This window comes from Phycodurus eques, chromosome 4, assembly GCF_024500275.1.
Source record: "Phycodurus eques isolate BA_2022a chromosome 4, UOR_Pequ_1.1, whole genome shotgun sequence".
In the NCBI taxonomy this organism is placed as follows: domain Eukaryota; kingdom Metazoa; phylum Chordata; class Actinopteri; order Syngnathiformes; family Syngnathidae; genus Phycodurus; species Phycodurus eques.
The window spans coordinates 26,535,264-26,677,364 of record NC_084528.1 but is presented as its reverse complement, the minus strand read 5'-3'; the positions used below and the strand labels follow the sequence as shown (position 1 = coordinate 26,677,364).

General features: G+C 40.8%; 6 protein-coding genes and 1 long non-coding RNA gene across 11 annotated transcripts; 2 read left to right on the top strand and 5 right to left on the bottom strand.

Annotated features, from left to right (window-relative positions):
• The first annotated feature begins 19,718 nt into the window (after window positions 1-19,718).
• glipr2l (GLI pathogenesis-related 2, like) lies at window positions 19,719-51,453 on the top strand. Of its 4 annotated transcripts, none has more exons than XM_061674881.1 (7): window positions 19,719-20,041; window positions 20,515-20,623; window positions 21,237-21,340; window positions 21,766-21,843; window positions 26,760-26,862; window positions 50,125-50,239; window positions 50,968-51,453. In XM_061674881.1, exons 1-7 carry the CDS (start codon window positions 20,029-20,031, stop codon window positions 51,124-51,126), a joined length of 681 nt encoding a protein of 226 aa, XP_061530865.1. In that variant the 5' UTR covers window positions 19,719-20,028; the 3' UTR covers window positions 51,127-51,453. The 4 variants fall into 4 exon arrangements, with proteins under 4 accessions (XP_061530865.1, XP_061530868.1, XP_061530867.1 ...); XM_061674884.1 differs by lacking the exons at window positions 26,760-26,862; window positions 50,125-50,239; window positions 50,968-51,453 and adding exons at window positions 23,678-23,760; window positions 24,129-24,177; window positions 24,356-24,435; XM_061674883.1 differs by lacking the exons at window positions 26,760-26,862; window positions 50,125-50,239; window positions 50,968-51,453 and adding exons at window positions 23,678-23,760; window positions 24,129-24,446.
• nacad (NAC alpha domain containing) lies at window positions 29,785-39,390 on the bottom strand. The gene is made up of 4 exons (XM_061674880.1): window positions 39,186-39,390; window positions 38,953-39,070; window positions 34,195-34,481; window positions 29,785-34,114 (listed from the first exon to the last, which is right to left on the bottom strand). Exons 2-4 carry the CDS (start codon window positions 39,035-39,037, stop codon window positions 33,290-33,292), a joined length of 1,197 nt encoding a protein of 398 aa, XP_061530864.1. The 5' UTR covers window positions 39,038-39,070; window positions 39,186-39,390; the 3' UTR covers window positions 29,785-33,289.
• Window positions 41,020-49,501, bottom strand: tbrg4 (transforming growth factor beta regulator 4). The gene is given in 12 exon segments (XM_061675758.1): window positions 41,020-41,495; window positions 42,153-42,267; window positions 42,383-42,494; window positions 42,728-42,964; window positions 43,045-43,189; window positions 44,119-44,229; window positions 44,371-44,433; window positions 44,435-44,529; window positions 44,740-44,914; window positions 46,653-46,973; window positions 47,040-47,528; window positions 49,143-49,501. Coding segments are annotated over 11 exon segments (1,881 nt in total). The 5' UTR covers window positions 47,445-47,528; window positions 49,143-49,501; the 3' UTR covers window positions 41,020-41,393.
• Window positions 51,454-60,813: 9,360 nt separating the features above from the next.
• Window positions 60,814-80,312, bottom strand: slc45a4b (solute carrier family 45 member 4b). 2 transcript variants are annotated; one of them, XM_061674877.1, is made up of 14 exons: window positions 78,976-80,312; window positions 75,530-75,816; window positions 74,561-74,840; window positions 71,068-71,256; window positions 70,809-70,988; window positions 67,791-68,449; window positions 67,548-67,700; window positions 67,216-67,464; window positions 66,999-67,118; window positions 65,628-65,727; window positions 65,432-65,512; window positions 65,195-65,325; window positions 65,016-65,084; window positions 60,814-62,415 (listed from the first exon to the last, which is right to left on the bottom strand). In XM_061674877.1, the coding sequence occupies exons 3-14, from the start codon at window positions 74,775-74,777 to the stop codon at window positions 62,131-62,133; spliced, it is 2,433 nt and encodes an 810-aa protein (XP_061530861.1). In that variant the 5' UTR covers window positions 74,778-74,840; window positions 75,530-75,816; window positions 78,976-80,312; the 3' UTR covers window positions 60,814-62,130. The 2 variants fall into 2 exon arrangements, with proteins under 2 accessions (XP_061530861.1, XP_061530862.1); XM_061674878.1 differs by having other exon boundaries at window positions 70,809-70,850.
• Window positions 80,313-80,324: 12 nt separating this feature from the next.
• LOC133401953 (G-protein coupled receptor 20-like) lies at window positions 80,325-83,438 on the bottom strand. Its single transcript, XM_061675485.1, has 6 exons — window positions 83,412-83,438; window positions 83,051-83,317; window positions 82,470-82,714; window positions 81,900-81,984; window positions 81,695-81,820; window positions 80,325-80,510 (listed from the first exon to the last, which is right to left on the bottom strand). Exons 1-6 carry the CDS (start codon window positions 83,436-83,438, stop codon window positions 80,325-80,327), a joined length of 936 nt encoding a protein of 311 aa, XP_061531469.1.
• A 6,079-nt stretch (window positions 83,439-89,517) lies between these two features.
• LOC133401651 (diacylglycerol O-acyltransferase 1-like) lies at window positions 89,518-101,986 on the bottom strand. Its single transcript, XM_061674876.1, has 17 exons — window positions 101,536-101,986; window positions 101,034-101,121; window positions 99,995-100,035; window positions 99,213-99,298; window positions 97,938-97,990; window positions 97,145-97,250; window positions 94,391-94,519; window positions 94,188-94,256; window positions 93,965-94,068; window positions 93,703-93,741; window positions 93,555-93,596; window positions 93,429-93,473; window positions 93,181-93,293; window positions 92,850-92,915; window positions 91,130-91,217; window positions 90,963-91,025; window positions 89,518-90,567 (listed from the first exon to the last, which is right to left on the bottom strand). Exons 1-17 carry the CDS (start codon window positions 101,781-101,783, stop codon window positions 90,418-90,420), a joined length of 1,530 nt encoding a protein of 509 aa, XP_061530860.1. The 5' UTR covers window positions 101,784-101,986; the 3' UTR covers window positions 89,518-90,417.
• On the top strand, window positions 101,180-102,779 carry LOC133401652 (uncharacterized). The gene is made up of 3 exons (XR_009768451.1): window positions 101,180-101,252; window positions 102,574-102,633; window positions 102,711-102,779. It is a non-coding gene; the product is annotated as an uncharacterized LOC133401652 (long non-coding RNA).
• Window positions 102,780-142,101: the final 39,322 nt, after the last annotated feature.

Below are 142,101 nucleotides of genomic sequence, written 5' to 3'. Positions count from 1 at the left end.
TAATTGCCTCATTTCAGGAATTCCTGGCGAGAGGCTCATCCGGAACATTAGCAAACATGGGTTGGACAGAAAGTGGAATGCTCCCAACCCCCTCTTCTCTTCCAGTGAGCACCCCCCCCCCCCCCCCCATAGAAAAAGAAAAGGAAAAAATAAATACTTCAACACATGTGGCCAAAGGAAATAACGCTGCTGTTATGTATAGTAGAGGGCAAGCAAATCCTAACAACTGGTCACTCACTAATTAATACTACCACCAATTTGTAGGTTAATTTGAACTTTAATGTTAATAAATCATGTTCTTTGTATCAAAGCTGTAGCTGGCCTTTTTAATTTCCCAAACGGTCCAAAATGTTCCAGTGCTTGAGAGTTAAGGTGAAACGCCGACCTCATGACCTGTACTACACTGTAATTACTCCCTCAGTTGTGCCGCTATACAAAAGTCCACGTTGGTGTGGAGGCGACTCAAGCACAGCGGCGGGGAGGAGGAAATTTATTGCTGATGTGCTTTCCTGTGCTATAATTAGCCTGAGACCCTAACAGCAATTAACTGGCTATTAGGCAGGCCAGTTTTTATTTATATATCACATTTCCTGCACAAAGGCAAGTGTGAATTACATAAATAAATGCAACCGCCTGAGGAACATTTTAAGTGACAGCATATAAAATCGTGATTAAAAAGGTGACAATAATTAAAAGGGCTGAGATGATAAAAAAAAAAAAAAAAAAAAAAAGGTCAATGAGACTTAAAGTACGACAAATATAGTTTGAAATTTACAAGGTTAAATTGTGAGCACGCCGATCAAGAAGGTTTTAAAATGTCTACGTTGTGGGCTGTACTAACTTTATTGGTATGTGGTTACAGTTTGCAGCATAACAATTCAGTGTAGCTCGTTATTAGATTGGCAGAACGAAGTCAGTAGATCCAAACGTGATACTCAGTTGATGGTTTAGAAACATTTTGATATTCTGGGCCGAAAAAAAAAATGCTAGCAGTGCCTTAAGTCTAACTAACGGGAAGTCTGTGTAAAGACTGCATGCTCTTTTGGGGAACTATATGAAAAAAAATATTATTTTAGAAGTCTGTATGAAAAGACGCTAGAGCACAGGTATCAAACTCAAGGCCTGGGGGCCAGATCCGGCCCGCCACATCATTTTATGGGCCTGCGAAAGCAAATCATGCGCATTTACTTCATGTTTCTCTGTAAAGTTTGTTCCAAAATTGCAAATTGTTTTCACTTTTAACAGTGTTGAGAGATCGCAAACATCTTTTGTTAGCAAACCACTTTTTTTTTAAATAGATTGAACAAAAGTTGATAAATAGCTTTTCTTGACTTTGTATTTCAAAAATAGTTGTCTGTAAATTTTTTGGTCGGTGAATGTCATATGAATAGGCGATTGATTATGCATCGATATAGTTTCAAAATGGCTCTCTATGGAAAACCTTAATTTGTTTGGCACTCCTGGACTGGAGCATGAATGACTTTCTCAGGTTTATTTTTTCGCATTTTTTGTAGTTCAATTAATTTCATCATATAACAAGTGAAGTTGGGTTTCATAAAAAGCAGTTGGAATCCAAGTTATTAGGATTTTGATTATGTTTTAAAGTTGATGGATAATAAAAAAAAGAGCTCAATTTACCTAGAAAACCCTTTATTAGTATTAGTTAAAAATTGGAAAGAAAAAAAACTGCAAAATGCAAAAGTTGTATCAGTAAATGAGGGCAAAGAACAGAGAAAGGGGAAAAAATTGTGGTGTTCTTGTTGAACTTTTATATCATTCAAGCAGCTCAGTGGTGTTATTTTCCCATACTTTGTCCTCACTTGTGTGGTTAAAATTGTCTTGTTGTTTTGTAGTCAATTTCAGAGATCAGCGAAGGACAAAGCTTAACCTCTGCTGTATTTGAGTTGTTTTTGAGCCCACCAGCAAGCAATCCAGCAAGCCTCAAACAACGTGGGTGGCTTTTTGATATTGAAACCCAAAGTGAAAGGCAGCAGTAATCATTTTAAGTTATGAAATGGATTTTTAAAAAAAGGTGGGGCGGGGGGGCCCTAGCAGGGGAGGTTGATGACTTGATCATACAGTGTCCACAGGCTATGACACTGATTGGCTTGACTGCAAAAAGACAGATGCATTAGAGCTGCAAGTCTATGTTAACAAACACTCTCTTATTGTCACAATCTCATCAAAATGACTGACTTCGGTTACATCTGACATTTGGTTAAGAGTGTGTATTATCCCCCCCCAAAAAAATGCTGTGAGAAAAATGCCGGTATAGTAGTGGGCATTAGACCTACAGTAGATGAAGTGAGCACAACGATGAAAAGTTATCCATGATAAAAGGCCTAATAGGGCACATGCTCCCCTGATAGATGTGCTATCAAAGACATGCAAAACTGTAGCAATTATTCATTGGAAAGTACGGGCAGGAGGGTTTAAATATTAATAGACTACAGTGAAATAATGTGCGGCCGAGTGTGATTTGATGTCACGAAGAAAGAGGGGGTCGCAGCTGCGTTCTGGCGCAGCAATCCAGATAATTGGGGAGTCGGAAATTTCAGCCGACCGACCGGGAAAAATCCAACGAAAGGCCACTCAAGTGGAAGCCCAAAAGTCCAGCAAAATCCACATTTGCAAATAATAACAATTCCAAGGTCAAACTGGACATGAATTTTTTTTTTTTTTTTTAGTCCTACAAGTGTAAAAAAAGCAAACCATTGTTAATATTAACATCTAAAACTGTAAATCAATACTTGAACTTAAATGATGAATGTGAAATGCGAAGGCGTCCTGTCACAGATGCGCCTCACGTGTCTCATTCTTTGTCATTCTGCCTTGGCAGTTGGCTCCGGTTAGTAAAAAAACAAAAAACTATGATAATCTTGAGTTTAAATGTCGCAAAAAAAAAAAAAAAAAAAAAAAGGAAAAATTACATGTCAGAGTTGATACTATGCTGACATTCAAACTCTGAGCTGTTGTGCTACTTCAAGGGGACATATAATGGAATATTGACATTTTAATTGTTTGGTGGGTCTCTGCTTTGCCTGCCTGCCTAAGCCATCAAGTGTGAAATTAAACAACCAAGTCAATCTTTTGTTGCATGCCTATTTCTGAAGGTGTCTGCGAGTTCGCCGTGCTGAATTTCGACCGAGTGTGACCTCAGATTCGCCATTTTCCAGTGCCGATCGGAGAAGCGCCATCATGCCAAAGCATAGTAATTTCAACGAGTGGAGGTTGTTGACTTTTTCACCGATTTGTTAAAAGTCTTTATGACTTGACCTTAGTACATGAAAAAAAAAAAAACACAACTTCAACCCGATAACACTCAGGGCTCTATTGATGATTTTGATGAATCTGATCAGGGCACAGGCTGACAGATACTGAGGTCTGCGGACATATTTAGGTTGCAGCTCATTCTGTATGTATTAAGGCAACCCACTCATTAAAATAGGGCCCTTAGTGTTATAGTAAAACTCCGTGACAAATAAGGTGTTTGTGTGAGGTAGCGAGGTAAGAGGTCAGCTCGAGGCCACGGGGGTGTGCCCATGATGAGTTTTTGCAACGAATGAAAAGTCACCCCTTCTGTCTCTGATTGGTTGCTTCTCCTCAGGCGCTGTGGTTTCTTGTAGATCAAATTAACGGCACACGATGGCGCCAGACCAGAGACGGGAGATTTTTTTTCACAGATCACATTTATTATGTACTACTGTCAAGTCATAATTACTATTTTAATGAATATGACAAAAAGTGATTTTTGTGTGTGTGTGTGTGTGGGGGGGGGGGGGGTTGCCAACACCTCTTTAAGTGTATTTATTTATTTATTTATTAATTCATATTATTATTTTATTTATTTCATTTTATTTGACTTGTCTTGTATTATTATTTTTATTCATTACCAAATAATGCCAGAGCGCTTTTGTTAAGAAACCTGGGTACTCAAACTGTGAAAAGAAAAATCATAAAATTTGTCTTTTAAGAGAGTAATTCTTTTTTTTTTTTTTAGTTAACACTTAGTCACACCTAAGACCCGTTATGCATGCACCTAAGACCCGTTATGCATGTAAATTGGTAGTGACAGTGCGTTCCTTTTTGCATTATTTGCCATGTAAATTGGTAGTGACAGTGCGTTCCTTTTTGCATTATTTGCCATGTAAATTGGTAGTGACAGTACGTTCCTTTTTGCATTATTTGCCAAAATGTTAAACATAATATTGAACATGTAAAAAAAAAAAAAAAAACCACTCCAAGTGAGATATTTCTATAGTCCCAGTTTTTCGGAACGCACCATCAAAAATCTTGCACGCTGGTTGCACTGGATGACGGTGGTCTCAGCGGGTCTTAGGTGTGACTAAGCAGGGAGACGCAGCGCCGCAGGGGGAAAACAAAGTTTGAAAAACAGCAGTTTGAGAGCAAAGTGACTGACATGTCGTGCTTCGACATGAGTGCCCCTGTGGCCATCTTCTGGAGGATAGATTTCATGTGTCAAATCTACTTTTACGCAAGAATCAGTGGCTCTACCTACACCCTTCATTTGTTCTAAAAATGTTAATGTGCAGAGGGGGAGAGGAAAAAAAAAAAGTATTTTCTTGTTGAGCGCTTTAAATGGATTACAGAAGAAAATAAAGTCCAGCTGGCAGCTTGGCAGCAGATGATATGGTCGACTTTGTTGGCTTTGGACAAGGTTTGAGAACAGTGTTGCAATCTGCGCTTTCCCGGCTGTGGACGGGGAGGAGGCATGCTACTGTTCGACGCCCCCCAGCTTCTTCCGCTCCCCTCAACTTGTGCAAGCGCTTGTGTGCTGAGTTTCTGCAGTATATATGCTATTGAGGGCTTAACAGTGAAATCTCCCGAGTGACCCCTAGTGCACTGGTGATGAATGAGTGGGCTACAAAGGTAATGGGTCAGCTCCAATCTACCCTTATAACACACCTCTATCTACACACTCGCAAGTCTAACTGTACAAGTGGAGCATCGAGATAAGACACAGGTCCTGATCCAACCGCTTTTAAAATTGAACTTAAGAGAGCAGCAGGATGAAGGAAATAGCTTCACATGAATGATTATCCTAATCAGCTGCAGATGTGCGTGTTTTTTTTTGTTTGTTTTTTTACGTTACATCAGTTATGTTTTTGTCTTGTGCACTGAGCTGACATTTGGTTTCTCAATTTCTTGGATGTGGATAAGGCGAGGCCATATATATATATATATATATATATATATATATATATATATATATATATATATATATATATATATATATATATATATATATAATTTATTTTATTTTTTCTACTTTGGAATGGATTTGTTAGTTTTTCTATTTGTCTGCAACTTCCTGTTTACAGTTTTTGAAAGAAACCTTTTTTTCCCCCACACAATGTCTAAGTAGTTTTCTGAGGTTGTTGCTTTTTGCCTGCACAGTATTTGTGTATTTAAAACTGAGGATGTAATAACCAGATAGGTTGATAATTGTCTTTTTATATTGGTCAGTGATGTGTATGCAAAAGTCTGATCCATGTTGAACCCTTGACAGACATTAAACTGCCAGGAATAAATGAGTGAATGTGATAATCTACCAAGGGTCTCATCCAATATTGCATCATACTATAATCTCTCCTCACAAACACTCGACGTCACAATAAAACAGAAATCCTGATGGTACTTAGTATTAATTCAGTCATGTGACCACACACTGCTGAATCTTGTCACTCTGACAGTCATGTGTAATTAAAGTTGACTCCGTGTCAAATTGTCACTCGATTGCACACTGTCTCTTCCTCTGCTGAGGAGCTGCCAGTTCTCCTTTCCAGGAAGTTCTATTGCCACATTGACTGTCAAAACGCTTATTGTAAAACCACGAGTCAAATTGTGCAGTCTGCAGATGAAACATATCGCTTCACAAAAAAAGCAATCAACGACATTGAGGAAAACAGATATTGTACAGTGGAACACAAAAGTTTAATCAAATCTATTTGTTCAGAGTTTTCCTATAGGTGATAATGGAAATAAAAATAATATGGTATGTTCCATGGTAAAACTCTTGCAGTCATACCTTTTTTTTCATTGCCACATTGTTAACTGTCGCTTCACGCATTCCACTTTTTTGAACATACATAACAATCACGCGAGTGTCCTTGACGACGCTGCTCCTTCTTCTGTTAAAGACAAGCTGAAACGTTACCCCTTCGTTGTGCTCTGAACTAAAGTCTTGTGAGGTACGCAGATGTCAGTTCATCTTTTGGAATAAAAGTAGAAAAAAAAAGCCAAAGGACTGAGGTCTTGTGCCATACATAGCGACCCCCCGTCTATTGTTGGGGATACATTCCAGAAACTCACACTATAGGGGAAAATATGTGTAATACAGTATAAAAACAGACGCCTGAAACACTTTTAAATGCATTAAAACACAAACTTATTTGAACGCAAAGACTTTTTAAAGTATTCTTTGTTCCTGTTCTCCAAATAAGGGCAAAGCGTGCTTGCTTCAAGCTGTTTATTTGTCACTCCCTGGCGAAGTTTACTGCACAAGTGACATATAAAACAAAAGAGAATTAAACATCGAATATTTAAACACCAAAACGTTCAACCAAACCATATCATTTTATTGAACAAAAATCTGCTAGCTTAATTCTAACGCCATAGAATGAAAATTAGCATCGATGTTGCTATTAACTTTCAAACAACTGCTACTTTGACACACATGGCGCAGCAACCCATACAAACATACAACGGTACCGGCAGTCATATTTTATATTCTCTCTGCTCTGTGGGAACAACAAAATGATTGGAGCTCAGTCGAGGGCCGTGTCTACGTCATGATGACAACTCTGTTTGAGTTGCGTGACCTTTGATTGATTTCCGAATATGTAGTACGATGTTGTTCGACTTTTGAGGTCCGCCGCGAGCAGAATAGCATGCTGTGGTGTTTCCGAAATTGCAAGGAAAAGGCAAGCGGTAACGATCCTCATGAGGGTGGTAATGAGACTTAATGGGAGTTAATGGGGTTCCACTGATCAGCAGAGTGTAGGGAGACCCCAGGTTAATACAGCTACTAACAGGACAGAGACAGAGGGGAAACACACATACACATACACAGCAGAGGCAAAATAAAAGGCGTATAACTGAGTCTTCTTACTGTAGCCTGAAATCATTAGATTGTGATAAAAACCTCGCCTCAGTTTTAAGAATTATACATGAGGCTTCTGTAGGGATGGTCTCTTTGATTTTCTTGTCCTAAACTACTGTTAGCTGTACGTGTCTATTTGAAAAGTGCGCTCTTTCAAGTCTTGCACGCTTAGCAGCACTTAATGAGATCATCGGGAGTTTTACCTGTGAGCGAGCCTTTGATGAAATATGTTTTTTTTTAAACAAAAAAAAAAGGGGGGGGGGAAATGGGAGTTGGGTCGTGCAGAGGCTGATAAGAGCGAGGAAGGAAGAATAGGTCAGAGTAGGTACTGTATCCATCACACGCACGCACACACACACACACACACACACACACAGGGCCGTGTGCATGTGTCGAGGGGTGATATATAGAGGTGACCTGGAGAAAATAAATAATGTTTAGTGAGTGGGGGGGGGGGGCACAGCAGTGAAAAAGAGGCAGCAGCCACGCAAGTGACACAGAGCAGGAGGGGACATTAAATTTTAATCCAGAGGAAAAAAGTCATCTTGAGCTGAAAAAGTGAGACTTGAACACACACATCCATGTTTAAAAAGCGATATTTGAATGCATGGATTGCAATGAAATGGAGTGTTGTGGTTATAGTTTTTCTGTATTGTAACCAGACTCCACTCCTCTTTTATACTTGGATTGTAATTACTCCTCACAATTTTACATGAAATAAAAGATAGACCGGAATAGTAAAACTAAATAGGATAGGACACACTATAGTGACTGCACACTGAGCTTGCTCAACAGCGGTAAAGGAACATTATAAATTATATACATCCGTTTTCAATTCACGTGGGTAGAGCCATCTAATTATTGCAAACGAAAAACAAAGTGATCCGCTTTATTGAAACAAATCCGTCCCATTCAATACAGGAAAAATTGTCAATTAAATGTAATGTTACCTTAACTCCAGTTCTAGATACAGCAACTGTATTTATTATTCCAGGACAATGTTTGACCTACAATTGAAAGCCTACTAGAACAGCTCAACTAGATTTACTTTTATTTTATTTACAACTAGACTACAACATTTTACAACCCCAATTCCAATGAAGTTGGGACGTTGTGTTAAACATAAATAAAAACAGAATACAATGATTTGCAAATCATGATCATCCTATATTTAATTGAATACACTACAAAGACAAGATATTGAATGTTCAAACTGATAAACTTTATAGTTTTTAGCAAATAATCATTAACGTAGAAATTTATGGCTGCAACACGTTCCAAAAAATCTGGGACAGGGTCATGTGTTACATCACCTTTTCTTTTAACAACATTCATTTTGGGCACTGAGGACGCTAATTGTTGAAGCTTTGTAGGTGGAATTCTTTCCCATTCTTGCTTGATGTACAGCTTCAGCTGTTCAACAGTCCGGGGTCTCCGTCGTCGTATTTTACGCTTCATAACGCGGCACACATTTTCAGTGGGGGACAGGTCTGGACTGCAGGCAGGCCAGTCGAGTACCCGCACTCTTTTACTATGAAGTCACACTTTTGTAACACGTGCAGATAATGGGTTGGCATTGTCTTGCTGAAATAAGCAGGGGCGTCCATGAAAAGATGTTGCTTGGATGGCAGCATATGTTTTTCCAAAACCTGTACGTAGCTTTCAGCATTAATGGTGCCTTCACAGATGTGTAAGTTACCCATGCCATTGGCACTAACACAGCCCCATCCCATCACAGATGCTGGCTTTTGAACCTTGCGTCCATAACAGTCCGGATGGTTCTTTTTCCTCTTTGGCCCGCAGGACACGACGTCCACAATTTCCAAAAACAATTTGAAATGTGGACTCGTCGGACCACAGAACACTTTTCCACTTTGCATCAGTCCAACTTAGATGAGCTCGGGCCCAGAGAAGCCAACGGCGTTTCTGGGTGTTGTTGATAAATGGCTTTTGCTTTGCATAGTAGAGTTTCAACTTGCACTTACGGATGTAGCCCCGAACTGTATTTACTGACATTGGTTTTCTGAAGTGTTCCTGAGCCCATGTGGTGATATCCTTTACACATTGATATCGGATTTCGATGCAGTGCCGCCTGAGGGACCGAAGGTCACGGCCAGTCAATGTTGGTTTTCGGCCTTGCCGCTTACATGCAGTGATTTCTCCAGATTCTCTGAACCTTTTGATGATATTATGGACCGTAGATGATGAAATCCCTAAATTCCTTGCAATTGTACATTGAGGAACATTGTCCTTAAACTGTTTGACTATTTTCTCATGCACCAGTTCACAAAGAGGTGAACCTCGCCCCATCTCATCTTGTGAATGACTGAGCAATTCAGGGAAGCTCCTTTTCTACACAATCATGGCACCCACCTGTTCCCAATTAGCCTGTTCACCTGTGGGATGTTCCAAACAGGTGTTTGATGAGCATTCCTCAACTTTCTCAGTCTTTTTTGCCACCTGTCCATAATATTCTAAGTTAATGATTATTTGCTAAAAACAATAAAGTTTAAATATCTTGTCTGTGTAGTGTATTCAATTAAATATAGGTTGAACATGATTTGCAAATCTTTGTATTCTGTTTTTATTTATGTTTAACACAATGTCCCAACTTCATTGGAATTGGGGTTGTACATGTGTTTGAATGTGAATTCTGAACACAGTCACATCCCCATTTGTAAGAGGGTGTGCACACCTTTGCAACCACATTATCTCAGTCATTTATTTTTATAATAAATAATATAATAATATTAATATTATATTATTTTTATTGATCCCCTTTCAGAAAATTTAAGTTACATTGTTATGTTTTTTTTTTTCAAGATGCAATGAGATTGTGGAATATTTTTATTCACATGCACGAAATTGGTCCACTGCACAATTGGGTGCAGTACTACTAGCATCCAGCCATCCATCCATTCTCTTTGCCGCTTCTCCTCACTCAGGTCACGGGCGTGCTGGAACCTATCCCAGCTGTCATCGGGCAGGAGGCGGGGTACACCCTGAACTGCTTGCCAGCCAATCGCAGGGCACACAGAAACAAACAACCATTCGCACTCACAGTCATGCCTACGGGCAATTTAGAGTCTCCAATTCATGCATGTTTTTGGGATGTGGGAGGAAACCGGAGTGCCCGGAGAAAACCCACGCAGGCACGGGGAGAACATGCAAACTCCACACAGGCGGGGCCGGGGATTGAACCCAGGTCCTCAGAACTGTGAGGCTGACGCTCTAACCATTCGTCCACCGTGCCGCCACTACTAGCATCATTTTAACAAATTATGAGCAATATTGGCCACAGGCTAATTTTTTTCCTCTCCTTCCTTTTTTTCCCTCCTCTCTTTTTCCTGACAATTCAAATGATAAAAGCATGTTGTTTGCAGTAGGGGGAAAAAAGGCATTAACAGCAATCGGTTGTTCCTTTTCCAAGAAGTTAGCGTGCCTGCCTGATCTAACACCATTTTACTGACCGCCGACTCGACAGGATTTTATTTTCAGACTTGATGTGAACATGAAGCTGGACAGGAAAGATGTTTTCGCCTCTATTAGATGCCTCTCCTCGACGTCTCGCTCTTATCGCTATTTCCCTTCCCAGATTGGGGGGCTTTCATCCAATTGCCAGAACCGAGGAGATGCACAACACCGGGAGGGAGAAAAGCATAAAAAGACAACTACACACACACACACACACACACACACACACACACACTCATACACAAACGAATTGGTGGTACAAGCGAGAAATGTGGCCTTTTCTGCTTACACACACATACACATGGTTGTGTATATACAGACACAGAGGCCCTTATTTCCAGATGCTGTCAGCAGGAGGGCACGAGCTGAAGGAAGCGCAGGATGAATTCTCCTCTGCCTCATTCCATCAAAGTGGCGTGACACCCCTATTTACCGCCCCCATCCATCTCCGCAATGACTGGCGACCACCACCGTCTGACTGCGTGAGCTCGTGTGTGTGTGCGCGCGCACCCATGTGAGGGAAAGAGGGCGGGTGGGCACAGAATATTGTGCCCTTCGCTCCTCTAACATTGGGGGGTGCAGAAAGAACGGCTGTGTCGGACTTGAAACACTCACAGCAGTCCCATCAAAGTGAGGAAGTTACTCGGCTGAAGTTTGAGCCGGTGCTCGACCTCAAGCCTCACCAAGAAATCCCTTCAATTGATTCCCTAATAGGTCGCCATTTCTTCTTTTTTTTTTTTTTTTTTTTTTTTTTCTTCCATTCCCTCTCGACTCTCATACGTTAGTATTTTCCTCTGGCTTTTCTTTTCATTGTACGAGGCGTTTTCATCAGTGCAGAGCGTCCAATTCCCCGACCTCATTTTTTCTCTGAGAGAAATAGCTGATTTCATACCACACGCAGCAGCAGCCTCAGTGACACTGCTGTCCTTCTGCTCCCCGAGGCTATGGTCATGCATTTTCTTTTTCAAATTATTACAATTTAGTTTTTTTTTTTTTTTGGTTTGTTATCACTGGCCACCTCTGATCCATGACCACAGAAATGGAGGGAGCACAGATTGAATGGAATGAAATGGATATTAGCAGCATAGACCTGCTGAGTGGAGCTCTGCAGCAGCACTTCACAAACCGCATCGCCTGTGCTGCTTCTCCACTGTTGCAGAATTTTGTTTTTACCACCACTTTAGGTACCATGACATGAAATATACCCATCGGACACAATATTACACCTGCACAAGCTTCATCCCATGCAAGGATGAAAATGCATTTGAGTAGGCCTGTTCTTGTTAAAAATCTATCATGTAATGCTTCATTGCAGAAGGAAACATATCAGCCACAAAGTTTACCTGCAGATTAAAATCCGCCGATTACACTGCTTGGTCAAGTCATCGTTGTTTTTGTTTTCTTTTTCCATCCTCTTACACCTGAGAAAAAGAGTTTTGGAAGAAGATGTAACCACTAACCACAGTCATTTGCTTCTGTGAAGTATTAAAGCCTTTTTGTGTCAGTTGTGGGGTCGGAACGAACGTAAACATTTAAGTGCACAGCTGGAGATGTGTTCGTAACATTTGAATCAATGAGAAGGCGATAATTTAGCAATTTGTTTTCTTTTTTTTTTAGCTAAATAAATAAGCCATTGAACATGATTTTGGATTGTGCAAGTGTAGCTAATGTGATTAAAAAAAAAATCAGAAATAAAGCACAAAAAGCACTATAACACATCAGAACTGGTCTGTTTAATAATAATAATAAAGAGATCCAAAATATGTATAAATACACATGTATTTTAAATGTAATGTGGCATAAAATGCGATGATTTGTAAATAAAAATGTAAATTTAAAGAACTTGAAATTTGTAGCTGGAGATTGAATGAGAGGAGTCTGATGGTCTTGGCGAGGCTGTCTAGCATCCATAACGAATCTAAATCTTAAATATTCATTCATTCATTCATCATTGACAAATGGCGAGACTCCACATTTTTAAAAGTAACATTTTCAAGTAGACGCCAGTGCCTTACTTTTTGTTACAGAATCCTAAACAAAGACAAACACATGCGAGATTGCATCGGGACAAGATGTACACTGTCAATGGATTCAGCAAGCTCTTAATGCAAGATCTTTTCATTCAGATCTATTGCCTACTTAATTATGTTTGATGCCACGAGGAGGATTTCTGTTGAAATTGCTCAGCAGCGTGAAGAAAGGACAGGTTGCATTCAGATCCACCTACTAGTTACATAACTAAAGTATGCTCCACATTGTCCAAATGCTATTTAATATGCCTTATAATAGGACTATTGCATATGTTTCATTCTGGCCAGCAGGATGAAGACCACTATTTTTATTAGCAATGTTCTCCCTGCGCCAACTGATTGTTTTGATCCTAAACGAATCTACAAAAAGAGAAGCGATACTAAAATGTCCAGACCAAGCATTCCCCCCCAACCACACCCCACCCCCTGTGCTCGGGAATAACATTTATCTTCTAAAATGAACAAAACCCAGCAACGGTTTAATTTCCTAAAGGCCAAGATGAAGTTGTTCTTCCAGTAAATCTGTGGAAGTGAAGCAAAAAACATACATAAAATGTAGACGAGGACTCTCTTAAAAATGTCAAAGTGTAATGGACTTGCTCAAAATTTGCAATTTAAGCCATTTGAATTGCAAAATCGGGGTTGTTGGTGTTTCAACTGGAGTTTTTTTCCCCCCGTCTGACTTTGCTTTGGTGGGCTATTTCATAATAAATTCAAAGATTGGGGCAAATCAGTACTGTTTATACAGCAGTACTCATTGTATGTCATCATGACTTACAACGTAATATACAGTACTGCTGTATTTCCTGGGCAGTGATGCATGTTTAAATACCCCAAAGGCATTTGTGAATTATCGAAAGTGCTTACATGCTTCCCGCAGATTTCATTAAAGTCATCGCCCAAGCAGATTTGAATTTGCAGGTCAACAAATTAGTGCTCAGGTGACCAAAATTACTTTTTTGTTTGTTTGTTTTGGGCTTTGACCGTTGGAGATACACTACATGCTTTTAATTGGACAATGACAATAAGAGAAAATCTTTTATTTGGTCAGATTTACCAATCTGGCCATATGGACTTTTCCTAATTTACTATTTTACAGTTGGTTGGTTTGTTGTTTTAATTGTCTATATAACAGTGTGCACTTGGCTTGGAGACAATCATCGTTGTTGACATGCAGCTTCAGAATCGTTCCCAGGACATCCTCAGAAAATAACATTTATGGATTTTATTCTTAACCTTAACAGCCATTTGAAGCCAAGAAGGGGCAATCTGCTAAATCATAACGCGCTCGCTCACCATTTGGACCAAAAATGCTCTCCCTGGTGCCGAAGGGGTTCCCGCGCATAATGTTAAAGGCTGATTTTCTATTTTCCGAAGCAATAATTAGCCTCTGTAGTTTCAAGATTCCTCTGCGGCTCTGCACGGAGCATTTAGTTTGACATCTATTAAACGGCATTAAATCGCCTTGAAGTGCTTATTAGTTATGCCACTTGGACATAACAATTCATATTAAAAAAATATATATACAACATGCAGACAGGCTGAGGGGGTCTGCAGAATCATGTGAGTCGAGATTGCAATGTCTCTGCATGTGACCGAAGAGGGGGGAGAAAATGGACTTAATGAACAAGCCGGATGAAAATGCATGAAATCATTTTCTTGTGCTATTTTGGGAAATAACCACCAAAAAAATGACCAGATGAGAGAATGCTGAGTTTGTGTGGTCAGCGACACGGAGCTATTATGCTTATCCCATGATTTCGGTTATATTCGGTCTTTTTTTTTTTTTTTTTTTTTTTTTCTTAGCGAAGATGTTGAATCAAACAGCTGCGTTCGGTGGCTTTCACGGTGAGCACAGACTATTTTATAATTAGTGTGGCAATTCATTTATGAAATGGAAGGGGGAAACAAAACCCAAAAATGTGCATGGATAAATGTACGCCATTGCCAAATGCCGTTAATCAGGTGAAGACCTTCATGCTGTAATTGTATGAAACAATACCACATCTTTGATTCTTTTCATTAAATTCAATCAGAGGAGAAGATGTTTAATTAAGCAACAAAATTACACACGTTTAAACACCAAAACATTACATTGCTAAAGCTGGTCGAACTTTTGAATGAATATTCTTTTTGTTTTTTTCCTGTAGGAAATAAGGGGAAAATGTAGCCCTATGCCAAACAAATAGGAGCATTCAGCCAAAGAATTCCGTACCGGATGGATGGAAATGGCTGTCGTGAAGACTTTCTTCCAGAAGAGGCAGGAACATAGGTTGACCTACAAGAGCGGAGGTAGTAGCACGCAGGTGGATTACATCTTGTGCAGACGGTGTCATCTGAAGGAGGTTACCGACTGTAAGGTAGCGGTCGGGAAGAATGTTGTGCAGATTTTTGATAAGAGGTGAGACAGGATCTCGGTGGACAGGAGGAGCTTCCGGAAGACTGGACCACGACAGCAAAGGTGATCAGAGAAACAGGCAGGAGAGTACTTGGTGTGATCTTCCGGTAGGAAAATGGTGAAGGAGACTTGGTGGTGGAACATCAAAGTACAGGAAATCATACAAGGAAAGAGGTTTGTTTACAGTGCACATGCTCGCTTAGTATTGCTCGTGCTGCTATTTTGTTGACGCTAAATCTGTGGCTATTTATCAGTTCTATACAGTTATGAATGGCCATATTTGAGAACCGCGCTCGTGAATGGCAGTGAGGCAGTGAGACCCAGAAGGGTCGGGCCTAACCCAATAAAGCCAAATTGTTCAAGCACTCTGATCATGTGAGATGTGTCCAGAAGAGGATTGCTACATGGTCCAGAGAGGTGAGTCTCTTTACATTTTTGTATTTTTTTACGTCAACTTATTGTCACATTTTCAATATTTTACTGAGGACTGGTGTACCGCTTTTGATGCTCCCACTACACAGCAGTAAATTGCATTTCCATCACACGTTTCCTCTTAGCCAGTGGCGTCGCTAGGCCTATTTTAGGGGACTCATCCCCTCCTTAAAATGTTCTTAATGTGCTCCCCGTCTTCCCTTTGTCAATACATCCATACAACCTAGTGAGAAAAGCACACTTAAACATTGAGATGCTTCAGATTTTCTGAATTTTTGCCTGACATGCCAAATTATGACTATTCCAACCTAGATGCATATCTTTCCACACACCAAAAAAGGAAATAAAATCAATGGCATTCAAATATTGAGGTTTGCACTCAGTGCATATTTCATTTAAATATGTCTGTGTTGCCTTGTCGGATGAGGAGGAGAAGAAGCATGTGAGGATAATTGAATTATGGAGCAGATAAAGAAGGTTGCTGGGGTTAATATCCTGCATTCACCGTGCTCTTCCCCGGCCACACTAATTGCTTTAAACACATTAAGGAACTTTATTGACTGCAATGGCCTTTTAAAGCATTATGTTTCTGCACCTCTCTCTAGCCCTCTCTTTCTGGCTATCTGCCTTTCTCTCCAAATTTAACCTCGGCTCCCCTCTCTTATGGTCTCGCCGTCCGTTCCTGCATATCCCTAATTGAAAGCTCTGTAAATATGATGAGAATTACACGCACGTCATCCGTGGAAGCAACCTGATGAGATTTGATTGGCAGGTGATTAACTCTTCTTAACCCACAAGAATCCTTCATCTCCTTCGCACTAATGACGCCGTTAAAGTTCTCCGTGATGTGTCAAGTTCTGGAGAAAGAGCTTCCAACATTTTGTTCAAGGGAGGGGGTTAAAAAAAAGAAAAAAAGAAAAAGTGCCGCCGCGTAAATTTCCAGTATATCTACAGAGATCAATCCTCTCCACACCCACCCACACACACACATTTTCACTCTGCTAGACCTCTTAATGAGGATGGAGGTGAATGGAAGGAGTTATTAAAAAGTCTTCACCTTCCTCCCGGGACTGCTAAAGAGGAATTATATGCAACTAAGTGCACTTATTTCACATTTTCGCCACCATAAATCCACATTCTCCGCAGTGATGGCAGCAGTAGAAAATAATTTCTGGCACTTTTTGGTTGGTGTCTCTCTTCCTCTCGCTCGATTTTTTTATTTTATTTTATTTTTTTCCTTTTTTTTATTTCAAGAATCTGCTGGAAGATTTTCATTAAAGGCTTTGAGCAAAGAGGGTGGGGGTTTGTGTGTGTGGGGGGGGACGGGGGGGGGGATTACAGGTTGTGAGGTGACAAGAAGCGGATGAGACACAGAGAAGGAGGTGATGGGGAGGAGGATGTTGAAGAGATGGACTGACAGGCGAGACAAAGAACAGAAATGTGCATAGATAAAGGAATCAAACATTAGCACGGATCAAAATACTTTATCACTCTAAAAAGTGTCTGTCCATAGTCATATTTTTTTTTTCAAATGCATTACAATAGCGCCATGCTGCTAATGAGAAATCAAGAGGCTTGACTTTTCACATGCAGACCACCATGTCCGCTCAATGTGTGACACCAAGATGTCATGAGTGGTGCTTGGAGGGGGTCGTGTTGCAGACCGCCTCCCTCTTTAGTGCATTTGCATGCAGCTCCATCTAGTGGTAAATAGAAGAACTGCAATAATACCAGCAATCTGAAGAACACTTGTTTGGACGATCCAGGTGTGTGCACTTATTTTAGTCGACTTGTTTCTTCAAGGCCGAGTGGTTAGCACATCTGCCTAACAGTTCTGAGGTTGACGGTTTGAATCCGGGCTACGGCCTTCCTGTGTGGGGTTGTATGTTCTCGCCTTGTGGGTTTTTATAGGTACTACAGCTTCCTCCCGCATTCCAAAAAACATGCAAGTTAGGTGCACTGAAAACTAAATCAGCGGGTTTACAAACTTTTTTTTTCGTCACAGACCACGTTGCGATTACGATTTCCTTCGATATGACTAAACCGTAAAAAAACATATATCGGTAAATGTTTAATTTCCTTATCAGATTATTACATAAACACAATAAATTGATGGATAACTAGTAGTTTTGAAATCAGATGTCAAGGATGATAATACACTTAACTATTGTCTAAGTTACTGTAAAAAGAGGTTTAATTATAACAAAACGAAAACTTCGCAAAATCTCCGCATTTGTTACATTGACAATTTGAAATTTTAGTCTGGATTTCAGCAAGAATCACAGTGGTTGATGCACTTGAAAATGATGTGGTGGGCCAGATGTGGCCCACGGGCCTTGAGTTTGACACCTGTGCTCTAACTGTGTGAAAGGTTGCTCTGCGATTGGCTGACAACTTGTCTCACCACCTCACTTTTTTTTTTTTTTTCATAAGAATAGTATGCCCCAAATGACGTCGAAGCTATGTGAAAATTATTTTATTTTATGTCAAAGTCATGCATTTTCAGTGATAATGTGTCCAATTTAGAGGCACATTACCTTAGACCTGGTCACATCAGAACTATTTAAATAAGGTAATAAATAAATTTGCCTCTCTACACACAAATAGTAAAATGCAGTTATACGTGGTGAGACGGCCGCTCGTGTGATTTAAGTCAAATGTAGTTTCCTTGCCTATGCAGACAAGACGGGCGCGGTACAAAAAGGTCAAGTCACGCTGTTACATTTCATATGGGAAGCACCTTGCTGTGATGACTTCATTAGAAATTCAATGTCTATAAGGTCTCGGAGGGCCAGCAAAAAGATATGAATATGCTAACAACCTTCATTTGGTATGTTGAACAGGTGGACACAAGACTTTTCTCATGTTGGAACATCCAGATTCTGTTCATGACCCTTAGAATTTCAAAGCGCAGCCGAGGAATTGAGGTTGTCCGGTTTGACGACCTCATTACGGCCTCTTTGCTTTTTGAAGATGATACGGTTATGGTGGATGCTGCGTTGCTGTGGTTATTTAAGATTTCTGTTATTTATCAGAAATCATCAAGTGGCCATCGCTGAACACCGCATCGCCATTTTTTGTTGTTGTTGTGTGTTTATTTTTCTGTTTGCGCTCGATCTGGCATTATTCATATTCAAGATTTATGGAAGTTACATTTAAAAATTGATTATTTGAGGAATTTAATTGTAGGACTGGTTACTACAACAATGAATTTTCTTTGAAATACACATTTTGTTTTGCCATTTCTGTGTCCACCCAGGGTGTCTGTTGTTCTTGAAAATGTGTTTTTAGCAATTTGAAAATTATTATTATTATTTATTTTTTTTGCCATTTCTGTGTCTACCCAGGGTGTCTGTTGTTCTTGAAAATGTGTTTTTAGCAATTTGAATTATTTTTTTATTTTTTTGCCGTTTCTGTGTCCACCCAGGGTGTCTTGTTCTTGAAAATGTGTTTTTAGCAATTTGAAAATGTATTTATTATTTTTTTTTTCCATTTCTGTGTCCACCGAGGGTGTCTGTTGTTCTTGAAAATGTGTTTTTAGCAATTTGAAAATCTTTATTATTTTTTTTTTTGCCATTTCTGTGTCCACCCAGGGTGTCTGTTGTTCTTGAAAATGTGTTTTTAGCAATTTGATAAATGTGCTTTTTTTTTTTTTTTTTGCCATTTCTGTGTCTACCCAAGGGTGTCTGTTGTTCTTGAAAATGTGTTTTTAGCAATTTGAATTATTATTTTTTTTTTTTCCATTTCTGTGTCCACCCAGGGTGTCTGTTGTTCTTGAAAATGTGTTTTTAGCAATTTGAAAATTTTTTTTTTTTTTTGCCATTTCTGTGTCCACCCAGGGTGTCTGTTGTTCTTGAAAATGTGTTTTTAGCAATTTGAAATTTATTATTATTATTTTTTTTTTTTTGCCATTTCTGTGTCCACCCAGGGTGTCTGTTGTTCTTGAAAATGTGTTTTTAGCAATTTTAAAACTGTTTTTTTGGGGTTTTTTTTTGTCCACCCAGGTTGTCTGTTGTTCTTGAAAATGTGTTTTTTGTTTGTTTGTTTGTTTTTTGTTTGTTTGTTTGTTTGTTTTTTGACAGTCACTGACACTTGATGCCCTTTGTTAAACCGTTTTTTCGGGACACTACCCATGATAGTGACCACTGGAAATCATCTAACCTTATAAGGGCATTTGTCTCCCAGAGATGATGTCATAAAGTGTCATGGCTCCTTTATCAATGGGAGGACAAGCAGAGGGTGTGTTCTATTGGGTGTTGAAGACACATAGGGCACATGGTGCAACTTGAGCAACAGGCCCATGAAGATATGCAGTAAGGTGTTTCAGCCAGATAAACAGCCTTGGGGGGAATTTGTATACTAGCAGAATTTAAGGAGGACTTGAAATCAGACAGGAAGGCGGTTTGGCACTGAAACATGAGGCAATTGCAGCTGTTTTGGATTACATTTGCTTTAGAAACAGCTGCAAGGGGGTGAAAGAGCGAGCGTCAAGGCAGCAATACAAAAGAATACTTTTTTTTTTTAAACAGTAGAACGTGTGTTCAGTGGACTGAAGAGTTCCTATCTGCACCATGGGGAAGTCAGGTAAGTGCCAAGCCTTGCCAAACTGTGTGCAAGATGAAAATCAAATTACTTTTCCTTTTTTTTTTTTTTTTTTTTTTTTTTTTTTTTTAAATATAGTTTTTTTTTAACTCGAGCTGGTTTTATTGTACTCCATGCTGGCTGTGAGTCAGAAGTGACGTGTGTGTGTGTGTGTGTGTGTGTGTGTGTGTGTGTGTGTGTGTGTGTGTGTGTGTGTGTGGCTGTGCATTGCTGTCTGAATGTGCCCATTGTGTTGGAGTAGTGGAGAAAAGTGCATGTGAGTGATGGCACCACACTTGGCCGACAATCACTGGTTAATCTCTGTCTGGCCTTTAAACGACCACACTCAAGCCCCAGTATGGATTCTGCAATAACATTTATTGAACTTTGTGTTCGATAGTCGTGTCTCCTATTTTTTTTGCCAGGTTGATGATGTCTGACATTCCCGGCTGTATCTCCTTGATATGTCTCTTCAGCCTCAAAGCAATTTGCAGAGGAGGTTCTGCAGTGCCATAACGAGTATAGGAAGAAGCACCAGGCTCCAGCACTCAAACTGAACAGCAAGCTGAGCAGAGAGGCCGCCCGGTGGGTTCACGCTCAAAACATCTACTCAAGTTCACACATCAGGAAAGACCTGGAAAAGCGTCAAATTAATTTGGAGCAAAGTGACCAATGCGGTACCCACAAGCTATTATGATATATCCTTTGTTGTCTTCACTGTTTATGTTGCAACTATGCAGCTGCAAAAAAAAAAAAAAAAAGACAAGTTTTCTTCATTGTCTATGTTGCAACTATTCAGCTGCAAAAGAAAAAGAAGACTGTTTGTCCAATTGCATTGTTTCTGTGCCAAAACAACTACGGATTGCGTAAGAGTCGTTCCATTTCCCCAAACATGTTTTATTCTGTAAGCGACACTTGGCACTACATAAATAACCTTTTAATCATTGGACACTAATGTGGAACGAGAACTAGAATGTCACACTCGATATAATTAAATCCATGTCTGGTAATAATACGAATGTAGTGACTATCACTCAAATGCAAACCACCAGATATGCAGAAACATGACTGATCTGATATTGAGAGTCAATGTACTCTACTTCTCAGGTGTCTTATCATTGTTTTACCAGCCTGTTTTCCCTTATTTATTTGTTTGTATTAATGTAAACTAATCAATAATGTCTTTGTCTCCTTGAAGTTACGCTGAAAGCCTGGCTAGCACACGCATCCTAAAACACAGCGAGGAGTCGAGTAGGGGAAGCTGTGGAGAGAACCTGGCGTGGGCCTCCTACGACCAATCGGGTACATCATCTTCACAGCAATTTTGACTTACTTAGTACTGCAACCTCTGAGGAGCACACGTCGAATACTTTCTGTCAGTGTTTGCACTAGTCGCAAATATTTAGCGTGAGGATGTTTGCAGTAGAGCGCTAATGCACATCCTTCTCCTGAGAAGCTTGGATCTTTTTTTTTTTTAAATTTATTCTCTTCCATTTTAGAGCTAGACAGCGTGATTCAGCGCTGAAAAATGCGTCGCTCTGAGTCATAAAGCATCTCCAATGGTGCCGCACGGGGTGACCAAAAGTGCAGCATTGTAAATAAAAACGTAGCCCGCGGGGATTTGTGCTGATCAAAAAAGATTCCGTGACAATGCTGTCATTGTGATTATGGCGTGTGACAGAAAAGTGATTTGATGGCGCCTTAAATTGAGGTTACGCTGCGTGCAGGAAAGGATGTGGCCGACCGCTGGTACGATGAAGTGAAACAGTACAACTTCAACTCTCCTGGATTCTCCTCTGGAACTGGTGAGGATCTCGCACATCACTCTTACTACTGCTTTTTAGATTTTAACTTCAATAAAAATAATAATAATAATAAAAAAGAGTACCTCTGAATTGCAAGGTTAAGTATTGATTGTCGTTTCAGGGTGAGTAGCTTGGTATTTTTGGTTGGTTATTAGCAGGATCATGGCACATATTTTACATTGAAAGGATTCCACGGCACGCCACCAAACAAACATTTTTACAAGTATGAACAGTATACTGAAATAATGATCACCTTGTCTCAAATTGACGAACTCAATGTAAAATCGGGGCATAATTTTTGGAGCAGAATTTTCTACGGCACATTTGATGACACTAATGTGCCATCAAACATTGGCTGGGAATCAATGCCCTGCCCTTACACAATGGATTGTCCATCAAACCCATAATTTGAATGAAAATCCAAATGAAAACCGTTTTGCGCCATTTATTTCTCCAGTAAACTAAAAAGATTGTAACACTGCTGAATTAGATGAACTCACATTTAAAATGTACATTTTTTCCTTCTTTGTATTGTGCATATTCCTCCCTCATGTTGTTTATGTCTTGATTTTTGCTTCCGTTGTTCGTGTCCTTTGCAATTTGCCCGTTCGTTTGTCGCCCATTAGCCGAGGCGTGCGTGAGGTTGTTGTCGTCGTCATCCTGATGTCACGATCAGAATCCATCAGAAATTCGAGCGTATGACTCAAGACACCCGCAGTGGAGAAACTGACTTGCAAATCACATTCCCTGCCTTCCAGGTGTGGCGCGATTGTTCGAAATGCTTTCTTCCGAGTCGAATGCAGCTCACAATCGACTCTTGGCAGCTCCACCTGACGATTCACGCTCAACTGATGAGGGAAAATGTTTCCAGAGAGAGAGAGACCAATATTTAAAAGAGGAATTCTGAGTGTGTAAATGTTTAAAAGAAATTGGTTTGTTGTGGCGTTCAACTAAAAGTCTTACTTGGTTGGTACCAAACTTATTGTTCAGGAAAGCATCCTTTACCATTTGGGATAATCAACAATCTATGATTGAGTGTTAATTCATTTATTGTACTTAAAACTGTGTCGTTATTTAGAGAAGATGTAGTCCAGTAAAACATGAACTCTTGTTTAACCAGTCGTAAAGATGGCAGAATCTGACTTGCATTCAAATGCACAAGTCGGCTGTCATTTATAAAAAAAAAAAAAAAAAAAAAAAAGAGAATTAAGTTTTGCGTGCCCATTTCTGTTGAGGAATCTGAATATGTCAGCGTTCTGTGTCAAAGCAGTCATGTGACTGTCATTTTAGAAAGTTGAGGTGACGCTGGCGTATTGATGTGCTAATTTAGCCAGCCTAGTGCAGGGAACCTCACTCCAATCACTTTCCACTGCTCACTTTTGGTCCAAAAATTCATTCGCTGACTGTTTACCTACCAGCTTCATAGTTAAACACAATCTGTTCAGAAACTAGGTGGCGTCCAGTGTTGTAATTTAAAAAAAAAAAAAAAAAAAAAAAGTGGTTTTATTTTTTTTTAGGCTTAAACAGTCAGCATTATGCAACTTCTATTAACTGTACAAACACAATTCCAAGTAACATTTATCATTCTTCAACCATGTGTAAAATTAAAAGACAACACAAATATAAAAAAAAAAAGGAAAACTGTCCAAACATTCCGGTCCAGTTGTTCCATATTCCCTCTTTGCCATCTTCTGTGGTGACATCACAACAAAGCAAAACACACGTTTATTTATTGATATGCTCACGGAGGCGAATTCTCACAAGATTTCCCGACGTGATATTGTTCCAGAAAATTCGAGTTGAACTCCAAATTATTATAGTTCAATTTCTCTAGGCACCAATCATGGATCAATTGCGCCCTCTGCTTGTCGCTGCCCAGCTGTAAAACCCACAAGGCTCCCATTGCTTCATGATGCAGTGAGTGACCGCATATCATAATATTGTTGCTATTGCTCCAATTCAAACTGAATCTGAATAGTCAAAAATCAATAAAGATTCTCAGCTTTGGCCTCACAGGTGGAGTTTGCATGTTCTCCCCGTGCTTGGGTTTTTTTTTTTTTTTTTTTTTTTTTTAATTAAGATTCAATGAAGACTCTAAATTGTCTACAAGTGTGAGTGAATGAAATCTGATGATAAGCTTGGCTGTTGGTGAGGCTGCTAACCATCAGCGGTGTCCAAAATCCTGCCTGGGGGCCATTTGCAGCAGTTTTTTGTTTGTTTTTTGTTTTGTTTAAATTGGCTCACCGCATATTCGAAAAATAAACTTCATACAACACCTGCATCAGAACACGACCAAGGAGGATTAGAGCCATGCTGAAAAGAAAACCAGAAAAGGTAATAGGAAAAAAGTTTAACTTTGTCACCTACACTGGACACTAAAAGTCTACACACCCTTGTTCAAATGCAGGGTTATGGGGGGGCATTTCTATGGGTTACCAGCTCTGTATTTTACATTAGAGAATACATCTCTGTACACCACCAAACAAAAGTTTATTTTGCCTTCCACCCGTAGGCCATTTCACAGCGATGGTGTGGAAGAACAGTACGATGCTCGGCGTCGGTAAGGCCCTTGCCTCAGACGGCTCCTCCTTCGTTGTCGCCAGGTACTTTCCAGCTGGGAATATCACCAACCAAGGACACTTTGAGAACAACGTCCTCCCTGCTAAAACTCCAGGTTCCCCCTCCTAAAGATGCCACTGACTTGACTTAAACATCTTTTGAGAGGTTCATGAGCTGCGTTGAAATTGTGAGATTACTTAATTGCCTTTTGGAGAGCTGTTCTACCATCCTGCATTGGACTTAAGGCACCACGTTCTCCTTGGAAAAGGACTTAGAAATGGAACAGTGTTAAGAGAGATGCATGCTACTGTCTACTAACACACAGGGACTCACTGTCTTGTGTATTTGTCTACAAACAAACTAATAAAAGAGTTACAAGTAATGTGTTTGACATCATTGCTTCTGACATGAAGCCACTCAACATGTTTGGTATTTTGACTTTTTTTGTACTTGCCAACCAAGAATTTCATGTTTGTGTTTTACTAGTACATATTATGTAGTTAAAGTGTGTGTGTGTGTGTGTGTGTGGTGGGGAATTAAAAAAAATGTCAATCTGTCACTACTGTTAATTAAATTTACCAGAAAACCGCTATTGGCTTTTCCTTTTTCTGCCAGCCTTGCTTTCTACCAGACGTTTGTGGTCGATTTGTTTTGCATGCTATGTGACATACTACACTCCTTGAAACTATGTCAACCTCGTAGCATTGTCCTCATGGTTAACATTTTTGTACATTTGATGTTACTGTTAACAGCTTTTACATTTTGATGTGTATGTTTATTGTTGTGGGACAAATCAGGCTGACGCAGAAGTCATTTACTGAATTGGGACTTATAAATTAAAGTATTTATTATAAGATACTGATATTGCAGTGGAAGTAAGAATTACAGTATAATTTTCAAAAGATTTGAGAATTAAGTGTTCATTTATATCCCAAGAATACAGTTCTAAAAAAAAAAAAAGTCTGTTAAAAAAAAAATAAAAAGCTGCTACATTTCTCTGGTGGGTAGCTTCAGTGTAGTGAAGCTTCTTTTAATATAGAATAATGTGTAGCTAAACTCACTACATTTTCTGACTAGATTTGCCAACAGTTATACTGTATATAAAAAAACATAGCTTCATAAAATGAAGTAAATAATAATAAAAAATAGCCAAAGGGATTTTAGGGGTGTTCAAAATTATTAAATAAAACAAAAACTATGTACAGTAGTAAATGTCATGGACTTTACTATTTCTATAATTGTCTCCAAATTATTAGAATCAGAAAAAGTGCCATCTACTTTATTAGGACTGCAACATATATATCCCAGAATACAGTGCAATAGCATTTGCATTGTCCTGTAGCTCCTTGGCGTTGAGTATCTTCAGACTCAAATATTGAATTGGAATCTCACGTCACCATGTAGATTTGTTATCTAAATTGTGTTTGTCAAACACACAATTCGCTTCGTTGACAACTGTGTGCTTCAATCAAATTGTTATGCGTTAGAAGTGAGTTGTTGTCAGTTGAGATTTTCATGGAGGCTGAATACGTTCGCAAAGGTCAATGATATTGGTAAAAGGTTCATTTTAAACTGTTTTTGGCCCAAAGTATTTCATTGTTACAGATTCTTGTTTTAAAAAATATAAAGTGTGCTTAACATGCTGATTTTGGTTGCTAGGCAAAAACTATTTTGAGGTCTAAGTCTAAAGGCTACCAAAGGGAGGTTGACTGTACCACACATTGAAATCAGCGCAGTCTGTCCTGCAAAGCTGGCATCCTAACATACTTTATTTATCGAGCAGGTATTGGAGATGCAACATACAGTAGCAGCGATACAGAGCGGTGTTTAGGCTTCAGGCCGAGGAGGAGGTCGAGCTTCATATCAGCCACAGCATTCACATGGTCAGCTCCTGGGAGGAAGAGGGAGAGGAATACGTAACAAGCAAAAGTTGAACTCCCTGGGAAAAACCCCATTGTTCATGCTTGTGCACAGGCCAAAGCAATGGAAGTTGTTAAAAGAAAAGTGCTCTGGTGGCATCTTGTGGCAAGGAGTCAAGTTGTTCAACACAAGAAAAATGACAAGGAGAAGAGTTTACAATTACATTGTAGATAACAGATAAGCCAACAGTTAGCCGAGCGCCTTCTAGTTCTTCTTCTTTGGAAGTTGAGATTGTACTGCCATCTAGTGGAGAGAATCTCATCCACGGATGATTTACCAGGTCTGAAGAGTTACTGGGGAGAAATTCTACTTTGTCATCGACCTCTATTGTTTCCCCTCAACTCAACCCCCTGCGCTCTCTGTGACTTATTCATTTATTGATCGTCTGCCACGCTCACCATGATAGCGTTCACTATGTCGTTCTTGTTGTGTTTCAGTGCACGCACGGCCTTGGCTCGCGACACATTTGCCTGAGCCATCACCAGCTCCACGTCCCTCTGCTCCAGACCCCCGTCGTCCACCTGAAGCGACAGCATTGGGGTAAGAAATGGGTTCAGAGTGTCTCAGGCTGTCCCGCAGATTAATGAATATTACACGGCGTATACCTCCTCTTCCTCGTCTTCGCTCTTCTCCTTGACGTTGAGGCTAGGTGGGACGGGGGGCGCCAAGGGACTGGAGGTCACAGGCACCTTGAATTTCTCTGCAGCAGCTTTGTGAGCCTGCTGAGAAAGGTCCTCAATCTGGGAGGGAGAGAGGCGAGAAGAATCAGAAATTATGCAATCATTGGAAACAAGCATCAGATTTCAAGATAAAAAGAGATTTACCTTGGCCTCCCCAAATACAATATAAATATCGGACGCGGGGCTTTTAAAGACATCTGGTCTGCTGATGACAAACAGGATACTCTTGGACTTTCTTATGGTGATTCTGGTCACACCATGGACCGGCTTTAGACCCAGTTTAGACATGGCCTACAAACATAGCAGCAGAAGAAATGTCATTAATTATACCGGCATCCAAATTCTTAAAAGAAGTATTGCTTGTCTGACCTTACGGGCCTTCTTCTCACTGCGGCTCTGTTTTGGTCTGTTCGAGCCTTCGTCCGCAGAGGAGAAGGACTGCAGGAGAGGAAAAGTGTTATTTGAGACTGTTTTAAGAAATATGGCACCAAAAAAGCAAATCCCCTTTCATATGATCACTTTAAAGTGCTCAACCTAGGGCAGATTATGTTATCAAGTATTATATGGAAAGAGCAAAAGTAGAACTTTCTTTAAGATCCACGATCAAATATCCCACTGATGACTTAATTATAGCCAATAGTGACAAATATGATTGCACGAGTACACCGACCAACCATATTGGACAATCTAATCGGATTCAATACAAGAGCTGTATGAAAAAAATACGTCTTTACGAAGATAACTATGTTCAGTTTTGATTGCCATAGTTAGACACTGCCATGCGACTGAGTGATGTTTCTAATATTTTGCTTACTTTACGTAAGAGTCAAAATAGTAGAAACAGCTTCCACTATGACACAATGTACCTCAAGACTAACCAGCAAACTACCGACTCAATAATAAACACATTACTAAATTAATACCTCTTTGCACAGTAGAATCAACAGAATGAAAGATGGCATCCAGACTCACCTTTGGTTTAGGAGATCTCACTGGCTCCTCCACCAGCTCAGGGACTGAGCCCTCGCTCTCAGACTCGTTACAAGAAGCCACAAGAGAAACTAGACAAGCACACACACACACAACACACACACACACAACACACGTATAGTAAATTAGGAGACTTTTGTTTTGGGGGATTTTGTTATTTCTGCAATTATTCATTACAATGTTGACGAGAACCTAAAATGTGTCCCCAAGGCTCAAGTTGAAATAGCGGCTACAAAGCTTGGGCACCTTTCAAGTATTAAGAAGGCGTACATTGCGCAAAATAAGCCGATCTGATGAGATTTGACACATATACGAGCATCTGATCATGTTAAATAAAATGAAGTCAAGTTTTATTTTCTGCAAGATACATGACGTGGATCAGTTCTTGATAAAACTGTGAATTTGGTTAAAATTACAAAAGATGTGAAAATGAGCAATATATTAAAATTTTAAAATATTAGGGATAGGAATTGATTATTTGAACACCCTTTAAACGCTACTAACCCAACAAAAAATAATCTCAGCCAATAAATCAAAGTATCCAAAAAACTGTCTGATTTAAACCTAACATCTTTGGCAAAAGTAATAAGGAGCATAGAGAGTCATGGGCAAGGCGTCATTGGGGAGTGATAAAGAAATCTTAATGTCTTATTATTGAAGTTCTTGAGAGATTTTGTGATGTACAGTAACACTACAAATAGAATGATGCAATCAAATGAAACGGTGGTGGAGGAGACTCACGACTGTTTTTGAAGTCTTCAGAATTTGCTTGGCCGTGGTTGACTGCACAGCCCGACTCTTTGTCGTTTAGCTGATGAGAAGAGAATGGGTGGCTTTTGTTTTGATTGGATGGAGCAGTTCTTGCATTGGATCCACTTCTGTTTCCTGTTGCTTCTTTGAGCACAGACCTTTGAACAGGCCTCGCAATTCCACAATCCTCCTCACTGTCTGTACCTCTCTTGACGAGACTGGAATCTTATAGGGAACATACTACTCAATACTTGATCATAAATTGAGCTGGGAATATAGGTTATTATTTACAAAACATGTAATTCTTACCTTTGGCCACATCCTTTGCACAGCCTTGTTTGGTGGTATGGCATGAAGGAATGGAAGATGACTCCTGGGTTTGCTTGGACATCCCAAAAGATGGCGAGGGTAATGCAACACTCGGGTCAGATGTTGTGATGGTGGCCTCTTCCACATTTGGAAGAAACTGGGAAAAAACTGCTTGCTGGGAAATGGCAGACGTGGAGTAAATTGTGGCGGTTGTATGGGATGTTGCTTGGGAAGGCAGTTTGTGGGATGAAAGTCCAGGTTGCACAGGTGTGGCAAGGTCAGGCTCCGGCTCTGTCGAAGCTTGACAGATGGGTGAGGAAGAGGACACAGGAGATGCTGAAGAAGATGATGGAGTGGATAGCGTGTTAGCCTGTGAGTTCCGATCATCGTCTATGTTGTTGTCATTAATATCCACTCGGATTCCTCTCTCGCTATTTGATGGTGGTCTGTTATCAAGCACTTCCTCTCTGTTTTCAAGCATTTCTGCTCTGTTGTCAAGCCCTTCTTGTTCCTGGTGTGATTCGTGGTTTGGTTCTACTACAGCATTGAGGTTCTCTGGAGTAGGCTTCTCAGAGTTTTCTAATTGAACGTGTGATCCAGATTTGTCTTTCTTCTGCTGACACTCGTCTGATGACATTTTTCTGTTAGCCTTTTTGCCTTTATTCCTTTTTGAAAGGCCACCCATCGCCACTGAGCTTCCATCTGTTGAAATGTGTTTGGGAGCTAGAGGTTTCTTTTCATCATCAGCAATTTCAGGGCTGGAGTCCAAATTAGTCACCGCCTTAGAGGCCTTGTGTTGTTTCCGTCTTCGCCCTTTCTTCATAGCGCCAGCTTTCTCTGTGGAAAGTGCATCCTTAGCAGTGTCATGTGGAAAACCCTCCAAGGTAGTTTGTGGGGAAGACGGAGTTTCTTTTTTCTTTCTATAGTTCTTTGCGCATCCCTTTTTAAATTTCTTGGCATTTTCTTCCTCATCCATCCCTGAGTTCAAACCCACACACTGCTGTCCCTTAAAGGCATCTTTAGTCTTTGGTTCATCAACAAGTCTATCAGTCACAGGACTGGCATCACTTGTTTCAGGCTGCACCAGCACCTCATCTGATTCTGATGGCAAACCATTATTTGCACCTTGAATGGGTGCAGGTGCATTCGATTTACATCTAGGATTAAAGGAACCAAATGATCCATCAAGTAAATAAATTGCAATGTTACTATCTTGGGTGATTGTCGGATCGTCTGGACTTCTTTCTGCTATGCTGTTGAGATGTTGACTTGTTGCAGATTTTCCCTCGCTGGTGTTATTTAATGGCAAGCTACAATAACATTCTTCTGAGGATGGTGTCTGTGTCGTGTGTGATGTTTGGGCTACAGAACCGCCTGCTCGTTCTTGTTCATCATGGGGCGTGACAGAAACCCTGAATGGCATCTCTTCAAGTGGAATATTAGAAACTGATTCTCTGACCTTGACACTCACAAATTCGGGTCTCACTTCCTCTGACAGAGCATTCAGTCCTTCACGCATTGCTATTTCCAGTGAATCAAAGGTAGAGTCATTATTATTGTTGGAATCCATCCACGTTACTTGTATTTGTGTGTCTGTGTAATCTCCATCATTGTTGTGATTTAGATTACTGACATCATCGTTAGGAAATCTCCTCTCTCCCCCATCTGCCTCCAAAATCTCTTCAATTGATTTCCAGCAAACCAAATCAGACTCAGAAGTCCCCTCTACTATCAGTTCTTTATCTTCTTTCCGATGCCTCTTTCCATCCATTCTGTTGTTATCTTTTGTCTCCAGAACATAACCAAAATCAATGTCATATTTTTTGTACCCTTCACTATTCATGTTAGGAATCACAGTAGTCTCTGTCCCCCGGCCTCGTGTGTCACACATAAGTACACTCTCTGCCTCTAACTCATACTTCTTCCCCAGAGACAAGGAAAGAGAATCTCCTGCTCCCCATACTCCAAATTCAGACATGGATCCTGAATGTAATCCAGTCTTATCATCACACCAAATCCTGGGTCCAGGATCAATTTCCCTTCTTGTATCTGTTTCTGAATTTTCTCTTTTGGGTGAGATTGCTAGAGGAGAGTGAGGGGATCCTGATGCTCCAAGTGCCCTCTCGTCAGTACTCAAGTTCTCCTGACCCGAGTCACCAGGGCAATGTTCAGGAGTCAAGGTCAGGTTGTCGGCAAGTCCTAAAATAACCCCCGGAGATGGAGAGATTGGGATATTACTGGGGTTGGGACTGGGCTCTTTAGGATAGGAGAGAGGAAGGACACCTTTATTCAAGTCATTAGTAGCAGTGGTCATACCCAAACTAGGGAAACCCAAATCAGTGGCTCTACAGTCTATGCTTGTAATGTCTACTCTGCTGTTTTTATTATTCCTGGTCTGGTCTTCTCTCTCAGGTTTATCAGATCTATTGGAGGACCACCGTGATGATACAATTCTACTTGTTCCTGCAACGACATGACTTCCTGATTGATAATGACTATGCTTAATGAGCAATTTATAAGAATCCCTTTCTGGAGTGGGATCTTCTGTGCCTTCATTGGGCTGTTCTACACTAACATCATTCATATCATCCTCATCTGCTGATTCATTTTGAAGAACTGGACTACAAGGGTATGTAGTCTCTAGTCTCCCAGGAGAAGGTGAGGGGTAGGATTGGGCAGCAGTGTTGTTGTGAGAGGTATCACAAGGGCTGTGTTTAGATTCCTCTAAAGAGACAAAATCTTTTATCATCTCAATTGAATTCGCACTGTTTTTGATAGAAGATTCGCACTGATCGGAAGCTGTAAATGATTTTCCCGAGATCTCATCCACTTCTGGCGGTTTTGTTTTTTCTAACGGACTGCAACATCCTGGTGCTTCTGCAGATTTGTGTTTGATTTCATTGCATTTGGACTCAGTGGACACGTCTGCAGAAGGACAAGTTGTTTCAGAGTGATTCACTGTTGGATCTGGACTTTGCTGCGTGTGCAAAGATTCAGTTATATCAATTGCAGTGGCAGATCCAGTTTCAGATTTTGATGGTATTTCAGTAGAATCGAGTGTTGGTTCTAGTGACTGTGCATGCCTCTCAGTACTGTACAGGCGTTCATCTTCCTCTCCATTATAGGAAGCAGAATCTAATGAGTCATCTGTATCGTCTTGGAAGCAGAAGAAGTCATCCAGACCCTCATTTATAGATGTCTCTGAGAGTGTATGAAGAAAGGAGGCTGAGCTGTCCTCATCGGTAGCACCCTCCACTACTTTCCTGATACACTTGCCCTCTTCATCATCTTGCTCTTCTTCATCTTCTTCCTCCTCTTCAGCCACTTTCACCTCCACCTTAGCTTCCTTAACCGGCTCATCACTGTTGTCAGTGTCATCATCATAATTATAATCATCATCATCGCCAACATCATCATGCCCACCGTCCACAGTTTTATTAACACTGGCATCATCATCAACATAGTCATCGTCATCTTCTTCATCACCATCTTCAACATCCGCTTCCTCCTCCCCTGCTGCATATGCATCGACATCCTTGCCTTCATTTCTGTCCATGACTACTTCATTGTCATCTTCAGTGGGAAAGAGAGTGATTTCAAAGGAATCTGCTTTAAAAATAAGGCTCGTGTGAGGAGGAAATGGGAGGAGAGAGACAGGGATCATCCTTTCTTCTTCTGGTAAATCCTCAGCACTAGCTGTCTGAGAAAACATAAAAGAACTGGGGCCAGGCCTACCAAAGGTTCCAGGACAGAACGAATAAAGTTGATCGACAGGTGAGTCAGGACTAGGGTTAGATGAGGCTATATCAGGAGTGACATCTGTGGAGGTTTTCTCTCGCTGATCAGCTGTGTGTCTGTAATCTACCTCGGATATACATGGGTCCAGTTGCAGTTTGAGAAGCGTATGCATGGGTCTGCAGTGATCCTCAATCCTTGCACTAGCCTCCTCTAGCTGACAGAGAGAACTCTCAGACTCTCCACCATATTCCTGGGAGTCACTGGTGTGGCTGCTACTGCTCCTTGGTGGAGGTTTATGCTCAGTCACCCAACAAGGACGACAACTTTCTCTGGAAATCCTGGTGTCATCTTCATCATTTTGAGCATCTTCCTCTTCAAGTATTGTTGTACCTGTTATCCCAAGCCGTGGGTTAATGATATCCTCAGAAGAGTGCATATATAATTCCCTTACCGTCTCATTCTCACGCTCTGGACTTGTTCGCACCTTGTCCTCGCCAACTTCATCTCCGATTTCCGACAAGGAGCCAACAAAACAAGCACGAGCCTCCTGTGTGTCTTCGGCGAGCAGCAGGTTGGGAGAAGTGGAAGGGGGAGGCAGAAGATGCATAGGAGGAGGTCCAGCTTCCTCCCTCAGCTGTCATATAAGAGCCAGAGGGGGAGGTCACAGGGGAGCAGAGGTCGTCGCTGTCTGAGGGTAAGCCTGGCGAGGGGGAGAAAGCAGGAGATCCAGGATATGAATGATGTTTGAGATGTGAGGAGCGTGACGCCATCTTGATTGGAGTGGAAGGGGCAGTATAATACAAGTCAGGGTCGAGGGATGAGGGAAGGCCCACTCGAAGTGGATCGACAGAATAAGTCGGCTCAGAAAAGGACAGACTCACCGGACAGGCTTGCTCATGGACAGATTGGGAAGGCACTTCAACATTAGCAAGGCTTTGAGCCTCTTCCTTTGACATCAAATTCTCATCATTTGTGACAGGCTCCAGACATGAGGAGGACAAGGAGTAGGGTATTGCAAGACTGTTCACAGGGGAAACGTAAATAGTTGAGGGTGGAGCATGTTCTGTTTGTTTATCTTCTTTTTCCAGGTTTTTAATTTTGCACTCGTCATCGTTTGTTTCCATCTGGGTCTTGTTTGCCTTTGTCTGAGCTTCAGCAAAGCTTTGGATAACTGATGATGGGCTAGCCTGGCCACAGTGTCCATCTAATCGTGTCCTTTTCAGGATCTCTGACGGTTTGAGGAGTGTCTCCTGACCCATCACCACCCTTGTGTCCATGGTCTTTGGCTCTGGATAATCACTCTCCACCTCAGAACCAGTCAGGACCTGGGGGTGATACACACATATTAATGTCCTGCATCTGCAACAGGGATAAGAAAAATATATCTTACAAGCCTAACACAGACTTTGATTCTCTCCATTTTTACAGGGACAAGGCGGCCACAAGGTCCATGACCGCCTAACTTTCCGGACAATCTCGGCAGGTTTTTGTGTCGATGGTCAGACCCTTCAGGTTGAGGTCTTGGAGTCCCAGTGGAGTTAGGTGTTGCATGAAATAGTCTGGGTCCAAATGGGGACGTGTGTGATTGTAGTAGCTTCTGAGGAGTGCTGGGAGAAGGACTGGAACCACTGTCAGAAGGCGAAGAGCCACTGTCACTGGGTGTAGACGCCGCGGATGGATGTCTGCTTTTGCCTGGAAAACAAAAGCATTTTACACTGCTGTTAACAAATCTCTCCACTTTTCTCCTGACACATAACATTAAAGATAACACATGACACACACGAATCTTTGTAGAGAAGAGATTTGATCTTTGATGATAATTTTTAACTGATGAGCCCATTGTTAGACACTTGCTAAATGAAACAGATCTGGACTCACATTTCCGTTCCCTCTTGTTGTGTCTTTCTTTGAATATCACCATGCACAAGTGCAGTATACATGGAAAGTAACACAGAGGGAACAGAGGCTTCATTTTAAACAAAGGCCGTTGCCACCGTGACCTCAATCCGCATGCTGATTGGCCATTTTGACACAAGTGGCACAGCTCTGTGCCAGCCACCAACACACATGCGCACATTGACACACACACACACACTGTTACTCTGCCAGTTATCATTGTCACCCTGCTTCCTGAGCACTGCTCATGGCTGTGGCGGGTGCAAGCATCAGCACTTAGCATCTCTGCTTGATCTCCACCCCAACAATAAGCTCAGAAGTGTGTTTGTGTGCGAACTGAGTCATGCCTTGGAGACTTGGCTCTAATGAGAGTGATACCCTGCTAAGCATGCACACAACGCAGCCTAACACAGGACAGAATGAATGCCTTTGTTCTTCCCTGCACAACTGACTAAAAGGCAACTAGGTTACTCTATCCCAAATGTTAGCTGCCATATCTCAGCTGCAGTCTCTTAAATAGCTGTGTGCTGCTCCTTTGGGGGAAGGCAGTGAAACAATAAGTGGAGCAGCATCGCTGAGGCTGCAGCGCCTCCTCGACAGGCCTGAGGGGAGTCAGCTAGTGCTTCGACGGAAAAAAAAGAAGAAAACAACCATTGAGTTTCACTCCTTAACTGTCTGATGCTTTCAAACGTAATAAATATGATGATTTCTTACGTGTGTGTATGCAGACAATCAAGAATTTCTAATACATAATTCCACTGACCTTAAAAATTTTTTTTCATAGAGTCTCATCGTTGTTACTGTTACAGATCAAATTACTTAGATATACTGTCTAGGAGACCTGGATAACCTTAAAGATGACTCAATATTCTTGCAAGAAGGAACAACAACTACACGATAAAAACAGAGTACACATTTTTTCAAAGAATACTTCTCTTAGCTTTAATTTTATGCCTGTGTAAGTCAAATCCCACTATATTTACTAAACATGGCACTCTCTTTGATTACATTGTTTTTTCTTGTACCAGGAAAATTTTCTTGTCTGACTTAATCAAACAGTTACTATCCCCCCAACCAAAAACATACTCAACTGTTTAATCAGTCATTAGTCAGTATTAAGCAAGTCACATATGGGAGATTTAACAGAAATTAATCTGTGATTGTACATACATTTTCCATCAGTTACACTTTCAGACATGTTTTATTGCTCTTAACGGCAGCGCCACAGCTCAACTGATTCAAGCTCAAGAGCAAAATGACTCAACATCATGTGGGCCTCATTGGAGATTAATGTTCTTTTTTCATGTCTCTTATTAGCTCTGGACCTTTTTTCTGTAAGAAAAGGTGAGATCATGGACAAGCACTGATGTCATCCCTATACTGTTCACAGCCCCCTTGGGGGTCATACACAGTATGTATGGTATCTGCCTTCTGGGGGATTGCTATGATATGATGTGCTATACCTGTAAAGTACTGTGCACATGTCCTGGGCCACTGCAGTATTGGGGTTCTTGTTTTAGCAATAATAATTCATATCCACCATGTCCATCTGTTTGTTAACCGGCTACTTCTTGAATGATGGATGAGTTGGCTAGTCGACTAGTTGACTTTACTACCTACTCAGACTCGACGTCTAAAGCTCAACGTCTACTAATTGCTAATCAAATGTTTTTGGCATCTCGCCTTCCAGTCGGCCAGTTTAGAGGACCTTCAACTCGTTCGTCTGCTGCCGTCGCCTTACTATAACGCTGTATAGAGCAGCAAAATGTCTGGAGTACAAAAATAAGCTGGTTGTGGAAGAGAATAGTGATTAGTTCAATCACCGAGTAATGAGGGCATCGGCACGAAGTCACACTAGATCTTTGTCGCCCAAATGTTATCTCTAATAGTGCACGGACAACAACTATGTGTACTATTAATGAGAACTTGGGTGATACAACACACAGCAACATTGCGACGCGTGTCACTTTACAATACTGAAAGCGAGACTGACATCAGTAGTCAATACGGCCGTTTGGATGCTGCAAGTGTGTGGAAATGTTTGACCTAAAATGACACCCGTACCAAGTCTATCTTCAAATACAATAAAAGCACCAGTGAAATAGAAACAGTGACACTGAGAAATGCAGGCAGGCCAGTCTAGTACCCCCACTCTTTTACTACGAAGCCACGCTGTTGAAACACGTGCAGAATGTGGTTTGGCATTGTCTTGCTGAAATAAGCAGGGGCGTCCATGAAAAAGACGTTGCTTGGATGGCAGCATATGTTTCTCCAAAACGTGTATGTACGTTTCAGCATTAATGGTGCCTTCACAGATGTGTAAGTTACCCATGCCATTGGCACTAACACAGCCCCATACCATCACAGATGCTGGCTTTTGAACTTTGCGTCCATAACAGTCCGGATGGTTCTTTTCCTTTTTGGCCCGGAGGACATCCACAATTTCCAAAAACAATTTGACATGTGGACTCATCGGACCACAGAACACTTTTCCACTTTTCATCAGTCCATCTTAGATGAGCTCGGGCCCAGAGAAGCCAGCGGCGTTTCTGGGTGTTGTTGATAAATGGCTTTTGCTTTGCATAGTAGAGTTTCAAGTTGCACTTACGGATGAAGCGCCGAACTGTATTTACTGACATTGTTTTTCTGAAGTGTTCCTGAGCCCATGTGGTGATATCCTTTACACATTGATGTCGGTTTTTGATGCAGTGCCGCCTGAGGGATCGAAGGTCACGGGCATTCAATGTTGGTTTTTGGCCTTGCCCCTTACATGCAGTGATTTCTCCAGATTCTCTAAACCTTTTGATGATATTATGGACCGTAGATGATGAAATCCCTAAATTCCTTGCAATTGTACGTTGAGGAACATTGTCCTTAAACTGTTTGACTATTTTCCCACACACTTGTTCACAAAGAGGTGAACCTCGCCCCATCTCTGCTTGTGAATGACTGAGCAATTCAGGGATGCTCCTTTTATACCCAATCATGGCACCCACCTGTTCCCAATAAGCCTGTTCACCTGTTGGCATTCCTCAACTTTCTCAGTCTTTTTTGCCACCTGTCCCAGCTTTTTTGGAACGTGTTGCAGCCATAAAATTCTCAGTGAATGATTATGTGCTAAAAACAATAAAGTTTATCAGTTTGAACATTAAATATCTTGTCTTCGTAGTCTAATCAATTAAATATAGGTTGAACATGATTTGCAAATCATTGCATTCTGTTTTTATTTATGTTTAACACAATGTCCCAACTTCATTGGAATTGGGGTTGTACAATCAGTGGATGACCGTGTAACACGCTGACCTTTATTGGGCCAAGGATTATTTTACATTAAAAACTCTCCTCACACACCACCAAACAAAAATGTCACAAAACTAAAGTAATGACAATCTTGTCTTAATTTACTCACTCGGTGTAAAATCTGTTGCATTAACGACAACAGGTGGCTACACAAGCTGATTGTACTTTCTAGTGGAAGAGAATTTTTCTGCCTGTCACTATATGTAGCTGGCATAGATAGAGGAACAAATTATTTGCAGTGAATAAATAATAACTAATTAAGTACATTTGGATTGCCTGCATCCAATCAGATTGCTTTAATGTCATCCTAATGCTGCTCCCACCAGCCCTTGCGGGCTGTGTTGCTATGATATGATGTGAGACATTTATTTTCTCGAAATTTCAGTATAGCAACTCTAAACACGCACATACCATTTGTGGGGGAGAACTCCCAATAAAGCAAAATATCCACATTTGTTTGCTATCAACAGTACCTCAACCTTTCACACCACAAAGTTTTAACATTCAAACGGTCGAGACCGTTGTTGTGTGATGTATGATTTCTGCCATGCTGCTGTGTCATGATCCAGCTAAGGCAGTCAGGGAGGGCAGAGTCACATTTAGTAGGCCCGTGTGACAGTTCCCAAAACTGCATGAGGGACAAGGATGAGGGTTGCATCATGCGCATGAAGACATGGAGGCACTGGAGCAGAGGGCGAGCTCATATTTTAGGGCGGGGGATGGGGGAAAGAAGCAAGAATAACATGACAGTCGCACACGCTTTGCAAGTCACAGGGATAAGAGCAGGGAGTTCCTAAGACGCTAACCGAAGGCTGTTTTTTTTTTTTTTCACCCTGGGGTGGGGGAGTAGTGACATGCAAGATGACATTCAAGTCCATCACTGCACAGTTGAAGCTCTTATTAATAGATAGTGGACATTCTCTTCTACATCGGAGCCTCCCATAGTAACGTGCCCCAGAGGTCCTACCTGGTTCGGGGAGCCCGATGTCGTCCTCTCCCCGCCCTGGATGGTCGTTGGCGGGCACAGATCTGTGAGCGCTCTCCCCCGGCATGCTTCTTTCTCTCCTAGCTGCCTCGCTTTGGCTCTGACGCAACAATAAAAAGCCAGAGCAGACAAGGTGAACAAGGGTGGAGGAAGAGAGGGAAGGATGGGGATGGAGAAAGAGAAAGAGGAGGGGAGGGTGGAAGGGGAGTGCTTACTAGCAACCCAACAGTCGCATCTTCCCTGCAGCACGTGTTTGTCAGTGGATGACTGACTATAGGATTTGTCTTCTGTTGTGTTTCAGCACAGCGACGCTGCTTCCGTCTTTTTCAGGGATGATCTGCACAAACTCGACCCATGTCTTATGTTTGTGTTTTATATGCATGTCGGATCTGCAGTCTCTGCATGCCCAGCTCTTCCTCCCCTCCCCTCCCATATCCAAGCTCTGACTGGATCTTGGGAGATGATGTCAGCAGATTTCCTACATCGCTCTCAGTGCTGCCCTCAACTGTGAAGGATGGTACTGCAAAAACAAGGCAACGACGGACGAGTGAAATATTAAACAAACCGAGGAGGAAGAGAAATAAAGAAACCTGAATGCAGTGTATCTAATTAAATGGCTTCTGCATGGATTGCATCCCTCATGAGGCCTCCACGGGCAGTGAGAGCATCAGCTTATCTTCCCCCAACTTATATTATCTGCCTCCTATTTTTTTTATACTTTGCCAAGATAACAAGGCCAGAATGCATAGGCGCTAATGGAAAGGGAAAGATGGAGTTGGCTGCAACGTCCAGCCGCATGATCAGTTTCTATGGCAACCGAAAAACTTCCCACGACAGTGTTAGTGTTACAGAGCAGAGCAGAAGTCATGCTGACCTTACAATTGCGTCCAATAGCCTCACATACTCAGCACACAGTACAATTAAATGCAATCGTTTATGTTGAAACCTTTTTCAGTAGGAAAATATTTATCTTCCTCACTGGCGGTTGTTATGATTTCTTTGCTGCACTTATGGATAGCAATATGGAGAAAACCTCACCTGAAGTCATTTTCATTTTTCTCAATGTCATTCATATGACAGTTTCATTTCACGCTCACAATTATTAATGAGACTTGATTATTTTGCTGAGCAACCTTTATGGCATTTTGTTCAAGGTTTGGACGCTGGCTCCCGCATTATTGTGACTGCTAGCATACATAAAGAGCAGCGGTGGGCAAACCTTTGCACTCACGACTCACATTTAATTTTTAAAATGAGCAGATGGGCCAGGTCATTCATAAAAGAGATAAACAAAAAGAAATAATCATTAAATGTTTATGTAAAATCATTTATTTTACTTATATTTTCACATTTTAAATAAGTCAATTCACTGCCATCCCTCCCAGTTAAAATGGATATTTGGCTTCCAAAGACATCAATGGCAGTGAATGAGTTAACCGATGCTCTAATGAAATAAAACTAATAAAAAAAAAGATTAAATACATTTTAATTAACCATTTATAGGGTAAAAAATAAATTACTACATAACTGTTAATAATGTAAATGCTCTGTGCCCTTGGGCCACTTTGACCACCCCTGACATTAAAAAATAGGAGCAGTTTTGCATTTTTGTGCAACTCTCAAAAAGATAAAACTATTTATCTCGGCTGGCATTAGAAATTCTTCGAGACTGCCCATCACTGCATCATAATTTGTCAATTAAAGCAACGTGATCCTTATATTCTTAGTCAAGTGCACAATACGTAATGACATGGATATTGAGTATGGTGTAATATTTGATCCAAATACCGATTGTTTGGCTTTGGTGGACCTCTCCAAAATGCTTTTTTTGCTTTTCAACGTGCGTTCCTTCATTTTAGATTTAATGGATTTGCACTGGTGCAAGACTTCAAAACTGGATGTTCTACCTGGGCCAGTGGCTATCAGTCGCGACTGGATCAGAACATGTAGAATAGTCGTTAGCGGCTTGTACGAGTTTTATTTTGACTCAAACATCCTCTGTCTGAAAATGAAGTGATGACTCTGGAAAACCACATGAAGACAGAATCATTTAATAATAAATCCTTTTTATTCCATCACATGATGACTCACACACATTCATTAAATTATCAGCATCAATTTGAATGCTCCGATTTAGCACATCTTAGCCAAATGTTCCGTATCGATATCGCGTTCCTCACAGATGCTGCAACTTGCAGTGAAGCCCTCGTTGCTGGGCCTCTGACTCCAGAACTCTTGCTCACTACCTCCATGGAAACAGGGAAAACCCCACGCGTTGCCACGGGAACGACAGTCAATATATGATATATTTTTATAGTTTTTTGGTGCAAGAGCACTCCTCCGCAATTATGCACTGTTTGTGTGTACTGTATTCCCCGCTTCTGATTTAGCTGAGTTTGCAACTGCGATCAAGACGAGCCAGTTCACTTGGCCATGTCCTCGGCCACAGCTTTGCCTAGCTTGTCCTTTAAATACGCCAACTTCTGACGCTCCGTCTTCAGCTCCAACCACTCGTAATAAGGAACCTGAAACAGAAAGGCACATTAAAGCATTTTGTAAAGGCTACTCGGAAAGGTGCGATGATGACCATAGAAATTAACGTATTGAAATGAAGGAAAGTGGTCTATACATCCATGTCCTGCGTAAAGCGACCAGAAGTTAACCTACCTAATGACGGAGAATGAAAGTCGCTGCAAACCTCCCTCTGCACAGTTTCCACCACATCATCATAATGTTGAGTACATTGCTGAATACTCCTTTTTATACTTGTATTACCGTTAAAATTAGAATGTCAAAAATCGAACTCACCGTTACCAATGTAATCTCCTCATTTCCCTGTTCACTCAATCATGTGTCATTCAAGTGTGTAATTTCAATTCCAAAAGTGATACTATATGTACTATACAGATTCATTAAACACACAAAGATACTTTTTAGAGGAAGAGAATTTCTTAAGATGGTGAATGTTGTGTTAGTTGCAAGCTACACAATTATCAAAATTATAAGAATAAAATCAGGAAAAAATTAACCGTGTACTAAAGCTATGAGTTTCACATTTTGAATCGAACTACAGTCAGTATAATACTGAAAGACAGTTTTCCACAGTATACTAATTTATTGAAACGCACCTGTACATTGGTTAGATATGAAGCAACCACGATCATTATCACAATCGCACTTACTTCCACTACGATTAAACCGGAGAGCTGCAAGTGTCGCTTCATCATGGTGAACCGTCCCAGAAGGTCTTTACTCTTGGAGCCAAAATTGGGGAATTCCCACGCTACAAAAGCTATCCTGAACACAACATCGAGAGCACTTTAGAAAATTAAGACTACAAAAAGAACATGGATGGAAATCTAACTAGATTAGATTTGGGCTGTTTTTTTGTTCCCCCCCCCCCCTAATTTACCGTCGTGCCCCTTCAGGTAAAGGCTGTTCTCCGCCTCCAGTTGGAAGATGAGGAGCTCTCAGATGGGATAAGTCAATAGGCTTGTTGTCACTATCTACTACCACTTCACATTCTGAAGAGCAGAAAGACATCACATTGCACTTGTAAAACTTGGAGTATTTGATCCAGTTTACACACAACACATATTGATATCATCCAAGACTACAAGGGCATATGCAAATTACAATTTGAAATACGCCACCATCAAGAAGATATGCGCTTGATGAAACTGAACTGAATTCAATGATAGTGCACATTGCTTCCTGTGTGATAAATCTCTCCATCCAACCACATGAGCCCCCTTACCAATAGTCCATCCAAACACAGTGCTGACCCCCGTGCGATGAAACTCTGTCCTGCCATCCACCAAAGTGGCCAAAGCCTCTCTCAGGCTGGTCTGCAGTGGGGAAAGAGTCGAAGCGCTGGCCGGGACAAGCAGAGAGTCCAGGCGGGATGAGGAAGATTCAGGATGCTCCAAATTCAGCGTCGCAGCAAGGTGGAGGAGCTTTAATCCGTAGTTTTCCACTCGAACTGGACTGCCATCTGCAATGGGGAAATACATATAAATTCTAAATAATTGTGCCAGAAATGTATACTGCTCACTTTTGAGACGTGCTTCTCACCTGACAGCTTAGCAACATGATCCTGCTGGAGGAGCGGGATGAGGTAGTGAGGCCTGGCCTGTTGTAGCACGCACAGGGACCAAGCAACATCTGTCTTTAGGAAAGGCTCCAGACCTGAGAGGGAGTTCTCCAGCACAGGATGAACCTGAACATGACACGTACAAACAAGAGTTTAACGCAACAGTATGTAGTAGGTTTTTTAAAGAGGGTCTTAGTCATTGACGGGGCAACCACAAACAATCCGGTACACATCTGATGCTGACAGTCTGACACACTTGCTTTGCCTACTTTGCCTCGAGAGAACAACAACAACAACAAAAAACGTCTCTCTCAACCACAAAAAAAAAAGGTTGACGCACAGATTTCTGCCTCGGGGTGATAAAAAAATATTGCTATAAGCATATTTGCGGCACCTGAAACCATTTGGTTTACCGCAGGGCCATTTGTTGTATTAAGATGCACGATTGGGCCAGTGAAAAATACTGCCAAAAACGACAGAGAAGTGACACTATTAGATGTGTAACGTAATAAGATGTATGATTTTTTTTTTAACCTAAGATGATAGCTGGGATAGGCTCCAGCACGCCCGCGACCCGCTAACCATTTAGCAAAGGCTAATTTTGTTGTCTCAAAGTCTGGACAGTTTATACCATGCACTCAGTACCGGAGCCACTTTTAAGCGATGAACAGACGACACGAAAACACTCCCATGTAGAAGTAGCATGCAGAAACACCCAACGGGTGTAGCACCCTATTGTGTCAAAGCCAAAAGGTAAACAGAGCTGCATTCAGTTTTGTTGGATGCGCAGATTAGCGTTTGCTCACTGAATTTGTTGACACAGTGGGGCGGTAGATGTGGTTGATGATGTGCTACGCTACAAATAACAGTGTAGTATATGAAGTGCTGCCTCCACAAGGAAAAAAATGCATTTTTCCCCACTGTGGGATCTGCTGGTGAAATAGAAGCAGTACTTGTTGGCTCACTAATTGGCACATTCAAGTTAATGCCACACCTTCTTAAGGGCATCCCAATTGTAGGGTGGTACCAAGTAGTTGCTATAATGTCACCCGTACCTTTGCATAGAACTCTTCTCCTTTACTTGGTTGAAAGTCCAGTCTAGCAAACGTCATGAGCATGTTACAAAGCTGCAGATTGCTGTACTTCTCACTGTGCTCCACATAGTGCTGGTAAAAAAAAAAGGTCCAAATAAGAAGAAAGTTACTCACAGAAAGAATGGTGTCACGGTCAACCATGAAGAATTTTAACAACGATGACCTAAAGAGTCCTTTTTCAAGACTGCGAGGTGTGAAGTTACAAGGACTGACCTCGGCGAAGGCCTCAAAGAGCGGGATGTGAAGCCATTTGAGGAAGCCCATAGACTTTGCGAAAACGCGTGACGTCAGATGAGGTCAGTTCAGAGACTCTGGGCATCAACTCAGAGGCCATTCGCTGAAACACTTGAGATTGGTGGAAACTCAGCTTGCCTGGAAAGGCACATTGCGTGTTAGCTAGCGAGTCAACCACTTATTCCTTACAAATGACAAAAGCCAAAGACATCCCTCAGATAATGCATTAGGTAGACTTAAACACTAGAATCTAATCCAATACAAGAGCGGTATCAAACATTACACGCTCACTATGATGCCGATGTTCAGGCCTGAGAGTGTGAGTACAGAAACTGAGAGCGTTACTACCGTATGCGAAGGCCATATTGAGTATGAGCGGAGTGGTGAATTCAGACGACGGTCTCTGAAGGAGGTAATAGGACAGAGCCCTGAGGAGGGGGACGGACCTGCGACCCAGTGCCGCTAAAGACACGCACACTTTGCGAATTTCTTCTGCTGAACAGCCTTCCGCGAGCTCCAAAGCCTTACAGAAGAAAAAACAGAAGAAAGGTTAATAGAAAGCAGAGTACATACGTATGGCATTGCTTTCATAAAATGTAGTTGCTGGTGCATTTATTAACTCAACTGCACAGATTGTGCATTTTTATAATACAGTGCTGCCTTGAGATGCGTTGCGTTGTTCGACCTAGTATCTCGAATCATATTTTCCATTGAAATGAATGGAAACACCATTACAACAGTCCAGCCTCCCCAAAAGACCCAAAAAAAGGTTTTGCATGTGTTTTTTTTTTAATAAGGAAAGCACTCTCTGATATTTTATTTTGTAAGGAATTAAACAGTTTGTGCACCATGATTAATTCATTGCAGCGCCTTTTGGTGTCCTCGACTGGGCCAGTGTAGGCAGTATAATGCAATTGTGCAGACAGAAACAAAGAGTTTCACAACTACTGTAAGTGACTGCGTAAACTGCAATAATATTGGTTGTTTTTGACAGAGTTTAAAGAACATACAGTGGGTACGGAAAGCTCTAGGAAGAGTTCTGATCGTCCCAAACGTCTACCATTTAAGGATTATGGAGGCCACTGTGCTCTTAGGAGCTTAAGTGCAGCAGACATTTTTTTTATAACCTTGGCCAGATCTGTGCCTTGCCACAATTCTGTCTCTGAGCTCTTCAGGCAGTTCCTTTGACCTCATGATTCTCATTTGCTCTGACATGCACTGTGAGTTGTAAGGTCTTACATAGACAGGGGTGTGGCTTTCCTAATCAAGTCCAATCAGTATAATGAAACACAGTTGGACTCCAATGAAGGTGTAGAACCATCTCAAGGATGATCAGAAGAAATGGACAGCACCGGAGTTAAATATATGAGTGTCACAGCAAAGGGTCTGAATACTTACGAGTGTGTGATAGTTCTGTTTTTCTTGCTCCTATTCCAAATTGTTGCTTGCAGGTCAACGCAAAACTAAATAAATAAATAATTAAATAGATAAATAAATAAATATATCAATAAATAAAAATATCGGCCAAACGACGGCTCATATCTTGAAAAACTCAAAAAGTTGAGTCACTTGTATCTCAAGGCACCACTGTATTGTTGAATTACATTATATATTTTTTATTTTTTCCACATAAATGAATATTAAGTATTAAATATTAACTAATACTGTATGACAGTAGCGGCACGGTGGCCGACTGGTTAGAGCGTCAGCCTCACAGTTCTGAGGACCCGGGTTCAATCCTCGGCCCCGCCTGTGTGGAGTTTGCATGTTCTCCCCGTGCCTGCGTGGGTTTTCTCCGGGCACTCCGGTTTCCTCCCACATCCCAAAAACATGCATTAATTGGGGACTCTAAATTGCCCGTAGGCATGACTGTGAGTGCGAATGGTTGTTTGTTTGTATGTGCCCTGCGATTGGGTGGCAACCAGTTCACGGTGTACCCCGCCTCCTGCCCGATGACAGCTGGGATAGGCTCCAGCACGCCCGCGACCCCAGTGAGGAGAAGCGGCTCAGAAAATGGATGGATGGATGTATGACAGTATAAATGTATTACAGTGGAACCCTGATTTAATGTACCTGGAAACTATAGAAAACGGAAGAATGGATTTCATGTAGTGAAATAACAATGGGTTGGAAATGAACTTGCTGTTGTCCTTTACACGACAACAAAATACTCTACATGTATTGTTAGTGTTTACTTTGTGTTTCAAAACCACAGGTTTAAGTATTTACAATGAACATGATGACATAACCCATTGTCATACCTTGTCCTCGAGTCTGTCCATCAAGACAGGTGACACATGTTGTCCTTTGGAAATTAGCACACTGACAGTTTTGGCATCAGAGATTTCAGTCCAGCGCAGTTCAAGCTGTTTTAGCGCTGCGTTTACGATGGCCACATCCTGCTGGGCCTTCCTGCTGGTCCCCCACTCTGCCAGGAAGCCTAGTTGCTTATAACTTAACCGGCGGATTCGCCACAGGACCTCCGTTTGGACAGAACCCAACAATGGATCCGTGTTGGGGACGCCAATGACCCAGAGAGCCCGCAAGACAGACACAAGAGTGCTGTTCCACACTGTTGATATCTGGAAGACACATACATCAGTAATTCATCCTCACAGATTTTGACATCTGGGCACTTGCTTCCTCACCTGCTGAGGTATAGTATCCATCATGTCCCGCAGCCTCAAGTCCGTGGCAAGCTGTTGAGGAAACGTCCCCCGTGTCCTTTGCACCATCCTAGTCCACGCCAACAGAGTGCAAGCTGCTTGATTTCCATTTCCTCCATGTTGTTCCCAGGCTCGCAGGATGTCCTCGGGCACCACAGCCTTTTCCACCGTCTCGTCCAGCTGGGTGCGAGTCGGCATGCTTAAAAACGTGTCGCCGTTCGCCTCCACCCTCCTCTCACTCATTGATCTCTCCGACACCCACGACCGGCACCGAGTCCTGTGCAGCTCAGCCAGGCCAGTGGCTGACGGAGGCAGGTGGGCAGCGGAGGCCTGGGAGGAGGCCCTGCAGAGTAGACGGGCATATCTGCCCAAGAAACGAGTGGCCATGGGGCTCCTAAGGTCAGGCCGCAGCAGACAGATGAGAAAATATTCTCACTAGTCAGCAGCCCAGGGTACCATTCCACATTTAACCTGTTGACATTGGACAATACAGTGAGTCTACATCATTAAACAGCAGTAAAACAGTACAAACAGACTGTGAAAATCGATGTTATGATCACATGCCTCTAGTGGCTGGAAGTAACAATTTAATACAAATACTTTGTTACAATATTTTAGTAGATTTTTCAAGTATTTATTTTTCTGACATAGTTTTAATTTCTCCTTTTGGAATATTCTTTCTATAACTTTCTGCTCCTTACTTAGTAAAAATTGGCTTATTACTTTTTTCAACCTCTATGGATGGTGACACGATATTTATTTAAAAAACAAAAAATAAATCGAGATCAAATAAATAAATCGAGATCGTGAACCACAGTTGAGATTTTGATTGGTTGAGAGCTTGAGGGGTTATAAGGCAGGAAAAAAAAAAAAAAAAACAGGGACAGCAGCGACACGGACAAACATAAATCAGGGAGCATTAACGATGATGATGCAACAGATTTGGAGAAACAAGATATTCCTTATCCATGGCCTTATCTAAGAGAATTGTGTCATCTGCTTCAAGAATAATTTGCGGCAAATGCGTTGTCTTGTGGCGGCACGGTGACTGACTGGTTAGAGCGTCAGCCTCACAGTTCTGAGGACCCGGGTTCAATCCCCGGCCCCGCCTGTGTGGAGTTTGCATGTTCTCCCCGTGCCTGCGTGGGTTTTCTCCGGGCACTCCGGTTTCCTCCTACATCCCAAAAACATGCGTTAATTGGAGACTCTAAATTGCCCGTAGGCATGACTGTGAGTGCGAATGGTTGTTTGTTTGTATGTGCCCTGCGATTGGCTGGCAACCAGTTCAGGGTGTACCCCGCCTCCTGCCCGATGACAGCTGGGATAGGCTCCAGCACGCCCGCGACCCTAGTGAGGAGAAGCGGCTCAGAAAATGGATGGATGGATGGTGTTGTCTTGTGCCAGCCCCAAAACCATCAGCAATATGAAAAACAAAACAAAAAAAATCCCAAAACAACACCACCACGCACACACACACACCTAGAGGGTAAGGTGTATTATTATTATTATAAAATTATTATTAATAGCAAAATTTGCTTTTTATTAGGAACGGGCAGTTCACATTAGCAAAGCTATTGGAACAGTGGTTTGATGGCATACGGTGTCCAAGACCTATTAAAGTTAATAAATGAGGAGCATTATTTTGTTTACAAAAGTTTGTTTACCAAGTTATCAGAGCCGGTATTGTATATAATGGACAGTAAAAATAGATACAGTATTAATTTTATACTTAAGGACATTTCAGGGTCTGGACTGTTTTTTTTTCCTGCAGTAAACGAGTTGAATAAGTACTCCTACTTTTGCAAGTCATTTCCCCCCTGTATCTAAGTATATGTACTTCTACTTAAGTACTTTGCCACTTCAGCATGTCTCTCTCAGTTTGCCTTTTAACCATTAGCATAGTAAACGCCGTAAGGAAACGCCGGTTGTGTAACACAAACACTCATTGTTTTGGTCAGCAATCGGTTGTATAACTGTTGCAGTCGCTGTGCAGTAAGCGTCACCTGTCCCCATTTGACGAGTAAGAGACAGGACGTGCAACGAGGCGGCGGTGGTCTTAGCTGTCAAGTAATGTGAAATGCTGACCTTGTCGCGGAGAGAGAAGACGTCTCAATCAGCAGTTTCGCCTCCCCTCCTCTCACGGGTCTCTTGGCAAACGGCAGCAGCCCGGCACGAATCGCAGCACCATCGGTTGTCACAAACAATCCGCAACACAGAGATAAATAAAATGATACACTTATTGGAAGCGCTTCACATGGAAATTTAGAATGCGGTCGCCTGTCGCAGGAAAATGACGCCATGGTAGTCAATGTCACTTCCGGTCTCCTGTAATGTCTATTTTTCTCATTTTAAGGTATTCCTTTCCCGATAGTTTACAGTAAGTACTTAACTAAAATATTTTGAATAACAAGACAACCGGTTGGTATTCCTCTGCTACAAAATGCTGGTTGGAAAACAAGCAAAAAACAAACAACTACCGCCACCTAGCTATTAGAGTCGGAACTTGTCTGAGCAAACGAAAGCATGGAGGGATATTTTATTTTTATTTTTCGTTATTTTGATGGAATCCTTGTAATACAAATTTTTGTTCCATTAATAAATACTTTTCCAACCGTTCTTCCACTAACACACAAAGAGATAAGCAGATGAATAGTAAGCCATCTAAATGTGTATGATTTGATCGTGACACAAAGAGACACAGATTACAAAACAATGTCAAACAATTTTTATTTTTTAGTTTATTAATTGGCACATATAAAAACAAGCATGCACAAAAAGTAAACCAACAAGGATTGCAAGTGAGAATTCCAAAAAGAAATGACAAATTTTAAACTTTGTCACACCAATTTAGTGTAGGCCTACTGAATATCTGATTTTCAAACGTATATTCAAACACATTTTGGGCTATTTTCCGCTCATCCAAATTAGTAAATGTAAAACTAAATTTATCATCAGAAACAAGGGGGGATAATGTAAGATGCAGTGTCTTGCTTGTATCCTCAAGTTATTTTGTCTCTCATTCATCCACTCTATTCTCCATTCTGTGTCCGACTCTACTTTCCAGAAGGCGATTTTGTCGTCACGCCGCGCAGATCCGCTCAGGACGTAGCGGTCCTCCGCGGAGCGGAGCGTCTGGATGCTGTCCGAATGGGCCTGCAGCTCCTTTGGAAAAATGTCACAAAGTATGTAGACTTACAGTACATAATGATTATTTGTCTCAATTTACTCATAGTTTACATAATGTGAAATCTGGGCCTGTTTTGTTGATCTGCTGTATGGCAAAAGGTGGCTATACAAACATGAAATTGTTCTGCCGGTGATTTGCAGATGACACCACACACATCGTTGGCATATGGATACAGTAGATGAACAAAGATATTATATATATTTTTGAAATTTACAGACCACTTAAGTGAAATTGGATAATGTACTGTGTGGCACAATGGCTGGGAATTGAGGACGATGGGTATTGAAGGATGCAAACAATGAATTGCACTCTCTCTGCTAGTTCTACATTGTCTCTAACTTGACATTACCTCATTAGTCTTAATTGTTTGAGCATTACAGAGCATTACATCACATGATGTGCGACGCAATTTACGGTTCAAAAGAGATACATTGATTTATCAAGCCTGTTCTTTGCGTAGCAAGTGAAAAAATGTATTTCTTCTGAGTTGCTGATTCTGTCATTTTAAGCTTTTCTATTTGTTGCAATGCTTTATTCCCCGTCAATTCAATAGAGCATGTCATCGTTAGGTTTGCGGGTAATCTGGAGCCTAGTATGCCCTGCACCGGTCACCAGTCATTCGCCAGGCACATACAGACAAATCTCAGTTGGGAAATTGTTAAAATTCTGCAAGGCAACCTCCAGTTGGAACATAACATTTAAAAAAAAATTTTCCAAACACAGGACAGCATGATTGCACTCACCAGTTGTGACTCACCAAGATGGATGGAGTCCTGCAGCATGGAGCAGCTGGCGGCATCGAATACAACCACTCTGCCCCCACTGAGGCCCACCCACAGCTTGGGATTCATCTCATCCTTTGAGTCATCGCATGTCAACTGACCTGTACAAGAGAAGATGGCCTTTCACTGAATGAAAGTCTGGATACTGATTAAATGTACTGAATTATCACGCTGGAAGAAGTGACAATGGTACAAAGGCGGGATTGAAGGCATTATGTGCAAGAATTGTTCACCTGTCAAATTAATTCAAGCTCCACATGGACAGGGATCGCATATTAGCTTTTTGGTACAAATACATCTTTGGGGGTTGTTTATATTTTTTTTAAGTCACGCAATTAAAAAAGGTCTGACAAGAGAGCAAGAATACTCAATGGACGGACCGTGGCTGTATCAAAAGAATTATGTGGATTTGTTCCATTTGACCCAAATGTACACTTAAATGGATATAAAACATCTTATGACTGTTTAAAAAAATAAAATAAAATAAAGTCAATCAGCATTAGTAATTTCCACCAAGGCACAAAACACGTGAGACATGTGATCATTCCTGTGGTCACGCCACACAAGGCTTCATCACAACACAGCAGCAACATGTCTTCTTCTTTTCCTTTGGGCTTGTCCCTTTAGGGGTCGCCACAGCGCGTCATCCTTTTCCATGTAAGCCTATCTCCTGCATCCTCCTCTCGAACACCAACTGCCCTCATGTCTTAAAAATCGACGACCCTCCCTCCCCCTTGTTCTTTTTTCTTTCCTCTCTCTCTCGGTTTTCCCTGTATCCGCTCCCTTCCTCCTCCCTCCTTCTTCCCCCTCTCCCGGCTTCCCTCTTCCATCATCCTCCTTTCTTTTCCCCCCCGCCCTCAACTTCGCTCTTCACTCTTCGCCTTTTTCTCCCACCCAACTCTCCCCCTCTTTCTATTTTTCCCTCTTGTCTTCCTCTCCTTTCTTCCATTTTCTCCCCCCTTTTCCGCGGTTACACATCCTCTCTCTTCCCCTCCCCCTCTTCCTTCCTCCCCCCATCCCCTCTCTTTCTGATCCTTTTTTCATATTCCTTTCCCCTTTCTCTCATCTTTCCCTCCTTTCTCCCCCCCCTCCCCTCTCCCCTTTTCCTTCTTTCCCCCCCCTTCTCTTCCCCCCTCTCTTTCCCTTCTTTCCCCCCTTCTTCTCCCTCCCTCTTTCCCCCCTCCCCTTCCTTTTTCCCCCCCCCCCCTCTTCTTTTATCTCCTCTTTTTCCTCCCCTTCCTTTTTTCCCTCTTCTTCCCCCCCTCCCCCCTCCCTCCCCATCATTCTTCCCCATTCCCTTTCTTTTCTCTCCTTTCCTTCTCCCCTTTTTCTTTCTCTCCCCTCTCTCCTCCACCCTTTCCTTTTTTCCTTCCTTTTCTTCCCCCCTCTCCTCTTTCTCCTTCCTTCCCCCCTCCTTCTTTTCCCTTTCCCCTCTCCCCCCCCCCCCCCTTTTCCCCTTCCCCTCCCCCCTCCCTTTCCCCCTTCTTCCTCCTCTTTTCCCCCCCTCCCTCTCTCCCCCCCTCCTTCTCACCCCTCTCCATTTCTTCTCCCCCCTCCTTCTCTCCTCTCACTTTTTTTCCCCTCCTTCTCTCCCTCCCCCAAAAATGTTGTTCCTGAAAAGCACAGCATTGCTAATCCCATTTGTTCCCCATAAAAGTGCAATTCATCAATCAATTAAAGAAAGAATACAATAAATATAAAATTAATAAGATGTAATGGAACCGAGTTATTTAAAAAAAATAACATTTTCACAGATAGAGGGTTTTATGGTGTTATTGTGTTTAATTGTATTTAATAAATAGTTGTAGGTCAATTTGTACCTGATGTGTATCCTAGTAATTTATTGACAATTAAAAATGCATTTCTCATATTTTTATAATATTATTCACGCATCGTGCTGTATACTATAATAATGCAGAAAAAGCAACAAGCTCTCCGCCACCAGCGTCAGTCGGGCCCAGTTGGCGGAGAAGAGCACGACTCTTTGCTCCTGGAGGAGGCAAGATAACACCTGCGCAGGGAAGAGAAGGGACACGTGAGATTTCTAGCCCATCGTGCCTCCAGCGAGGAGACACATCAAGGCGGGTGTTTATGTGTGCAGCACCTGCAGGAGAGGATGCGGCCGGAAGCAGAGGAAAGGCACATGAAGGTCTAAATCTATCCATCCATCCATCCATCCATCCATTTTCTGAGCCGCTTATCCGCACAAGGCTCGCAGCTGGGTAATCTTTGTCTTCTCTGGATGGCAATTCGATAGTCAGAGGATGCAAAGTAAACATCTGGTGGGATACATAGAAATCATCTTTTTATATAGATATATATTGATATATAGCAGCGCATCAAGCGTATGACAATATTTTATTAGAATAAAGAGTGTGAATTACTCTTGCAATGCTCTGTGTCTGCTTTGGAGTCCAGTTACGTGCTTCCTTTCCACTCCCCATGATAGACAGTCTTTTAGTGCAGAGAAGTATGGATACTTGGATATCACACAAAAACTGTAGGCACAGAACAGTGTTGAGCCAGCTCTGTTCTGACAGGACGACGTCACCTCCTGCAACACGCAGCAACCACAATTCAACTTGACTTCATCCTAGGTCACACGTGTGTGTGGTCCTGTTTACTGCTGGCAACCTGGTTGGGACGCGAACACTGCAGTACTACTCCATGGGAGTAGTTCCACTTCCTGGTTTTCAGTGAAAACCAGGAAGTGGAACTGTTCCTCTGGCTTTACGTTGATCACTTGGAGCCCGCCTAGAGAAGCAAAGGCAGGTAAGTCATGGCTGTTGCTATCGAATCTTTTTAGTATCGATTCCCCCATTGATTATTAATCAAATATCCCCCTCACCCACACTATTAAGTTTTTAAATGTAATTTTTTACACCTAACATGCATTGTATTCTCAATTATGAGGGTAGGACTTCAACCCTGAAAGTGAATTTGTTGGGACTGAGTGTATGATATAAATTTGGTGTACAGAATTTGAGACAGCTAAATGGTAAACGGTTAGCAATCACGATTAGCATTGGCGCGCCAGCGATTAACATTTTAGGTAAAAAACAAACAAACGCTAACTACCATTCAGCTCATTCTTATCATGTTATATGTAATTACACATCTAACAGTGTCCTAAAAAACACTTACAGATGCTCCTTTGTCGTTTTTGGCAAAGTTAATCTTCGGCCCAACACTGCGGCTCAATAAATGTCTGTTTGAAACATGGGTTCCCTGCGGAATTTTGTGTCGACTTAACCGAGTTTTTTTTATTTATTTCTCCAGTCCTAATTATGGCATGGTTGTTTTGGTTCCCCTTGCAAATTTTGACGTGGGAAAAACACAAGCATGGGGAGAACACGTAGGCTCGGACTTAAGAACCTAAGAACCTAACGTCACGCAGCTCAGCACACACGGCAGCCCGGACTTGGAGTCCCTGTTTCTGAACTAGAAGTCATTTTACTCGCCGCGTGAGTTCGGATCTTTCACCCTCGTCGGTGTTTACATTCCTCCTCAAGCTAACACATACGACGCACGTCTAACGGTTGCTGAACAAGTAAATGAAATTGAAAAAAAGCACCCAGACTCACCCCTCGTTATTCTTGCGGACTTGAAGAAAGCTAAGCTCAACCACAAACTCCCTATATACAACCAGCACATCAACTGTCCTACCAGGAAAAATAACATTTTAGACCACTGCTATACTACACTAAATAACGCATACCGCGCTATACCTCGTGCAGCTCTGGGTTCGTCTGTTCACTGCTTAATTCACTTAATACCAACATACAGGCAAAAACCTAAATGCGCGAAGCCTACGGTGAAAACAGTGAAGAAGTGGACCAACGAGGCAAAGATAGAACTTCAAAGCTGTTTAGACTTCACAGACTGGAGTGTCTTTGAAAATTCAACAGGCAGCCTAAATGAACATACGGAGGCTGTTACATCCTATATCAGTTTCTGTGAAGACCAACAAAGTCATTTCACATGTTCAATAACAAAAACCGTGGTTCACTACCAAACTTAAGCAACTTCACCAGGCTAAAGAGGACGCGTATCGAAGTGGGGATAGAGGCCTTTATAATTGCGCTAGAAACCAGCTGACTAAAGAAATTAACAGTGAAAAGAGAAATGATGCAGTAAAGTTAGAAAAACAGTTTACCGCTAACGACTCTAAATCAGTCTGGCATGGATTACAATCGCTAACCAATTACAAGCGACCATCCCCCCAAGCTGAAAACAATAAAGGACTAGCTGACAACTTGAACACCTTCTATTGCAGATTTGAAAAGGACACTTTCACACCCCACACCCACCCAGCCGCGCCACCATCGCACCTCTGACTCCCCCTCCTTCATTGACCATTCACGAACAGGAAGTGAGACGCATCTTCAAACAACAAAAGCTCAACAAAGTGGCAGGCCCAGATCTTGTGTCCGCATCCTGCCTCAATGTCTGCGCGGACAAGCTCGCTCAACATCAACTCCATCCTCAAAAAGGCCCAGCAGAGGATGTACTTCCTGCGGCTTCTGAGGAAGCATGGCCTACCACGGGAGCTGTGGGGGCACTTCTACACAGCAGTCATCAAATCAGTCCTGTGTCCATCCATCACAGTCTGGTTTGGTGCTGCTACAAAAAAGGACAAACTCCGACTGCAACGGACAATCAAAACTGCTGAAAAGATTGTCAGTACCCCCTTACCCACCATTGAGGACTTGCACGCTGTCAGAACTTAGACAAGCACATACAAAATCCTCTTGGACCCTCCACATCCTGGTAACGACATCTTCCAGCTCCTTTCCTCAGGTAAGCGCTACCAAACAATGTAAACTAAAACAAGCTGACATTCCAACAGCTTCTTCCCTTTTGCCATTAACGTCTTAAACAATTTCATTGTAACATGCTGCACATTTTGTCTCGAGATTGTTGTCACATCTCTGACGGGCCAATTATATATTATTCGTGCAATCACTGCAGTAGTCTCGCCACCATGCACTAATTGCATATCAGTTGTTGACGACTGCCCACTCATGAGAAGTATCTGCACCATTTGCACAATTGGCATTGTGACATTATCGCACTGCTAGTCACTTTAAACTGCATACATTTCTTGAAGTCTCTGGACTATTTGCACAACGGTCACTGCACCAGACTATGGTTTTATTAGTCATTTCAAACTGCTCTAATTGCTAGAGGACTCAGCATCCTTTTGCACAATTGTCCCAAAAAAATATCCATCCATCCATCCATTTTCTACCGCTTATCTGAGGTCGGGTCGTGGGGGCAGTAGCTTTAGCAGACAAAACAAAACAAAAAACAATTGTACCGGCATTACCACATTACTGGTAACTTTTTATTGCTCAGTGACTGTGATTTGATGTTTTTATGTCTCAAAAGTATTCTCTGTCAATTGATTGTCTGTTGTCGTACTAGAGCGGCTCCAAGTACCGGAGACAAATTCCTTGTGTGTTTTTGACATACTTGGCAAATAAAGATCATTCTGATTCTGAAGAACTATGCGGCCCACGTGCTAACCGCTAGACTACGGTGCTGCTGACCCCGGACCAAACTATTCCAAATATAATTGAGCTCAAAGGGAAGGTTTGTGAAAGTGAAATTGAAGTTCCACCAGAACTGATTGTAGTGAATGTCCATGTGGAACTGCTTAGTGGAACGAAAGCTAATAATGAAAGTCTCCTTTTTCCATGTTCTAATATTGCGTTCAAAGGTTCTTAACAGAGTTTTACTTCTTACTTGAGGCCCAATAACTGGTTCCTTTGGCGGGAGAATAACATCCATGACGATAACATAGTTCATCTTACATGCATGTTAAAGGAAAAAAAGATTCCACTTACTGCACCAGTTTTGGTTAAATAAGCAGTTAAAACGGCCACTGCAGTAATTATCCATTGTATAATCTGTATATATAATATTAAAATTGTGTTATGTTTTATATTCAATCTTTATTACTTACAGCACGTTAATTGAGAGCACGAATCTGAATCTAACAGTTGGTTGATCCATGAATTGACCAATACATTTCCTAATTCAATTTAGGATAGACTGGTTATGCAAGGCCGAATCGCCGATATTCTGTATTTTGACATATATCGGGATCTGCCTTAAAAAAAAATGGAAAAAAAATAACAGCCGATAACAGAGCAGTTTCAAACTCTTGAATTCAAAATTTTCAGTTAACTACGAGATGCTGCTGACCCTGGGAACTCCCTGCACTTTTTGTTTTTGTTTGGACTTAAAACAAAGATAAGCGAAAGGTTAACATTTCAGTTAGATTGAAATTTTAGACTATGGAACGTGTTTATAAAAGTATGAGGTTAATAGGAGCGTGGGGAAGATTAATAACGAGGGGTTACTGTCTCGAGTCTGTGCTTTTAGATCAGACATGAACAAATGTCACACCTTGGACAGGTGTTGCAGTGGATGAAGACGATCGCTTCCTCTTCTTCCTCAGCAAGGAGGGATGCCCCCTCCCATGGGACCTCACCTGTTCCCTCTCGGCTTGCGGCCTGCTGACAAAAGGAGGAGCTAGGACGTACAGGACCTCGGGCTCCAAAAAGATGTGCTCCAGACAGTTCACAGCCTTCAAGCAAAGTCATCATACGCTTCTACATCAGTCCGTCCAACTGTTAGTTTGTTTCTGATGTGGAAATTACCTGGCAGACCTCCTGGAGTTTCTCACAGGACGCTCCCACCACCACAGGCCTCAAGCAGAGATGACGGCAGATGCTCTGACATTGTTGACAAGGGTTCAGAACCTGACCGAAGTCTTCACATCCGCTGCGACACAAGCACTGAGCTACAAGAGGAGAAAAAAAAAGAAAAAAAAAGGGAGGGGTGACATGGAAATTAGTTAAGTTATTGTTTCAGCTCAGGATAAAAGGCATTTAATGAAGTTACTGTTTGAGTGGATTTGAATGGTTTTGAAATACAACAATCAACGTTTACCATTTAGGACTCACATATTTTTAACTTTTACCCAGCTCACCCATTTTCAGGGACTCAAAAGTAAAAAAAAAAAACGATTGTGATCTTTGTCAGACCTTGCCTGCATGCAGACACCATCAGTTGTTTCTTTTTTTTTGTGAGCCTTGATGTCTTCAGTATGTGAAAACTGCGCTCTCGTGGCTTGCAATCCTTCTGTCCCGAGTTGCTTTTCACAGACGATAGCTAAGCAGCTGCTCACAGAGCTTCTCTTCTGGAGAAGGCGTATCATTTTAAGAAATCCACAATCAAGTGTAAATATACAAAGGGTTTACATAAAAGTGCTAAGTTTTGCACTTGTGACTTTGCTCGACGACATCTACAGCAGTAGAACGGCGAATGGTTCTCGTAACACACTTTGACAATGACTGAGCTACAGTATAAAAGATTTGATCAGATGAAAACCAAGGTCAATTTGTATCACAGTAGCAAGAGAAAAGTATGATCATGATCCAAAGCATACTACATCATGTGCCAAACACGGTGGAGGAAGTGTTACGGTACTTACATGTATGGCTCCTAAGGGAATAGTTCCACTGGTTTATTGATGATCTGGCTTCTGACAGTCGAAAATCTTGAGGTTTATTGACCTATACGCACTCTGCTCACAATAACACAATATTTTTTAGGTACGCTACATAAAATGGATGTCATTCCAAATAGTAAATACCATATTTATGTGGAACCTCTTATATTGTAGCTGAATGTCTTCAATCAAATTTCCATTGTGGTGATGTAAAGGCAAAAATCTTAAACTCTGTTATTGTCCAAATACTGCTATTAAATGTCCACTTTATATTCATCGAGGCTACAAAACAGACAAAAATTACCCTCTTTAGCACCTGAGAATGCTCTTTGCTACGCCTTTCAAAGATGTAGGGTGTACAAATGTATTAGTTTACCATAACATCCGCAAGACATTACAACCTGCACTTTAAACGGTGCAGTTCTTATCTCTGTATTAACTGTTCTTATACCACATTAATGGAAGAGCATGACTCTTGCTTAATTGTGCTGTTGCATACCACAGCTGGACATGTGCAATGTTCTCTTTGTTGAACACATTTCACCGCATAATCCTTTTAACAGCTTGCCATGCCATCTTACTTTTTTTTTTTTTTTAATATACCTCGTGTGTCTTCCCTCAATGTAATATTACCCATTCTAATAAACATCCATCCATCCCTTCTCTACTCATTCACATTTCCACAGTCACTGAGTGGGAAATGAACCCGCACTGCCTGCACTAAAGTTAAGCAAATGAACCACTACAGTCACTATCAGTGACCCTCAAATTTAAAATCCGTTTTTTTTCCCCAACCTTCGTTGAGTCATGCCACATATTTTACTCATCACCAAACAAAAATGCTTCCAAAAAGTTATTTACTAAAAATAATGATCATCTTGTGTCAATTTCCTCCCAAATGTTAGTTGAACACCAAACTATTATTCCGCTGTATGACTGGCAGGCTCATTGCACAAACGTCTGCCATCTAGTGGAAGAGCATTAAATTGTTCTGCCTGTCGCAATATGCCGTTGACATAAATGAAAAAAATACGTGTACTAAGCAAATATATTTTTTTTATATAAATAAAATTAAACACGTATTGGATGATTTCCCACAGCACATCTGATGATCTGTCACGCCATTTTTGCTTTATGACAGACATAATGTAGAGCTGCTTCTAATATTCTAGTGACAATAACGACGTAATGTTTAATAGGGGGCAAATTATTAGAAACAAACTATCAATGGTAGCCATCATTTTAAGTCATTCAAAATGAAGTATAAAACAATAGTTGTACTGTAGGCTTACACATAATTCAATGTTGTTGAACAAGTTATTCCTATTGAATACTGTCAATATTCAACATTTAATATATAATAAATAAATGTATAACACTATAGGGGGCAGCCAGATGCTAATGAATAAAATCCATTCAGATTCATGCTTTTTGTTGTTTTTTAATTACCCATTATATATCAATTGTTTTTCACATTCACATACTTTACAAAAAAAAAAAAAAAACATTGGATAAAGGAGAACAGCGAATAATAAGGTAACGTCACTTTCTTTACGCATTAAATGTTTTTTTTTTTTTTAATTACCGAGATGCATATAGTCTCTGCAACATTGTTTAGGCGCGTTTTTGACGCGGGAATCTAAGAGTAGGGTGCCGTCGAACAAGCCAATTTTGACATAAATGTAAAACGTGTGTGTGCATGCGTTAGTGCGTCACTCACCTCCTCATCAAGGCCAGTGTTGCACCTCATCAAGTTTGCAGTGACAGACAACATGATGGAGTCCTAAAGCTTTAGAAAATGACTTTGTAACCCTTCCCAGACTGACAGATGTCAATTACTTTTATTTCTCCTCCCTTCTAGAATTTGTTTGGATTATTACATTTTGTTGCAGCGTTTGGGCCACTTCATTTTTTGTCAGGTTCTATTTAAGTGATTTCTTGATAGAACAGGTCTGGAGGTAATCAGGCTTGGGTGTGGTCAGTGAAATTAAACTCAGCTTTGGGATTAGCCACATTTATGACTTGACCAGGAGGGCAGTTACTTATTCACCCAGGTAGCGTTGAAGTTTTTTTTATCTTTGTATATTTTTCTGATATTTACATTTGTTTGATGATCTTAAATTACTATATATAAACTATATCAGAATGATTAAATCCTCTTTGTAAATAAAACATTGATTGACACCCAGACCCTTGTGCAGTATATTATGCCAAAGAGTCAAGGTGGAAGGTTATGTCAATGAATGACAGACAACTGTGGGTGGTTTCAACATTTTTCTTCTTCTTCAAAAGGAGTGGTTTCAAAAACAGCTTAAATCTTTATAAAAAATCTGTTCAGCAACAATAAGAAAACCACCCCAAACGTTGGTGACACGGAACAGAATACAGCTACAAATCTTAACATACTACAGTACATAAAATCCAAACTATTGCCACACATAACACACCCTGTTCCAGGCTTCAATGTGCCACTCGTACCTGTAAGATAACAAATCAAAGACCTTTTGGTGGCTCACAACAAGGAATTTGCTTTTGTTTTTAAATATTAATCGCCATCATTTCCTGAGTTGAATGAGGGCTTTCAGAGCAAATTGTTGCACAACCCAAATTATTACTTGAAAACTAACTGCTATGCCCATTCTGAGCCTTCTGCACTAAAAGGCACTTACAGTAACTTATCAGACTGCATAGTAGATTTACAACTCCTGAATATCACCTTGCATAGTCAAAAGTTTTTCGCAGGCTGCATGATTGGCCTAGTTACTATTTAAAGGGCATTATTATACTAATCCAGAAATATAATTATAAGCCACAGTGGGAGGTAAAAAAAAAAAAAAGGCACCTTATGACAAAATACTTCTAAAGAAACCAAGTCACTCTGCCAAAGTTGATTGCCACTCGGGTACCTGAGGATGTGAGCTAGGAATTTCACTTTTGAGTGTAGTTAAGAAATGATGTGCGGCCTAAACTTTGGCAAAACTGGCATAATGTATCATTTCACATTGCATTTAAATGCCACTGGGGTTCCTGCATAAGGGTGCATAGTGTTCTCATCAACAAATAATAATACAGGCTCTACTAATGGCACAGAAGCCTGTTATGTAAATGCTTGCAATGTTATCACAGTGAATTAAAGCACATCCGTCTGTACGGGGGCAAACGACACCAGACAAACCCAAAATGTAGAGCTTCGTTTTTATATTAACCTGACTGGGACATGTATTTACATCGCTCCTTAGCCAATAATGTAGATAATGCAGGAGAGGCCAAAGTGACACTTTCCCACCATTGTGATCATCTATGAAGAAGCTAGAAGGCATTACATAACAATACAGCATCACCAGGTCTCACTTTGTCCTTCACTGAAACGTTTCTTGTCAAACTTTCTTCCAGGCTCGTTCAGTCTGTCTAGTCCACATTAGCCTGTTCGAGCTGAGGTAGCAACGGGACGTGCAGAACACTCCTCATACCAATGGGACAAATCTGTGCAAATCCATCTTCACTATAATGCTGTGGTTATTTTTTTTCTAATAATTTTCCATCTAGGCCTCATTTCTCCTTCTTCCCCCTACAAGTTTACGCTCAGGCGACTGGTTGTGTCTCAGTATTTTTGAGACTATCTCTGTCTGCCATCTTCTGGAGAGCCAATCTCTCACCACCTTCTTCTCCGTTCTGGTCCAGCTCAAGTGACAAACAGGCCAACTCCTGGTCCTTGGAATCCTCGTCAGGATAAATAACGAGGAAACAGGCGACGAGGAAGCCGAGGAAGGAGCTGCCGGACGCCACCATCGGAATGACTCGCACGCTGCCCACAGTCTTGATGACCGCTCCCAGTGCCGATGCGACTAGAATTTGGCTTATATAAACCTGGAAATATTGAGAAATTATATAGACTTGAGCATTATGATTTTAAGACATGCAGAGTAGCATCTGATTGAACATAATTTGCTCAGGGATGCTTGGCAACTGATTTGACAATTTTCTAGCATTATTAGGGTCGCGGGTTTGCTGGAGGCTATCCCAGCCGGCTTTGAGTGAGAGGCAGAATATACCCTGGACTGGTTGCCAGTCAATCGCAGGGCACATAGAGACAAAAAAACAAACAACAACAAAATTCACATTCACCCCTACGGACAATCTATGCATGTTGGAATGTGGGACAAAACAAACTCCACAGAGGAGGACGTGAGTCAAGATTTGAACCCAGAACCTCAGAACTGTGAGGTAGATGTGCGAACCGCGAGCTCACCGTGCTGCGGCAGGTAAATCTAGTTTGTATTTTTAAATGATTTTTTTCCCATGCTGTGATTCAACAGAACAATCTCAGGATGTTACATCTCAGTGTTGTATTGTGAAAAATAACTCAGTTGGAGTTTCCAGAGTGGAGGACTGCGTGGATGTACAGCCCCAATTCCAATGAAGTTGGGAAGTTGTGTTAAACATAAATAAAAACACAATAAAATAATTTGCAAATCATGTTAAACCTATATTTAATTGAATAGACAACAAAGACAAGCTATTTCATGTTCAAACTGATTAACTTTATTGTTTTTAGCAAATAATCATTAACTTAGAATTTTATGGCTGCAACACATTCCAAAAAAGCTGGGACAGGGTCATGTTTACCACTGTGTTACAGCACCTTTTCTTTTAACAACATTCAATAAACGTTTGGGAACTGAGGACACTAATTGTTGATGCTTTGTAGGTCGAATTCTTTCCCATTCTTGCTTGATGCACCGCTTAAGCTGTTCAAGTCCGGGGTCTCCGTTGTCGTATTTTACGCGACACACATTTTCAGTGGGAGACAGGACTGCAGGCAGGCCAGTCTAGTACCCACACTCTTTTACTATGAAGCCATGCTGTTGTAACACGTGCAGATAATGGGTTGGCATTGTCTTGCTGAAATAAGCAGGGGCGTCCATGAAAAAGACGTTGCTTGGATGGCAGCATATGTTTTTCCAAAACCTGTACGTAGCTTTCAGCATTAATGGTGCCTTCACAGATGTGTAAGTTACCAATGCCATTGGCACTAACACAGCCCCATACCATCACAGATGCTGGCTTTTTAACTTTGCGTCCATAACAGTCCGAATGGTTCTTTTCCTCTTTGGCCCAGAGGACACGACGTCCGCAATTTCCAAAGCAATTTGAAATGTGGACTCGTCGGACCACAGAACACTTTTCCACTTTTCATCAGTCCCTCTTAGATGACCTCAGGTCCAGAGAAGCCGGCAGCGTTTCTGGGTGCTGTTGATAAATGGCTTTTGCATTGCGTAGTAGAGTTTCAAGTTGCACTTACGGATGTAGCGCCGAACTGTATTTACTGACACTGGTTTTCTTAAGGCGGCACGGTGGATGACTGGTTAGAGCGTCAGCCTCACAGTTGTGAGGACCAGGGTTCAATCCCCGGCCCCGCCTGTGTGGAGTTTCCATGTTCTCCCCATGCCTGCCTGGGTTTCTCCGGGCACTCCGGCTTCCTCCCACATCCCAAAAACATGCATGAATTGGAGACTCTAAATTGCTCGTAGGTGTGAATGTGAGTGCGAATGGTTGTTTGAATGAATGCTTGTGAATAACAGCGCAATTCAGGGAAGCTCTTTTTATACCCAATCATGGCACCCACCTGTTCCCAATTACCCTGTTCACCTGTGGGATGTTCCAAACAGGTGTTTGATAAGCGTTCCTCAATTTTCTCAGTCTTTTTTGCCACCTGTCCCAGCTTTTTTGGAAAATGTTGCAGCCATAAAATTCCAAGTTAATGATTATTTACTAAAAACAATAAAGTTTATCAGTTTGAACGTTAAATATCTTGTCTTTGTAGTATATCCAATTAAATATAGAATGAACATGATTTGCAAATCATTGTAGTCTGTATTTGTTTATGTTTAACACAACGTCCCAACTTCATTGGAATTGGGGTTGTAGTTGAACCTCCCATAGTTGACGGAATGTTGGTCTTCGATAGCAAACTTGTTGAACGTGAGTAATGCACTCCATTTTGCCTCAATTGTGTCAGACACGATGAATCAAAAACCAAGAGAATTCTTAATGCTCAATAAAGTGATAATTGTCAGTGACAGGTGATTTATACAATGCACTTTTTAACATACTTAATTGCCACGTGTCAAAAGTGCATAAAGTTAACATATATTGCATATTGTAAAAGCAATAAAAACCCAAGTACGCTGACACCAAAGTCTTTCTGCTTTAAATGTGAGTTTCATCCGGTGTACATTCATCTGTTTCTTCTTTCATGTTCTTCTCTTAACTGTTGAGGTGATCATTTTGGAATAAATGTTGCCAAAAATCCAAAGAAAATGCAAAGCTTGCTCCATATTTTCCTCAGTTTTGGGTCAAATTTATAATTGTACAACCACAGGGGCATTCAACTTAAGAGGTTCTACTATCATTGAGTCGTGTTGGGTAATACAAGCTTGGAGCTTGGAACGGTTAAAATGACTTACTTGGCATGATAGGATAGCGCAGTCAATACCAAAACCTCTTCTACTGTTGGCTGGACTGTGGTGGATGTACTGAGGAAAGCATTACAACAGCAGAGAATGTAATTTTCACTGACGAATTCAGTGTTTCTGATTGCTCGAACAAATATTTTTACAACTCTGTTCTGGCATTACACAAATACCTCTTTAATTTCATGGTACTGTCCTAGTAAGGCATATGGACAGTAAGACATGCTCATGGAGATGATGCCCATGCTGCTGATCATCACCATGGCGACGTAGACATTCGGGAAGATGGCCATCGCCGCAGTTCCTAAGGTTAGAAAGGCATACGTATAGTGAACACATACAGTGCATGATATATTGTACGTTGATGATTGTAGCATATTTCTGCTGTTGATTCTGTCATGGATTCTCACCTATTGCGAAGCCCAGAGTCCCCATAATGTAGATGACCTTGATGCTCAGGTCAAAGTTATCTAGGTACTTCTGAAGGATGGCTGGTTGGAAAAGAGACAAGTGGGACGGAAGTGCAATTGTACCACTGATTACTGTCATTTTGGAGAAAGTTAATGGTCTTGAAAAGCTCATTTCGTTTTTATAGTGCATTTATACCTGAGCAGACAGCAGCAGTAGCAGCATTGACCACAAGCCCCCAGCACCCCATCTGCACGCCGCTGTTGTAATTCTGGAACTCTGTGGAATTAGCTAGTGCCTGCAACAATGATTATACTATTAACAGATATATTGTTTTAAAAAGCTATATACATACAATTATTTCTAATTCATTGATTATTTGAGTGCTTCATTTCCACCAGGAAAAATAGACAGCTCAGTTTCCGCTGAGCGTCTAAAGTAAAAACTGATACCGGCCTTATTTCAATGGATCGGGTACTCGTGAAGGCCAGCAACCGATAACCAATTTTTTTCGCCTGAAGTATCGAGTAAGTCCTCCATTTGGTGCTACACTGTGGCGGTTTGGCACGTTAGCGTTCATCACGTGCATCAGAAAGCAAGAAAGATCTTTGTTCATAATTATAATTTAATCGTGTTAATTCAAATTGTCTATACTGTATCAAAAGTACATGTGGTATCAGTACTCAGTATCGGCGAGCACTGAAAAATAAATATCATGGTATCAATACATCCCTCCTGCAAGACATAAGAATAAAAACATTACTATATTAAAACTTAAAAGCTGAGCAAAATAACTGCATTAAGTGAGAAAACAGAAGTGAGTTTGTCTTTTATTATATATAAACATATAACATCTTTTGCGCCACGGACCAGTTTCACGTAAAGATACATTTTGACAGAGCGGCCTTCAGACAAATGAAAACAAATGATTAAATATACAACTTATTACGCTGAATGTAAATGTGATTAACAGGAGCCCTGCGCTTTTTTTCTAGTCAACGAGCTGGTCCCATGTTGGAGTAATATTTTTTTCTTTTCAACAAACCTCCAAAGTTTTGGCCTCCATGTGCCGAAGCCGTTTTGATGGCTTCATTGTCTCATTTGTGGGCATGTTGTGACATTTTATGGTAAGTGGGTTTGGTGTGTGCAAGTCAACTGGCAAAAAAAAACATACCAAAAGTACGGTATAAACTATGGTTGCTATGCTAAACTATGGCTTTCTTTTTGTTGGAAGTTGTGTGATGTTTGACTGTCCCAGTGTTTCCCTTTTTGAAGAAGCTATCAAAACAGCTTTTTGTTTTTTACTTAGTTTTGGTCGCTTTGGGTTTACTTTTTTTCCCCTCATCATGTGACCGAGTTGACCGAGAAGCAAACTTCTTTCACATTCTGATAATCAATTAATTATTTTTTGTCCAGTCCCTCTGTGCGGCCCCGGTGTGTTCCGTTTATATGTATATATGAATTTATTTATTTATTTAAAATAAAGGCATTGGATTTCAGGTATAGTTCAGTTACAGCCAATGCAAACTGCAAAAACAAAACACAAACGTAGGAAGTGTGTCTGTGTACCTTGGGGTCTCCATGGAAGATGACTTGGCCCATGAAATCTGTATAGAAGACAGCTTGAGCTAAATAGGAAAACCATGTGACCAGGTGACACACACACAGCCTCCACAGCGGCTTTGGCATCTGCACAGTATAGAACCAGAAGAAATATCATTTCACAAAAACTTGAGTGAAGGTGTTTGGGAGTAATATTTAGAGACCTATTGCAATTGTCTCTCACCTTCAGCATTGACAACCACAGCAGTCGTACAGTTGTGCCCCCGTTGGGCCCGTCATCACTGCTGGAGTCCACTGAAGAAAGACTGCTTTCCGACAACTGAAACTCCCGCCTGTCTGCATTCATCTGCAGATCACTAAGATCATTCAGACTGCGGGAAGTGGTGATTGGCGGAGGACTAGAGGTGGTTGTCCGTCGCAATCGGTGACGCTGGGATCCCACTCGTCCATAATAAGAGAATGTAAAAGAAGGCTGAAGAAACAGGAACAACCCCAGGCTGTTTTATATTAGTATTCCCAATTTTTTGTGAAAGATGTTTTATAAAAGTGTTTTACTTGTCGGTAGAACGTATGTTTGTGTGGGCGCGGCGAAGATGTGGCGCTGAGGAGCCGAGTGCCAGTTTTGTTGGAGGTGTGGCTTTTGTTTGCATTGCAGTGCTCAGTGGAAGACAAGCCAGCATTGACACCAGCACCATTAGCCAGCTTGGTCTGCTCAATAGGACGGAAACAAAAGCACATGCGTCTTACAAAATGCCTCTTGAGCATACAATAAATCACATAATAGGAAATCTACTTTACATTTGGTTTCATGTGTGAGCCGTCAGAGGCAGGACTAACTTCAGGAGGACCATTAATCTGACCATTAAGCTCAGAAAAAGCAGAATCTCCAGATTCCCCAACCACTATTCGATCTGCAGGTTTTGGTGGTCCGCCAGGACTCAAAGACCCAATACTCTGCTTCGAAGGCTTGAACGAATCTTTTAGACCTTCCTGGATTTCAGGTAAAGCCTGGTGTAGCTCTGGCAAGAAAAGCTGGATCTGCAGGTCAAGGTCAGGATCCAGGTTGATTGTCGTGTCTGGCATGGCCAAGACTGAATCGCTTTTACTCCGCATTCGCTCCATAATCAGGAAGTCCATTTCCTCAACCTTAGGATCTGATTGGTGGTTATCTCCGAAAGGGGGGTCCTCCTCTGCAATGACCTCAAGAAGCTGTGGTGTGTGACTAACTAGTCGGTAAGATGATTGACTGGCTGAAGTCCTTCTTCCTTTGATATTAAACTGCTGGGATGCCACAAATTGTTTCTCAGGGATACTGAACATGTGCAGTATGACAGAGATAATGAAAATGATGGCTGTGAAAAGGAAGAGGACTTGCTGCTGTGACTTAAACGCTTGACCCAGAGAGGTGCCAGTCCAGTCGAGACCGCCTAGCATGTAGCCCAAGGCGCCACCAAGCCCTGGAGACACACACACACACACACACACAAAAGAGCATCATTGTTTGCATGCCACATTATTCTTCTGTGTACCCATTTTTCACAAGATTGTACAATGCCATGACTGGTCTCGTTAAAAAAAAAAGCACTAACAGTACTATATTTGTAGTAACTGCTCAGCCAAGTGCAGGCGCACTTTTCTATTTTCACCAAGTAAAACATATGAACAGTACATCATATTTACTACACATATCAACTACACATTCTGTAAGTACACTGTGTCCCAAAAGTAACTTAACACTTTTTTGTATTTTGTGTCAAGTATCACTTGGGCAGACGTGAGGCCATCAACATTTGACAGCTTGGGCTTTGCAGTTTTTGTGAGCATATAATTCCCTTACTGTATTCTATCCATGGCAAATTTCTTGTACAGGCTTCAGGTTGTCGAGCATCATAATCTTCCACTTGAAGCCTTTGAAAAACCTCAAGTCGGTATCGGTAAAGAGTGTTCACTCTTTGAAGCATCCGCTAAATTGAACTTTTGTTGATGTGCCGGGGCATCCCTCAGGATAGACTTTCCCTGGATTTTCGCGAACGCCTGCCCTAGAAATTAGGTGTTGTAGCGGACATGTGCTCCGCAAATCAAGGCACCAAAGAGACTCGCACCCACTTGAGAACCCTACTCCTCCACGCTGCCGTGCTGTGAGATGGCGACTAGGAGAGTGCGTGGTGTACGTCAAGTGGACCTTAGCCTAATTAGCAGCTTCCAGTCAAATCGTGATCCCTGACTTCAAAAGACGCCTTCCCGGACCAAATGGTTGGGGAAGACTATGTGGTTAATATTCACCCATTCGCGTGAGGCTCCACCCACTGGCGTTGAGAGGAACTGCAAGCGCCAGAACTTGTGGACGTGCCTCTGATGTTTGTTAACGGAAGATAAAATGTCCGTTTTTATATCTTGCAAACTCTGTAGAAATATTCCAAATGTATGCCTTGGTGTCTGTGTCCCCATTCTCACTTTGACAGGTCCTCTGCAAGATTTTGAAAGCTGTTCATGATTTCAAACAGTACGAAATGTTGTATTGAACAATAAGCAACCCATCTGCCATGACCAAAGTTTAAACAATGATTCTATGCGTGAGAGTACAAAGTTGGGAGTGTTTGAGATTAATATTATTTTCAAAACCCATTTACTCAAATTTGCAGACAAGATTCAGGCTGGTGGGCGTGGTCTTTTCGAAGTCGGCACTCCCTCTTCCTACGCCGCGCCCCTGGGTTAAAACTCTAAACTCACACCTTTCTCAAAAGAGTAGAGTTTGAGTTGAGTTTTCTTTTTCCTTCAACTAGTACATGTGCTGGTAGCTCGCCAGCCTCCGGCCACCCCTCCCCTCTTCTTTTGTTCCCTTTTTGTCCTCGTGTGCCTTTTAGCCCAGCGACCACACACGATGTCCTGTTTTCCATTTTCGTACACCTTATTTTCTTTCTTTCGTTTACCCTTAGTATTATTTTCTTGTTGTAGTTTGTAGTTGTAGTTGTGTGTTTCATTAAATGTACCATAAAATTCCACTCGTGGTCGTATTTTGTGTGTGTTCTGAATTTAAGTAAACCTCTGTAGCCTAGGACTCAAAATGTCGTAGAGTGTAGCAACCTCCAGATTATGAGACTGATTAAAAAGGTTTGTCGTCATTTCGCCTAAAGTTAAACTTGAAAAAATTGACATCGTGCCCTTTTCGAGACATTAGTTTGATTTTAACAATTAAATCAAAATTACGATAAACCGGAAGTAACGCAAACGTCGCTCCCGACTTATTACTTTATCCTAAATTAGTTACAATTCTGGTCACTGATGGTGTAGTGGTACACTCGCCTGACTTTGGTGCAGGCAGCGTGGGTTCAGTTCCCACTCAGTGACGGTGTAAATGTGGATGCGAATGGTTGTCCGTGTCTATATGTGCCCTGCGACTGACTGGCGACCAGTTCAGGGTGTAGTCTGCCTTTCGCCCGCAGTCAGCGGAGATAAGCTCCAGCGCCCAGCGACCCTAACCAGGATAAGCGGTGTTGAAAATGGATAATTACAATTCTTATTTGATATAAAATCGCTACAGTGATATTATCAGTGGTGGTAGTAGGTAGCCTTCAACCTCGTGGTTTGTCAAGAACAGCTCCTGTTTCGAGAAACTTGTCATGGATAGGGTAAATTGTACTATGCATTGGAGCTGTGTGAAATTCTCAAACTGGCGCTTAAGTGTAGATAGAAAAACTTCTTGTCAGGCCGATATTTCTGAAATATTATGGTTCCAGGGCCCACTTTTGGGCCTCACCCCACCAGTTGAGAATCACTGAATCATAATTTCTGTGAAGTCATGCCTCAAATTGTTACCTGCTGAAAAGGCGTGGATATTTAGGGCCATATCTTGCTCCTCTGTGTCCGCAACATCAAGAAGGTAAGCTCTAATCGGTCCATCACACGCATCAGCACTAAAGTCCAGCACCATCACTCCCAAAACTGTGAGGATGATGCCCACTGGCTGACTACCAGGGCGATCACCAATGGAAAGCCCTGAAAAAAACTCGCATTGATATCAGCCGGCGGGCTAAGTTGCAAAGTGACATTTTGGCGCAATAAACTTTGAACTCACCAATTAGTGATCCGTTTAAGAACATTGCCATACCGAGCAGTACACCAACACACAAAGCCAGTATGAATGGCCTCCTCCGACCCCATCGCAGCGTACAGCGGTCACTGGCCGAGCCCATCACAGGTGTGAGGATGAGACCAAAGATAGGACTGAGGAACCATGTTAGACTGTAATATTGCTCAGGCAGGCCTGGGGACAAACACACACATATATAAATATATAAACACACACACGCATACACACACAGACACACACACAATAGAGTCAATTCATGCTATAAATTCAAGGAGTGGTCACAGGACACTCAACAGTTGACTTTGACAAAAGAACCTTATAATTTTAGTCCCTATCACAGGGCAGAAACAGTTGATAGTTGTGATCATTTGTAAAATTATTCATTTTGTTGAATCGCTCCTTTATAAGGCAACTTTGTGCTGCCGTTTTGGAACTAATGCTGTTAAGCGACAGCATTCATATTTTTGTCATGCACTGACTTACATTTAAGTAAATAAACCACATAAGAAGTGGGTTGATACTTTATGATGTGCAGGTTTTTTTTTTGTCTTTCTACATTACCTACAGCATTCTTTCTCAAAAGCAAAGCACAAATCACCTCATTCAAAAATGATGGTAGCTTCCTCTAACCAATGACGATTAGCAGACCAGTTGCAACAGTGCAGAAATAGTACCACACAATGAGACTTCTATGAGAACTTAAAACAGTTTGTTAGATTTAAGTACACACATTCATGTTAGGTTGCCTGCAAGACAACAGCAAACATTTTCCATCCCTTGTAGAGAAGTGGAGGATTGTTTTCTTCTCCATTGTATTCCTAGCAGTCTGGTTATCTGGCTGCCTGGTTCTCACGGGAAGAACATTTTACCCACGCTGCCTTCCTCTGCTGAGGTCTTCTCTACCCTCTTAAGTCAACACAATTGCAGCTACAGTTGCAAAGCATGGAGGGGGGCCAACAAATGACATTCCTGCAGTTAGCAGTTTTGATTCAAGTAGTTTACTGACATTCTGATTATATGATGTTTGTACTTTTTTAAAAGACCTTTTTTGTATGTGTTTCAATTCAGCTATTCAAATGAGGCAAATAGATATATTGCTAACAGGATATGGGGCTTGACCATGAAGATGTCCTAAACAGAAAACATCTAAATTATGATGGCAAAGCAGAAACGTTTCCACATGACAAAATTAATGTTCTACTTGGCTAACAGATGATCCTAAAGAGGTCAGACATTATAACTAAAGATTTGTTATTGTTAAAAAACAACAAAGAATCATATCATCCAACATTCAGATGTTATGATGTGCGGTAGCTAAATCTTGAAAACCGAAGCAGGCATTGTGGACACTACTTGGCATCAAGCAGCACAAGTTCAACTACAATATGGCCAAAACAGCTGTGGTAGAAATCAAATCAGAAAGCCAACTGTTTGGTGTGGGACCACTTTGAACAGCGACAATTACAAGGGTTTTTTTTTTTTTTTTACCTAATAACTTAGTAATACCCTTTACCCTGTACACATAAAATACTGAAGAGGCTGCTAGAAATTGAATGGAATAAGGTTCTCCTTACTGATGAACCTAATGCATTGATATTCCGACATGAAAGCAACAACAGCAACTTTGGAGCAGGAAAACATTATTATAACAGGCGAATGACGATGATAATAATGGTAATGACCATTATGTTAATTTTCTCCAAAGTCGATCAAGGAAATCCAGTTGCGGCTCTCTATTTCTGACCATGCCATTGTCTGTTAACAAATGTCCATTTACAGATGTAGTATGTTCACAAATCCATTTTTACCACTGGTAAATTTTATTGCCAAAGAGGACAGAGGGAAAATTCCATTACACAACCATTTGCCAAGCCTGCGAAAAAAGACAACAAAAAGAAAGTAACGCTCTCCATTTTCAACAGCTGGGGCTAAGGAAAAGCACTGGAAAGGTGGATGCTTAGAAAATGTAAATGCCTCCATAACACCCTGAATAGGTTTTAAACCTAATCTTTCTCTCAATATTGCAAACCCGGGGAAAGACGGTGAAGCTGAAATGTGCTGTGTTGGACATTCTTGACATACCAGGAAAAAGTGCCTTTGTTTCGTTTGCCATTGACATTGGTGATAGCTATTGCTGGGCATGCAGGTTACATGACACTGCGGTGCAACACGTCCGCGGTGCCAGTCCAGTTCCCAAACATTTCTGCTGTTGTCCCATTATTGTTGCAGGGAGTTTTAAGTGTTATACTGAGTTGGGCACTCCTTAAGGCAGCTGTTACAATAAATGAATTATGCAATAAAAGGTTTAGTATTGCTCAATTGACAGTGAGGTCTTGCCATTGTATGACTGTAACCAAGTTATGTGGTATACAGTGCAAAAAGAGCCTTTCACATGCTTTGAACCAAAAGTAAATACAGTATCTGCTGTGAAACAACATACCGCAAGAGTGTTTACTTACCCACAGTATACCTCGAGTTGTGATGATGTAACAGTGGAAAACAGTATGGTTGTTCTAGCATTGACCTGTTAGTGAGCACATTGATTTGAGAATGCTAATTGTACTCGACTCTGACAAAGTGTTTTTCGACACAAATGTAAAACACAAAGCCAAATTGGAGAGAAAAACAGGAAATTCTAGTAGACTCATCATAGTTAAATACTTCCCTTATCAATATTATTTTAGTCCTACTTATTAGGAAAGCAGCCACAATGATCCCACATGACAAATGTTGATTTAAGAATTTGAGAGCCAGACAGTAGCACTGCATTACTTTCAAAAACAATTATGAACGCTTAACGACAATAAGAAAATGTGTTCACTGAACCCTCTTTGGTTACTTAATTAATTCACTGCCATTGACGGCTTTAGAAGTCAAATATCCACGTTAACTCAGAAGGCTGGCAGCGAATGAGTTCTTACCGGTAAGTTCAATTGGACGCCACAGGGCTCACCATAATGTGACATCTGCCAGCCAATCAGTACAAAGGAATAAAGGAAGTTAGACTAAAATATAATGGAGGCTAATTGTATTTTGCGAGTACACCAACCAGCCACAATATTGCACAACTAACACAATATGATGATGTCAAATACAAGTGCTCTATTAAATAGTCTTCATTATAAAAGATAATAATGTTCAGTTTTGATTGACAGTCAGAGAGGGATTGTATGTCCGGATATTTTGTGGTACCCAAAATATTGGGAACAGCTCATTATGATGCAGTACATTTATATATTATTGCAAACTACAACCACAATAATAAGTGCCGTATGATGGGTTAAGAAATGTTAAATCTCATCTTGTACCAAGATAAAAAATAACTCTTTACTAATATTTAATTTTTAAAATTTAAATTAAATCATTAAACTAGTTTCTGACTGCAGGCCATTAAGGCGCCAGTCAACTCATGCGACCACATTGGCAACTGTAGTACAGTACTTGTATGAGGTTTCATAAATGTTGAATGTTTGTTTACCTATCTGGAGCAACACTGGTATGACCAGGGCAGTTTCCATAGCATAGCAGTATTCCCGGCCAAACATCACTGCTCCGTGCATGACCCAGCGGTGCAGGGGGGTCTGCATGCCTCTACCTTCGCCCGATGATTCCTCTGCATCCTCTGCCTCACTTTCGCTGTCGACTTCCATTGGCCTCCTCTTCTCGTCAAGGTCTAAAGTTTCCTGTTCTCCCATTGGTGCTTTGCTATGTGCTTTTTATTTTATTAACTTCTTTGAAGTTAAATTGTGGTTATCACCCTATAAGGAATACAATTAAAATCCATGATTGCATTATTTTCATTATTCACAAGCTGAGAACTTTACTCTTCAGTTTCAAGCCCCAAACTACTCACATCGCTGCTGTTTTCAAATCTCCTCAGTGCCTCTCCACTTCATGTCACAGTACTAATCCTTCCCATTGCTAAAGGTCTAACAACATCAATCCTCTAATGTCCCACAAACCCGCTGAAAAAGATGCAGTGTTCGCACATTCCAAACACGCTCCAAAACGGTTTAAAAAACATAAAATTCAGTCAGAGCAATTATTTACACATAATTTAGTTTTGCCTTATGTTTTATTTCCCCCCCCCCCCCCGCAGCATGGCTTACAAAGTTATATGAAAACTTAAACAAATAAATAGCCCCCCAAAGTTTAAAACAATAAAAATAAAGTTTTCCAAAATTTCAATATAACTGAAATGTTAATCTTTCACTTGTTTTTGTTTTAAACAAAAACAAAAGGTGCAGATAGTTCCCAGGGTCAGCATTATCAACTGAAAATGTAAATAAATAGCCCTGAAGTTCACCAAGTTTTAAATTGATCTCTTATTGGCCATTGAGTTAAAAAAATAAAAAGGCCGATACCTGAACATGAGCACAGATAATCGGCCTGGACGATAATCGGTCTTTCCCTAATTTTGTTTGTTTCAATTAGCAGCATCACTTACCTGCAAAATACTGATGATGAAAATCTTATTCCGTCCATCATGCCTTTTGAAGGTTTGATAAGTGAAAATGCTCCTGCAGCTCAGCAGGGTAGCAGCTTTGTTCCTCTGTGTGTGTGTGTGTGTGTGTGTGTGTGTGTGTTGGAGTTACTCTCTAACTGTGTTTACAGCGGCTGCATGGGGTGATGGAAAGCTTTTTGATTGCACAAGTTTTGTGTGTACTTGTCAGCAGTGTGTGTCTCTCTTTGAGCCAAAATGTGTGCACGTTTCTCGACAAAGACAGCAGCAACCTGCGGAGAAGCAAACACAATGGTGAAAAAAATAGTATTGCAAAGATCACTATTTTTCTGCTACCACACTGACACGTGAGCCATTAAAGGCAAGAGTTGAACTCAAACTTATATGGTTAGAGGTCAGAGGACAAAGATTTAAAAATGTTCCTTGATAACTCAAGAACCCCTTTACAAACCACATATATTGGCAGATATACAGCAGTTAAATCGATATGAGCAGAATGCGCCTGCTGCTTTTTGCACTGCGCGCCTTCCGATCTTCGTCTCTTTCCGGCGCTGTGACGTCACACAAGCCAAACATACTGTTCATTCGGTGTTGTGTGCTATTGCTCCATGCTGTTGTTCCCGTCCTCGTATATTTGTCTTATGATTTAACGATGTCACGATGGTTTATTGTGTGGCATTTGGTTGTACAAATGCTTCAGGCACTGGCAAGAGTTTTTTGGGGGGCTTTCCAAGTGAAAAAGGAATACATGACCAGTGGATAGGCAAAGTCAATCGACAGGGTAAGAAACGTGCTCAGCTAAGGGTGCCTAGCAAGCATTCCAAACTGTGCAGATCACTTCGAAACTGGCGTGTTGTGAGTAAGGCTTAGCAGAAAGCATTGGATAGAGGCAGCGGCTGAAACCAGCTGCGTTGCCAACTATTTTTCTTACGGCCATCGGGACATCCACCGCCAGCAAGAGAACTAAATCTTGGAGCCGCCACGATGCAGCGGCGAAGCGGCGCAGACAAGAGGTGAGCATTTCCTTGTACATACCTACGACTTTATTATGGTTACTATGCACTCTGCAGTAGGGAAAAAAAAAGACCCACACAGTACTTTTCAGTACTGTCGTCTGTACTTTTGCCTATATGGCAAGCCAACAGACACATGGCAAAGACTGTGTGCGGCGTGTTATACTGCAACTCGAGCGAGGGGCACACAACAAATACCACATCCTATGTAAAAGCTTGTGCCATGTCACTGAAAGATATATGAATATATAATACGTATAGTCATGCTAAAAAATATTGTAACCCCTGAGGTGGCATTATTTCAACCCATGAGTGTAGACAAAAACTTGATGCTTTTGACATACCGTCATATGGAGCCAGTGGCTACTCTCTTTTTCTGTTGTACAGCTCCTACTTAGCTGCTCGTCGTCATCACTGTCTGATCGGCAGATACGCTTTGACGATGCTAAGTTCAGTTGGGCGCTCCTGTAAATCGAAATCCCCCTCCTCCACATATTCCAACACATTGCTCGCCATTGTGCTGTGTTTGTCAATTGCAACGTCACTTCTGGTAGCCCTTGCGGTGGATAGAGTAACCACACCCTGGTGTCTTGAACTTCGGGTATAAAAAAAAAAAACTAAACTATGGTTGAAAACTTGATGGAAGTTACGTGCATGTATTACATAACATATAAACAATGCAAATATGAATTTTAACTCACCACATAACATCTTTGTCATCTGACCTTTAAATAATCAACCTTTGGGAAAATATTGTCATGGTCTGCATTTCGGTTTGAGTTGTGTTTAATTTTGTTCCATGTTTGTCGTGTGCTCATTTAGTTATTGTGTCCACCTGTTGTTGTCGACCTTCTACCTTGTGTCGACCAATCAGCTCCCTCCAGCCACTCGTGTCTTGTCCAGGTGTTCCTCTTTGTCTCGTCAATCTGTTTGTATTTAGTTCCTTGGTTTCTTTCAGTTCTTGTCGGTTCACTGTCATTGCAGTTTGTCATTTTCAGTTGTCATTGTCAGGTGTCACTGTCCAGGTCTGTTCCAAGTCTTACTCAGCAGTCATGTTTTGTTTCCATTTTTGATTTATTCAAGTGTTTCTTTGTTACTTTGGTTATCTGTTGTGGGACTTTGTTTAATTTGCTTTTTCCAGGTTCCTTGTTTGCCCTTTTTTTGGAGATTAAATATTATTTTTTGAGACTCCCACACTCCTGCCTTGTATACCTGCTTCCATGCACTTGGGTCCTCCAGGTTTTTGCCTTGCCTTCAAATAACCTAACCGTGACAAACATGATACAGTGAAAAAATTGTGTACTGTATCTGTGGAAGCCCGAGCTGATCTGGACTCCTCCATGATACAGTATCTCATGCTTAAATCACTATCAACTAGAAATAGTACTTGTGTGTGAATGCTCAATGATGCATTTAATACGACTAAGAAAGAAATGAATTCATGCAACTACTGCTTCCCAAAGATGCCATGGAAATATGCCCCTTGGGAGCTTTGAACATTGGGAATAATGACAATGAAGGCACAACATTACAGTTGTCATCATTGGTGAAAGGTGTGAAACAAGTGTTTGCACTGAGAAAAATTATAGCTCACCTGACAAAAATTATAGCTCACCAAGCCCAAGAAGAAAAAAAAAAAAACAATTTCAAAAAATAACATGAGATGGCCTTGTAATTACAGCTAAATGAAAGCGACTTTCTGCATGTCCCGCACTATACTTCTGACTCTACCTCTACTGCATTAGTTCTATTGTACTCATTACTTTTCCTAATACAGTTCAACCTCACGCTTTTCTAAGCAAGCTTTGAGGCATATATTCCCTGAAAACCCTATTTCCACAAAATTGTATGGCCTTAGCAAAGTGAGATCTAACACCCATGGGGAAGAACACATCAGAGCAATCTGACTGTATACCAAAGGCGATGACACACTGTCTATTATGATGAAATCTTTGGAGAAACGACACTGGTATTCGTGCCATTACATCAAAACTAGGCTTGGCTCTCTCAGCATCCAGACGGATGCCGCATGTAAGCTTTTAGACAGTTTAAATACTAATGCATAAAGAGCGATACGCATACAGCACCTCTTAGATGTATCCTCTAGTGAATTAATGGAAGTTGTTGAGCCGGTCAGGACATGTTTTTTTTTTTTTTTTCTTCCTCTGGCGCGTCGTAACTATGTCTTTACCTGTTGATGCTACAACAGGCTGCCGTAACTCTTCTTCGAGGTGCAGAGCAAAAAAAAAAAAAAAAAAAAAAAAAAAAAGCATGTGTCAAGTCCAGCTGGGTTGTCAAAGCCGCTACACCGTTTGACAATTTTGGCTAAGGTTAAACATGGAGCGCTAACCTGCCGCACAACGGTAACTCAAGCAATTCCCACACTTGTAAGGAAATGACAAAGATGTACAAACATACCCGAGGATGTTATTCCATAAACAAACAGGCGTCAGTTGCTCGTCGCGAACCGTCTTCGATACCGCGGACAGCGAAGCGCTCAGCGTGGGCTAGCGGGCTCGGCTAACCTTTGGCAGCTAGACGAGGAGGCTCCGAGTAGCCGTCCACTTGCAACGACAGACTTGCAGTACACTCCCCTTGCCTGCCTCAATTGCAACGGTTTCCACAGTAACAAAAAGAGAGGCGGAGCCAAAACGGCCGGCGTGCCGCGTCATCACACCGGAAGGTGACGATCACATGTACGTAAGTGATGATTAAAAGGGAAAAAATGAAAAAGTTTTTTTTTTTTTTAAATTAACTTAATATAATACAATAATAAAACTATGTATATATTAAATTGTCCGTAACAGTCCGTCAAAAAATTAATTGGACCACCACACAATGATTTATGCATTATGCACCAAAATAATTTTTTATGTTTAAATATTACTATCCATGAATTAAAGAAATACGCCCATATGTATAGAACCACTTTTGACCAATTTTTCTAATGCTATAAATGATCAAATATAGTGATATATTGATTTATGGTTTATGATAATTATTGAGTAGGCTATAATTATCAATAGTTACATACATATTTACAGGCTATATACTGTATATTATTATTATTGCTCTCCATTTTTATTTCGTGACCTCATACGAGGGCATTACAGTATCATTTACCAAAACAAATAGTAAATAATAGTTATTCACATGGATTCTCGAGCAGCAAAATATTGTTTGAGTTTGATGTGCTTCATTCCTATTATTTCTGGATTCTCAGAGAAGCCCAGTGAGTCAAATTTGGGTATAACGAGGTGAATTCTGTTTGAAATTCCTGATTCCTGTTTAAAACGGTAAAACGTTACTGAAATTGAAAGCGTTCATAATGCTGGGTGGACTCTAGTGTTCATGACAGGCTGTTTATTAATAAGTGTGTTGACCACTGTACGGTACTATTGAAGCTTTTTCGAATTTCCTCTGAGCAGTGTTGCCCTCTGCTGTATAAAGGCGGTCATCGTTCCTTGTCATTGTCTTGTAATAATCCAGAGCCAAGAATATTCATCCAAAAAGGAATAGGTGTGGTCTGTTTTATATTGCTGTCTTTTATCCTTCCGCCTTCCATTATGTTCCTTTGTTAATGGCAACAGTTGATTTCTGGCCATTAAAGTCTTCACAGCTTCGCTTCCTTCTGCAGTGTAAAATGTCAGCCCAGTTGTGAGTCTTCATCACCCTCATAATGAATTGTATTTGCTGTATCAACGCTGTTCATTAATGTGCAATACGGTGGCCGTCCCGTGGTTGATGCTGCACATTCCTCAAGTCATTTAGAATGTGTGAATCTTCTGAGTGTCTTTCTGCAGTGGCGGGGGAATCGTGTTCATCATGATCACATTGTTAGGGACGGCTGTGGCGGGTTCCCCCCCTGAGGCCTTGGAGCTGTGCTGCATGCTGATGATGTCACCGCTGCTTTGCTCTGCCTCTGCACGCCGGAAAATATTCTTCATAGTTGCCTGAGAAGTAAAGGGACAGTCTTATTATCAAATGACTCAATAATGAGTGATTAATTAATGGACGAGCAGATTGCGTATGCAGGGAAAGACATATTATACAGATTTAGAAATATTGTATAAATGTCTCTTGGTACAGTTCAACCTCTCAGGTAGAATACAATCTGTTCTGATTTGTTTGAATTTTAAAGTTTTCCCATAGTCAAATTAAACTTTGTTGTTATTATCTGTACAGGCAACATTTTAAATTTGTTAGTATTCTTTTTATTTTATTATTCTTAAGTGTAAAAATAAAACTGCTGTTAAGTAAAAACAAACACTCAGGGACTGTGTGAATCTGCTGTGATGTGTGTGTAACTGCGAGGTGGGTTAGACCCAGTACTGGTAATTTTGTGGACCGGCATATCGAAGCGCATTTAAAAGCGGGACGTCTGTGTGGCCGTGTTCACAGCCGACTTCAATCCTGTCCAATCGGAGCGGCTCCTCTCATTGCCTTTCAATACAGCTCATGAGTGTTACACCTTTAGTCTTTGACATGGCAAAATAAGAAAACTATGAGTCCGGGAGATCATTTATAAGGAACTGCAAGCAGACCTTCAGGGGCAGATGATGTAAAATTGACTAACGAGATCGGCGCCGTAAAATGGGCACTTGGAGACTGAAGGTTAAAGGTTTTGTGCTAACACAAACTGCAATTTTAAACGGTTCATATTTCCCGCCACCTTGTCTGAAAGGCCCAAGTTGAAGCTTGAAGAAAAAGAGCCCCAAAGCATGATGCTGCCACCAACATGCTTCACTGTAGGTATGTTGTTCTTCAGGTCATGAGCAGTGTTGTGTTTGTGCCAAACATACATTTTGAAATAACACATTTTACACAATGAGAGAGACAGAGATTGAGTTGTATAGTTTTTAGGTCACATTTTTTTGTCATACTACAAAAAGCTGGCATTTGAACAAGGGTGTGTAGACCTTTTAGGTGAACTCAATTTTCCCCAAAATGTTACATTTGTTTTTTGTTTTTGTCCTAAATGTATATTTTGTCATAGTGTCTGTTGTCGCACTCGAGTGGCCCCAACTACCGGAGACTTAATTCCTTGTGTTTTATAACATACTTGGCCAATAAAGATGATTCTGATTCATACTAAGGAATTCCACTCTATTGTACAACTAAGAAGCTGCAATCTTACTTGAAAGTTATTTGTCACAAAGCAGTAGACCACCGGATCCATGCAGCTATTCAGACTGCTGAGCGTGACGGTCAAATGGTAGACGATGGCGTGGTGAGGCATATCGGGGTAGAAATACACCACCACCTACATGCCAGATACATAATGCGATATCACTGCTTGGCGACTAAAATTGATAATAATGTGTCAGTTCCTCTCAACCCACCTGTCGTATGTGGAATGGTGTGAAGCAGACAGTGAAGATGATCAGCACTGTGGTGAGCAGCTGGACGGCCCTCCTCCGTCTTTTCCTGCACAGATAAACAAGGATGTCCTGTACTTTTCCTCTCCATTTTTCGCCAGAGACTAAGATGATGTATCGATTATCAATTAATTGTTTTGTCTCGTCCACATGTTTGTGACAAAATCATAGTGTGGGTACACTGCATACAGTTATATGGAATACAGATTTAATTGTACATGCTCCAAATATGTGACACACCCTACTCATTTCAAAGGTTATTTCTCATGCTTCATGATATTGACAGCAAAATTGCCACCCTATCATCAAGCAAAACTCCGGTTACCCATTTTTAACGAAAAACAATTAAGAAAATGTGTTTTTTCCAGACCCAAACTGCATTGTCTGTGAAACATTTCAAAAATGAAATGGAACAAAATAAGTAAACACAAAGTCTCCTGTATTTTTAAACATTAGCACTTCAATACTTTCTTAAACAAGGCAATGTTTCAGAAAATCACAATTAACTGATAATCACATCTGTTGGTTGTATACCTGCTCTGCTGCATGAGGCGATGATCAGCAAGCGCCCAAACGATACGCAGGGTGAACACCACGATGACGATGAGGGGTATAAAGAACTCAGTAAGAGTGAGGAAGAGGAGTTTGGAGAGGCAACAGCCTGTATGTTGGAAGGCAGTGGACAGGAAGGAGTAGGTGACCACGATGGCGAACAGCCACACAGAGACACACACACATTTGGCCACGCCAGAGTTGCGCCACCGACGAGATGCTTCAACCTGTAAGGACATGAAAATGACAGTTTTTATTGAGCAACAACCCTGTAGCGCCAATTGTATCATATGTGATACTTAAATTTGCATTCATTAATGGTGAATGTTATGTTTTTATATTTGGAATTATAAATATGTTAAATATATTTGTGTACTATTGTGTTTTTGGCTGTTTACAAAAGAGAACATTTGATCATTGTGACTGTTTGCATCAAATATTATATGATATACATTGAAGGTTATATAGGAAATAAATGTTTTGGGGGAAAAAACATTGCCTTCCTAAAGGACCAAAAAAAAGTCAAAATTTTCTGAGAATTTGAATTTCCTGTCAAGACTCGCCTGCACGATGGCGAGGTAGCGGTCCACACAAATGCAGGTGAGGAAGAGGATGCTGCAGTACATGTTGACAAAGTAGCTGAAGATGTGCAAGTACGAGCAGGTGAGGCAAGCTCCACCACTGAAATAAAGCAGGATGCGCGTCGGCAGAGAGAGATTGACCAGCAGGTCAGTCACGGCCAGATTGATGGTGTAGATCACTGAGGTGCTCTTTTGCTTGGTGCGAAAACAGAACACGTAAAGAGCCAACGTGTTGAGCACCAAGCCCACCTGAAATAGAAGCGGAGATACTCAACATGACAGTCAGTGGTTATGCTAAAGATTCGATCCAAAACAGGATTCCCAGATAAGATACTGTACCTACCAGGAAAATGATGAAGTTTATGACCATGAGTGCAATCCATAGTCCATAGAAGTCATTGTAAAGTCCCTCATCCAAATGAGCTAGTTTTTGAAGAGTTTGTGAAGAGTCAGCAACACGAATGGCATGGAAGCATTCCGTGCCACTCGTGTTGCTGACTCTTGACACATCCGCATGGCTGACAAGCGAAGTGTTGGTCACAGTCCAGGATGCTGTGCTGTTTGCAGTAACGGTGATCATGGCGGACACTGATGACGATGGTGGTGGAGAGCACCTGGATGATGATGAAGAGAAGAACAAGGGTTTAAAGAATACATTCAGACAGTGGAGGGTACAATTTTGAAATGTTATTGTATACTATATAATGTATTTGTACAAAAATACTTATTTTAAAATAGCATTTCCCCCATTATTTTCCTTATCATTTGCCTGATATAAAAATGGTATATAATTTGATTACTCCTGTATGAATATACATTTTTAGCAGGACACTTCTCAAGGCCAATACATTGTACTATGTATAAGTTTTATCCATTTGTTTTTAAAACCAATTTGCTACTACGCAAGCAAAAATGTCATCACAAAATCATCTCATTAGATTCAATACAAGAGCTACGTCACGTTGCATAATAAGGCCACGAAAGGTACTGTACAACAGTGCGTATCACTGGAGTCAGTGATGCTGTAGCGGTGCAATTGACTATACTGAACAGGATAAACAGTATAGAAAATGAATGGAAGATTAGCACCAGTGTAAACCACCGTGGTGAATTGGTCATAACTTCATTAACAAATATTAGAGCATGTGTTCTAAAGTAATTTGCCCTGTGCCTGATTAAACATAAACTTTGAAACACGCACACATCCCTATGTCTGGCACATTCTCAGTCCTCTACTTCAGTGCGGCTGTTGCTGTTGGCATGGCTACAATGACAAAGTAAATTTAAGCCCATCTTCAGTTTATTTGTGTTGTCTATTTATAATGTTATTTATTGCTACTGCTCAAAAGGAACATAAACACAGTATGTTCATTTGTAGTTCTCATGAGGAGAAACATTTCGATAGGACATCATCCGCACCACAGTAACAATCATAAAGAGTAAATGACTGTGTATGATGGGGCTGGAGAGTTTAGACAGTTGGTAAATGGATTTTTGTTAATAGGACATATTAAGTGAAAGGCCCATTAAAAATAAATAATGCCTGCAATATATTGTCAAATGGGTGCTGACATCATATATTCCAAAAGCTATAGATGGAAAAAAAGAAACTACAGTATTTACATGGAAAATAACATCAGATTTTTCCAAATGTGAGCTTTAAAAAATCTTAAATCTTAAATAATCAATCCAGCAATCTTGACAGGCCGCTTTGTTTAGGTACACCTGCACAATCTAATTCAATAGAGCTGTACACTATTGTCATTCTGCTTATACACACATTCCATATGTGTCAATATGTATTATCAGAAGTACCAGTACAACATTTATTCTACTCTATATTCATATCTAAAATATATCTTGTCTCACAGTTGTTGTTTTTTACAGTTGTCTCAAATCAATAATTCAACTTAATGGTTTATAATGTATACGCCATCATTATTGTAATGGATGTATGCTGTCGGTAAATGCCTTTAAAACAATATTACACACATTTCTCCCTGGAAATACAGTAGATATGGATAATAGATAAGTACATAGGTCTAGATATGCGTCCTGTGCTACAAAAGGCAACACATGCACACCGAATGCGTTTTGCTCATGCACGCAAGCTAAGGGGCCAGCTGATGAACTCTATTCAGACTTGATGAAAATCACATGCTGCACTGTATGAGTGAGGTGTGAAGAGTGTGACATGTCTTTGAGACAAAATAAATACAAAAATGCTATCAAAATGTCATTCATTTATTGTCAATTTTGTACGTTTTTATCGTAGAGACCAACATTGTAGAGACCAACAAGAGAAACACTTTAAAAAGAGAAATAATGAAAAGTAAGACACCACAGTGACCTTTAGCCATTGCAGAGCACAAACAAGTCCTGAGCTACGAACTTCCAAGCAGACATTTCAGCTACAAAATATTTCTATAATGTTTCCCACAGGAGAAAAAGCAGTTTGATGGAAATGGGTCTTCAATAACTAATTTACGTACCTGTAAAAAAAAAAAAGGGGCTTACGGGTAGTCAAACGCCCCAAAAGTGGTCCAATTTGGAGAGTTTTGAATTGAGCCTTGAATGTCAAACAAAGTGCAAGATGTGAGTAAATCTTGGGAGATTTGAGTTCAATGAGCATGTAAACTCCAGCACTGTTTTTCTTATTGTTTGGGTGTTTTTGTGATGCCACCAGAGAATGGTAAAGAAGGGAATGAGCAATGATAGCCATAGAACAGTACATAGAAATTTCTGCTGCATAAGAAAATGACCGGCTGCGCAATAGAATTAGGTAAGAAGACAATTAATAAATATCAATTCCATACAAACAAGTATTTTGCCAGCAGATGCTAACATAAATACAATACAGCAATGATTCTCAAAGTCTGGTACGAGTACCACTAGGTATGTGGGCCCTTTTCTAGTGGTACGCAAAAGAATTACCGAATTATAGTAAATACAAATAAAATTGACCACATTTAAAACATGCAATACAATCAAATATATTGGAATGAAGCTTGCAGCTATGCATTCAGCCTGTTTAAAGTTTTATTTATTTATTTTCTTAAAGCCAGTAGCCTGGAGTAAATGTTTTACTTTCATAGTAGTAGCAGTTCAGTTGCATTTAACTTAAGTACGTAACAATACATTTGCAAACATTTATTTAAGCACAATTTTTTATTTAACTTTTTTATGCAGCGCATTTCAATAAAATCATTACTTGAGTACACTATCTTAATTTTCTATATTTAAGCGCCGTGTTAATGTTCAAACTGCATAACGTTATAGAGCCTTACAATAGACTTTTAAGACTGAAACCTGTGCCTCGTTTTTGATCAACACTTATTTTAATGTTGGTCATTATGGTGGCACGTGGAGAGTTCAGTATTTTTTTGAGGTGGTACTTGGTGTAAAAACTTTGACAACCACTGGTATGTAGGTACTACACACCAATAAATAATGCCAGCAGTTTATTATAAAAGCAACACTAGGTAGTAGCATTGCTTTCCACAAATTCCTGTTCTCTATTGGAGAGTGATTAACTTCTTTTTACACTTACATACGACAGATGATAATGTCAACATGTTCCTTTAAACTTTGATAAACCCATAATGAAAGTTTCATGATGGCCACCGTTTGTGGCGGAACCAAACAAATGCATTTTACATAATAAGAAGTCAACCAGTATCACAGAACAGACTGCGTTAAGAGTTTGGACGTTTCACTGTAATTGATAATTGGAGCTTATTTTTCCCCCCGTGATAAATCATGAAAATATAAACTTTGCTCGTTTAACCATTAGACACTCTCTCTCTCTCTCTGAGTATATATTTATAATTATGGGAAACACTTGTGTGGCCTCTTAATGGACTCTACATTTATTTATTGCATACAGTGTATATCAAACCAATACAGCAACGCATACTGTCGGCATGTTGCTGTATACAATACTTCAAAAAACAGTGGTGATGCAATGGCATCAAAGACACGCGGAGAAGAGGCTGGAGGGCTCAGAGGCACATCACAAATAAATTCCAGCAGCGTGGGAGTCTCTAAACGCTAGTATGCGTGTGTGTGTGTGTGTGTGTGTTTGTGTGTGAGGACCAGCACAGGAGAGATGAAACAAAGATCTCACACTATCCAGCATCAAATTATTACATTTTAGAGAACCCCTTAAGGCAATCAACACATTTTGTTGCTGTAATAACTTTGATTTAAGTGTCATAACTGTTCTGGTTGCAAGAAAACTCCACTTGTTGGGAAACAGAATGGGTACGTATGAATACAACCAGATAGATTTGCATCAAGAGTATACATTTATGGATCAACTCAAATAAATACATTGTACATACATTGTACTAAATGCAGTAAACACTTGCAGCAGTGGATGGCCCTTAATGCTCAATTCAAGCATGTTTTCCATGTGCTTGTGGCGACCCAGATTACTGCTATAAAGCTATTATACACAATTTGCCCTAAACAAGACAACAACAGAGTATCTTAAACTTAAATGTAAACCTACCTTGAGAGGAAGCACAATTATTCTAGTAGAAGACTCACACAGTCCCTAAGGTGGGTTCAAATCCTTGATGCAGTGATTGATTTCCAAGCAGGGCTTCACATCTTCATCTCTGCTCACACCTGATGCCTTGCCCTACACAAGTTCAGAGAACAAAAAGTCATCATCTTCATGTGTCCCTGTAGTTTCTTTCCTGCTCCACGCACCCCCCCCCCCCCCCACATTTAAATCACCAAAGCGTTCTATTGTGTGTCATCCTCCCTTCAGTGTGTCTCTTCTGTCTTTCTGCGCCTATTAACATTCCTCTTAACATCCTATCTCCCCCTTCAATGTAGTCCTAAATTTCTCCCTCCCTCTCACCCAGAAATATCCCCACTATTTGGTCCTCAGACAGGAAGTATGAGTATCTGTTTACATTGTGATCGGACACGCACGCCCATGTGAACTGTCAGCTAATATCGCAACACACTAATAAAAATGGGCAAATGGAGTGGCATGGTAGATTACCGATTAGAACATCCGTTTAAGAGTTCTGAGGTTGGGGGTTTGAATCCGGACTCTGGCCTTTTTGTGTGACGTTTGTATGTTCTTCCCGTGCTTGTGAGGATTATTCTGGTCACAATAAATTTGAATCATGCAGGCAAATCAAATCAAATCAGGCAAATTAAAATTTACAGTATGTAAAAAATAATAATTATTTTTAAAAAGCCCATTAATTATCATTAATTTAATGGAAAGGGTCTAACTTTTACAAATGAATATTCCTACACCTCCCACACACAGAATATAACTAAATATTTTCACCTGGGTTAGGGTTAAAATGTATTGCATTGATTTGCAAATACTATACATAGTGTGTCGAAAGTCTGTTTATACTTCGCCCCCAGGCCTCGATCTGCTGCATCCCATCTGACAGACTGAGACAGGTTTGTGTCTCCTGGTTTCCTGTCGAGAGGATCATCATCACTCACAGCTTGGCAGCGTTCCTCGGAAATATCCGGAATAACGGATGTCTGGAGAGGGGCCATGGATCAACCTGTTACTGAGCACCGACACAAAGAGAAGACGCAGGACACGAATGACACAAAAGAAGATAGTGAAGGGTGAGGTGTCCAGAAGAAGTTAGTCAAAGTAAGTGAAAGCAGTCAAAGATGGAGGGAGGGGGATATCTGTATGTAAATGTTTAAACATAGAAATGACAGGCGGATCAGTGTATGACATATTTTTGTGTGGGAGTGTGAGGGTCAACACTGACCTTCCAGCGTGTGAGTCAAGCAAGGAGAAGTGAAAGACTGTTTATGTCGGGAATTAGCTGATGATGGACGACAGATGGCAAAGTTTCTGCACCTTTTACGTCGCTCTCTCTGTTTTCATGATGCATGACGTGATATATTTGTCAGGGATGAGAGGCCGATAGATTGAGCTATCTGTCCTTCACTCGTCTCCTTTTGCTGCTTGTTGACATTTTTTTTTCAGTTTGATGGACCCTTCAGATGTTTGGGGAAGGATCGCATCCACTAACAACTGCCTGCAGTGCTGAGTGGAAAATGTAATTTTACTGAGCCACCAAGGCAGATACGTGAACAAGTTTTGGTCAGCAAACATGGTGGACGTGTTAAACTTAAAACTCGATTCTGCCAGAAACTTAGTCTATAGTAACTTAAGGTGTAGGGCAGTGATTTGCAAATTTTGGTACGAGTACAACTAGTGGTATGCAAAGGAATCACTGCAAGTACATCCATCCATCCATCCCTCCATTTTCTGAGCCGCTTCTCCTCACTAGGGTTCAAGACCCTGACTGGACCATCCGCCAACATCCCCTGGACTCACGGCTGTGGTGTCCTTGAGCAAGACACTGATACCATGAAATGCTCCCCGGGTGCTTCAGCTGACCCCTGCTCCAGTGTGTTCCACTAACGTGTATGTGTTCACGGTGATGGGTAAAATGGAGAGAACAAATTTTGTGTGCATGCTCATGACAATAAAGGTGATTCTTCTTCTTCTTAAAAGAAAATTCACATTTAATTTCTCAAACGCTTAACAGCAACATGATTTTTGTATTTACAATTGTAAAAATAAAACAAGAAATACAAACTGTATGGCAATACAATCTCACCAGCATATAAATTATTTTTCTGTGTTCATTTAATTTCACATTAACATTTTGAGTCCTTTGACAAAAGTACACAATGATAATGTCTACTAAGGAACTTCACACATAGTCAGCATTAACATTTAGCATTACTCACTTTTAGTACCCAAGATGCATTACAGTAGAGGAGGAACAACACACTAGGCCGAAACTTTCTGCAATACGTTTTCTTAAAAAAATTATGATTCTCGTCAGGATGTACGGAAAAGGGTTAATTCATAAAATAAAAAAACTGTCCCTGTGACAAAATTTAGTGTTTTAGTGCAGCATATACACCGTACTTTGAGTTATGCAGCAATGAAAACAGTTTTTATGTTCTATGTACCATTTTCTACTAAATTAACGTCAGGACACAGGAAAAAAAGATATTCTCATGTACCATCTATTTCTTTCTTGAAGAGATGTGGAAAAAAGTTCCCCAGCAGACAGAAAGACTACTTGGACCCAATTTATGTGACATTATGTGAGGGAATTTGAACAAAAATGTGTGGAAATTTCACAAGCTGAATATTTATGAACTGTGACGTTAAAAACACTTTTACACCTCATAACTGCAAAAAATGAGTGGGCCACTTAAAGTTAAGGTGACTAAAGTGTCTTATGGCTGCCATGTCAAATAGTTCAGCAAGTCTCCGTCTGCACTGTAAAATCCTAGAAGGCAGGTGAAAAATCCAAAATATGTTCACATCAGTCAGTCTCTTGTCGGTAATGCAGGACGTAGTAGTCATGGACGTACATCAGGACGGCAAATGGTTGACCAATTATGAGTGAAATCCACACTGCGGCGTTGCCGTAGTTACCACGCAGGTTATGACCAACAAACCAAGCTAATGGAAGCTAATGAAAAATAAGAAAACAACATTGATGTTTATTAGGAGCGGTAGAGAAGAGATTGTATTGTAACCCCTTTAGAAACCAAACATGCTGCTATGCTCATAAGATGGGCAAGGAACCATATTTGGTTATTTAAACTTCAGTTTAAATGGATGCCATGCGCATTACAACAAGGCAGTAGAAGCATGTGATATCTCCCACACAACCAATGATGATAGTAACGATAAATGATTATTACAAAACATAAGGAAAAATGTATATACCCCTTTATCTTTTTTTTTTATTTATGATCTTAAGCACAACCTAATTGAAAGTGAAAACATTGAAAAACAAACATATATGGCAAAATAAGAATTTTAATACAACATTTACAGCTTTTGGGTTCAGAATCATCTTACCTGAGCCATCATGCCCATGAAGGCCCACAGTCGGAACATCCTTAGAGGGACACTCACCAGATACTAAGACACAGATCGGAAAAAAAACAACAGATGGCACTTGAAACTTTACATCTGCTTCCAAATGTTTGCATGAACAGAGGGTCAGTTCATGGGCTCAGCTGTACCTCGTGAAAGAACGCCGACAAGAAGAAGACTGCTGACTGGCCAACTATCTTACTAAAACCTCTCCTCAGCAGCGGCTTGTAAAAGTGCCTGCAAGAAGAAAACAACATGATATGGCTTGAAACTTAGGAGTGATAAATCACAGAGTAACTCTACTGGCCATACAATATTATTTAAATATTCCCAACTATAATATTACAAGACAGCTGTTAAGCAGTACTATGTTCTATATGAAGTTTTGCCTTGATATACAAACTCAAATGACTTGTATCTCAAATCATCTTTCCCCACTGAAATTCATGGAAATGCCATTATTCCAATCCAGCCTCCGAAAAAAAACAACAACAAACAGTTTTTATTAAGAAATAGCACTATATAATACAGTAAACCCTACTTTATCGTGGTGGTTACATTCCAGAAAAACCCACACAACAAATAAAATCCGTAGTAGCACCCAATTATTTATTATATTATTATCCAAATTTATAAGTTTTACATACGCAATTCAATGCCAATAAGAGATACTTAAGATAGGTGCAGGTGTTTCCACTTGAGGTCACCATCCACACAAGCAAATGCCTATTAAAGGCAAGTGTACTCTACTTGAATGACACAAACAATAGCCCATGCAATCATGGTGTAAACAGGCGATTTCCTGGGTTAACCACAGACACTGTGCCTCACACTGATGGTCCTGGCATTGTAGTCAGCGAAACACATTATGGGTACCCAGAATTTGATGCGGTGTTACTAGAGTACTGTAGTTGTAGAAAAATCAAGCTAAATGTTGCTCTTTACTAGCATTTGTTCCAGTCGATAATGTTATGAGTGTGTGCATTAGCTATTCGACAGGCTAAGGTTGGTATTTGTGAATTTATTTCATACAACTCTGACTGTGGCTTGTGTTTTAAACTGTCTTTTTGGTCATGTTCTTTGTATCCTCAACCAATTTGGTGACTTACCAAATGCATGAGTTGAGCTTACTCAGTAAGGTTATTTTTTTTCTGCTAAGAGCCCAACTGACCTGTGAGTCATTGCTGCCAGATTAAAATCATTTAACCAATGAAGCTAACTGTATCAGAAATGTGCAGATGAGTAACTGCACTACACTGACCTATAAAGAAATATGTGATGCACTGAATCCACAATAAGTGAACCACAATATAACGAGGGATTACTATATGTTACTATATCAGATCCCTTTAGATACTATATCAGATCGCAACTGCAGATGGGGTAAGACAGCTGTCCAGTTGACCATTTAACATCAGAGTTTGGACAATACTGTTCTTGAACTGAGATAATGAATTAGTTACTGTACTACCCTTTTTTCCTGTTGGAAAAAAGAAGGCAAGAAAAGAAGAAAATATGGTATGTAATTTCTGTGTTATCTGTATTGTTTTTAGATACCTTGATTTTTATAAAAATTAAAATTCTAATTAATTTGAATTTAAGGATCTTCATCGACTGAAATGAAACATTCATTAATAGCTGTGAAACAAGACTTTACTTTGGATAATTGTAAAGCATCTCCTCTTCGGGCTGTGTTTGTTTTTCTTGTTTCATGTGCTGTACTTGTGACTAGCACTGTCTTTTGAGTCATTTTCCAAACACATCATATTGTCATGTACAGTCTGCTTGCATCAAACCAAATGCTCCCCTGAGTTTACTTCGACGAATTTCGCTGCTCTGTCTCCAAATTTAAGTGTGTGAATAACTCACCGGAGACACCACTTGTGAACGGGGATGTTCCAGTTCTGCCAGAAATATGTCACCGACTCAGAGTTCCTGAAAGATGAGTCAGCAAAAAAGGATACTGAGGCTTTACAGAGTCTAAATACTGGAACAGTGGGTATGACACTTTCATTAATACTGATGGAGAACTCTTTCTGTGGCACTTTTAATACCCACTCACACCCCCCAAGGCTTTGCAAAATGGTAAACTGTCAATCACCACATTCACAGCCACGATTCACAGTAAAGCATTATACCAGTCCAATGAAAATTTAAATCGAAAATAACAACGGCAAAGCCTAAACAAACACATATTTACCACCAGTCTTTGTAGAACTGTCGATCTCCGAAGCGCAGAAGCTCTGCTGTGAAGTTCAAAGATGAGTGGAAGAACCAGTAGAAAAACATCAACCAAAGCAGATGGTTGGGTACCTATAGCAAGGCAAGGAACCTCATAAACATGAGGATGCATGGCATGAAATAATATAACAATTAAAAGCTTGCCATCTTTTATCTATCTGCAAAGCCCAGTATAACAGCTACCTCACATTTACATTTTTTACTCACAGCCAGTCTTAAGAGTCTCTCAGTCATCCGAGATAGATCCATGTCCTACAACACAAGACAGGAAAGAGGAGACAAGGTTACATATTTAAAGAATTTCTAAACATGCATGCCATGTTTGATGCTCACCTCCAGTGGCTTCATGGAGCTTTGAATGATGGGAATCATCCACTAGAAGAAAGAAAAGTGAAAACAGGTGTTAGGAGAATTTCTGACATGCACTATAATTGCATTTTAAAAAGAGACATTGAAGTGATTTCAATGCAAGTGCACCTACTTGTTGAGTTAGACCCACTAACATCTGGATGAGGAATAGCTGAGGACAAACACAAACAGGTGAAATGTAATAGTAGGAGTACTAAGAATTGTGAGACAACAACAGTTTGAAGACTATTCCCAAGCACACCACAGGTACTGTGCATGACCTGTATTTTCCCTCAAATAAGTAATTCATGTGGTAATGTCGATGCTGACTGATTGAACTAAAAACAAGTCAAGTAATAGACGATAGTTTCCGGATGAATGAAATATCTCCTCACCATCTCAAAAAGTCTCCTCATTAGGAAACTCATGCGGATCTTGGGAGAACGAGGAAAGTTGAGCTCATAGCACAGAGTGGGAGCAAAGGCAAAGTAGTACAGGTCTACAGATACACAAAGAGGAGCTAAATGTGACTTTCTGAATATTATTTTACAGGAAAAAGGCAATCAAAAATAGAAAAAAATAATTATCACACAAAACACAAATGATAAATTTAAGTACCTCTTATTGTAAGGTTGCCAGGGTAACATACTTTATGGTCATCTCCATTGCAGTACTTTGATGATGGACCTATGTAGAACAAAATTTACATGAATAAAATTAAGAATAAGTGATGCCGCAGTATCAAATGCCTGCCTATAGATGTCACTGTAAGAACATGAGCACAGGATGGAGCCATGTTTTTGTGTGTGCGTGTAACTTACAAGACAGTGACCTCGCTAGTTTCTTGGCGTTATTGGTGCTCAGCTCCCGACACCACATGTTGACGTCCTTGTAGGAGTAAAGCTTTAGGAAGAGAATGGTGTAAGTACTGAGTACGAACGCACCGCCAACTGAAGAAGAAGAAGAAGAGAGGATCACAGGAGGCACGTTAACTTCCATTGCGTGAACGGCACAGTGAGAAGTATGTTGTGATACTGAGCCTGAAGCTGGAGCAGTAGTTTGCCTGCAGAGAGTCACACTCACACACTTTATTGCGCTAATACAATTGCACACATGAGGAAGGGACACAAATAAAGATTGTTGTGCCAGAAGGGTGAGGTGCAGGTCAGAACACCTGGCGTCAAATCACAGCCGATCCTATTCGTTTGCCATCTGTCTCTCTGGCCAATGTAGCCTCCAGACAGCTACTGGTGATCGTAGTGACACGCACAATGTCATGACGTAAACTTTCCATCCAAGTCATAAAACCGCCATTATGTCTGTCAAAGACGCAAAGATGAATAGTAGCAGAAGCTAAAAACGAACCTATGAAATGTTGAGGTGGATCTGTTTAACATAGCAAAGACAGTTTTGTTCTTTCCCTTTTTACATTGACACTTTGGAGGCAAGTGTGTGTGCATATACATTGGTGGTCTTACACACATACACCCCCCTTGTGCACTGCCCTTCCGGTGTGAACAGCAGAGCGAGGAGGAGAACAGACAGATAGGCTGACTCCTTTACTCATTCACCTCCCAGTAAGAGGAGAAGACAGGACTAGAGGGGAGTGGAGAGGGGACAAAAAGTGAAAGTGATACTTTCTGCCTTTTATGGTGTTTGGACATTAAACTAATCTCAATGCCAAGTCAACAGATCAGAGTAATACATGCAATACAACAAGCAAATTACCATGCATTTGCAAGAAACCCATTATCTGCCTCATAATATGTCTCATAAAATTATACATGGCTGCACTAGAGCGATGACTAAAGGATAGAAGCAATGCCAAGAATTTGTACTTACCATACTGTATTATGTTAATGGTGTGAAACATTTGGGGGTTAGATGACAACAATGACCTTGATGGGGAATTTTATTTACATCTCCCAGTTGATTACGGTGAAGGGCAAAACAACTTTTAACAGCATTTGTATCCAGCCTGAGGAAGGGACTCTCTGTGCACAGGTTTCTGAGAGGACTGTCGGTCGTGCACACACACATATACTGCACATACACACACACACAAAACTGCAAACAAGTGTCTGCAGTCCAATACAGCAAGGGAAGCACAGACCTGCACAACCTGGAGACAAAGCAATGCTAAATAAGGACATGCCAGTCACGACCATACAGGAAGGCCAAGTCCTCAAGCAGGTCATTACCAAGTAGTCTACCAACATCTAAACATGGACGGAAAAAGACAGGTGGCTTGTAAATGAGCGAAAGCAATGGCTTTACAGTGGAACCTGTTCAGGGATGCTCAGGATTTTTTTTCTTAGGACAAAAATTTAAATAGAGCTAATCTGCATCGAACGATTATCAAAAAACAGATGTGGAGACATTTTGAACATTATTAACGTTTATACAAGTGTGATAAAAGTTTTAAAAATTAAAGCAACAAATTGTGTTATTTCCCTCGTTATGCTACTGGTACGTCCCAATGAGTTACATTTTCGGTTCTATGATAATCATCACACTTCTCCACTTTGGCATCACTGGTGCCGGTCTATGATGCTTTGGCTCCATAAAGGTTGGGAAACACTGCTTTAGGTGCTCATCCGACAGTTCCTGGCCAAGACGAATATTCCCGTGCTTGAGCATGCTCCCTAATCACCTAACCTGGCTCAATGTGATTCTTTTTTCCTCTTTCCCAAGATCGAGCGGGAAATCAGTGGGACCCATTATGAAATTGTGGATATCAAGACGGCTGTGATCACGGAGTTACGGAGGATTCCGGAAGAATCCTTCCAGGAGTATATAAAGGTAGGCTAGAGAAGGCAAGGAAAACGCGACAGACTGCAGGGGGATTACTTGCAAGAGGGAAAACCTGTAATTTGTAGTTTGGATTTAATTGCTGAGGTCACCCATGATGATGTCTCAGACGCTACATTTTTGTGCAATTTTAGGGATGTATTTCTGGATAGTTTTGCTTAGTTTCCAAAGTTGTACTAACTTTCATAAAATTTTTTCATTTAAGGTTTTTGAGACTGCACTCTGCTTAAAATGTTGTCTTACCATAAAACCTAAACATGCATACTTAATTACATGTGCTAGTGTATTATGAAGCCTACTGTGCATGCATTAGTAATTCTTTTTGGTTCCAGCGTGTGGCCATAGCTTCCATCATGCAGAATACAGTGACCCCTTGATGACCCTGTTCTGCAAACCGTACGCTCTTTGGAAACACCTCCCTCCTCCTCTTCTCTTCCTCCGCCAGCTGGATACAATCCAGTCATGACCAACTGGCCCATTACCACTTACCGGCTCCAATTATGAGGAGACGTCTTTTACTGCACAATCAAATGGGTCGACTGCTTCTTTGAAGGACAAAGACAGGAGTGCCCCCTTAATCTTTACTGCAATTACAATATTTTCTGTTTCGAACATCGCTATGTTGCAGGCGCTCAGAGAGGACAGATGACAATGTAGCACTTTAGTCAGCTAGCCTGCCACACTGCTATCTAGTTGGCAGCTAAATGGAAGCCAGGATAAATGGTATTTTAACAAAAGTTTAAAAAAAAAAAAAAACATTTTACCTGGGGTCGTGGAGGGCACCAAGAGGACCACTGCGGCGGGGAATGTCAGCATGACAGTCAGATTAACACTATGGACAAGAAAGCCCACATGCTCACTAAATGAACTCTGGACAGGGGGAGACAGAAAGACACACACGGTCAGTAGGGTTGGTTGTAATAAATAAGCCACCGATGTCAAACACATTGAGCTTCCACTGAGATTACAGGTACTGATATACTGTGCAATTAACATTACTGGAGGCATGGTGGGCGACTGGTTCGAGCGTCTGCCTCATAGTTCTGAGGACCGGGGTTTAATCCCCGGCCCCGCCTGTGTGGAGTTTGCATGTTCTCCCCGTGCCTGCGTGGGTTTTCTCCAGGCACTCTGGTTTCCTTCCACATCCCAAAAACATGCATGGTAGGTTAATTGACAACTCTAAATTGCCTGTAGGTGTGAATGTGAATGCGAATGGTTGTTTGTTTGTATGTGCCCTGCGATTGACTGGCAACCAGTTCAGGCTGTACCCCACCTCCAGCCCGATGATAGCTGGGATAGGCTCCAGCACGCCCTCGACCCTAGTGAGGAGAAGCGGCTTAGAAAATGGATGGATGGATGTTTCGAACAGACAAAGCATGATTGAATGTACTAAATGCAGACAGTGAAACAAATTTTGTGTTTCATTGGCAACTGGGTGGGCTATTCATTATTAAAGGAATATTTTCGAAAAATAATCAAATAATGAATTTTAAAAAGTTCAGTCGATGTCTGGTGTTTAATTGTATATTGAAAAATGGAGGGTTTTTGTGCACTTACCTTTGACAGCTGCCTTTCTGTATAAAGAGCCACCATGATAAACACATTGGACACTGTTGAAAACAATGAACGTCAAAAATTGACAATGCATTTCCCACCAAAACACAATTGTCTAAATTGCTTGTTTTATAATCCCGGAATGCCTTGGAATTGTACGAAAAGACATTACTTTTACACTACTCCAAAATGTGACAATGGTTTTAGAAGGAAATTATTTATGCAACATGTTTTGTGGCCAGAGAAATCATTGACTAACATTTTATTATTATTATTATTATTTCTACAAGCCAATGTTCCTGCCTTGTAAGAAGCACACAAACTCTGTTTTCTTCTCACAAAGACATACATGATCACACTCAATTTAACAGCAATTTTACCAAAAGAAATGAGCTAGCACTAACAGATCATATGGGTTGCACAGAACACACCAATTCCATGCATGGATGCGTACACAAGTACAAGTAATTCATTTCTTCTATTTTGCTTCACTGCAGAAGGTTGATTAAATGTAGACATTTAATAATAATGGGTGCTCTTATCACTGGTGTGTAAAATGTGATACATCAGGGATCGGGTATGGATTCCATCAGGTTTCGCTCTGAAAGAAATGGAGCAGTAAAATCCTGAACTAAATGGAGGAATTGCTTCATTGTATTCTATTTTTCTTCATTACGATAAAGGATTATTAGCTTGTGTTTAAAAGTATAGAGACAAGTTATAGTCTCTTAATGCCTTTTTTTATGACAAAAAGCTAGACTTTGGGAATGGGAGTGATGAGTACTAAAAAAAATAAAGTGTGAGTCAGTATGATTAGATGGTATAAAAGCAGCTCATGTCGCTTATTTTCTTTGCGGCACAATACCTATGCAGTATGGCAGTATACAGGCCAAGTGGGCATCCCTCTAGAGACAAAGTGAGCTGCACCACAGCAGACTTTCACATTAGGCATTACAAAAAAAAAAAAATATATATATATATATATATATATATATATATATATATATATCCTGTGTGCGTCCCAAACAAAGGCACGTTAAGTCACTTTCTCATGGTAGCTGTGGTCTAATACTGTACTACTTAATCGCATAAAACTACATTTTGCTGTGTAATTCCCCATTGCTAATAATTAAATGTACTAAATCAGGGTACATCTTCTTGATGACATCGTGATATTATAATGTTTTAATTTATTCAGAAGAATAATGCATTCTCATTATCAATGATCATTTGACAATGATTTTTGCCTTTGGGGTAACCTGAGCTGTTCGTACCTACCAATCACCAGGCATGCCGCTGGCCAGCTGTAGGGGTCCTTCAAGAATAAGGAAATCACTTGAATAGGGTCCACCAGAACTCCGTATCTGTTAAATCAGAGTAAAAAAGAAAATGTTGAATTAAAATTAAACCACTCCAACCACATAGCATAGCAGTTTCACTTCAAAAAAAGGAAAACACAGTCAGATAAATACTTTTCTTTTAATTATGTTCCAGGCTTTCAACACTACACCGAGACTATTTGTAGAAGCAATAGCAGTTTGACTTGTTACAAGTGAAAAATTTCACTGAGTAATATAAGAGCCATTCTGGGATGAATAAAAACTGCCATTAGGAAATGATGCCCATGTTTTACACAGACTAAACATACAGGAACTGTAATGGACAAGCCGCACTTCCATGTTTGGCATAAGGTGGTATGTTGACTTCCGGTCAGCATGTAAATCCAAAGTGACAACATGGGAAATGTGTTAAAACTCAAAACAGAGTTAATGCTGAACGCAGTGGTACACCGTAGTGTTGGCAAGAAGCGCTATCTCCTCGTCCATGCTATTTTGACTTCGAAAAGTCGAAGTCCTAGGTTAACACACATTTAACGACAATAGTTATTTTTCAGTCAGATGGCGTCCCAGTTGTTTGTAACATATGGACAGCGGAAACTGTTACGACATCTCACCTTTTCAACCGGAATACTTAACGCATGGTCCATTGATCCAGTAAAAATTAATGTAAAGGAATAAAAAGATTATGCAGTAGTATAAAAATAAGCCAACCATGCTTACCTTAACAGGTTTTCTAGGAAAAGTCGGGCATTACTAAGTACCTGTAACAAAAAATAAGTTACAGGTTAGTTACATGTTTCCTTTGCAAAATGACACTTTTCACTTGCTCTTCGTCACTTTTTTCATTATTGGGATAAATTCTCTATTTTCTTCAACATTCTTCCTCCCCTCAAATTACTTTTTTCTTCCACTTCATCATACATTTCTCTTGTCATTCTTTTTTTTTTTTTTTTTTTTTTTTAATCTCTCTGGCTTGCTCACTCTATTTGTGAATGGATGGTGATATCTCATTACCCCACACAAAGGCTCCATGCCTGGGGATGGGACAGAAGTTCAGTAGGAATGAAGGGAAAACCTCTCGCGATGAACACAACGATCTGTGTTCAAAGGCTGGATTAGCAGCAGGCAGGCTTTGCTACAGCCTCATCCCTGCTCCTATTCTCTCACATTCAGCCCCTTCTTTGAGCACAGAAGAAGAAATTCTGTAAAATGTGTTGACATACTCGCCTTTGTATTCAATCATTGTGCCATACATGGAAATAATCTGGGTTCTGCGAGTGCATAAGGTGTATTTTATCTTAACTGAGGTACATCTGACCACACTGTCAAAACTTAAGAGCGCATTAAGGGGACTATCGATTGAAAACAAAAACCTTGCCAAGATGTATATTTATAGTGTTTAAGCTGGCAAAAGACCAATTCTGACAATGAGAAAGACATGAGTGCTCTCGAAGGCAAGTGGTTGTTTATAAAACTATTGTTGCACTCTTTTTTGGCTTCTCCAGCTCACAAATTTGGAGACTACAGTGTGCTGAAGGGTCTTGAAACTAAATGAAAATGGCTGTCCATCTTTAAATATTGAATATTAACATGGCTTGGCATCATAAACCCAAATAAATGGATTTGTGATGTAACCTGCCTCTCACCCAAAGTTATCTGGGATAGACTCCATTTTACCTGCAACCCTAATAAGGACTATAGTGCTATAGAAAATGGATGGATAGATGTAGCCCTGCATCCAAACTAAGCGTGCTCTTACCAGCATTATCACACACCAGTTTAGAATCCCTCTGTAGTTATTGTAACCACTGGATGAAGTCAGCAGGGAGTCCTGTGTCTTGTGACAGCTTGACGGGGATAAAGAATTAAAAACAAAGAGTTCAATTAAGTCATTGTCAGTAAAGGTGTGGTTTCACTGGAATGGCAGACTTTGTAAAGTCATGTCGGCACAAACTAACTTAAGACTCTTTCCGAACAGGTAGGCGTTAACTCCTTGAATGCCACAGTGCATGTATTAAGATAGCCGCTTTATATTTATTTCGATACGTTAGAGGTCATCCTCCTCGAACATAAATGTGGGAGATATAAATTGAAGTCAAGGGCGGTGACCGCTACTTAGTGGTAACGACGTGAACTCGATCCCCCACCAAACTAGCTAACATGTACATTAGCTTCCATTTTACACCGTTTGACGTTATGGCCGGTGCTGGATTTAAAAACAAATATACTTTCAGTATTTTGTTGTTGTTGTTATATCTCACCTTAATCTGTCATTTATGTCATTCTTACGTTTCTTTTTGTCACACTTTGCCGTGGGCCGGGCTGTCTCCAACAAGCGGTCAACTTTGCCCAGTTCGCTTATTCGCAGTTCGTTTATTTCAGCGGCCACCGAGAGCTGACTCGCCGACATACACTTCTTATTCATCCGCTGCAGACTCGCTCCTCTCCCCGCCGCAAAAGCAGCCCGTCTCCTGCGACTTAAGGCTCCGGCAGTGTCCGTATCTCCCATGGCGGCCGGGGAAAAATAACAACAACAAAAAGTTCAAGCCTCAAGTTCTGTTCGGTTGTTCAATTCGAGAAGTAGCATACTTAATGCTGCATTAAGTCACATGGGCGTAGGGCCCAAATAAAAACGGGAAGGAAGTACTAGTCGTCAAACAAATCCGCCCAAAAATTTGGATTTCCGCAGTTTCGAAACAGGTAGGGAGCGTCATGACCTCACTGGAAGTGTGTAAATCTGTAATCTGACACCGTAACCAACTGGCTGTTTTAAGAGCGAGACACACTATGACTATTCCCGGTTTTCTCAACGTTTATTGTGCTAAGGAACATAGTTTACGTTTAGAAAAATAAAAAATAAAATCTTGTGGCACCACCAAACAAAAATGTGTACGATATATACTTGAAATAATGATGATGTTGTCCTCGTTTACTCACAAATTTACTTCCTCAGTTATGTGAAATCTGGGCCTTTTTAGTTGAACGCAAAGCTTTTCCTTAGTCTGTTTTGTGAATGCCAACAGATAACGATACGGGTTAATTGTACCTTTATCTGCTCTTGGAAGAACTGTCCTTTGTTGTGTCTGTCTCTATACGTCGCTGCCATGCAACAAACAATTTTTCCCAACACTGATTGGGAATCATTTCACTATAATGGAATGCCAAACACTGAATTAAAGGGAAACATATTGTTAAAAATAGATACTATGTTAATACAAGGCACCGTGGAAGACTGGTTACTGGTTATCTTCCTCACAGTTCTGAGGGCCTGGGTTCAAATGATCTGTGTGTTCTCCCAGTACCTGCGTGGGTTTTCTCCGGGCACTCCGCTTTCCTCCCACATCCCAAAAACATGCATGGTAGGTTGACTGAAGACTCTAAATTGCTCGTAGGTGTGAATGTGAATGCTAATGGTTCTTTGTTTATATCTGCCCAGCAAATGGCTGGCGACCGGTTCAGGGTGTATCCCGTCTTTCGCCCACAGTCAGCTGGAAGAGGCTTCAGCACATCTGTGACCCCAGTGAGGATAAGCGGTAAGGAAAATGAATGGATGGATGTTTTGTTTGTGCTTTTCAAGGACCAGTGACTGACAAAGTATTTCAGTTCGCCTGGTAACCTTTTTAGAACTGCTACTAATTGGGCCTTGCTGAAAGACTTGAAGTCTTACCTTCTCAGATCAAAGTGAACTTTGGACAAACGTGGCTCTGAGCTGAACTTTCTTATTTCCTATTTGATTGAGGCAGCAGGACGGTTCGATAGTGGTTTAGCACAGATGAGAGTCCCGGTCTGTAAATGTTTCCTTTCACATTCCAAATGTATGCGTATTATGTTAACTTAGACTCTAAACTACTCACATGGTGTGAATGGGAGGGTGAATGGTTGTTTTTCTATATGTGCAACATGTGTGTGGTCTATATGGAAACCGGTCCAGGGTGTACCCCGGCACTCGCCCAGTTTCAGCTGCGATAGTATCCATCTCACCAGCCACGAAATAACGACACCATGTTTAAAAATTGGATGGAATTTACAATAAAAAGACCAGCTACAAATTTAACTACCATAAAGCAGGTACCCTATCCTTCAACTCTATGACCATAGAGTTCGATCTCCGTTATCCCCTTTATCGTGACGAAACTACTTGAAAGAGTTCTTTCAATGTGACTGGCCCGTCTGTCTTTTCTTCTTCAGTGTGCTTATACATATCAAGGTGGCAAGTGATCACTGGCATTGATTCAGCTTTATCGGTCCTCTCTGTCGAAACGGTTGTCTTTTAGAGTAATGAGGTTTAGGTGCCTGTGGTTGTTGGGATAAGAGAACCTGGATCATAGATCAATAGCAACTTTAGAACTAATTGTACATGCAACTCCTCAACTGTAAAGTGTAACCTTGAACACATATAATTTCAGGATCCTGATTTCACTTCTGATTTAGTTCATACTTTGACACCAAACTGTCGGCATCATAAAATCTTTATTTACTGAACAGGCAATATTTTGAGTAACATTTTAACATTCTTACCTGGCGCACGACTACAGTATTAGAAAAAAACTGAACGGCTGTGTAAAAAGACTCATCAAAACTAAAATAAATAAAATTAAACTACCAAGCAGTTGGAACTTGTAGTGTATAGTGAATAAGCATGCTTATGCTGCTGTATCTCTACATTAGAATAGGCTCAATTTTCACAGTTTTATGGTGTTCCTCACATGTTTCCTTTATGTGAAAATAGCCAAAGAAATGTAAAATATATTTTCAGATTTGATCCTTTTGCTCCTCACTGCATCTGAGCTGAAGTCTCAGAAGATTTGCTGAAGTCTCAAGTGAGAGGCTGAAGTCTCAGTCCAAAGATGGCTTGACCTTCAAGTTTATGTGTGACTTTTGAGACCAACTTTTTTTTGTTGGCAAAAGTGTGTGATGGTATTCCACTACAATGGAAGAAAAAGTGCAAAAACTGGGTTTGTAGTTGTACTTTTGGCCAGAAAGTCCTCCTCAGACTAGAAACCACTCTGTTGCGTGCAAGTCGGCTAATGCGCCACAGATCCAGTTATTTTTGATAACAGCTAGCCATATAAAATTGAGAGAATAAGAGGTTTTAGCAATCCATTATTTATGCCTTACCCTAGGGCTTCAAAAGATGTTTTTTTTCCTCCCAAAAGCTGTGCCTCTAAGCAGGACACAATCTAGCTCACTGCTTTTAAAAATATAATTCTTATTGTATACTTACACCTTTCATCTCTTCGTTAAGCGATCCTCATTTCATCCCAACCAAATTAAAACACGACTTGTTATAGCTTACATCATTCTTGGAAACCTCTACTCCTCGCATTTTGAGACTGTGTGGAAGGATTTAGCTCTCCTCATCGAAACCAGCAATATGGGGCAGTGAAGCCTAACCTTGCAACTCCAAAGGATTTGTTTGTGCGAGCTATTTGCACTAGAGTCAATTTTGCATTTTTGAGGGGTTAAAATGTTGACATTTAGCTAGCTAAACATCCCAACACTCACTCAAGTCTTGTTGAAAGAGGTGGCGAGCAAGCATGATTGAAAACATAGATGTAAAGCAATAGATGTAGAGACAGGAGATAAATATAGAGATGAGGAAAAAGAGCAAAATGAAGGTGGGGGGGGGGGGCATACTAAAGACAGAGCGATATCAGACCTTCTACCTACTGTATAGCTCCATCTCTCTGCCTCCAGCTGGGGCGGCAGAAGGAGCGGGAGATAGCGGTTGCCCTTGCAGGCTGTAATGAAGCAGTGGAAGGATAGATGAGTCACTTGAACACGGGCACAGGAGAAATCCACACTCCAACATCATTCAGGTCAGCTGAGTGATGTTGCATGAACTCGTTTTTGTGCGTGGGTGTGAGTCTGAGCGAGAGTGTGTGTGTTTGAGTCAGTGATGGCTGGAGGTTTGGTGTTAGTGTGAGGGACAACTGAGACAGATGCTGATTATATAGGAGACTTGATGGAGTAATAAAGGTGCTGCAAGATAAGCAGTCTGCGATAAAGGGCGATGTGATCCATGCTGTAACACGCATTGGCATTTTTGTCTTGAAAAGCAATCGAGGCATAATGGGTGGCGTTACTTGGCTGCAACCAGCTGAGACCCTGTTGTTGACTAAATGAATGGCAGGAGAAACCAAAATGAGAAGTGAGATTTTTTAATGTAAGACGAGTGCCTTTGCTTAATAAAGTTTGAGATACACTGTTCTACAATATATGTACCGTGTACCGTAGGCTCCAGCTCACCGGTCTCCTTGAACAGGATAAGCGGTTAAAAAGAAAAAAAAAAAGGATGGATGCAGACATACAATATATACCGTGGAACCTTGCAAGTCAACCATGTATGTTCCATATGGTATGAACCTACGGTCATAATAGCTTTAATGAGGCAATGTTTTGGGATCATTTTGGATCATTTTAACATGTTAAACTATAATGACTGTATAAATATATATATATTATAAATTCCATCCATCCAACTAAAAAAATAATTAAATAAATAAAGGTACTCACAGTTTGCTGTCATGTGACAGAGGCTTAGCTTTAACTAAAAAGGAGACGCAATCAACTTCATGCATTTCACTTTTTGACATTCTTTGATAGGTGTGGGTATAAGAATGTGATAAATTGTTTGGAATGATTCTTGATTAATCATGTCTAGAAGCGATTGAGGCAAAATAGGGTGCAATACTTGAATGAAACAAGCAGAAGTTCCATTGATTCAGCTTCAACAACTGTAGTTTGCTGTGTAACGAAATAACAAGTAGTCAGCTATGAAAACTTGAGGTCAATCCACGCTGATCTCCGGACAGCATTAATGTGCTCAATACAACACTGGCAATGGCGTATGTACTGTAGGCTACGTTTTTTTGTTTTTGTTTGTTTGCATTTGAATATGAAACCATTAAACCAAGTATCACATTTTCCGAGTTAATTTGTAAAAATTTTCATCACTTTTGAGAACAAAAATTTTTACATGGTGTTGACCAGCATATTGCTTTGAGATTATTATTTTTTTTTTCTTGGCCTGTGTGAGGCAGGTTGCATCGCGGGAGACGGATAGAGATGTCGTCATGCTGTTAGTGGGCCTGGTGACACATCAGCATTTTTTCAGTTCAGCCAAGGACTCCTGCACACTCTGTCTATCCATCTTTCACCAAGGAAATGGGAGAGGGGCAGATGCACCACCTGCAACTGGGCTCAAATCAGGAAGAGAATGTAGAAATGGTAGATGGGAGGGGCATCACTAGGTTTTATGGGCAGGAGCCCGCTCAGCCCCTCAGGAAATGCAAGATGTGAGTACAACATTTCACAAATAGCTAAAAAAGACAGATAAATTGCTTTTCAATGTTTTTGGACCAATTGAACAAAGATATTATACTGTATTGAAAAAAAAAAAAGGGGAAATATGTGTGCATGTAGCAAATGTCAGATACAGTACTTTTACACAAATAATTTTCTAAAAGGTGACTAATTTCTACCAAAGCTATTTTCTATTAAGACACGTGTACTTTTACTCAAATATCACTTTCTGGTACTTTACACAAGACTGGCCTTCCTGGTACATTTGACCCAGTAATACATTTATTTTGCTCACTGATTCCAATGAGGACATACATGATGCATAAACGTTTACATGTGAGTGTTGTACCATCAGTGGCAGCAAGCATTAGCCATTTGTTAAAAATTTTTCTTTTCTTGAGTGTGAACCCTTGTTTGCATCAGAACTCACAGGTAGTCAATACCCTTTCTAAAGTTTTCATTAGAATCAGAAGTTTGTTGGAGAGTGCACTCTATAAAATATAATGTTCCATAAAATTTTGTGGAAACAAAAATGTCGCATAAAACCCGAGCTTAATGGATGTCCTCACGTCAGTGATCCTCAAAGGATGACCTCTGCATGTGTGTTGCTTTTTTTCTTTGTCTTTTTGTGGCCATTTGTACAGCTCTGTGCTTGCAATACTTTGCATGTTTTCATACTTGTGTGATAATTAGGAATATTTGAGCATGCATTTGGTTTCTATGTAACGCGAATCACCTTTGCCATTTGTGTACAATGTTAATACTGAGTGTTTTATTATTTCAGAATCAGTTTAATTGGCCAAGTATGTTACAAGACACCGAAGGAATTTGCTTTCGGTAGTTGGAGCAGCTCTATAGTATGAAAACAAACAGCCAATATGAGAAAATATAAATTTAGGACATTAAAAAGTATATATATATATATTTTTTACATTTTTTTATTTTCTTTCCCCCTTATCATGTGTGGCTTATAAAAGCAACATTTGACATGTTAGAAGAGTGAGCAAGAAAGTGTCAATGTCTGGGAGAAGTAGGGATATGTTAAAGTGGCCTTGCAGAGTCAAGGCAGACTTTTTACCATCTTGTGTTGATTCTTTTGTTGCTCATTTTAAAATTGAATTCATATGACAGGCCTTGTACACGTTGCCTATTTGAGAAAAAGGTCATCATTGTGCCTGAAAACGTACGCCAACGTGAACCACTTACTGTCATGCATGGTGCATTTTGACGATAAATGTCCGTGTCACATTGGCCGGAACCACATGCTTCATGTTGACAATGTTGTCAGCCCGAGTATGAATCAAACCTGTCACATGACATTCCCCTTTAAACTCCTGTCTCATTACCTCCTGACTGTGTGGTGATTTTCAAGTAAAAAGGTGACAAAATATTGAAGTTGAACTCACCTATAATCAACTCTTGTTGAAAGCCTCCCAGTAATGTGATGTCCTACGGAGACTAACAGTAATTCAAGTAGCAAGCAGAATTGAAGGCCACCTAAAATAGTTTGACTTGCTTGAGAATATTAAAGGGCACAAGTGGGAGTCGGACAAAGAGAGAGAGAGAGCGGGAGCCGAGATGGACAAGATTGCATGTGTTTCCATACACATGCCTTTATTCTATGCGTGTTTGGCAAAGAGTGGGCCCGGGGAAATGTCGTTCACCACTCGCTCGCTGAATTTTGGGATGTAGGACGGAAATGAATTTGCACTGAGCTCCATGGAGAAGCCTTTCATCTGTGTTGCATTTGTAGCCCCGTCTTTAACCCAATGTCAAAATGGACATTGTCCTAGTAGTCTGCCTAAAGGACTCGAGAGTCTAACCACTTGTCACGCATGATATCATTTGAGGGTGAGAGACAGATTAACTCGTCCGTTATTTTTTTTGTTCTATCTAAAACATTTCTTACACGACAGCACGGGGAACGACTGGTTAGGACATCTGCCTCACAGTTCTGAGGACCTGGGTCTAAATCCGTCCTCGCCTGTGTGGAGTTTTCATGTTCTCCCTGTGCCTGAGTGGGTTTTCTCCGGCTACTTTGGTTTCCTCCCACATCCTAAAAACATGCATGGTAGGTGAGTGCGAATGGTTGTTTGTTTTATGTGTGCCCTGCGACTAGCTGGCGACCAGTTCAGGGTGTACCCCGCCTCTCGCCCAGAATCAGCTGAAATAGGCTCCAATACGCCTGTGAACTGAGTGAGGATAAGCGGTAGGGAAAGGTTTCGAGATGGCGCCTACCAGTGTGGTTGCCTCGGTTACGCGATCTCTAGTATTGTTTTTTTTGTGTGTTTTTCATTCGTCTTTGGAGACATTACACGACTCACTTACACAAGGGGAGACTTGCTAACCATCAAGGAGGTTACTCCGGACATCCTTTCACCAACTCTCGCAAATCTGCTCAGTTTTTTCCCTGAGTTACTCACCGTAGCGGCGACCGCGGTCTTTGGCGCATAAAGACGGAGGCGACGCCACAGAGGGAAGCGAGCCGGCATCCAGGTGAAACTTCGCAAGAGAGGATACAGATTGGCGTTTCCGTCCATCCACCTCGCGAATGTACGCTCCCTACCCAACAAAATGGACGAGCTTCATCTTCTGATAAAGTCCAGTAAAGACTTTGGACGTTCCGCTGCCATGTGCTTTACTGAGACTTGGCTTTGTGAGGCTGTACCCGATGGCGCCGTCATGCTTCCGGGCTTTCATCTTCACCGAGCAGACCGCATCATGGAGTTAACGGGGAAAACAAAAGGCAGCGGGATATGCTTCTATATCAACGAAAAATGGTGTACGGACGTCACGGAGCTCAGCACAAACTGCAGCCTGCATTTGGAGTCGCTGTTTTTAAACTGTAAGCCATTCTACTCGCCGCGTGAATTTGCATCATTCATTCTGGCTGGCGTGTACATTCCGCCTCAAGCTAACACGAACGCCGCACTGCTAACGCTCGCCGAACAAGTAAACGAAATTGGAAAAAAAACACCCGGACTCACCCCCCATTATTCTCTGGGACTTTAACAAAGCTAAACTCAACCACGAACTCCCTAAATACAAGCAGCACATCAACTGTCCTACCAGGGAAAATAACATTTTAGACCACTGCTATACTACGCTAAAAAACGCATACCGTGCCAAACCTCGTGCAGCACTGGGCTCGTCTGAGCACTGCTTAATTCACTTAATACCGACATACAGGCAAGAACTTAAATGCGCGAAGCCTACAGTGAAAACAGTGAAAAAGTGGACCAGCTGCTTAGACTGCACAGACTGGAGTGTCTTTGAAAATTCAGCTGGCAGCCTGGATGAATATACGGACACTGTCACATCCTACATCAGTTTCTGTGAAGAGGTTTGTGTACCAACAAAGTCATTTCGCACATTCAACAACAACAAGCCGTTGTTCACTGCCAAACTTAAAACAGCTTCGCCAAGCTAAGGAGGACGCAGATCAAAGTGGGGACAGGGCCCTGTCGAGCTAGAAACCAGCTGACTAAAGAAATCAACATTGCAAAGAGGAACTATGCGGCAAAGTTGGAAAAACAGTTTAGCGCTAATGACTCTAAATCAGTCTGGCATGGATTCCAATCGCTGACAAATTACAAGCGACAATCCCCCCAAGCTGAGAACAATAGCACACCCCACACCCACCCAGCCGCACCACCGACCACTATCACACCACCGACTTCTGCGTTAACCATCCGCGAACAGGATGTGAGACGCATCTTCAAACAACGAAAGATTAACAAAGTGGCAGGCCCAGACCATGTGTCCCCATCCTGCCTCAAAGTCTGCGCGGACCAGCTCGCTCCAGTCTTCACACAGCTCTTCAATAGATCTCTGGAACTGTGCGAAGGACCATCCTGTTTCAAACGCTCCACCATCATTCCAGTCCCCAAGAAACCTCCAATCTCGAGTCTAAATGACTACAGGCCTGTCGCCTTGACATCAGTGGTCATAAAGTCCTTTTGAACGTCTCGCACCTCAGGAGCTTCAAAGGTCCCCTGCTGGACCCCCTCCAGTTTGCCTACCGAGAGAACAGGTCTGCGGATGAGGCAGTCAACATGGGACTGCACTTCATCCTAGAACACCTCAACAGTGCAGGGACCTACGCGAGGATCCTGTTCGTGGACTTCGGCTCAGCGTTCAACACCATCATCCCTGAACTCCTTTCCCCCAAGCTCCTCCAGCTCAGCGTCTCACCTGCCATCTGCCAGTGGATTTACAGCTTCCTGACGGGCAGGACACAGCAGGTTAGGCTGGGGGAGGCCACCTCATCCACACGCAGCATCAGCACTGGGGCGCCCCAAGATTGTTTCCTCTCTCCGCTGCTCTTCTCTCTCTACACGAACGACTGCACTTCAACGCACCCGGCTGTCAAACTCCTGAAGTTTGCAGATGACACCACTGTCATCGGCCTCATCAAGGACGGTGACGAGTCTGCATATCGACAGGAAGTGGAGCGGCTGGAGCTGCGGTGCAGCCGACACAACCTGGAGATGAATACGCTCAAGACTGTAGAGATGATCGTGGACTTCAGGAGGCATCCTTCGCCACAGCTGCCCCTCACGCTGTCCAGCTGCCTTGTGTCAACCGTCGAGACCTTCAAGTTCCTGGGAATTACAGTCTCTCAGGACCTGAAGTGGGCTACTAACATCAACTCCGTCCTCAAAAAGGCCCAGCAGAGGATGTACTTCCTGCGGCTTCTGAGAAAGCACGGCCTGCCACAGGGGCTGGTGAGGCAGTTCTACACAGCGGTCATCAAAGCAGCTCTGTGTTCTTCCATCACAGTCTGGTTTGGTGCTGCTACAAACTGCGACTGCAAGGGACACAAACTGCTGAAAGGATTGTCGGTACCCCCCTACCCACCCTTGAGGACTTGCATGCTGCCAGAACTAAGACAAGAGTGTGCAAAATCCTCTCGGACCCTCCACATCCCGGTCACCAGCTCTTCCGGCTCCTTCCCTCAGGTAGGCGCTACTGATCAATGCAAACTAGAACTAGCAGACATTCCAACAGCTTCTTCCCTCTTGCAATCAACTTTTTAAACACCTAACCTACAATTCCATTGCAACATGCTGGCAATTTTTTTGTATGGAGTTTGTTGTCACATTTCTGTCGAGCCATTTATATATTACTCGTTCACTCACTGTAGTAGTCTCGCCACGCTGCAGTATTTGCATATCTGTTGTTGACCAATACTGGCCACTCATGCCAGAGTAGCCTCTGCTCCATTTGCACACTGACTGAGGAGTATCTGCAACATTTGCACAATCAACATTGTTCCAGATTATCCCACTACTCGCTTGAAGTCTCGGCGCCCTTTACACAATGGTCATTGCACCGGACTATTGCAATATTATTCATTCGAACTGCTCTAAGTGCTAGAGGACTCTGCATCTTCTTGCACAATTGTAAAAAAAATAATAATAATGTACCGGCATTACCAGATAACTACCAACCCTTTATTGCTCAGTGACTGTTTTTTTTTTTTTTTTTGTCAATGTCTTTATGTCTCAAAAGTGTTCTCTGTCAATTGACTCTGTTGTCGTACTAGAGCGGCTCCAATTAGCGGAGACAAATTCCTTGTGTGTTTTTTTTTGGACATACTTGCCAAATAAAGATGATTCTGATTCTGAGATGCATTTTCTATGACAGTCAAAAATGTTGAGATGTTACTTAGAGTATTTGAACTGGGTCCCGTGGGTAGATGAGATCCTCCCAAAATGAGCCCCAAGGCTCTGGATTTTGTGTGGCTGTCTTGGTTGACACATTTCTGCTACATTGTGTGGCGTTTGGGGACTGTGCCTTTGGATCTCTAGACTGGAGTGGTGGTCACCGTCTTTAAGAAGCTCTTGCACATAATTACTGCTGAAACATTTCTTTTCTTTTTTTTAAAGCACCTGGTGAGTTTTCATAGAATTGAGCATTTTTTTCTTCCTTGTGATAAGGAGCATTTCAAATATAATTTGACTTGACCTTTCTCGAATCCAGTGGTCAGATCAGACCATTACTCCAAATAGGGTACCGTACAAATAGCGGATTTAGTTTTTATTTCACAGGGTGCTCAAGGAGAAACCGTTGAAGAAAAAGATGAGGTAAGGTTGACTTTTGAAGACTAACAGGAAAAAGAGGTGTTGTGTCCTTTAAGCCACAAGGTTATGCAGCATTTTATCAAATCTCCTCTGACATTATCTTCCTCCGCCTTGTGAAATCTAAACCCGGTGCAAAAACTGCCATACTGCAATCTTCAAACGTTTTCACATTCCAAGCATTTTGTAGCCCAAATGTCTTTGTATGCACATCTAGAATCAATTCCGTTATGATGGAGGAAAATGTACAAGTTCAGTCTAGCGGGCTCCTGTTGTTTACACTGTGCTCCAGTTTTTAACAGCTTCATAATCAAAAGCTTTTCCCCCACCCGGCTTTGTGTTGAACTCAGAGTCGTAATGGAGGAATAAATTGAAGTTGCTGGGATTTCAGCATACTATTATGTTTTATATGCTGCTCATTATTTTACACACAGACACATGTTGGTTGACACTTTTCGAAAAGAATGTGCATGTTGTCCTTACAGGACTTCAAAGGAATTCAGTCAAACTCAGCGCTTTTTTAATTACACTTTAACTGCAGATTCCTATTAATTAAATCAGATCTTTGTTGTCTTTGCCCTCTTGCCAGATGCTACAAAATCATTATGCTTTATTGATACAGTCCAAGAAGTGCATATATTGCTGATCATCTGTGTAGCAAGATGGTGACGTTGAAATATATAAAGTGAAAGCTAAAAATTCGACCATACCTACAGTTTGGTAACTCACCACATTTTCAGGAAAAATATGAAGCCGTAAAAAATGTCAAACTATCATCAGGTTGTCATGTGAGATTTCTGCAAATCTTGTGAGACTTCAGCTCAGTGAGCATCATTCTAATGGAATAACTCCACAAGAACTGGAACATATTGTATCTCAACCTAGAGGTAGCGTAAGGCCCAATGAATTATATAAATATTTTTTAAAAATGGTCCATGTAATAAGATATTCAACAAGTTCACATCAACTGATCCACTCAAATTTGTGAATAAAATGTCCAGTGCATCATAATTATGCATCGTATTATATATGCATTTTCAACAATATATAATACATTTGCATATTTATCCATGCCAGCATGGACAGAGCTATCCGGTTGAAGTATGTGTTGATGCTGCTGTGTTTGTGGTAATGAAGGCTGAAGATGGTGTTTATTTGGAGCTGCTTAATTAGCAGCAACATTAATGAAGCCACATGGGACACAGTGTTGGTATCTGAACAGCAAGGACGAGATAATTATTTAGACTGGATTTGTCCAAGAAGCTGTTCTTTTTACTTTGTACACAACAAACACACACGTATGCACACACAACAAGCTTTTGTTTGTTGATCTGCTGCCAGAAGAGGTACGTGCACAGACATCTCACCCCATGTGTGAGCGTTATGCACGTGTTTGTTTCTGCTTCGGTATTCAGATATATACGTCTGTGTGTATGTGTGTGTGTTTTTTTGTTTGTTTGTTTTTTTTTCCTTCAGTTTAAAGCAAAGCTTCCAGGGATTATTTGGTGTTTGTTTTTATGAGGGGCTACTTGATCGTAGAGATTTTGTTTCTAACGGCCCCAAATCTGCAGGAATTACATTTCTTGATTATTTTCATCCACTTTAAATTGCCAATTAAACCAGCACCAAAGGGGATTTATGTATGCAGTGTTACAGTCAAATTAGACTAAGTAAGGTAAACACTGGTGCGGAGTAATTTTGATCCAGAGTGACACACAGCAGTCATTTTAATTGTTTTAGAAAAGTCACATGAAGTAAACAGGCTGTCTCATTTATAACCACCATTACCCACTGTGTTTTTCAGAATAGTGACTCTTGTAATGGAATGTTGAACTACATCCACGCAGACCTCTACTGTGCCACAAATCCAACTGGAATAGAAGCAGAACATTAAGATTGGGATTCTCCCATCCAAAGTAATATTTAAAGAATAACTAGAAACATTAATTACAGTTATTAATAAGAGAGAATTTAGTCAAATGCCTATCAATAATTACTCCCTAGAATACGTATGTGTGCGTAGCAGTAGTTCAAATGGTGTGTTTGTGTGCTTGTGTTTATGAAGTAGCTCATTGTATAGCAAGTGCTTGTATTATATTGTTACTCTCTCTTGCTGCAGTTTTGTTATTTTGTTTGTGTATGGATCTCTTCCTGTTTGTTGCTGCCCCAAATGTCAATTTCGACGTTTAAACAGACACAAGCTGACAACCAGGATGCTGAAACTGCAATAAGACTGACACCCCATACTTTCACATTTGCTTCCCACTCCCTGCCCTCTATTTGCTTCACACACACACACAGACACACACACACACACACACACACACACACACACATACATACAGTTTCTTTTCCAAAGGTTACCAAACTCGCTTATGGAGCAGAATGATGGTTCTGTCGGCTGCTTCAAGGTTGGATTTTGTCAAGCTGTGAGCAGGTTCATGTCATCACCTGAGGGTGGAGGTATTGAGCTCTGCACGGTTGTCTCCCACTCTGTTGCTCCAACCTGAGGAAACATGACAACTGTAGCTGTTAGGTTAACATTTGTTGCAATGCGGGAGATCCAACTTTAGGTAGAGGGTGTAAGAAGACAGCAGGTGGTTATTGAAATGAGCTAACTAATATAGGAGAAAATACTGGTTAAAAAATACATATATATTATTTTTTATTTTTTTTAAACAAAATTACATTCATCAGAGTACTCACCAAACACTCATTATTTGGAACAGTACTTCTACATATCAACCATGGCCTGCCGAATCCAAGTTTTGCAGAATATAGGGCAGTAAAGTAGCTTTTGTGAAATCCGCTGAACAAATAAAACATTTCGGATCATCTCCCAAATTTAATGGAATGCTCCTCGGGGGGATTATATAGCAGTTTATTAGTTTTCCTAAACACAAACACACATACACATCCAAAAACATTAGCTCTTCGGCAGAGGTTTTAAAACGAAACCTTTGGGTGGGCAAGGGAGGTTGAATGATATAAACAGTGATGATGGTGAGATGGAAAATAAAGCTATAGTGAAGCTTCAGATCAATACTGTACTGCTGGGTGTTGACGCTGTGGTGCTAACTGTCTCCCTTTTCTCCCCAGTTGTTAAGACATTGGGATTACCGGATGTCTAAAAGTTAAGCAGCCTGACTCTATTGGCCTGTTAATGCTTTCTGTGAAAACTGTATAAACGGCAGTAATAAAAAAAAATAGACAAAGAGAGCACATACCTCTACGAAGGCCATAGTAGTTGTTACCAGAAATATTAATGAGTTAACATCTCAGACAGACGTCAGCCAGATCGAGTCGAACATACATTGCATATGGTGTGCTGGAATGTTCCACTCCAGTCCTGTAGGAGGTTGTAATGAGAAAACTGAAGTCGAGTTGAGTCGCTTAATAATGTTTTTTTTTCTTTTTTTGATCATTCCTAACTGCCTTACAAATTTAATCTATCTGGTAGCCACGATAGAAATGCATGCAGCACTTTCCCTTGGAGAATTAAGTTACATTTCTAGTTATGTGGTTATCATCACATTTCTTTCTGCTAAACACACACAAAAACAAACACACGAGTGCAGTTTCTCCTTAAGATGCTCTCTGAGCTAACGTCTCAAAAGATATATTGAGGTCTAAACCTCTACATGGGTATTTTCACAAAATCTTGGATCAAATACCAAATTGTACAATGTTAACGGGCATTCAACTTTAGAGATTCTACTGTATATACATTTTTCATGGCAAGTAATGTGTGGGAAAATAGATTTCTGTTACTTTAATTCCTGCCTTGACTCTCATAGTAGAGCTGTCATTGATTTAAATAATAATAATAATAATAAAAACTAACATCTTTTTCACGCTTTGTATCATTGATATCAGTGGTACAGCCTGGGGCGAATACACTTCTCGATGCACATTATTCTTTCACTATATAAAGCTCGACTACAGCCAGAAACTAGCTGCGTGTATTGGCAGTGCTGCATTCAATAGCTCAATGATAGAGTTTCCAGCAAATTGGGGAAATTTATTTGCCAGGTAAGGAGAAGGATTTTTCATGATCAATAAAAGTCACAAGCACAACAATTCCACAGCATGAAAGTACATTTATTTGGCGAGGTTTTAGCATCTCACAGACTTTCAAACAAAGTTACTAAGCACGCACTGGTATCGTGAAGAACATGTTGAGAGGACAAACCTGTAAGGACAGACCACCCCGTGCACATCTACAAAAGTGTGTGATGACAGTCCAAACCAATTAAGTCAGTCAGTGCTGTCAGCTCACTGCATCACTCTACTGTAGCTCGGGTTGCATTATTGATCTTAAGCCAGTTTAAAGTTCTCAGAGAACACCGCTGCCTCTCCGTTTCAGAGAGGCTGCATCACTTTCTTTCTCATTTGTGTTCCAGAGGTGACTTGAAAGCGAAATACCAAGCCATCCTATCGGAGTTGATGAGCTGGAAAGACCAAGGTTGAAAGCACACACAGGGCCGTCACAGGGCTAGTGTGAGAAAAGTGCCCACCTGTAGCGCAAGCGCTTCGGCATTTGTGTCACAGGCAATATATTTCACACCAGTCTGACACTTGGTCTGATATTGTTCCTCTATCTGTTACTCCACTCACATGAATGCTGCAGAATTTGATCTTCAATGTTACTGAAAATATGTTTCATGTAGCACGTAATTTTAATCACCAAGACACACCTGCTTAACATGGTGTTTATTTACTGACAGGAAAACATTCTTCAGGAAATATAACTCACACTTGGACTAACACTACACTCTAGGAATTAACCCAGAGTAGGACTTGATAATAAATAACACATGAAACCAGTCAAATATGTGAAGAAGCAGCAGTTATTTTATTTTCAGATGTGCATCACTGTTAAGAATGTTGAAACGTTTTTGAAAAGCTGAGGTGTTCAATGTTTCCTATAATTTAGATTTCTATCAGGGCTGATATGCATGGACTACTTTTATTTCCATTAGGCCTTTGGGAAAAAATGGATTCAAAAGCCAAACTAGTTGCAGCTGAGGTGTTCAATGCTTCCTTTAAGTTCGATTTTTAGGTAGTCTATCAGGGCTGAAGATTTTAACCCGCGACTTCCACCACTTGCTACACCTATTATTGTTGATGTGCTGCTGCTGCACATTATTTTGACTCTTTCAATTTAGTGTATTCCTAACCTATGGAAAACATTTTATGTAATCCCTTATAAAGATCGTCGCAAAAATGAATTGAAAAATTATCTTGCCAATTTCAAAAGTACCCTGCTTGGCAAAACTATCCATCCATCCATTTTCTGAGCCACTTCTCCTCGCAAGGGTCGCGGGCGTGCTGGAGCCAATCCCAGCTATCATCGGGCAGGAGGCGGGGTACACCCTGAACTGGTTGCCAGCCAATCGCTGGGCACATACAAGAGTCACACCTACGGGCAATTTAGAGTCGTCAATTCACCTACCATGCATGTTTTTGATGTGGGAAGAAACCGGGGTGCCCGGAGAAAACGCACGCAGGCAACATACAAACTCCACACAGGCGGGGCCGGGGATTGAACCCCAGTCCTCAGAACTGTGAGGCAGACGCTCTAACCAGTCGTCCACCGTGCCGCCTGGCAAAACTATAAGAACGTTTATTATGTGATAAAATGTTTTCCTTCTCAGAACATGACATCCATCCATCCATCCATCCATTTTCTGAGCCACTTCTCCTCACTAGGGTCGCGGGCGTGCTGGTATTATCTGAATGTCTGTAAAGGGGTGCTACAAGAGTCTGTTTTAGGACCACTGTTGTTTTCCTTTATATATATATATATATATATATATATATATATATATATATATATATATATATATATATATATATATGATTTCAATGTTGGTATAAAAAACATTCAAAAACATTTAACTCGTTTGTACCCATTATCTACTAAATTTCCTCCACAATTCTAGCTGTATGACTTACTCAGTCTAGCTCTGCATAACCCACAGTCCAATCCAAAGAACTCATGCTAAATTTACTTTAAAGTTAAATCCAGATAAATCCAAATATATGATCCTCATGGGAAAAAAAAAACTTCATGAAAAAAACAAAAACCTTTCTGTTGACTCAAATAAGAATAATATTACTTGTATTGATGTGAATCCTTTGGTTAGGGTTCACTATTAAAAGTATATAGGCATCTGGATTATTGGCAAATTGTTATTTTAAAACACATGTAACAGATCTTTAAATAAACTGAACCCCTTTATTAGCTGTCTTACAGTAATAAATCTTATTTCTCAGTACTGTAGGAAGCAGATAGTACATGCTGCATATTTATATTATTATATTATATGACTATACCGTTGTCATTTACTTTATATCCATGCTCCACCCTCGACATTAAACCCACTTGACACAGTTCATCACGCTGCTATTAGGATTATTACTGGTGTAGTAGTTGTTGCCAACTGTAGCAGGATGTCAGATGGACCTTTTTGGCTATAATAAGATGACATCAACACTGTTTACGGTTTCTTAATAAGGCCTTTCTACATAATTTACTGGCTTATTTAACATACAGTATTTTCTTATTTGGTCAGTCCAATCGTGGTCATAATCAGGTTGGAAATATTACTTTTGAATCTTCTGCCCCATTCCAATGCTTTAATTTTTTGTCATAGCTCCATTTGGATGCCTTGATTCCCTTTCATCATTTGAAATATTTTATCATGGAGTTCATGCATTCTGAATGTACATATATACCATTTAAAGTGTTGTTTTGTAATTGTTTAGTTTTATGTTTGCACCTTGGCTTCTATATTATTTTAATGATTTGTTTGTAATAAGGCCGTCTTTGGAAAAGAATGCTTGCTCTCGACTGGCCTTCCCTGAATAAATAAAAGTTGAAATGAAGAAAAAAATTAAAAGCGAAAATAATATGCACCACCTGAAGTTATTTGCTTTGCTGTAATTCCATGCCTTTTCTCAATACAAGCCTCAAGCAAAGGGAATTTACATAAACCTGTAACAGTGGCACTTTATCATTTAATTGCTCCCCAGTGTAAGAGACACCTTAACATGCAAATAATACAGAAACTCTGAATTAAAATCCAAATACTGAGACTTGAATGGGGCATTTGTGAGTGGTTGACAACTGCAGTCTTCTTTGCTTAAAGACTTTTCAATTTTTTTCAGTGTGATAACAAAAGTGACATCCAGACTTTTAAGTGGAATTTTAAAAATGGCCTAAGTGTCGATGAGTCTGCTGTGAGCTGTGGATCGCAGCCTTTAGGGAAAATAAGTTTGAATAGTAAATGATAATGGGCAGCCGATTATGGGGAGAATTTTGTAGCATTATTTCATAGGCATTGGCATATAATAATCGAATGATTCATCGATGAATTTGGTCGATTGTGTGACGTTCTTGGATGAATTGCTTCTCATAATCTATTGAGTCAAAATAGAGTGCACTACTTGGTTGCAACCAGTAGAGGCGCTGTTGATTAAGTCCCAAAACTAACTTGATGTGACTGATAGGTTGCGCTCCATCCAGTTGCACACAGACTTCCGCGATGCAGAATTATTTTGCACAACATGGCACTGGCAAAGGATTTCAGAACAAATTCAAACATTCATTCCAGACAGTTTTATCCCATCCCAAATAACATTGCAAAATCATCATTATTTAAAATCATTATTTTATTTCTTTTATCAGTTGAAGTTTTTATAAGCTGAAACATTACATTACTATGTTAATATGTTGAATGAACGTTTGTACAGTGATCCGTGTGCATCAGGTTTTGCTGTATTTAATACATTTTTTATTCTAATAAACAGTATTTTTATTTCTGGCAGACAATAAACTTTATTAACACATATCGCCTAACTACATTAATGAACTGAAAAATATGGATTTCCTCATTTATTTCTGTCAAATGTGCAAGTATAGCGCCTGTTTCTCTAACCAATGGTGAAATGGTAAATTGCATTTCCAACACAAATTTGTCAAAACTAAAAAGGAGATACAATTTATTGCCCGTATTGAAACTTTGATTACTGTTACAAACACTTAAAATGTGAATTTGTTCCAAAAAAACAAGTTATTTCACACATATAGTTCTCTGGTCCAAATAAGTTGATGGTTTTGTAAACTTGTTCCATTTTCCCTCTGGTTTAATTCTGTTTCACGTTGTAAAAGATACAAGTGAACCAACCAATACATTGTTATTCTGATAAAATAAGTGCCCAAGTCAGTTCAGTTTCAGAAAACAAGGAAAAACACAACAAATTCAGCAAACAAGAAGAGTTTAGTTACCTCAATTCAACCGTTGCCGATTACCATAACTTGGATGACTGAGATTCTACTCAGACAAAAAGAAAAAAAAACATAATTGTTTAAGCAAGCGCATTGTTATGTTTATTGATATTGTGACAGTAAGTTAAAAATGACTTCGGCAATCACACTAACAATATGCCACATCAAACCATGCCAATATTGCTCCTCTCTTATTGGTCAGTGGCGGACACTGTTTTGCAAACATGACGAACTGTAACTGACGATACTTTGAACACTCCTAAACTATGACTTGTGTTCGCGAATCCAAATATTGTGCAGATTTGTAAGTTAGTTCTAGGTCAGATCAGCATATCTGCCATGTTTGTGGAGTGCACCCGAAGGTTACGCGTGAATGTGAATGACTTCACTTCTCACTTACAATTATGTTCTTGTGAGACCATGTAATGTGAATGGTGTCATGTCAGGATCTGCTCTTCTGAAAATCCTCTTAATGAACGTAATATTAGACCAAGATTAAATTCAGGGTTGACAAAGCACATTAATTAACAAGAACTGGGTTGTTCCCTGTAAGTGGGAGCAGCCTCTCCTTTAAAGTGCCCGCATAGAAGAGGGAGGCTTAGCCGTGTCGTTTACCTTCATACTAAGACATGCTGAGTAAGTCCTTTTGTGAACACTGATTAGCCCCCGTGGACACATGGACTCACTGAATGGTCCACGGTTTACACACGGTAGCGGGCAGACAGTGCTCATAAAAAGAGATGGATGTTTAATATCTTAGTACTCTAGATGTGTGCTTGGTCTTGTGTCTCTTATGTGTTTTTGTTTGTCTCACCGTTGGAAGCTTGTTTTTTTCCCCCCCTCTCTCTATTGCTTTTGTCTTTAAAACTTCCTTGAATCTTTTTCTGTCCCTTTTCTCCCCACTCCCTCCTTCCACTAGTGGTACAGCTTTCATAAAATGCTCTTCTGTGTGAAATGAGACGGAGGAGATTGGCTTGGAGTATTAGCGCTAGAGAGGGAGAGCGATTCAGTAAGGAGGTTGTAAAAACGAGTCCTCCGCGGGGAAATGCCCACAGCTGTATTAAGATCTGTCTCCTTGTCTTTTAAATGGCTCCCATTCTCCAACTAATTGTTTTGAAGCCAGCCTTGTAAATCCCTGGCGAGATCTGGCGCTACTCACAGAATTTGCCCGCAGTTAAAGAAATATCTCCCTTTTGTCAATCTTTTAGAGGGAAATATATCTTTTCCCCCTCCACCTCTACTCTCTCAATGTGTAAAAATCTTTCTGGACATCTTCTGTTTTACGCTTCACAAAATATTTCATGCATTTCACGAACAACAGGAACCAGACAATGTGGCAAACGTTGACAAACTGTATCCAACGCAGCATTGAAATACAGTATGTGCCAGCCAGACCTCAGCAACACCGTGTGCAGTATTTTGTTGGAATTGCTGTGGTTTTTAGCCAATCATATTTTATAGCATTCTGTACACAACACTTTTATCAATGCAGTTTTCTTGGTTCTATATTAATTTTATGCTGAATGCAGACAAGTAAGTGAAATATCTAATTTTGTAGTCTTTATCTACTTTCTTTTTATTGACTTACTAATTACTACATGCGGTTATCATGTTTGTTTTCAAGTTTGTGACGAATGTAAATGTATAAATCAAATGTTAATTCCTCAATAATTTGCTATGAAGTACCGTGCTGTAGGATTATTATGCATCATGCTTAGAGTTGTTTCTAATATAAAAAAAATATATAAAATATATATTTTCTCATAACCTGAAGGCAAATATATGCACAATATGCAGAAGACAGCTAGTACAGCATCAAGAAGAGTGATATGGATCTTACATGTCTATTTTGGGTACATTTTTTATTTTGTTTTTATTTTCTTTACCATGATTAATTTATATTGTCTGCATGTAGTTTTTTCAATGAATCATTCATCTTTTCTGTTTGTTTCAAAGATTTGAATCAATCTTATCGATTTCCCCTGATTATAGTGAAATTGCACAAACCTGTGGTAAAAGTACTTCACAAATGCAATTCGACTAATAATGCAGTGTTTGAATATTGTTTTCTGGAGTAAATGTTAAAACTCAAGGTCAAGGCGGTAATGAGTTAAACTTTCTAATGAAAACTTTTAAAGTGCTAAACAACCTTGGGCAGCAATGTTGTATGGAGCAGTCTAGCCAAGGTGGAGGGACTCTACATCAGAAGGTGGAGATAGTGCCAGGAAAACAAGAGAATTAAAGTATTAAATTGTTGCTTTGTGAGCATGACTCAATGTCAGCCCTGAATCAACAACCTTGTCAAGTTGGTATATTTATCCACACAATGTGACTCTGAGCCAAGGGGACTTTGGAGGAAAGTGCGGCCTTCCCTTTGTATGCAAGTCAAATGAAGCCAAGTTAGTTTGACTGATATGGATATTACTGGGCTGGATATTACCACCGAAGCAGGTTTTTCCATATTCATGCTGATTATTTTTGGTCTTTCCACACAAAGCGGGATTAAATGCTGCCTGCTGAACAGTCAGAAACCAATCAGCGGCTTTGATGTGTAGCCTTGGCAGACGTAGGGTGGGAGAAGTGAAAGGGGAGGGAAGAGAACGGCTGTTTGGGGGGGAAGTAGAGTTGAGAGAAGTGGAAAAAAAGGCTGTAAACAGATGAAGGAAGCGAGAGAGAAAAGCAAGCACACTTGAGAAGGACCCGGAGTGAGACGGGGAGTTGAAAGAGCGTCCGTTCTGGTCAAGATGAGATGGTTGATTGCGTATGGATGGCATCCAGGAAGTATCCGAAGTGGATTGGAAGAGTGTCGCGTCCTTTGAGAGCTTCTCTTTTAATCATGGCTGCCGGGGCTTTGGGAACCCGCCTCACCAAGGAGAGGACACTCTTAATTAGACAGCATGTTACTGCACATCCCCGTTGAAGCAACACCCTGCGCGCCATTGATTATACTTTGTTTCGGTCTGACACCAACAAACATGCGCACACCGTTAAAGTTGCGCTGGTTTTTGGTGACCTTTCGCCACACATGCAAAATCAATCAGTGCACAATATTCACATCTTAAAGAATCCTGGAGTCATTTTTACATTGCATTGTCTTTTTACTGGAAAAAGGTGACTTTCATGTCTGTTAAAACCAGAGGTAGGTGGGTACAATAGCCAAACATTGTACTTATGTAAGGCTACTTTTACTTTAGAATAATATGACTCGACTAAAAAAAAGTACTCCCAAAATAATTACTTTATTACTCAGCGAAAAAAAATACTCACATATTGAGTAACTGGTGAGTAACTTTTTTCATTTATGATTTTTAATCAGAGCATGGATGTCAAATCGGCAAAAATATTAAATGAAATATGAAATGAATATGAAATTTATTGGCCCAAAAATTGGATTAACTAAAACAATAATACATTAAATCTTTATTTAAAAAAAAAAAAAAAACATAAAACAAATTCAGCCACAAGAAATTGTCTGAAATAAACATTGTTTGTCTGAAATAACACAATAGGCTCACCAAAGATTACTGCAACATGCTTTCTTAAGTTCAAAGTGGAGTTGTTGTAGGCTGAAATGTGGAAATTTTTAGACAGACACAGATGACCTCGCTGTTGTGTTTAGACAGACACGCATGACCTCGCTGTTGTTTTTCATGGTCTCTAAATTAAACATTGATTGAAATTTGTTCATGTACACTATTCACTTGATTCTTTGTGGGGTCGTGGGGACTGTGTGAAATGTCGCTAGCGGTTACGTTGGATTGGTAATGCAGTCACGTGACAGCGTAAGTCTTTCTAATGAACCAAAACAAGTAGATGGTGCAAGGTGCTATATAAATAGGTTTGATATATATATATATATATATATATATATATATATATATGTATATATATTTATATATGTAATAATATGAGGTGATTATTATACATTTGTTGTATTTCAGTCACAGTCCTCTGAGGTAAGCCATAACTACGATGTGGCCGTTTTTAAAAACAATTATTTTGTGAGTAGTCATGATGTTTACAACACAACTAACCAAAAAACACAACAATGTAGCCATTCAAAGTCAGAAGCTACTTGCCGTCAGATGTTAAAGAAGCAGATGTTTCTAGTGTTTGAATGTCATACAACCCCTATTCCAATGAAGTTGGGACGTTGTGTTAAACATAAATAAAAACAGAATACAATGATTTGCAAATCATGTTCGACCTGTATTTAATTGAATACACTACAAAGACAAGATATTTAATGTTCAAACGGATAAACTTTATTGTTTTTAGCAAATAATCATTAACTTTGAATTTTATGGCTGCAACACGTTCCAAAAAAGCTGGGACAGGGTCATGTTTACCACTGTGTTACATCACCTTTTCTTTTAACAACATTCAATAAACGTTTGGGAACTGAGGACACTAATTGTTGAAGCTTTGTAGGTGGAATTTTACACTTCATAATGCGCCACACATTTTCAATGGGGGACAGGTCTGGACTGCACGCAGGCAAGTCTAGTACCCGCACCCTTTTACTATGAAGCCACGCTGTTGTAACATGTGCAGAATGTGGTTTGGCATTGTCTTGCTGAAATAAGCAGGGGTTTCCATGAAAAAGATGTTGCTTGGATGGCAGCATATGTTTCTCCAAAACCTGTATGTACCTTTCAGCATTAATGGTGCCTTCATAGATGTGTAAGTTACCCATGTCATTGGCACTAACACAGCCCCATACCATCACAGATGCTGGCTTTTGAACTTTGCGTCCATAACAGTCCGGATGGTTCTTTTCCTCTTTGGCCACAAGGACACGATGTCCACAATTTCCAAAAACAATTTGAAATGTGGACTCGTCGGACCACAGAACACTTTTCCACTTTGCATCAGTCCATCTTAGATGAGCTCGGGCCCAGAGAAGCCCGCGGCGTTTCTGGGTGTTGTTGATAAATGGCTTTTGCTTTGCATAGTAGAGTTTCAAGTTGCACTTACGGATGTAGTGCCGAACTATATTTACTGACCTTGGTTTTCTGAAGTGTTCCTGAGCCCATGTGGTGATATCTTTTACACATTGATGTCGGTTTTTGATGCAGTAAGGGATCGAAGGTCACGGGCATTGAATGTTGGTTTTCGGCCTTGCTGCTTACGTGCAGTGATTTCTCCGTCCATCCATCCATCCATCCATTTTCTGAACCACTTCTCCTCACTAGGGTCGCGGGTGTGCTGGAGCCTATCCCAGCTAACATTGGGCAGGAGGCGGGCTACACCCTGAACTGGTTGCCAGCCAATCGCAGGGCACATAGAAATAAAAACCATTCGCACTCACATTCACACCGACGGGCAATTTAGAGTTGTCAATTATCACGCATGTTTTTTTTAACCACATGCCAAATCATTTGCTAATAAAGTACAGTGTAATGATTAAATGGAAAGTAAGTTACTTAAATAATTTATTTTTCCTTTAATTTGTGGCCAAATATTGCATCGTGTTTTCAATGCAGCATGTCCACCATGTTCGAGTATTACATTTTTGGCACATGCATGTCCAGTTCTATGATACATAATACATGTCATGTACTTTTTCAAACTGCTCCAAAAATGTGACAAAGCTAAATATGCTAAATGTCGTCGCTGCATCTAGGCAGGTACGGGTCGGACTCTGAGGGAAACTCTCAAGCCAGAGCTTGCCCTCTAAGCCAAGAACAGCCCCATAGCCAGGCAGGCGCTGACAATGTGACTGATGCTAGCTGGCAGCTGGCTACACACTCCTACCGTTAGAGCGGTGAAAAGATAGAGAGAGACAGCGGGGAGAGATGAATGATTCAGGTCATGTGTCAGAACAGGATTGATTTGGATCCCGACCAAAAACACTGATGGCTTATGGAGACAGAGAGATGGATGGAGTGACAAAGAAAGAATGACTAATAGATTTTGGATACCTGAAGTTGCCAGCTGGCTCCTGTTGAATGGAGGAGGTCATCGGGAATTAGCTTGACGCATACTTTTGCGGGATTGCGTGTAAGATTGGGATCTGTTGCTATTTCAGCATTTACAGTAACTATACGGCTTCATGTTGTCGCAATAAAGAGCTCACATCGTGTGCACAATAGAAGGTGGCACAAAGCATTGCAGATATTCAGAGTCATGGAGATTTAAGTCCGCACTAGCTATTTCATCCGTCTGTACTGCAGAGTATCTCATCAATTCTCCAAGCATTGTCTTGCTCCACATTGTCCTCTAAAGCGGCCAGATGCCCACAGCCACCAAACACCAGAGCGGGCACAATAGACGCACACCGAGAGAAGCAGTCTTGGCACAAGGAATCTGCATATATACCCACAATTAACACGTGCACAAACTCACCTATGGTGCACACATGCTCATGCACACTCTCGGGGACTCAGAGGCAAAAAGCTGCTGCAACAAAGGCAGGATATAGAGGGCCAGACCCCTATACAAGACCTGTGGGGCTTAGGATGGACACACACATGTACACACTGCACACAACATCATTCTGGAGCCCACATCCTGAAGGCTGAGACAAGAGATGCAGGTAGAGGCGTTTCTCAGCTGGAGGATCACATCAAATGATGAAAATGATGTTGATGTGGAGTACAAAGTGGGAAACAATGATACGAGCTACACTGTTTGTTTGATGGGTAAGGCAAATTCTGTACTTAGGTGGCCAGATGTCCTCCTTTCCATTGCACTATTACTTATATTTCTCTTTTGGTCTCAACTTCTTGTACATTCTCTGAAGCAACTCCCGAAAAATACAAAAAACTAGATAGCGTTATAGTCAGGGAATAAATAGAAGAAGGTAGCCTAACTGTTGGCTTGTTTGGTATATATTTATTATAAAAATAACTTGGGTGGCATGTTATACAAATACTCAGCACAACCAGTTGCTCCTCCATTTTTGTCCAGGAATAGCCTTCGATTAATGTCATTTCCTTATTGGCTTATAGTTTTATTTTATCTCACAAGAAGGAAGTCCGTGTCTCGGTCCACCTAGATGTTGTCCACACCCATAAGGATTTGTGATCATAAACACTGAACAGCTTTAACATAAAGTAGTGCCTTGAGATATTAGTGAGCTGACTTATGTGTTTTTAGAGATACGAGTCATTGCACGGGGGATTCTTTTTTCTCACTTTGACTTGCGAGCAAAAATTTTAGATATGAGCGCCGTATGGTGCCAGTGAACTCAACTCACTTGACAACAAGCGGCAGTTTGGCAGATAGTAAACAGTTCCTCAAAAAAAGACACTTCAAGCTGTTTAATGCCACTCCCAGTTAAAGCTTACTGTCAAACTAAACAAAACAGTGCTACACCATTAGTTTAATGTAGTTTTTAAATACATGTGTATTTAAAACAACCATATAACTTTACCTTGCAATCTGTTAGCTAAATACTAACACATGATTGGAAAAGCAATAGATAGGCTAACGAATAGCATCTATGTGGAGGTGTTTCAAATAATAGATATTTGAACACAAACAGTGCAGCAACACATAGAGACTGTAGTATCAGGAAGTGTATGGTAGTGTCATCTATTTTTATGCAAATGACTGCAGTGGCTCTTCTCAAATAGACCACATGTTGGGGAAGGGATAAAAGACAGCCCAAAGAAAGCTCGATTAGCAGCCTCAGCAGGTATTGTCACAAACTGACTTGACTGACCAGCATGCACACACACACATACAAACACTAACTCGACCCATTCTAGCCCCAACCTTGGAGTCAATTATCAGGGAGAGGATGTGCAGTCGCGTATCATGCTGGACATGTGCAGTGCTATATGGTGAAAATACAAGATAAATCACTTTACGTGTCATTGTTCACTGTCCGTACTCAACACGTGACCAAACTGAGGATTTTTTGCTGAATAATTAAAGGGAAGAGTGTAGGAAGTATATTCGCAGCCCAATGCGTGACGTGTTGTGTTTGGTTGTGTGACAGATGGAGTATGTGTGTACTCAGGTGTGTTGTCATCAAGATGCATGTTAGTGCTAAAGTACAGATTCACTTTAGAATGGGATCTTTGAGAGAAAAGAACCATACACAGGATTTTTCTTTTCTTCTTCAAGATTAGAAGACTGTACTTACCAAGTTTCCACAGATTAGAAAGTGTACAGAAATATGCATTGGCATAGTCCAATGATTTCCAACCAATGTGCACTTTTATCTTTCTATGTAAGTGACATATAGTGACAGGTAGAACAATTAGATGCTCATCCATTTGATGGGAATTAAACTGTGTATCCACCTTTTGTGACATTTCATTTAGTGTTCTGCTGTGAGTTAATGTAAAATATGCGCCTTGGCCCAATAAAGGTTGGGAAAATCTACAATGGTGACACACCTGTCTACGTACATTAATTTGATTACTGTAGCATTATTACTCGACCGGATGCCATATGTCAAAATTGGTCCGTCTGGCCTTTTTTCATAGTACGCAACTTTGCCCAAAGTATCCTGCGCAAGTCCCAGAATCTACTATTGTCACACAATGAAGCTCGCCTTTGAAACTTGTGCAATGACAGCATTCAGTAAATACAAATAGTTTTAACATCAATATGAACACTTAAATATGTGGAGAGGTAAGGCAATTTTTTTAATTATGTTGCCCTTGGGCGGCACGGTGGGAAAACTGGTTAGAGCGTCTGCCTCACAGTTTTGAGGACCGGGGTTCAATCCCCGGCCCCGGCTGTGTGGAGTTTGCATGTTCTCGCCGTGCCTGCGTGGGTTTTCTCTGGGCACTCCGGTTTCCTCCCACATCCCAAAAACATGCGTGGTAGGTTGATTGAAGACTCTAAATTGCCCGTAGATGTGAATGTGAGTGTGAATGGTTGTTTGTTTAAATGTGCCCTGCGATTGGCTGGCAACCAGTTCAGGGTGTACCCCGCCTCCTGCCCGTCGATAGCTGAGAATGAAATTTATTTTAACACTGCTTGACTGTACAGTACAATATGTAGGCCCAAAATTACTTTTACTAGTTTTAAGTAACCTTTTTAAACCAGCCTGACACCTGTAAAAAAGGCAGCCTAGATTCAAATTATATTTCAGCATTTTACCTTTAATAAACAGATCTGTTCTAGCCCTATAATACTCCTTGAAAGTTTGAAGGACGAAAGACAGCACATGTAAACTCATCTGTGCCACCTGTTTAGTCTCAGGACAATCGAGTCCGAAGAGGAAGTTAAGTAGGTTATTTGACAAAATTGTCAGTATAATGGGTTAGTATGACTGATCTGATGGATGGAAATGTATTATATTGTCAACACATACATAAATAGATTCGCCCTCAGGGAGAGTCACTCGGAATTGATGCAACAGTGATATTTATGGTATTAAAGTGAGGTAGTGACATTTCAGCCAGACAGCCAATGACACCACCCATCTGGCTTCTGGCTTTGTGAATATTTGCCGCCTCTGCATCGGCTAATAAAGAACAACACTTCACTATCTGCTTGATGTCTGCAAGGAGACACTTTCTCTATATAAGGCAATTGGTAGGGCAATATACTGCAAGTTGTGACACATCTTCAAAAGATAATATCAGATAGGAAGAGTATATGAGTGGGACAATGGTTCCTTACAAATACATTTACGAAACCAAATCATTGGGATAAGTAATTATATTGAATGGAGAATGCTTGAGTACATTTTATGGTCATTTTATGAGAATTTAGTCGGAAATCCTACAAAACGATTAACACTATATTATGTTTTATATGACCCTGCCTTAAAAACTCGATAAACATGTTGGACATACTGCGCCGAAAGTGCTACATTTCTGTTCTAGAGTAAAATAAGCCTTTATTAGTCCAGCGATGGGAAAATGCGGGCTTTATAGCTGCAAAGCGGGCAGTAGCAGCACACAAAAATAATAATATTAAAGTATACAAAAATACCAAAGTACATATTTACAACACCATGCAGGCAATAAAACTGAGCAGAGTAATTGCAGTGGTGTGTGTCGTAACTGTACATGAATAAATAGATATACTTGTATGTACAGGAGTTAGTGAGAACAGCAGCACTTTATGTTGCGAAAAATAACTGCAATATACAGATATCATTAAATAGCCTATATACAAGCAGTGAAAAATGAATTTAATATGGTTAGTACTAAGAATAGATGTAAGAACTTGTACTATATAGTATATATATGTATAGTATATAAGAGGTGCAGCAGTTTTTGCGTGCCCCTGTCACTCTGATATCACTGCACGTTTGCATGTGTCTAATCTATTTCTCTGTGTGTTCCACAATGCAAAAACATAGAGTGTAAGTTGAATTTCCCCTTCGAGCACGATAATGTTGCTGTGCCCAAAGGGTCAAAAGGATGTAAGATGATCTTCCTTCCTCTGTAGTTATCATGTTAGTGCTTACCTGTCCACCTCTCTATTGCCACCCTTTTCCGTGCCTGTTAGCAACAGCTGTTGCGCAGGATACTTTGGGCAGGAAATTCTGCGTCTTGACTAGCTGTCTTCTAGGTTCACAGCAGAGTATAGCTGTGAGCTGAGGAATCAGGAAACAGCTTTTATCTTGTCTGTCTCCTGCCTTTTGCTCCCAACTCCCAACTCTGCATCTGAGAGTGAGACAGACACTCAACTGTGACAGACAGACAACTGTGGGGTGTGGGCTTGATGATGATGATGATGGGGGGTGAAAAAGCAGGACAGAGCGGGGAAATAATATTACACAGAGAGAAATGAGAGGAAGTAGAGACAGAAAGCTGATGGCAGCGTCTTTCCAAGAAAATGCTTTGTTTCCCCGACTTCTGGCTTTTTTGATGTATTCAGACAAACCCACAGTGCTCCGATGGTGAAGCAGGCGCAGCAACAACAGATGAAGAGTGTCAGCTGGTGGTTAGGAGGCTCACGCACGCTGTTTATCTGCCGCTGTCTCCCCAAATGCCTTCCAACTTGCTCCTTCCACTCCCTCTTTTGTCTTGCTCTTCTTCCCTCCCTCCTCGCTGAGTTGTCGGAGTGAACTTGAGATGAATGATCCGCCAAACATCTGATCGCTAACAGAAAATCTTCAGGCAGGATGTACAGCCTGAGAAGTTGAACCACTGCCTCCCAGACACTTGTGTGAAACTGTATAGTCCTTGTCTTTAGCAGGTGGCTTGTTCAACTCGCTACACAATATAGCTATAACTGGTTAGAGATAACTGTTATAATGGTTATATTGACTTTAATGTGTACTGCAGCATAATTTCATATTCAATTCATTAAATACACTAGCCACAACATTATGTACACTTGTACTTTGTACAATTTAATGACACCCAATATAAGAGTTGTGCCAAAAACAATGCCTGAACATAAATAAGGCTCAACTTTGCATATAGACTGTTTTAAGGTCTTAGTATGTCGGGGAAGAGCTGACTTTAGCCTGGGTTGTGAGGGAAGGAAGTTACAAAAAACAAATATTAGCAGATACTGTATTACTGTATATTTTTCTTCCAAAATAACATTTTTGGAGCACTGTACACAGTAGGGAAATTTTAAAGCAAATATCTATTATGGTTAGAACAGCTGAAGGACACTTGGACACGGGTTGTCCCAAATGCCAGTCTGAGTTAAAAAAAAATAAATAAATAAAAAAGTGTGTACTATTACGTTGTTGTTTTTTTTTTAGTTAACAAAATTAACATGTTGCATTTTGTAGATAATTGGTGCTGGATTGAAAGTCTCAGACATCGACGTATACGTATGTTGTTGAGGAAGCACAGTGACTTCTTAATGCTTGACTGAGATTTAGCGCCACTAATCTGCAGTCAGCACTTCTGTCTGAAGCTTAATGGTTTTACTGTGCTGTGGTGTGGCTGCAGTATTGTATTTGACATTCTTACACATACACACACAGACACACACGCACGCACACACACACACACACACACACACACACACGCACACACTCACTGAGCATACACATATGCATGCTTGCATAGATTGACCTTGACTAAGAAGCTCTCTAAACTGGAATAGACTTATGTTGCATTTAGACTGGCTTTGCTCAGTTCACCAAGCATAATTTAACGCGTTATCACTGGCTGTTGTATATGTTCACCCTCTAATCACTGAACATGTTCTATATGAACAGTGGCCAGAAATGGCAGAAAGCTAATCTGAGCGCAATGTATACAATTGAGGGCGTAAACAAGCCTTAAACAGTGGTGGCTGAAAATCTGATTCATGACCTCAAGATACAGTATGTTCAACATAAACCTTCACAATTAATAATCATAAGAAATTGAGACATTTTTGCCAGAGTAAATTCAATATTAATCAAAAGGTGAGATTGGAACCTTTTTAATTTGTCAGACTTCAGCACTCCCAACATTAATATTACACTATCATCTGGTTTCTGCTGTACAGAAAGGATTTAGAGTCATTTCATTGCCTCTGAAAAGGCAATTCATCAATTAGGGCTCGTGATCGTGCGGCTCCATTCACCTTGTCATTTAGGTTTGACTAATATAGGGTGATAATAAGTCTCGGCAATGATTGAATGATACTGTGAATGTCGCTGTCTCCATATAGTAAGTGTCTTCCTTGAAGTGTCCTTCCTGCCTTGTATCGCTGTGTCGCCCATGCGTGTTTGTGACAGTGGTGTTGTTTTTACGTCATTTGTTCATGTGTGTGGTTTGTGCAACGGGGGCACCGCTAATTTGATGTGTCAATGCTTGGTTTCTTCCCAGCATGATAATTCCCTCTGTCAGCAAACCGTGAGCTGGAAAATAGACCTCCGTTATTATGAGATTAACTCGAGTGGTCAAATATTCAAAGAGCAAAGTCAATGACGATTAAAACCGGTTTCGCGCTCAGTTCAATTCCCCTAATAGCGGTTTGTGGTGGAACTCACATCAACTTTTTTTTCAGATTTTTCATGAATTCAATCCCGTGACGTGAACTTCTTGTCTGTTTGGATAGTGGAAATTGTGCTTGGGTTAGAAGCTGGAAGAGGAAACAAAGCTGCCGAGCGTGGCGTTCTTGAGAACAATCATGGATTTCAGGGGAAAATATGAACTAAGATAAAATTGGTGTATAATTGGATGACTCTGCTTATCAGTGGGACTCGAGCCGCCATCTTTAGTTTCAGCAAAGATGGAGTGGAGGTGTATGAATGAATGGATAGCCAAGCTTAGGAAAGAGATGAAAGAGATGATGGTTGGAGAGAGCTTCTCCTCTCCTTTCCCACAATCCATTGGTCATTGACATGTGATCCATGGAGAACTGGCCTTGGTACAAGAAGATCTTCTTTTCAAGAAGAAACAAATATTTTGTTAACATAAGATGTCACCACAGAGCCACCAAAGATGACAATAGTTTATGTTCGTGTTTACATGTACAGTATCATATTTGTATAAATAAATAATATACAATATTTAACTTTTGTCTGAAGATACCAGCCTCAAATAAAACAAAATTTTAGCAAGTTTGGCTTCAAACAATCATGTGATCAGACTGTAGTCTTGTTAGCGTAGCACACATGGGAAATCAGCTAACCTGTTTTCCAGGTCTGGTCATATGACGTTCCACATATGAGATTGGCGGCTCGGAGGCATAACGGTACAGCCAGCATATACAGGGGGTACGGAAAGTAGTCAGACCCCCTTAAATATTTCACTCTTTGTTATATTGCAGCCATTTGCTAATATTAATTATGTTAATTTTTTTCCTCATTACTGTACACACAGCACCCCATATTGACAGAAAAAACGGAATTGTTGAATTTTTTGCATATTTATTAAAAAAGAAAAACTGAAATATCACACAGCCATAAGTATTCAGACCCTTTGCTGTGACACTCATCAACTTAAATGATTTTAGCAAATGGCTGCAATATAACAAAGAGTGAAAAATTGAAGGGTGTCTGAATACTTTCCATACCCACTGCATTTGTCTGCGCCATTGTAGGAAAGTGAGACATTGTCATGTGTAAGGTAGTTACAGTAGATATAAGATGATTAGTTGCATGCCGACATACTGTAAGGGCCACTGTCTGGGATAATGACAATTGCTTTCAACATTAAGGGTGTGGTCACTCAGTCTCAGGCGTTAAACTTCACACTCTGGTCGAAAGCCGGCAAATTTGTAGGTCAACTTCAACCCTTCATCGATACCTTGCACATATCAGAATCAGAATCAAAATCAGAATCATCTTTATTTGCCAAGTATGTCCAAAACACACAAGGAATTTGTCTCTGGTAGTTGGAGCCGCTCTAATACAACAGACAGTCAATTTACAGAACACTTTGGAGGCAAAGACATTGACAAAAAAACAATTGTGCAAAAAGATGCAGAGTCCTCTAGCACTTAGAGCAGTTCGAATGACTAATATTGCAATAGACCGGTGCAATGACCATTGTGCAAAGGGCGCTGAGACTTCAAGGAGTGTATGCGGTTTAAAGTGACCGAGTAGTGCGATAATCAGGGACAATCTTGGTTGTGCAAATGTTACAGATACTCCTCAAACAGTGTGCAAATGGAGCAGATGCTACTCTGGCATGAGTGGCCAGTATATGCAAATAGTGCAGCATGGCGAGACAACTACAGTGAGTGCACGAGTAATACATAATTGGCCCCACAGAAATGTGACAATGAACTCAGTCAAAAAAAAAAAAAAAAAATTGCCAGCTTGTTGTAATGGAATTATAGGTTAGGTGTTTAAGAAGTTGATCGCAAGAGGGAAGAAGCTGTTGGAATGTCTACTTGTTCTAGTTTTCATTGATCGGTAGCGCCTACCTGAGGGAAGGAGCCGGAAGAGCTGATTTTGCACGCCCTTGTCTTAGTTCTGGCAGCGTGCAAGTCCTCAATGGTGGATAGGGGGGTACCGACAATCCTTTCAGCAGTTTTGATTGTCCGTTGCAGTCGGAGTTTGTCCTTTTTAGGACAGGGAACAGGGGGAATAACAATCTGTAAAAAAGCTAGATGGAAATGTGCAAGAAAAAAACCTTCCCTGGTGGAACCCTCTTAAGCCGATTACAAAAACAGCTTGTGGGATAAAGGAAAACGACTCTACCTAGCACTGTGAGGTGCAGTTTCTGAATATAGCTGTTTACCATCATTTACTTTGTTTTTAGATCCAGGAAAGCAGAATACAGAATGGATTCTTGGTAGAACAAGACTCCGGGAGCTCCTGAGGCCAGGCCCCCCAGGCTGGATGACTGCTTGGTGTTGGGGCTGACCTCTCATGGCCCGTGGCTGCTTCTTGGTTCCCCCCAACCCCTTATCGTTCCCTTGTCGGGTGCCCCTATCCACCCTCCTTTCAAACAAACAAGGGACACTCTCCCGCCCTCGGGCTGGGCAGGGACTGGCTGCATTGCGGGCCCTGCGGGTTGGGGGGGGGCATCTTGCTGTCCTGGGGGTGGAGTGGGGGTGGGGTGCCGGGGCGTGTGGGGCGGTCGGTGGGGTGTGGGGGAGGGGGGTTGGCTGGGGGGGTGGCATTGGGCCCCTGCGGCCCCCACCGGGTGGGCAGTTGTCGAGGCGCCTCGGTGGGGCCGGCGGACCGCCTTGGGTCCCTCAGTGTGGGACATGTCTCGGGTGGACACCTGGGCCTGATCCCGCCCCTCGATTGATTGGGTGGGGTCCTCAGCCACCGCGGTGCGGCCACAGCAATTACAGGACACTTCTGTCAGTCTTTGTGCATGTAAAACGGTATCAATTCACTTGTATATATCCACAGACACACACCCCTCGGACTCTTTCACTGGGTGTGGGGTCACGCACTTACTGCCACAAATAAATCATGAATATGCAAATCGCCTGTGTATCCCTCACTTATACTCTCGTCCTGTAGACTTTTATAATACACATAATTAATGCCACCACACTTCAGTTGTACAGTCGGGTTCACGACCCTTCTCCTGCATGCTCCTGTCCTTGTCCTGTTCTATCTTGTCCTGTCCTTCCCTCACAGGGTGTAGCACTATAGCCTCATGCAACAGTCATATTTAATGTTTCATTTTTGTAAATAATGTAATGATTTAGTTCTCTCATCCTATTTACAATTAGTGCTTTGTCTTTTATCTCTGTTTCTCTCTCCCTTCTAGAAACTTTGTTCTGTTCAACTGATCAAGTCTGATTCTCAATAAACCTCAATTATAATACCACAGCGGAAGCTTAAAAACTCCACTTTGACACAGTAAAACTGTTCCGGCATGAAAGGGATACAGATTTTCCATTATGCTTGACCTAACAGCCGAACAGGACAAAATAAAAATAAAAATAAATAAAAGTTTCTTTTTATGTTTATTTTTTATTTTTATAAAAAGAACAAGACTCCGGATCAAGTCTACAGTTTTTGGTTTGGCCCACCTGTGTTTTCCCAATGAGAGAGAGAGACCAGCCATTGACTTAGTTGGGCTCTGAAACATGGACCAGCTTTGTTCCATTTGGTACTGTTGGACAACCAGGTGGTGAACTGTTAAGTCAAACTTAGCAAGGAGTTAAGAACAGGTTGATCTAGTGGCAGTTAGGTAAAAGTGGTCCAAGTTAGTTCACTCAAAATTATTCCCCTCCCCTCAAATATGAACCATATGGTGATTATTGATCTAAACCTGCTTCCACCAGGATGAAAGCGGAAAGCTATTTCCTAAAACTGTGTGATACCTCTGCTCCATCCATCCATTTTCTATACTGCATATAAGGTTCAGGGTCACTAGGTCTGGATCCTATCCCAGCTGTCTTCGGGTGAGAGGCAGGTTCAATCCTGGACTGATCACCTGTCAATCACACACAGACAGACCAATCACCCTCAATTTAGATTCTTCCATTCAAAATCCGGAAAATAGTCTGAGCTATCCCTGAGTGAACCCACTCAAGGGAGAACACAGAAAGAGCAGCCCACATTTTGCAGCCCACTCCTCTGGTCTGAATGACTGGAAATATCCCTTTTTTTTTCTCAACTGCCAAACTATCCAATCAACGCAAAGTTAAATTATTGCAATATAGTTATACCTTCCACATTTCCTCTTATCTGAAATAATAGTTATATTTTTTTCCCTTGCCCATAGAGTGGGTAGAGAAGATTAAAGAAATCTTGTCTTGACAAGTAAGAAAAAAGGGATAACAAACTTGAAAAGACTTAACAAAACCAATCGCTGAAAAAGAGAACTTCAAACAGAATCAGAACGTGCAGACGGTGAAGGAAAGATGCAAATGTACCACCTCGGGCTGGATGTCTGCCTCCATAGCCGACTGTCAATCTGTCTTTACATCTACGGTGAGTTTCTTTTTCCGGCAAAAAGTGGCATTTATCCTGCATCATCATCATTGCTGCAAACATTGCAATCTTTGATTACCCTTGTGTAGTTGTCATGTCATAAAATGCCTCTCTTCATTTACACACTCCATATTACTGCTGCCGTTCCCATTTCGCCTCACCGCTGCACGGCAACAATCGTCTGGGCAAAAAAAAACAAAAAAAAAACATCTTAAAATAGTACTTTTACGATCGGATCAGATGTAAGTGCTATGAGGTTTGATCAGCGCTGATGTGTTTGTGTAGCTGACGCTTTACTGGCGGACAAGCTGTCACAGTCGCCTGCTCTGCTGGTCCCCATGGACTGATTATTATAGAGCTGTTATCTCTCTCATGCACTCTCACACACACACACACACACACACACAGACACACACACAGACACGCACAAACACTGAATGTCTGCTGTAGTGCATATCACACCCAAATCTCCGTCATCGCACCCACTTTAATTAGAACAGAGCAGAAGTTTGTGTGCATGTGTTTGTGTGTGCTATTCATGCTGTGATTTCCCACCCAGTGTTAAATCGCAGGAACAAAAAAAAATGTCCATTATTGCATGAAAATTATGTAATCCTAATTCCTCACCACACATTTTGAAAGGGAAGTCTTCTCTTGCCCCCTTTCTCCAACACCACACTCCTTTTTTTTGTTTTTTGTTGTTGTTTCTTTTGCCCGCCTTGTTCTCTCTACTCTCTGACATCAGAAGCACAGGCTCGCATGTTGCGCTATGTGTGGGTAATTCCCACTGACAACGGTGTTAATGGATGACAATAGCAGAGAGGGGAGCGCCATATGTCTGAGCCTGGGGCGGCACGGAGAGTGGCAGAGCGCACAAAGGCGAACAAAGACAAAGGGGGAAATGAATGAGAGAGTGGGAGAAAACACCGCAAAAGAAAGGAAGATAGAAGGCAGAAATATGAGATATGGGGCAGGGGGAGCAGGAGACAATTGAAGCACCAGAGAACAACATTCAGAGGGAGCGAGGAAGAGAGAGTGATAGAGGACTGATAATGACAGACACAAAATGAAGGGAAAACCACAAAGGACAAGATCACTTGTTCCCTTACTTTCTTTTCCGTCTTCCTCCCTTCTCATCTGCATCCAAATATGAACAATCACGTCGTAGTAGAGCAGAAGCAGAGCTGCTTTCTCACTTGAAACAACTTCCATTGTTATTAGTATTGTGAGGCCATGAGGGCATTAAGTACTGTTATCCTTTTTTTTTAAATGGGAACTTTCTCAGTAGTTAAATATATTGCTAGTTTAGAATAGTTTGGCCCATCTATGGAATTAATATTAAGTTGTGTGGTTGTTGTAAACTCAAAATGTGTAATTCTCTTTGTTTTATGTATAGCTTGACAGTAAACCTCAACTGGGAGTGGCAATGAACAGCTTGAAGCCTATTTTTTTGAAGAATTGTTCACTACCTGCCAAACTGCTGCTTGTTGTGAGTTGAGTTCGCTGTCACCGTCTAGTGTGCGTATCTCAAATCTTTGCTTGCAAGTCAAAGCAAAAACTATGTTCATCTTTTACTTTTTTTAAGCTTTCCATCTTGTCCTTCTGTTTCCACTTTCTGTTTCTAACACACACGCGCAAACGCACGCGCACCTGCACACTCGCACACATATGAATCTTATGTCTTCATATACAGCTTTGAATTCTGAACTTAATTGTCCTGTTGAGATAAAGCGATAAAAGAGGCAACATGTCAAATATGGGACAGGAACGCATGCGAAAGGTAGAGCGGACAAAAACGGAGGGAGAAGATGTTACAAAGGAAGGGAAGAGGCTATCTTATTGAAATGGAAATAGAACGGGCCAATTAGAAAAATTCACGAGGAGTTTGTTTGTATCTGCAGCTCTCATAGTTGATATATGCAGCACATTATGACAAAATGAATATGTATAAACTGAATTTCTGAATTTCAACTCATATTCTGAGTATCTGAGAATGTCCTTTTGGACATCGGTCCTAAACAAAAACTTTAAAAATGTATTTCTCACTCTTAATGTGAAAAGTCAGTCCTGTACAGTATGATAAAAAGTACATTACCATAAACTCTATCAGATCAACAATGCAACAAGTATGTTTCCCAACCTTTGTGGAGCCAAGGCACATATTTTACATTAGAAAAATCTCACAGATTAAGATTAAGATAATTAAAAGAACTACAAACAAATAACATTTGGAAAAATAAAAAGGTTGTATCTCTCTTGTTTGTTTGTTTTAACCCTTTATCTGAGGAAAAAAGTGTTTTTTCTCAGTGTTTTATTTAATAAAAAACTAAAAGCATGCATTGCCAAATGTCGAGGTTTTTCTTTTTATCTGAAAAAGAAAGGCAATTTTCTTTTCCAAATGCAGAAATTGAGCATCCTGTAATGTAGCTTGAAAGCAAAATAGGTTTTGTGGAGGAGGCTGTTGAAACAGAAGGAGAGCAGGTTGCAGACAACACAAGCAGCCAAAGTGATTATACAGTGTGTCTGTCTTCACTTCCAGGCCAGTTTGTGTTGCACTAGCCTCGCTTCCTCCTCCTATTTTTACATCAAAAGTCTCTCGCTGTGAAGCTGGATTATGTTCGCATTCTGCCTCGGAGGATATCAACTTTTCAAAGTCTACCTGTAAGTGTTCCCAGACTACATCGGTCCCGCCCTAAAGTCATTGAAGCCTTCAGCCACTAGTTGGATGAGAGAACCCCCTGTTGCCCAAATCACCTCAGCCTTTCGCGAACACACTGAAGGACAATGAATCTCCGAGGACCTCATTTGCTGTCATGCGATGCTCTACTGCACCTTCTTCACTCCAAGCGGGTGAAACTGCAGGAGATATAATGAAGCTTCTCGCCAAACACCATCTTTGTTTCTCCTTGCTCACTCTCCTGTGTGTGTGTTTTGTTTTTGTTTTTTCCTTCCTGTGCGTCTCCTTTGAAAGCGTGAGGGTCGTGACTCCTAACGTGAGTCTGAAGCTTCGAGAAGGGGGAATCTCGTGGAGATCTCTGCCCTGCAGATTCTGCCTTTGATTTTGTCATCTCTGTGCTCTTTGGACTTCGGTGAGTGGATGACACAATCCAGAGAGAGGACAGTTCAAATGACTTTGCAGCATTAGTACATACTGTATACCCCGGAGCAGGACATGTCGCAATAATATCTTCTCCCAGTGACACATCACATGAACAATGATGACTGCTTGGGCTATGAATAAGAGGGTCTATTTGTGTTCTTGTTTATCACAATACGCCTGCCCAAAAACTTAAAAGACCACTGCAAAATGATCAGTTTCTTTGATTTTGCTATTTATGGCTATATGTTTCACTCAAACACCTGAGCCACCTGGGAGCAGTATAATACAGATGTGGATATATGGAGGCAGTGACTATTGTCTGTATATTGTCTGTCTACGTATGTTGCTGCACTGTTTGTGTTCAAATATCCTTTGCGTTATAACAGCACCATTTAGATGCGATTCGCTAGCCTGTTTATGGCATTTCCCATCATGTGTTCGCATCAAGCTAGCGGACTTCAAGGGAAAATGATGTGTTTGTTTGAAATACACAATGTTGAATTTTCCTTGATTTATGTTTAGCTGGATGGTAAATTGCAACTGGGCAATAAAGAGCTTGAAGCCTCTTTTTTAAGAATTGTAAGTTGGGTCACTCGTATCTCAAGGAACCACTATCGTTATACTTCCAGTCCCTTCTCTAGTACGTATGTTCTTTGTGTAAAATTCCAGAGTAAAAATTATTACTTACCGGTAACTATATGTACACTGATTTTCCTGCGGAATAGCTGACTTGAATAGCGTTAAAAAGACAATAAGGAACGACAACAACAACAAAAAATCATCTCACATTTGGAAATGGTGATGTGCACTGTAATGTAA

What these genes read in the sequence shown, in the direction of transcription:
- glipr2l (XM_061674881.1), top strand. An exon ending in TGGATTCTCCTCTGGAACTG is followed by an intron (nt 21,844 to 26,759) that starts GTGAGGATCTCG and finishes GTTGTGTTTCAG; the next exon opens with TGCACGCACGGCCTTGGCTC. An exon ending in CCTGAAGCGACAGCATTGGG is followed by an intron (nt 26,863 to 50,124) that starts GTAAGAAATGGG and finishes ACTTTCCAGAAG; the next exon opens with GCGATTTTGTCGTCACGCCG.
- nacad (XM_061674880.1), bottom strand. Translation starts at nt 39,037, where the DNA reads ATGCCGGGGGAGAGCGCTCACAGATCTGTGCCCGCCAACGACCATCCA. An exon ending in CATCGGGCTCCCCGAACCAG is followed by an intron (nt 34,482 to 38,952) that starts GTAGGACCTCTG and finishes TTTGTTTTCCAG; the next exon opens with GCAAAAGCAGACATCCATCC. An exon ending in TAAAAATGGAGAGAATCAAA is followed by an intron (nt 34,115 to 34,194) that starts GTCTGTGTTAGG and finishes TATCACCCCCAG; the next exon opens with GTCCTGACTGGTTCTGAGGT.
- slc45a4b (XM_061674877.1), bottom strand. Translation starts at nt 74,777, where the DNA reads ATGGGAGAACAGGAAACTTTAGACCTTGACGAGAAGAGGAGGCCAATG. An exon ending in GCTCACACATGAAACCAAAT is followed by an intron (nt 67,701 to 67,790) that starts GTAAAGTAGATT and finishes CCTATTGAGCAG; the next exon opens with ACCAAGCTGGCTAATGGTGC. An exon ending in GCGCTATCCTATCATGCCAA is followed by an intron (nt 62,416 to 65,015) that starts GTAAGTCATTTT and finishes CAATATTTCCAG; the next exon opens with GTTTATATAAGCCAAATTCT.
- LOC133401953 (XM_061675485.1), bottom strand. Translation starts at nt 83,438, where the DNA reads ATGGTCATAAACTTCATCATTTTCCTG. An exon ending in TAAACTTCATCATTTTCCTG is followed by an intron (nt 83,318 to 83,411) that starts GTAGGTACAGTA and finishes CTTCTATTTCAG; the next exon opens with GTGGGCTTGGTGCTCAACAC. An exon ending in GCTACCTCGCCATCGTGCAG is followed by an intron (nt 82,715 to 83,050) that starts GCGAGTCTTGAC and finishes ATGTCCTTACAG; the next exon opens with GTTGAAGCATCTCGTCGGTG.
- LOC133401651 (XM_061674876.1), bottom strand. Translation starts at nt 101,783, where the DNA reads ATGGGAGATACGGACACTGCCGGAGCCTTAAGTCGCAGGAGACGGGCT. An exon ending in AGCGGCATGCCTGGTGATTG is followed by an intron (nt 97,991 to 99,212) that starts GTAGGTACGAAC and finishes TGTTTTCAACAG; the next exon opens with TGTCCAATGTGTTTATCATG. An exon ending in TGAGGAGACTTTTTGAGATG is followed by an intron (nt 93,742 to 93,964) that starts GTGAGGAGATAT and finishes GTTTGTCCTCAG; the next exon opens with CTATTCCTCATCCAGATGTT.